Here is a 120131-nt window from a genome sequence, read left to right on the forward strand (position 1 = left end):
AAAGTAAAGTTATTAGGAATTATATTCCCGGGATTCATTTTCATAGAAATCATTTTTCTTGCCAATTTTACTTTCCCATCAACCAAATATGGCATTGGTGTTTAACTTATTATCTAACATTTGTGTCTATTTTTTGTTTGACAGTTTTTTTTTTAAAAAACGAAGTCGAATGATAGTAAGTTGTCAAATCAAAATTTTCTGATTCGATAATTAAAGGTAATTCATAACCGAAATTTGTCACCTTTTATGGCAAGAAACTTCTTTAAAAATCTATTTTCCAAAGTGCACAAACACTTTTGCTACTTTAATACTCTTTATTTCGGCTGATGTGATTTTTTGTTCATTTTCAGATATTTTTAGGTTAAATTATCAAATCCAGTCACTATTATTAGGATAAATGTGCTTCTATTTAATTTTTGCCCCATTTACCGTAGAATATATATTTTCCCAATCTATTATTTTCAATTCCCCCAAATTTATATGAAGTGTAGGGGCCAAGAGGACTAAAGTTTAAGGGATAACAATTGAATTAAATTAAATTATCAATTTAATAATATAAGAAGTACTATTAAATCACATGGGATACGTCAAAAATAGAAGAAACATGAGTCGAATGAATAAAAAAAATTCTTACATATATTTCACAGACAATTACCCTACTGTCAATTAATTTATTAATACATTTGCATGTGAATTTAATAAGGTCATGAATAAGTGGGTGATTAGTTTATGTCAAGAAAACGACCTTTTAACTATAAAATGCCCTTTATAGTAAAAAATTCAGACCAATATTAAATAATGTAACTTATAATATTTGGTAATTTTCTGCCTAATCATATTTTCTTTATATTTGATAATGACATATTTGTGAAATTTCAGTTTAAGTAAGAGTTTATTAAAAGCAAAGAGATTGCATAAAAACATTATTTACTTAATCATTAATTATATCTACAAATCTAGTCATTGTGCACTTCGTTTCAATATCGACAGAGCCAAGTATAAAGAGTAACGACGTAACATATATTCAAATAAAAGAATATACTATGAATAAAAATATTACTATAGAATATTTAGCATTATTTGGCGTGGAAATGATTAACATAATCAGAATAGGAAAAGCTATATTATATCTTTGATCTTCCACGGTTTGCCACGCAAGGTTATTATAATAAATTTTCATAAACAACAAAATTTGATTGATGTTCAAATATTTTCGTATTTACCTTCTCACGCCAATTCTATATAGTAGTAGTTAATTAGTAATTATTTAGAGTCAAGTTAAATGATTATACTCTACTATTTTAATCATTTAACATTAGTGTAAAATTTCAAATTTTATTTTATAAAATTGATATCTAAAAAAGATAAATCAAATATTTTAAGATGTTTTATTATAATATTTTAAGACCCAGATCATCAAATTACAATAGTAATTCATCAACTTGCAGCTATCCCATTTCATAAATTTGATGTATGTACAACTTAAATTTCCGTTTTTTGCTATCTTGTATTTTAATTAAAAGATGTTTGTAAACATCATGAAATCTTTTACTTTCATTACAAGTATATATGCCTCAACTAACATATCTATTAAACAATTTATGATTTGGGAACAATTTATGATTTGGGTAGGACTATTAGTATTACCGTGGTATGGATTTTATAGAACAAATTAAAGATTGTGTCATTTCTGTAAAAGGCAATGAGTAGTCATTTTAACACAATTTAGTTGGTAAACTACTACACCTTTTTACAAAGGGGGGCCACAAATAACTCTACAATTTGGCTAGGGACCAAGATTATATTTTATTTACATTTATATATATATATATATATATATATATATTAATTTCATCACATGTATATAATTGTGTGTGTGTGTGGTGTGTGACAATAACAGAGTGGGTTTATGCAAATTGTACCAAAAACAACGTGGTCGGACCACCACTCAAAAACAATTCATGTGTAATGACTAATGAGACATGAGATAAGAGAGAGTTGCATTATTTTTTATTGTTTTGTTTGTAATTATTACCACTTTTTATGTAGTCAAGCCAACTAACAAATGTGCACATGCTGCCAATCCTTTGAAGTAGAAGCTCTTCAGGTCATCCACAACGATGTTCCTATACCGTTCCTATACCGTTCCTTAAACCACTATTTGAGGGCCCCACTGTACTTTTTTACTCCATTCCTTAACTAAGGAACGGAACCTGCAACCCTTCGTTCCTTAACCGTTCCTTAACCGTTCCTTAAATTACTATTCATTCAATTTCATTTTTTTTATTTCCAACCCAATTCAATTTAAATAAACACACTTTAATAAAAAACAAACACACTTTATTAAAAAACACACAACATTAAAAAAAAATTCAACTTAAACTTAAAAAAAATAAAAAAAAAGCACACAATTAAAATCCTAAAAACATAAAAAACACAAAATAAAAAACACACAATTAAATGTGGGAAAATAAAAAAACTACTCCGCCGGCGAATCATCCTCCGGAGGCGGTCGAGGTTGAGGGGGAGTCGGAAGGCCAAGTTGTGATGCCATATACACAATTCCGTTCCACCAGGCCGTGAATTGGGCGTACGAGAAGTGGGAAGTGTCCGCCATTGTGGCGGTCATGTACGCCACCATAAGTGTGTCCGAGCCTCCCCCCGAGCCCGATCCCGAGGCCGACTGGCTTGATTCGCCTCGGCCCTTCCTCGCTCTAGCCGTCTTCGCCGCCTTCGTCCCTTGCGGCCGACGGCGCCCACGGCTGGATCCCCCGTATTCGTCGGGCATTGGATCCCCCGTACCCCCAAACACCTGCGGTGTACCCTCGCTGGCCTCACCGGTGTCACCAGACGAGTAGCGGTCGCTCGCCGTGTGCTTCGTGCGCTTTGAGGTTGAGCCCGAGCTCGAGCGGACACCGCCGGCCCACCTTTCCTCGTCCTTGACGAGCTGCCAAATATCAACATATTTGAACTGTAGGCCGGTGTCCTGGTAGAAGACGCGCAAAGCCGCCCTCAGAATGTCGGCGCCCGAAGCTCCGCTTTGGTAGTTCGCCGCTTCGGCCGCGTAGATGCCGCAAAATTTTTTGACCTGTGCGTCGACTCGGCCAAAGTGAGCACGGAGCATTGTATATTTGCGCTTCCGGGCCCCTTTCGGCTTAGTCTGGTGGTAGACATCACGGACCTTTTCCCAGAAGCACTTGGCGGCTTGTTGGTTCCCGACGATGGGATCGTACGAGACGGTGAGCCAGGCGGTGTACACCGCCTTAGTTTCTTCGTTGTTGTACGGATGCCGGCCCAGATCCTCCAGTTCCTCCTCCTCCTCCTCCTCGGGTGCCTCAGACGCAGCCCTAGAGCTTCCACCGCCTCGGCTTCCTCCCTGGGTGGGTTCTACGGGGATATCCTCCCGAATCTGGGACAAACCCTGAGAAAGCCGCGAGCCGGGTGGTCGAGCGTAGGCATCCACATCGAAAGTGGGTGGTTGGTACCCACCCGGCGTCGCCGACCCCTGGGTGCCCGGCGTCGACGACCCGGAACCACCTAGTGTGTTGTACATGGTCTCCCAATCGCCGAACGCGTTGAGATCCCACCCACCGGAGCCACCACCGCCGTAATTCCCGTCGCCGGACATTTTGTGAAGGAGATTGAAATAGAAAATTGGAGAGGAATTGATGTTGGTTTAGGAAGAGTAGATGTGTAGTTGTGTGTGAAATGTAATAAATTAGGTGTATTTATAGAATAAGAAAATAAAAATAAAAATAAAAAAAATTAAAAAAAGTTAAAAAAACGGTAATATGACCGTTTAAAAAAAATTTATAAAAATATATTTTTTTAAAAGAAATTAATTATTGCGTCATCGCTGACGTGTCCCACTCGCGGGCCGGCGAGTGGGAAGCACGCACGAAGCGGGGAGCGCCACGTCGCCCGAGCGCGTGGCGGCACAAGCCGTGCCGCGTTCCGTGCCGTCGGCACGCGGAACGGAATGGGAGCGGAACGGTGCGTCGCAACGCGTTCCGCGGCGAAACCGTTCCGGCGGAACGGCACGCGGAACGCCGGCGGCACGCGTTGCGGGTGCCCTCAATTCAGTGTCACAAATCTGTAATGGATCTTTTGTTTCGTGCTTATGCATTGAAAAAAAGTAGATGTTTTAATAAAAAAAACAAGATGAAATAAAAGTAGAAAATATTACTATTTGTGTAAATGATGAGTATTGAGTAAAAGTTAAAAGTTGGGGCGAATATACACATGAGGCATTAAATTATGTCGAGAGGTGCATGAAATATTTGATAACATATATAATCTCATCTATAGTATTATAAGATCTGTAATGTCTCAACGTCCCTACTATCTATATTTATATTGTAGGCAAGAGGAGATTAAATGAGAGTGATATTTGTGGGTGAGAAATGATAATTGTCTTCTGCTATTTTTTTATTACAAAGAGTCTTTGGCAGTCGATACATCTTATTTGATGAATGTAACATTTTTTTTCAAATCTTGGAGCTAGGTAGTACAAATTTTATATTGAAATAACATCAAGGCTTTTTATGATAATTGCACATCATAGATATATAGATCAATTATTGAGATTAATTTCAAGTACTTACGACGAGAGAAATGACAGATAAATGTTTTCCCAATAGCGCAACGTCCAAATTATTATGGCATACATCATCCAAATAAGTGGATAAAAGTGCCAAATCAGTTTGGAGACCAGCTTCAATCTTGAAATATAAAATCACTAAATTTCTACTTATATATATTAAAATGGGATTATATTTGACATATAAATCCTCAGCCTAATAGATAAAAGAAGCAATTATTATTGCAAATTGTTGGCAATTGAAACATAAAAATGAATATAATAATATCCCACATCGGTGTACACAAATAGCTAATCCACTATATAAGTCTCATAGGCCTCTCCTCTTATCACCAATTGGTTTTAAGATGGAACCCATGGATTTCTATCATGGTATCAGAGCGAGTCGCCGACTGTGGGTTATATTTAACTGACCCAACAGTATATCTGGGCTGAAACCGGAAAAAAAGACTGACCCAGCAGTATAATTGGGCTGAAAATTTGGGTCAGTGGTCCAACTGATCGAAAAAAAAATTTGGGCCGATTGTCCAATCGATCATAAAAAAGTCCAACCCCTCTAAGATTCACCTTGAAGGGCACCTTGAAGGGTTTGAGGGAGGGTGTTGGCAATTGAAACATAAAAATGAATATAATAATATCACACGTCGGTGTACACAAATAGCTAATCCACTATATAAGTCTCATGGGCATCTCCTCTTATCACCAATTGATTTTAAAATGGAACCCATGGATTTCTATCACAAATTTTGTATCACCAATCTTTGTTGAGTGAGACCATCCACCCTATTTTCCAGTGTCATTTCAATTTACTTTCCAGCCTCTATATATCTTCACATATATAAACTTGCAATTTAAGCTAACTCTTTTTTCCCTCTTCCATCTATATCCTTTTCATCCAATAATAACTAGTTAATGATGGGAATCTCTTGGTTAAAAGAGGTCAATTAGTACTGATAAAAAAGATAGGATATAAGAAGATATGTAAAACAAGATAAAAAATACGGGCTTTATGTCAAGATATGCAAAGATATGCTTTTTTTTCGTTGTTGTTTGATAGAAAAGAAATTATCTAAATTTGTATAGTATATTAAATAACATGGCTTAACTTGACAAATTGGTGGGTTACATAAACATGGATAAAGCTATAATTTTGGTAAGATTGGGTAGGGCTTGGGCTTTGAATTAAGCTTAACTATGATATCAAATAATTAGAAATGTCCATATATAATTATCTATCTAAACACGCCCTAAGTGGTTTCTATAAAATCCCATAGACCAAGATCAGATAGTATAAAAAATCTCAAAATCAGGTATAAAAAAAGAATAGGTGTGAAATTTCTGGACGATTCACGTTGTTGTAGCCAACTTGTCACATTTTGAAGTATAACTGGTCACATTAAACTATCAAACATCAATTCTTGACAACTTTTTTGCACGTGAATTTCTCTTTCGAGGCCATCCTATAATTGCAAATTAAGTAATAATTTAATTAATCATGCATCAATGATGTTTATTGCTAAACTAATAAATTACATGTATAGTGCTAAAATATTCTTGATACCCCACGTAGGTTATCTTAAAGTATATTGTTTCAATTAATTGGATTAAGAAATTTAATATATTTAGCTATACATAACAAATTTTTATATCTTATATTCCTTTTCAATTTGTTGAAAGAAACCAAGAACTTTTTTCGTATAATTGTATAGACATTATTTAGGAGGAGTGATAGTTTAATCCATTTTCGATAATATATAGACTACACATGATACATAACTTTCTTCACGAGGGGAGAGCATTGCTTTATCATAAGAAATGTGGTTTTTATTTTGTAGAGACATGATGATAAAGATTGCATCTCTAAAACATCTGTTTCAAGCAATGATTTTTTATAAAAGGAGCATAGTTTATTTTTATAAATAAAAGAGAAAAGATAAAGAATAAAGGTTACTAAAGGAACAGAATAAGAAGCAAAATCTGAAAAAGGCTGCCTAAAAATTCAAGGCCCAAGCAAGAGGGAGTTGTAATGATTAGATATGGCGGTGGTGACAGCATAAATAATAATAATAATAATAATAATAATAATAATAATAATAATAATAATAATAATAATAATAATAATAATAATAATAATAATAATAATAATAATCACGTATGTTTAAAAATTGATTATAAACAAATTAAATTTTTTACTATGACTTAGCTTCTCAAACAAATTTCATGCAAGCACGAGATGTGAAGGAATCATTTTGGGGGTTTGTTAAATTTAGTAGTACTATTTTTTTTATATAACTATATTGATTGATTGTAATGATATTAAATACTACTCCGTTAAATAATCAATCACACATCTCTTATTGCCTGTGTGGATGAGAAAACGGTGATGATTGAATTCTGACATTATCTTCATTTTATTATTTTGATCAAATACTAGTATGCCCAAAATAATAAAATGTACCTTGACGCCTTCAAAAAAGAAAAACTACTCAAACAAATTGTTTTAATCCGACAAAGTAATCATTATCAGTTATTAATCGTAAAGATTTATGGTGAATGTGTCTCAAAGATGAGTGCGACATTATAATTAGATTTTTCGAAGAGAAGCGATTATTGATTCAACATTTGATTGGCCCATGAATTTTGTAAGTACACAGAAGAAATGCAAAATGTTCAATCAATCATTTTCATTTTCCAACCTATTTATATAGAGAAGTCGTCCTTGGCATTTTATTGTGATTTTTTACATTGTATATAAAACAATATCATTGTGTTTATATAATTGATAAATAAGACTTCAACGCTACAAAGGGAAATAACTGTAGCATGTAATGTAATATTGTAAATTATTTAATATAGACCCAACCAATCTAAGTATGTGATCATTATAATTGTTACAAATATCATAAAAATAATGGTTTTGATTGATTATAAAAACAAGAATTTTCACATTAACAATCATTTTATGGGTTTACCAAATAGTACCAACTAGCCCAAAAATGATTTAGGCAAAAAATTATTCAACACTATTCTACACGCAAAAAATTCGCAACACTATTTACTATTTGAATTTTAAATTCATGTTCGTTTATACTCCATATTTTAAAGTTTTATTGACATTTAGTGCTACGAGATTATATCATGTGACAAGAGAAATCAAAGTTTTTAAAAAAATGAAAAAAAGAAAGAGTTGGTGTAAGTCACGTGATCGACAACCCAAAACTAGAATGACGCACGTGAGGAATAGGTGGTGTTGGTCGGGAACTGCCTTATTCGGTTATTCCAATCCCACATGAGAGACACTAATATCTCTTTTATTGTAAATTTCATATTTTCGATTATTATTTGATATTAATGACAAGATTTAAAAATAAAAATTAATCTTATGACATTCCAAGATTAAATAACGAACCCCATCAATTAATGGGAAATACTAAGTATCGAACTCTATCTACCTGTCAAACGATATTTATAAGGACGAAGAAAATATCAAATTTCCTTTATTAATTATTCTCAATTTAGTTCACTAACTTAATTTCACCGATAATAAGGAATACTTAAATAGCCCAGCATACAAGAGCCCACATCTAATCAATAAAAAAATATATAAAAAGGCCCAAAAACATAAGCCCACATTCATATCTTTGTAAAATTAAGATTTTTAATGATTCAAGATTTCAAGTTATGTGATGATGTCACATATATAAATTGGTTATACAGATAATAATATGAATATATGGGTCTAATAGTAGTTGAAGTATGAAAACCATAATAAAGTAAATCACTATTCATAATTATAATCTCCTCATTAAAATTATTGCGATCAAATTCTGGTATATTTTGTAATTTAATTACATAAAGTTTAGATTTGTTTTTAATGTTCTTTGGTCGATTGTGTTAATATAGTTCATATTTTTTTAACTAAACAATATCGTTTTTTTAAAATAGAAAATGTTAGTATTTAATTGATTGATGTCTCATCAATGTATATATGATTTTCGAACTTCCATATTTGCAATTTTATAACCAACTCATAATAAAAGAATAAATATAAATTTTAGGAATTTTTTGACAGATTTTCAAAATTGCATGATTTTATCCTTAAATATACTAACAAGTCTATTGACTTGCCCACCACACTTCCTTCCTTTTCTAGTTAGTTAGTTATACGTATAAAATAAAATTAAATATAGTACATCAGCCAAAACACTCTAACTATTTACATTATTTTTGGATTTTTGTCTCACAAAAATTTTGAAGTAACACCATATTTGGTATTGTTTCATAAAAAATACTCCCTCCGTCCACAAAAAATAGAGATGTCCCGGTCGCCCGTCGCGGGACGTCCGACCGGACGTCCGCCATTGGAGATGCTCTTAAGAATATTATTTACTTTAGAGGGTCCCACCAAGATTATCATTTATTAGGGGTATTTTTATCTATATTACCTACTCCCTCCGTCCCAAGATATTAGACTCGTATACCATTTTGGGGTGTCCCAACATACTTGAGTCATTTCTATTTATAGTAAAAATCTATTATATTACCAACCCCACTTATACCACTAAACAACACCTCATAAATTCTTGTGCCAAAAGAAATGAGTCTAATATCTTGGGACGAAGGGAGTACATCTTTCTCTCTCTAACATAACGAACATGTTTTTATAACCTATTTCCACCAATCCACATCACTTTGCCATAAATTACTTACATTTTGTTTACAAGTAATCTAATTAATGACTTTTAACTATTGTTACCTATTAAGTACTACTTTATTAGACTTTACTAAGTAATACATAATTAGAAAACTAATCAACGTGTGCCGCGTTTGTTTCTATCCTGATAAAAAATACATGATTTTATCCTTAAAAATATGAACAAGCCTTCTGACTTGGCCACCACACGTCATTCTTCTTATAGAGAGTTAGTTAAAATATTTCCATGTTTTAGTACAAAATTCAATTAAATATCCTACTCCTATGACATACTCCCTCCATCCTAAATAAATTAAGTCAAAATCTTTGGGGATGAAAATTAAGAAATTGCGTTGAAAAATAGTAAAGATGAATAAAGTAAGAAAGATAAAGAGAGAGTAAAGTAGATAATAGAATAAAATAAAAGTGACTGGATGTTTTATTTTTTGTCAAAAAAGAAAACAACTCAACTTAATTGGAACGGAGGAAGTATGAATTAAGTGACTTTTTTTGTAATAAAAGTGGCAAAGGCCGGTAAACAAAACAAACTGACGAGGGTGTGAAATGCCTAATCTATCATGAAGCAACCAACTATTGAGACCTAAAGGTTGTGTCTCAAGAACATGAACATCTCTCTGAAAATTATAAGCAAAATGTGACAAAAAATCGGCAGCAAAATTCTCTTCTCTATGTACATGGTGAATTGTTACTGCATCAAACTCTTGGAATAACCCACAAACCTTCCGCGCTATGGAGCGGCAGCTAATTGACACTTCATTCCATCCCATAATCATAGAGACTCCGACAAGACTATCACTCTCCACCTCTAACTTCCAATATCCTAGCTTCTTGGCTAGCTTGAGCCCATAAAATATGCACCATATTTCTGTAGCCATAATGGAACAACTTCCAATGTTAGCTACGAAACTAGCTCTCCAACTTCCCAAAGCATCGCGAAATAGACCTCCACCAAATGCATGATTGGAACTTTCCTCCAAAGAGGCATCCGTGTTTAGCTTGATAGTATCCATCAAAGGCGATCTCCAGCTCACCAAAGTAGGCACACGATTAACTCTCATTCCCACACCGTCCATAAATCGAGCCTTTTCTACCCTCTTTGCAGAGTTAAATATTTGAGCTATGATTCCTTAGGGTTCACCCTAACACCTTTAAAGATAAATCCACACCTCTTCTTCCATATATACCAACATCCAATCCCAAAAAGTGAACACCATTTGAGACCACTCCCCATTAATCAATTGGAGCTAATATTACGACCTAACCAATCAGTCAAAGTCAAAAGAACTATCAAAGAAATCATCATCTCCTCCATACCGCAACATTCCTTCTCAGGTTTTCCTAGCATCAAGACAATCTCGCAACATGTGCAAGCTACTCTCTGAACCGTCACCACACATATTGCAAAGCACTGTCGACGAAATTCGCCGCCTAGCTAGCTCTTCGTTTACCATGACTCCATTGTTTAGAAGGAGCCAGAAGAAAACTTTTATTCGTTGAGGTCCATACCAGCTCTAAACATTCCTCCAAAGAGATGCTCTTTGTGGAGTTTGGCTCATACCCATGTCGTTATAAGCTGATTTAACAGAAAAAGTGCCCGATGATGATAGTCCCCAGTAAATCTCGTCCTCCCCCTGCTCCTCATCTGGGTCATAATTGCAGCTATACTATTTATAACCTCCTCTGGTAGAAATTGTTGGAACTTTGTCCAAGAGTACCTATAAAAAAAAGTCAGGATCGCAGTGAAATATCTAAATCTCATATATACTCTCCACTTAAATGGTATCGTCATTTATTTTATTTGTTTTCGCTATATGATCATTTAAGACTTTAATTAAGTTGTATGACTTTTACAAGTTGGACTCTCAGAGAGAATTCAGACCTAGCGAATTATTTACTTAAATTTGAATCATACGGGTCATTATATATACTTTATCCCCACGAAAATAGTTTTATTTATTGATATCACATATTTAATGTGTAATTATTAAAGTATAAGGAAAAAAATTGAAAAATGATAACCGAAGAAAGTGAGCTTGAGATTAATTAAGATGAGTCCCTTTCTTGTTCAATTGCATGACCTAAAATTTAAAATGGATGGATTATGGAGTATTATCTTACCAAAAGTTGTCAAAAAATTAATGTTGTGTATTTTAGTACGAATTTTTATTTATGACATCAACAAACATGATGCAAAATGTGCCTTTGCAGTCGCATGTTTTCTATATAGTATAAGCAAAATAAGCAAAATAATATGCTTGATCGACATTAATTCTACATTAACAACCACAACACCATGCATTTAGTTATATAGTTCCAATGCTACAAAAACTAACACATAGGTATGTATCACTTCTAATTTTGCAGGAAAAATAGGTACTATTTGAGTGCGTGTGTGTGTCTATGTCTCTTCTTGATCGGGTGCAGGTTCTTCCGTGGAATCGGGTTCATTTTCGGGCAAATCGAGATCTGCAGGGGGTGCGTTTTTCTTGAGTGAAGTAGTCTTAGTGAGATGTGAGTAGCTGCCCTTCTCCTTGAAGAGTTGAGCAAAGTGAGGCTTGCAGTAAACGATGCCGTCGAGAGCCGCATAAGACGACATTGTTAGGTTGCACCCTCCATGGGCACACCTAAAGCATTGCTTGTGGAAGAACTCTCCCTCCACGGTCACCTGCACGCATGTACATGAACGTACGCAGAAAAAATATTGATAGATGTTATAATTATACTTATCACATTAATAATTTATAGCTATATTTAAAAAAAAAAGAAGTACTATGAGACTTAGTCTTAAATTCACGGGGTAAAACATATCAATGGATGTAATTTGCCATTTTTCTTTGACGAAAATAAAAATGTTCAAAGTCAAAAATTGGTAATAAAATTACATTAGATACTATAGTGTAGGTTATGTAACATACCTTCTCAAGTGGGTATACAGTTTTTTTACAAACTGAACATTTGTCTAACGTGCCAGAAAACATGGATGACAATTTACTAGGACTCCTGCCCTATACATATAATCAAATCAAATTTATTATAAGTCTCAAATTTCAACAAAAATTCCCATCCACTTTATCTTAAAAAAAATTATGGTAAATAAAACCATAGGGTTACCAGTTCTGCATATTTGCCACCTGATCAGAAACGAAATAAAATATAATGTAAGAATTATTATAATCTGATGAATTATGTATCCAAATTTGAATATGTAGGGTTTAAAAACTGACTTAAGCTTGAGTTAAATTTCCTAGTAGTTAAGCTGCCTGTTTCTCTGAAGAGTTGTTCAAAGTGAGGCTTGCAATAGAGCTTCCCATCCACAGTAGAGTAGTTGCTTATCTGTAATTTTTTCAAATTAATATGAATTTGATGATGTTAGTTTTTCTGGAAAATTAATTATTACAAAAGAAAAAAGATGGTTGGGAATTTCCCCCTTTCCCATGAAACAAGCACATATGAAGTGGAGTTAATATAACTCATTATCATAATGTTATTTGTCTCATTTTATTTTTATATTTGTTTCAATAAAATTAAATTAACTGCATGAATAATTTTTTTAATATAATACTAATAATTAATCTGATTGCACGAAAAATAAAATTAAAAAAACCTAGTACAATTTTTGTAACGAGATTTATGCAGTATTCTAGAAAAATCGTTGGTAGAATGGAAAGAGTTGGCGGTAGAAGGCTCCACGGGGAATGAATGGGAAGATCGAAAGGTTGGAAGAAGAAAGGATTTTTTGGTTAGACGCATGGAATTGGCTAAGCATTTTCTTCGAACAAATATAGAACCAGAATGGAATATTGTGGCATATTCTTATCATCTTATAAAATGTACCTCATTTTTTAAAAAGAAAATACGATCCATTCTCTTATGAAAACTCGAAGGGAAAAAGTTTTTTTTTAAGTAGCTTACTTTTATAAATTATGTAAAAACGGAATACACAGCAAAAATAACACAACACATACAGCGAGACGCCCGTTGCAAGTGTCGCATTTGAAGCAATTCTTGTGATAGGGAACTCCATCGGCAGAAACCATTTCAGCAACATGCACAACTTTTTCACAAGTGTGGCATTTCTGCGTCGTGCCATAGTTAGACGACATCATAAATTTAATTTGATTTTTCTTTGATGAAATAATTTCTACATATGAATAAATTGGTGTTTTAGAAAATGATCATTTTAAGCAGATTTTAAAGGTGAGTTATAGGCTGAAATTTAAAGTAGGGGAAATGATGGCTCTGGTGAATTTGGACCTACTATTAAGGGCTATATTTATGTAACAGAGTTTGAGAGAAATCAAATTATTTTGGCTTCTAAATTAATCAGTGGATACTAGAGGTTTTAGGCTCGTTTCGCGTCATATGTTTGAATCTAATTAAAAACTTGAACGTTTTTGTTCAAAGTTATTATTACTGCAAATAATAATAAAAAAATTACTTATTAAGTTAAAATTTTGAGTATAAAATTGTAAATTATAGGAGTACTATAATCTTTACTTGGTGTCGATGCTCGTGTTTGTTCATGAGGAATTATTTTCTTGATTTTATAGCTTAATTTACGAAATAATCAAGATTAGCAAATACACATGTATGTTGGTTTTTCAATACTATCAACCAAACATTCATTGTCGTATCAATCTCATTTTTATCACAACTAATTACTAGTACTAATTTATTTTTGGGATAACTGCCTTAAAAGTCATAAACTTTCGTCATTTTTCGGTTTTTCCCACAACCTTTCATTGTAGCATACAAAGTCATAAACTTAGTCGGAGTGCGCCGTTTTCCCATTTCGGGTTTTCCGGTTAAAAACTAGGTGACGTGTCGTTTTAATCCTACGTGGCTGCTGACTAAACATAAAATTCTATTTCACTTCCAAATTTCCCCCCCAAATTTTACCCTACATTTCACCTTATTCACCAAAATTAGCCTTCTTTTCTCTATCTCACTCCCAATCACTCCAATCGGAAATACTCAGCGATGGTGACGACGACTTCAACTTCAGCGGCGACGGCTTGACCGGTGACGGTGTGAACAAAGTCAGAAACGAGCACGATCGTAGGGCTTCTCCAACACCTGAATGGCGGCGAACCTAAGTGTCAGCTCCTTGTTGAACCCAGAAATTGAACCCAGAATCTCACGTTCCAAAATTGAACCCAGAATCTCACATTTCAAAACCATAAACGAGAATCATTTTTGCATCTTCAAACAATGGAGCTCGAATTCGCGACGGGGGATTGAGAATTGCTAATTGAATCACTAATTACCTCGATATGGATTCCAATCTGAAGGAGTTGATATTGCCTACCAAGCTGAAGCTAGATTTCGCGACGGGAGAGGCTGAAATTGAAATTGAAGGTTTTAATCCCCAATTCGGGTTTAATTTGGGGATTTGATGTAATTGAAGGTTTTTCATTTATAAAACGACGCCGTTTTGTATGTATACAACGATGTAGTTTTATAAATTTCCGGCGTATTCCACCTAAGAACTAAGACATGCCACGTCCGCGTTATTTCAGTCGGAAAATTCATGGGTCAGGTCGAAAGGGAAATTCACACACTCCGACTAAGTTTATGACTTTGTATGCTACAATGAAAGGTTGTGGGAAAAATCGGAAAATGGCAAAAGTTTATGATTTTTAAGACAGTTATCCCTTTATTTTTAGCATATCTATCTTATTTTTATCTTCTCCATAAAACGAGTCTATATTAATTTTTGCATACTTCAACTATTAGCATTTTTGTTATATTAGTTTCCCATTTAAAATTCATATCATTAGCAGAATCTCTATTTTTGTGGGGCAAATGGAGTATCTCTTTCATAGGTTTCAAAATTATAGGTTGCGATTGCAAAATAAATTTATCGTATTAGATTAAATATTAGATACAGCCAAATCAAATAAATAATTAACTTCAACAAACATTTTTCAATCCAACCTTGTTTTTAAAAATAAATGTTATATTCTTACCAAAAACCAAGTACGGGCGGATCCATGAGTAGAATAATTGGTTTGATGTCTATATTTTAACTACTGGTAATGTTAAAATTCTTAATATCTTGTCCCACATCGACTTGGTAACGATCCTAGCTCACCTATAAAAGTATGGATAACCATCCCTTTATAAGGCCTATTAAGGGATGAGTGACTCATTTCTAATAGGTAAAAACATAACTCCACGATGTAATTTTTTGTTAAAATATCTTAAACAATATCATTTGGCATCGACTTATTCAAATTAAAGGTCATTGGATCCGAGATAACCATTTCGATTTCAACTGACCCTAAGAAAAAATTAGACTCAACCAACCCCGAAATCCACCAATACACCGAAATCATATAAATCAATCAAATTAAACCAACCTTTATGATGGAGTACGAACTAAACAAGCCCAATAGCAGGGACAGCTCGGCTAGCCCAAAGCCCAAGAAAGAGTTCAGTTCGGCCAAGAGTTCAGTTCGGCACAACCAAAGAGTTCGGCCCTAGCCTATAGCTCGGTAAAAGCCAACTAATCAAGCTCTGCTCTCAGGTCGGCATCAAGCTCTACTCTCAGATCGGCAAAAGCTGCTCGGCAATAATTCAGTAGTTCGGTCTCAGCATTCGACCGAACTAGGAGTTAGTGGACTCATGAAAGGCCTCCACGACCTCCACTACACCCACAATCTATTTAGTGGTGTCAAGCAGTCATTAACTCAGGCAGGATAGTGGACCCATGCAAGGTCGCCACGATCTCCACGACATCCACTACCTAATAAATGCTGCATGCCACGATCTTGGTTCAAAATATAAATAGAACCTAGGTCAGATAGATAGGGGATCTTCTGTTAACTTCGGTAAAGCTCTCTAGAGAGAAAATAATCATATAGCAAGTCTGTGTTGTAAGCTGTAATTCTCAGATCAAGCAATACAAACCTGCCCCCATTTCTCCCCGTGGACGTAGATTTACCTCAGTAAATCGAACCACGTAAATTTCCGTGTCGTGATATTTATTCTCTACCAGCATTTACAAACATCGGAAATTCGCAGATTCATCACTGGCGCCGTCTGTGGGAAGCTCAGAACCAAATTTGTGATAAAGCGAGTTTTTGATCCTCCTCCACCAAAAAAATGCGTTCCAGATCACGTAATACCCATAATTCTGTCCGTGACAACCGTGAGGAAGTAAGTCTAGCTCGCAGGTCTGAAAAACGGCCTCGGGAGACATCTACTTCCAGTTCTCACGAAGGAGCAAGCCACTCCAGGAGTCATCGCACAGAATCTTCCCAGCAGCCCGATTTAAATGAGGTTGTCAAGCTGTTTTTGGCCGAGAAGCAGGAGGAGTTCTTAGCCTTCCTGCAAAAAAGCCAGCAGCCGGAGAAGAAAACGGGGGATTCTCCCTCCTCCTTCAGACATGAAAGTCACTACCGCAGTAGTGACGTGTCCTCCAGGAGAGAGAATCCTCACCCCCGACATGTTCTTCCTCGCCGAACTCCTTTTGAAAGAATTCAGAGGGCACCGGTACGAAGTAGATTGGGACCACGTCTCAATCCTGAGACGCCACCCGCTCAGTTCGTACCATTGAACAAGTCAAGAGCGGAAATTTTCGAACTACATTCCGAAATGTTCGAAAAACCAAAACGGATGACGAAATCGGCCACACGCCGAAGTCTTGATGCATATTGCTCTTTTCATCAAACCCACGGTCACGATACCGAGGAGTGCCGAAATTTGGCTGCAGGTATTGATGTTCTTGTGAAAACAGGAACGCTAAAAAAATACCAAAGCAAGCAGCCGAAAAACAAAAAACAAAAAGCAGAGGGGTACGAGCTGCTTTCCTCAGAATCCGAAAAGGCAACAGGATCCCGAAGACGATGACGAGCAACAATATGATGGAGTAATCCTGACCATTGATGTTTTCCCTGCCGGGAAGACTAAATCGTCCCTGAAGCCGTAATTCCGGTTGAGATCGGCATACCCAGTTTCCGAACTCTAAACTTCTTCTCAGCAGAACTGAAGGAGGACGGACTGAGAGCCGAGCTAGATCTTGCCGAAGAAAGAAGAGAACTGGCCTGCATAAAAGCAGCCAAGTACAAGGAGCAAGTAGCCCGGTATTACAACCAAAGGGTGAAGAAGCTGCAACTTCAAGTGGGAGATCTCATCTTGAGAAACAACGAAGTCGGCCGAGCAGAAAAGCTGGGCAAACTCTAACCCACCATCAAAAATTTCCATATCGGGTGTCAGAAGTCCTCGGCAAAGGGTCTTATAAATTGACTCTCAAGTCAGGAGAATAAACGCCCCGAGCATGGCATATTTCCAACCTCAAAAAGTTCCATTTGTAAGAGACAGTTCAGTCAGTCTTATGTGTTTTCTTTGTTTTTTACTTGTTCTTGTCTCTACGTGCGTTGTGTCTGTCTGTGAGTGTCGTCTCTTACAAATATAACTGAGGTATCTTGTTCTTCGAAGGCTGATCCCCTTCTTAGAACATATACAAGCCAACGATTGTGAGTCAAAGCTTCTAAAGAGGATACAAGACCACAATTCAGCTTAAACAAGCAGTTCGTCCGAAACGAGCTGCAACGAGCCAACGATTGTGCGTCAAAGCTTCTACAGAAGATACAAGACCACAATTCAGCTTAAACAAGCAGTTCGTCCGAAACGAGCTGCAACAAGCCAACGATTGTGCGTCAAAGCTTCTAAAGAGGATACAAGACCACAATTCAGCTTAAACAAGCAGTTCGTCCGAAACGAGCTGCAACGAGCCAACGATTGTGCGTCAAAGCTTCTAAAGAGGATACAAAACCACAATTCAGCTTAAACAAGCAGTTCGTCCGAAACGAGCTGCAACAAGCCAAAGATTGTGTGTCAAAGCTTCTAAAGAGGATACAAGACCACAATTCTGCTTAAGAATCAAGCACTTCGTCTGAAACGAACTGCAACAAAAGTCCGATTCTCGCGATAAAACTTGCCTGAATTAGGACAAGGGAAAGTCCAATCCATGCGATAAAACTCGCCGAATTAGGACGACCAAGTTCGGTCAAAGAAGTTTACCTCATAAGACCAAGGACGACCAAGTCTAGTCAAAGAGGTTTACTGCATAAGACCACTTCGGTTAACTAGGAAAGTCCGATCCACGCGATAAAATTCGCCGAATTAGGACAAGGGAAAGTTCGATCCCGGCAACAAAAATCGCCAAATTAGAACACAAACCAAGTCCGGTCAAAGATGTTTATTTCATCAGACCGACAAACCAAGTCCGGTCAAAGATGTTTATTTCATCAGACCGACAAGCCAAGTCCGGACAAAGATGTTTATTTCATCAGACCGACAAGCCAAGTCCGGACAAAGATGTTTATTTCATCAGACCGACAAGCCAAGTCCGGACAAAGATGTTTATTTCATCAGACCGACAAGCCAAGTCCGGACAAAGATGTTTATTTCATCAGACCGACAAGCCAAGTCCGGACAAAGATGTTTATTTCATCAGACCGACAAGCCAAGTCCGGACAAAGATGTTTATTTCATCAGACCGACAAGCCAAGTCCGGACAAAGATGTTTATTTCATCAGACCGACAAGCCAAGTCCGGACAAAGATGTTTATTTCATCAGACCGACAAGCCAAGTCCGGACAAAGATGTTTATTTCATCAGACCGACAAGCCAAGTCCGGACAAAGATGTTTATTTCATCAGACCAAAGACGAGTCCGGTCAAAGATGTTTATTTCATCAGACCAAAGACGAGTTCGGTCAAAGATGTTTATTTCATCAGACCAAGGACCTAGTCCGGTCAAAGAAGTTTACTTCAAGGCCATTTTACATAAAGGAAGAAACCAAACTAACAGAAAGGAGACGAAATCATACTTCGCCAGCTTCGTCTCCACCTTCTCGGTGAGGTTCAGCTTCCTTCTCCTTATCTACTTCGGCTTCAGCCTCCCCCGTATCCTTATCCAGAATGCCGAAGTGATTCACTTCGCTTTTTCGGGGGGGGTAGTGATGGAGTACGAACTAAACAAGCCCAATAGCAGGGACAGCTCGGCTAGCCCAAAGCCCAAGAAAGAGTTCAGTTCGGCCAAGAGTTCAGTTCGGCACAACCAAAGAGTTCGGCCCTAGCCTATAGCTCGGTAAAAGCCAACTAATCAAGCTCTGCTCTCAGGTCGGCATCAAGCTCTACTCTCAGATCGGCAAAAGCTGCTCGGCAATAATTCAGTAGTTCGGTCTCAGCATTCGACCGAACTAGGAGTTAGTGGACTCATGAAAGGCCTCCACGACCTCCACTACACCCACAATCTATTTAGTGGTGTCAAGCAGTCATTAACTCAGGCAGGATAGTGGACCCATGCAAGGTCGCCACGATCTCCACGACATCCACTACCTAATAAATGCTGCATGCCACGATCTTGGTTCAAAATATAAATAGAACCTAGGTCAGATAGATAGGGGATCTTCTGTTAACTTCGGTAAAGCTCTCTAGAGAGAAAATAATCATATAGCAAGTCTGTGTTGTAAGCTGTAATTCTCAGATCAAGCAATACAAACCTGCCCCCATTTCTCCCCGTGGACGTAGATTTACCTCAGTAAATCGAACCACGTAAATTTCCGTGTCGTGATATTTATTCTCTACCAGCATTTACAAACATCGGAAATTCGCAGATTCATCACTTTATTAACCCATTATTTGATAATCAAGACTTATGGATTATTGTACATTTGAATACATATCAATTAATACACGTACAAAATCGGTCTCGACCATAGCAATGAGAATCCTTGTATTTATCCTTCAAAATATTGATGCATGCTTCCTTGCAAGCTTCTTGAGTGCATGGATCAAGAGCAATGTTTATGAACCCTTCGACTTGTTGCAGCTGTGACGTCATCACCAACATCATCAACGTCGCGACGACAACGACGACCACCTCCGGCTTCATTCTCTCTCTCTTGCAATTCTCTTATAAAACTTGTAAAACAATTGTTTTGTGATTTAGAATTTATGGATTTTAGACCTGTATTTATATATGCTGCCACAACTATACAATGTTTGACTAAATTGGTCTAATAATGAGATAAAAGGAATAGGGATTTGATTGAGAAGAAATTTTGACATGGGATTGTGTCTCCTTGAGAAAAAGTTGAGTATAGATAGACACGGATGTGATCAGATTAATAAGAAATTCTGTAAAAAATTAAAGCAAATCTTAGTCATTGGATCTTGTGATGTAATCGTTAGATTAATGTCATGTGTCATCTTATAATGTAGATTGTGTAATCTAATAATGTAGATCGACTAATAATGTAACGTGTTTTAGTGTAATAATGTAGATTGTGCAGTCTAATAATGTAGCTCGACTAATAATGTAATGCTTTTAGTGTAATAATGTAACTCACATATTATTATCACAACTATCCAATCTAAGGATCCAACGGTTGAGATTTGCTTTGATTTTTTACTGGATTTCAGTTATTGACCATAGTGCACCCAATGATAGAGTAAGCTATCCGTGACCAAAATATTCGTAATTTGAATAACCGAATGGAAAACTAAATGAATTATAATTCGATTAAGAACTTTATGATTCGATCGATTTTCTATTTTCAGTTCGATTCAGTTCTTTCAGTCGTAATTATATTTAATCTAATAGTATCACAAATTGAAAAAAATAGAAAATCCGATTTTTTTTAAATAATACAAATAATTAATCTGATTGCACGAAAAATAAAATTTAAAACTAGTACAAATTTTGTAACGAGATTTATGCAGTAGAAAATTCGTCAGTAGAATGGAAAGAGTTGGCGGTCGAAGGCTTCACAGGGAATGAATGGGAAGATCGAAAGGTTGGAAAAAAATGATTTATATATTGGTTAGACTAATGGAAATGGAAACGTCTTCAAAATATACTCTTTTTTTTGTCATTTTCGTTAGTCCTACAAACTTAGTTCATAACTATTATGAAACATTATCACACTTAAAACTTATACGTCTCTAAAATTTCAAGTATTTTACAAGATAGAAAGAGTGTCAGCTAGCCCCAATATTCACAATACTTACTTAATCCATAATACTGGTATTTTTTTTTAAAAAAAACTCAGACTTATACGAAGATTGTTCAAAATTAAAACGACGGCTAACAAGACAAGAGACTAATACATTCTCTATTTCATCAATCAAATTAACGTACGAGACACTGTATTAACCTGTGGTGCTACCATATATAAAATTCATGTTTTTTAGAAGTAAACTCAACTAAACTCAACATATAAATAATAAGTAATAGAAAAGTGTATGCAAGCACTTTGGTATGTATAAAAGTTTAAATACGATATCATTCAATCAATGTATTAATCAAAGTATAAATATTAATCTTAATCTTAAACTTAAAAAATGATAATATCAAATTTACGGAGGATTAAAAATTAGAGAAAATTTTCTGCAACTCTTAGAGCATGCGCAGCGGTGGACGGACGGCGTTCGTCCGTCCGTGCCGCTGCGAAGAGCACGTCCATGCCAGCGAGCAGGCGACGTGGCGGCACGCGATTGGGCAACGGCTTTGAAATTTTTTATATTAAAAATCGGTTTTTAATTAAAAAAACCGATAAAAAAAATTCACTTCCCAAAAAAAATATATCCGTTTTTTACCACTTTTTATTTTTTTTTTATTTTTTCCCCCAAAAATACACATTTTCATCTATAAATACCCTCACTTTCACATCCAAAAATTCACACCAAACTACACAATTCTCATCTTCATTCTCCCATATTCATTCTCAATCTTTCTTCCACTCCTACACCATAACAATGTCCGGCCATGGCGATTGAGTAGCCCCGACGCCGTCCCGAGCGGTTCCCAACGCCGACCGCAAGGAAGGAAGAAGGCGGCGGCCAACCGCCGTCGAGCCGCGGCTGCAACCGCCGATGCTCCAGTTCCATATGAGCCACCTCCACCCCCCACCAACTCGTTGTGGCAGCTTTTGGCCCAACTCAATATGGCCGATAGGTCCATTATGACCCCTCGCAACTTCGATCGCACGAGGCCATGATATTGGGCCTCCAAAGACAATTGGGGGTAGTGTCGCCGAATGAGTAGTCGTCCACGGTGGTATTTTTAGCTTTTAATTATGTAATTTTTAATTTTTAGAAGTTTAATTATGTAATTTTTAATTTTTAGGATTTTAATTATGTCTTTTTTATTTTATTTGTAATTTGTAATATTTATTGTGGTTTTTTAATGAATTTTAATATAATGGAAATGTTTTTGTTTAATTGAATTTTAAATTGAATTGTGCTCGTCTTTGCGGGTGTTGTGCTCTTGTCAGAGAGCAGACAGAAATAGTGGCGTCGGGCCCACAACCGTCTCGCTGGCAAGAGCACGGTTGTGGATGCTCTTAGAGCATGCGCAGCGGTGGCGTCCGTCGCCACCGCCGTCCGCGCCGCTGGCACGGACGCCATCCGCCGCCGCTGCGCTCGCGCCACTGGCACGGCGCTGCTCGATGTATCGAGCACGTCCGTGCCAGCGGACGCACACGTGGCGCGCTCCCATTCGTCAACGGCTCGACCGTTGCATTTAAACATTTTTATATATATTTTTTAAAAAAATCGGTTTTTTATTAAAAAACCCGATAAAAAATAAAAAAAAAAATTCACTTCCCCAAAAAAATATATCCGTTTATAACCGTTTTTTACACCTTTTTTAAAAAAAATTTCATTTTTTTACCCAAAAAATACACACTTTCATCTATAAATACCCCCAATTTCACCCCAAAAATTCACATCAAACTACACAACTCTCATCATCATTCTCCAATATCCATTCTCATCTCCATTCTCTCATATCCATTTTCATCTTCATTCTCTCATACCCTACAACATCACTATGTCCGGCCAAGACGATAACCTTTCGGGCTCCCACGGTTGGAACCCCGAATGGTTCGGTTCACAACCGTTTCCTAGTCCGGAAACGGAATATTCGGCCCCTCCTGAAACCCAAGATTCGGCCGTTCCGGGTGGCTACATTCCATACCCAATCGACGACCAAGGTGCCTCCGAAGGGCGCTACGGGTGGACACCGGAGCCTAGGCATCGCGCCCCTTCCCAAATGCCAATTCCTCCATCTCGCGCCGGTGTCCGCACACCGTACTCACCGGCGGAGATGGAAAGATTGTTCAAGGCGTACTTGGAAATCTCCGAAGATGCGGTGGTTGGAACGAACCAATCCGGCGATCACTTTTGGTGGCGCGTCTCTAGCCGGTACAATGCAAACCGGCCGCCCGGAACGATCGAGCGCAACGAGAGTATGGTGTGCAACTGCATCGGCCGAGCCAACGAAGAAATTGGCAAGTTTAACGGCTATTTCAAACAGGAGTCCCGAAATGCCGGGAGCGGCCGAAGCGAGGTCGACATCATCACCGCCGCGCTGAGCACATACCAATCCATGAACGGTAAGTCGTTCAAATATCTTAACGTTTGGCAGGAGACGCGGACGCACCCGAAGTATAAGGGAGGCATAACATCCTCCTCTAGCGGCTCCTCCAAACGATCAAGGTCGGTAGCCCTATCCGACTCCGGCTCGGAAGAAGTGGCTAGCCAACTCGCCGGAGCTAACTTGGGTAGCCCCGACGCCGGACCGAGCGGTTCCCAACGCCGCCCCCAAGGAAGGAAGAAGGCGGCGGCCAACCGTCGTCGCGGCTCGACTCCCGAAGCCACTCCCGAAGCCGCTCCCGCTCCCTATGTGCCACCTCCACCCCCGAACAACTCGCTGTGGATGCTCTTAAGCCAACTCAATATGGCCGATAGGTCATCTATGACCCCCACGCAACTTGAAACACACGAGACCATGATAAAAGGTCTCCAAAAACAATTAGGGTTGATCCCGCCGGATGCGTAGTCTTATTAGGAATTTAATTATGTAATTTTTAATTTTTAGGATTTTAATTATGTAATTTTTAATTTTAAGGAGTTTAATTATGTAATTTTTAATTTTTAGGATTTTAATTATGTATTTTTAAATTTTATTTGTAATTTGTAATATTTATTATGGTTTTTAAATGGATTTTAATATTATGGAAATGTTATTGTTTAATTGAATTTTATATTAATTGTGCTCGTCCTTGCGGAAGAGCACAGTTGTGGGTGTTGTGCTCTTGCCAGAGAGCAGACATGAATAGTACCGCCCGGGCCCACAACCGTGCCGCTGGCAAGAGCACGGTTGTGGATGCTCTTAATTCTTAAACCCTAAACCCTGAGCAAACATTTTCCCCAAATTTAGAAAAATGCAATTCGCCTCAATTTTTCTCCAAACTCACTCGAAATCGCTGCACCATCGCCTCACATTCCTCCGCCGCATGGGCGGCGGCCCTCGGACGTTTCCCGGCGGGATCAACAAGTGGCAGTGGAAGCGCCTGCACGAGAAGAAAGCCCGAGAGAAAGAGATGCGTCTTCTCGATCAAGAAAAGCAGCTCTATCAAGCTAGAGTCCGCTCCCAAATCCGGGCCAGTGTCGCCGCGGCTGAAAATCCTAGTTCCCGGCCCGAAAAGCCCGATCAAAACCAGCTCAATTACGGCCCGATGACTCCCGATGAGCACATCAAGGCTCTAGCTGATCGGTTCATGAAGGAAGGAGCAGAGGATTTATGGAACGAGAACGATGGCCCGTTGAAAGCTCCGGTGAATAAGATGGGGAAAGGGAAAAGCAGATCTTTAGACGAGCCTATTGATTTGAAGAAATTGATTGCGGAGAGGTCGAGCTCAAATGGCGGTGAGAATGTTCAAAAGAGGGAATTTTTAGGGAATGTTGGTGTTGGTGTAGCTAAACCGAGGCGGTTTTCTACTTACGAGCATTTCGGGAAGATGAACAATGGATTGGATTTAGTTGGAAATTGTAGGGTTGGAGGTTTGATTGGAGTGAGCAATGTGTTTAATTCGAATCGTTTCTATTATGTAGATGCTGCGCGTACGAAGAGTAAGAGGTTGAATTTTGTGAAAATTGGTGAAAAATCTGCAGCTAAAGGTGGCTCGGATGCCAAAAGGTTGAAGTGGCCTAGGTTCAGAGGGAGGGGAGTGAATTCGGATGATGATGATAGTGATGACAATGATGAGGATGATATGGAAATGGGGGGTGACAGGAAGATTACGGGCAGTAGTGCTGCATTAGGGAACTATGATGTGAAGAGAACAAAGCGTGTGCCATTGGAATTGTTGGAGGATGAGATTGATTTGTCTCAGGAGGTTGAGACGATTAGGGAGGAGATGAGACAGTGGAAGAGCATGCAGGAAGAGGCGAAAGATGAGGAGGAATCACTACTGAGTGCTAAAAGGTTGGAGGGGCTGTATTTTTGAAATCGAATCTTGTTATTTCTGTTTTGTAGATGTGTATTGGTTTAATTGATTTGAAATGATAGATGTGGATTGGTCTTTGTTCAGGTTCGATGAGTGTGATATATCTCCGTTGACTGTCAAAGCGCTTACTGAGGCTGGTTACGTGCGAATGACCACGGTGCAAGAGACGACTCTCTCTGCGTGCCTTGAAGGTTGTGGTCATGTCTACACTATTGATTTCGGTCTATAAAAAGAATGCATAGCTTTAAAGTCAACTTGTTGCTTCAGATCTTATAGTCATGTATTTTTTGCTTGCTACTTCGAGCGTTGTCATTTTGTTCTTGCTTTTCAAGTAATTAGAGTATGGTGAAATCCTCTATATATTGAGCAATATCACAAACCCTATCTTCAGAGAAATATTATATATGTAATTTAGTTTTCTGATCAAGCATAAACGGTTATACTCATATGCATTGCTGCAGTGACTCTGCCGGTTGTTGATATGGATTTCAGAAACATGCCGAATTTGGACTTTATTCGGGCAATCACTTGCAAGATTAGGATATTGGTTTCCCAGATAATTTGATGTGGATAGTTCTTGCTTGCTACTTAGAGCTTTATCAGTCTGTTCTTGCTTTTCGAATATTAGAGTATGGTGAACTCCTCTATATATTGAACAATATCACAAACTTCATCTTGAATGAAATGTTAGATCTATAATTTACATTTCTGATTAAGCATGCAGTAACTCTGCTGGTTGTGGATGGATACTGTCTGGATTTAGGCAACATGCCGAACTTGGATGTATTCGGGCAATTAGTTGCAAGAATAGGATATTGTCTCAGATAATTAGATTTTGATAGAGAGAATGATGCAAAAGGAGCCCTTGAATCTTTTTCTTCTTTTCTGTAGAGAAAAGTATAATACACCTCTTTCTTCAGTTCTAAAATCGAATTCTTTGCTTGTTTCTGATAACCAGAGAAAATGACTGCTCTTGTTCACAGGTAATGATGCTTTAGTCAAAGCTAGGGCTGGAACGGGCAAGAGTATTGCATTTTTGGTATATCCCTACACTTATCCGTTTTTCATTTTGTTCTTGGCTTCACTTTTTATTGTGCTCATTTGTTTGCTAAACACACACAGCTTCCTGCTATTGAAACAGTGTTGAAGGCAACTAGTAAGAGCACTAATCAGCGGGTGCCACCCATATATGTTCTTATCCTCTGCCCCGCCCGAGAACTAGCGAGTCAAATAGCTGCTGAGGCAAATGTACTCCTCAAGCACCATGACGGCTTAGGTGTGCTAACGTTAGTTGGAGGGACGCGCTTCAAAGATGACCAGAGACGCCTTGAATCAGATCCATGCCACGTACGTAAGCACACAATTCATTCTTTTTCCTAAACTAGTTGTGTTTTCTGATATTTGTATGGTAAGTATTGATGATTGCAGATTCTAGTTGCAACTCCGGGTAGATTGCTGGATCACATAGAGAACAAATCTGCCATCTCCGTGCACCTGATGGGACTGGAGATGCTCGTACTTGATGAGGCTGACCGCTTGCTTGACCTAGGGTTTCGTAAGGATATGGAGAAAATAGTTGATTGTTTGCCTCGCAAGAGGCAGTCGTTGCTCTTTTCGGCTACAGTCCCAAAGGAGGTTTATATTTTAACTTATTTGTCGTTCGCTGGAGTCCACTGTCGTAGATTTAATCTTCTTGCTTACAGTGTCCCCATTTCACAACTTCAGGTCCGACGAATATCCCAGCTTGTTCTGAAAAGGGAGCATGTTTATATAAATACGCTGGGGCTTGAATCCGTGGAGACGAACGCAAATGTATAATTTTGTTCCTCTTTATCCCTGTCTTGCTCTTCTCATTGTATGCAGTTTGCTAGAAAACGAGCTTGCTGACCTGCCACTTCTTAAGCAGGTTAAACAATTTTATCTCATTGCACACCACGACCAGCATATTCCGATAGTGCACCATCTGATAAAAAGCCATATATCTCAAGTGCCCGAGTACAAGGTAGGTTGCTGCTGCTGCTGCTGCTGCTGTCGCTTTTGTCGTAAGAATACTTGGAAAAACTCTGTTCCGGTTCTTATGGATTGTTTTATGACTCGTTAGATTATTGTTTTCTGTGGAACTGCAATGATGACATCGCTCGTGTTCTCCCTTCTGCGGGAGATGAAACTGAACGTGAAAGAGCTGCACTCCAGAAAGCCTCCGCTCTATCGTGCTCGGGTCTCTGAAGAATTCAAAGATGCCAAACAAGCCATTCTGGTCACTTCTGATGTCTCTGCACGAGGGTTGAACTATCCTGATGTTACGCTAGTCATTCAGGTGATGATTACTCGTATTTTTTTGTACATGTTCCCGAACTCTACTTGATCGGGATTTGTAGCTCTTTAACTTAGAACGCTTCCCGTCTGGTTAGTTATGTTCTTAGCTTTGCTGCTGTTGAATGAACATCACCAATATAATCATTTATGCTGAAAAAATCGAATATGTTACATTCAGGTAGGCATTCCTCCAGATCGAGGCCAATACATTCACAGACTCGGACGAACAGGCCGACAAGGGAAGGATGGCGAGGGATGCCTGTTGCTTGCGCCATGGGAACAATTCTTCCTAGATGATATAAAGGATCTTCCTCTCAAGAAACTCCCTTCACCCGAACTAGACCCTGATGCGATGCTGAAGGTATGGCGACCTCTTCTCAATAATTCGTTAAATTTCCCGTTGTGCAACCTAAGCAAACAAATCCTCTCTCAGTCGTGACACATTTCTTATTCGATGTTGTCTTGTCATTTCCTATTGGTAAAGATTTGTTTGTTGAACACGAAAAATGCAGATACAGGAGAAAATGGACCAGATTGACACTAGCATCAAAGAAGCAGCTTATCACGCGTGGCTTGGTTATTACAACTCGATCAACGCCATTGGCAGGGACAAAACAACGCTGGTGGAGTTGGCGAACCAATTTGCAGCATCCATCGGCCTGGAGAATCCGCCTGCACTCTTTCGGAAAACTGCGGTGAAGATGGGGTTGAAAGGCATCCCTGGCATTCAAATGCGAAAGTAGCTCCGCACTTTTCGTCCTACCTAATGAAAATTTCCGATGTCTAAATTTATTGACATGGCGTGTACATGTGTAAAAATTAAAGACTAAACGATGTTATTTAAGGAGTCTAACATTTTATCCACATTATTTTTTTTGTCTGCCACATTGGGACAATTGAAAGAAAATGTAAAAGTTATAATATAATCAACCATTTTTTAGTTTTGGGATTGGCCAAATTTTGTTGTTGAAAGTGACCATTGAAGCCGACCTTTATCTGGAAATTATTGTAATCAAACAAGAAATGTGACGTGGCTGCATAGATATTTCCACTTCTCCTTCAACATTCAATTATAGTATTGAATGCCGTAAAGCATAAGAAATACCTCTAATTTTAATGTCTACTAATAAATAGTTCTGTGGAAACAATTAATTTATTGTGGGTAGACCACTTGCATATTATATATATGGACATTCAATGCCCCTAATAATTTATTATCAACACTTAATATATCATGTGCATCACTACTATGTCGGCACATGACACTTTACTATTAACAATCATTTCTTATACTATTATATAAGTAGTAGTAGTACTACAAATACTTTAATTAACAATCAATTCTTATACTATTATATAAGTAGTAGTAGTAGTACTACAAATACTTTAATTTCTAAAATGATTCTCCTTGTTACAAGTCAAACTACCCATGTCTTTATGGCTCGTTTGTTTTCTATGTTAGTCATAGGCCCTCCTTATCTACCATAATTTCCATGTTTGTTTGCCATGTTAGCATTCCACGCAACCTGGTTTTGTAAACCAAAACCCGACACTGTTGGCGATTCTTATTGCCAAAATATAGATAACTCTAACTCTACCCAAAGCTACGATTGTCCAACATCAACAATTTAATGAATTGGACTTCCAACAACTAATGACTTTAACACCCCTTTCATTTACTCCATCTCCATCCACTACCGACAAACGACCTTCAATTCTCCATCCATTGTAATCTTCAAATATTTTTCATAACTCACACAGAAGAGGCAATGTTTTTCATAACCCACACAGAAGATTATATTGCGATTCGTGTACGCCTGTGATTTTGTAAATAAGATATGGAATTTTTCCCCGTTGACCACCCATCGCCTTCACGATTTGTTCCTTATGGACGATTGCAGGTTTTGATATGTGTATGGGGTGTGATTATTTGTATTTTTTCACCTAATTGAATTGATTTGATGCTGTATTTTAAATTGATGGGATTGAAGTCAGTTTGGTATTTTCTAGTTTAAGTTTGTTGTCGGAAAATTTGTTCATAATGGGGAGCTTGAATTAACCTATGGATTAGGTGAGGTTCAACATGATGGACTATTTCAGATTACACAAATTTGTTCATAATGAGGAATGAGGACAATCTGGGAATTATGAAAAATTAATGAGGAAAAATTCGTGAATTCATGTGTGTATCTAAAGTTTGGCTACCTCATGCCAAACAGAGTGTTTACAAACGTGGGATATGTGTCTGTACAAACAAACAAATGTATGTGATTACTAACTCCAACCCTAAACATGATATTGGAGTTTACAATATTGTAACATATGTTAGACCATCATGGAAAACAAAAGAGCCCTTAAAGATTTGACACTTCAAAACATGCATTCAAATTAAACCTAGAGTAATTTTTTAATTTCATAAGATACATGTCAAAATAATAATACTTTGGTTCAATTCACACAAAAGTATTAAGCTAAGTTCTTGTTCAATTTGTCAACCACCCACAATTAAATTTTCTATTCTTGATCATCACAAGAAAGTGTTGGGAATTGATAATATTTTGTGTGACTATCTTTTTCTTGCCTTCACACTAAACCAGGTATACATACACTTCTCGTATCAATATAATTATGCAGTCATCACATCATTATTAATCACACATAGTATTTATTTTAGTAAACAAAAATTAATAATTACAATTAATTTCAAAATACTACTTTAATTGTTCTATTAAAATAATTGTTTAAAATCTCTTAAAAAATCTTGCATGAACAGTCAATGATATGGTGGTTTGGCATCACTCATTCACATATACTACTACTATACATCAAATATAGCAATTAGATTAAACTATTTAAGAAAAGTCAATAACCACAACTTGGTCAATACTCACTAGAAATAGCTACAAATAAACCCCTCTAAATCAACAACCCATCTTCTTCACAAACTATCATGGGGGCAATTCAGTCATTACACTTAAAATCATTTGACCTATTTAATCATAACAACACATTTTCTCACATATCTCTCCCATTTTGTCTCTCTTCTTCAAAATTTTGTTATATTATGAAAAACCATTCTCCCAAAACCCCATTTCTGTTGATCATTCTGATCTTCCTCGCCATCGGCCGCCTTTCTGATTGTCGAGAATTCCCTGCCGAATCAACGGTGGAAGATTCTTCATCATCAAGATCTCTTTCAACGTTATCATGGCATTTTCCGGCAGCAAGTCCGACAAGATCAAGAAGGAAAGAAGATGAATCAATTTACGGCTCCTCGGATCGAGAAACTCCGGGAGGGCCGAATCCTCTCCACAACTGATCTTTAATTGGTTTCTTGCAGAAGTTCAGATAAGAAAGTTTTTGTAGAGATTATAGTTGTGTTTTTGAGGATTTTCTTTAATTTCTTCATGTAGAGATGTTGATATACAAAATAGTAGTATAATATTATTTATTTTATTGTTTTGTAAACTAGCTAAGAACAAAAGTTGTCTTGAATTATTATACTAGCATGTATAGTTGATTTAATTTGTTTGAACCATTGCTACCATTCTTAGTTCAAGAAATGAAGATTCAATCATTATTTTTTCATGTTATTTATTGATTTGTATCGTTTTATGGGTAGCTTTGATGTTTTGGAGGTTTTCATATAATTGAGAGAAAATAAGGGTTAACTAAGTTTCTTGTTCATATTTTCAAAATTAAATAGTGATTTTTATTGTTTATTAATTATAATCAAAACAAACTGAAAATCAAACCTTTGAATCAAACTAGGTTTGTTACAACATGCATCGAATAAAGAAATGGCTCTCATATAGTTGCAGACAGTTAATTACCTTGATAATATGATAATAGCAAACTAATGTAATGGGAGTTATTAAAATTTTCAAATTGTTATTAAGGTTGTTGATGTGCGACCACTCTCTCAATTTACCTCTTTTTCGTGTTTCTTAATTGCTTTTCGTTTGCAGTGATTTTGGGATAGACCTTTATTTTTGTCTATATGTTGATTTTCATGATGTTTTTTGTTTTATAGTAGTTCAGTATGATGATAATAGGCAATAACAATTGGTGGGATTGAAAGGAATAATTTTGCAAAACTAACAATCAACACAAATTTCAGAACTGAATCAGATACATTTATCAATGGTATGAATAATTGGGTGTAACTAGTTGTTTGATTTGTTAATTCTGGTTAGATAGTTACTAGGGGTGATGGTTTGGAAATTAAAAAATAGTGAAATTACAACATTCAATGTTTCTTGTGAGAGTCAAACGGTGGCATATTACAGATGTGGAATCTAGTTGGAAACTAAAATTAGTGTATAATAAACTATATAAGTGGGTCCATAACTTGACTTGCATTAGGCATCATGCATCTCCTATTTATGAAATAATTAGTGAAAAACCTATTTATGTACACTACTATGGCTTGCATTAACAAAGTAAAAGACAAAAACATATAGAAAATGCAAAAATATTTTGGTGCCAAATCAAAACCCATCAAACCATTAGGCAAGCCAAGGCTAATTATTATAAAATCAGCACAAATATAATGCTTCAAAAATATTATAGTGACAATCCATAGTATTTCGAGTATCCGCGTTGTGGATGCTCTGAAGAGTGAAGGAGACTGACCTTGCTACATAAGCTCTTTGCCAACAGGATCTACTGAAAAATGCAAACATAGAGCCTTTCGAATGAACGGCACGAATTTGGATTCCCAGATCTGTTATCAGGCACCAAGAATCATAAAGTTGTTACATTGGAGATGACAAGAAATAGAAATATTGATCAGGAATATCATCTTTTTCACTTTATCAGAAAGTAGCTTAGGAAGGTTATCTGGTAGAGATAAAGCGGTGGAGACCGGATAAGTGGCTGGACAGTGCAGAAAACACACACAGAACAGAGAGAGGAACAAAGATAGAAAGCAAATTGATAGTATAATCTGAATAATAGACGAACAGTTAGTTGTTATGGCTAGCCTTAACTACCGTCCCAACCAAGACACATAGCTCTTCATTGCATAACATAACAAACTATACAGAAAATTGATCTGTATCATTATCTCTCATACTTCATCTTTCCATGTTGTCTTTTGCTCACGGGGCTCATAAGCATTTTATGAAAGCTCACAACAACATTCGAACAAAATCCAGGACTGAGTTTTAACTCTCATTATGGGTGTGTAATAGTTAGGTAGTGAAGAAAAGAACAGTTATTCTAAGTTCAACAAGACATGAAGAATATAGATAGTTCCTCACAGTATTGTATTCCGAACTGCTCATGAAGATCTTGAAGGCCTCCACTGTATAAGTAATAACAATGGTTAGAAATTTGCAAGTCATAAAATTGCTTTTGAGTTTGTGCTGAGAAGGAGATGTAATTGACCTGACCGAAACCTCACTACTACCCCGTGAGTATACTCTATATTATCCTTTTTCAAATTTGCACCTGCACAAAAGCACCGTTGCAGCATGATAATGAATTAGACCAGAAAAGTAATGCAAGTAACGTCAACGGCTCTGAGAAGTTGATTTAGTTAGTTATATGAGCTAGGACATACTGATTGATTCCATTTTTCAAGAAGCTAACAAAGATATAAGTCTTATAATACACCTTTAGTAGCTTGAACAATCAGAGAAGGAAAATCCACTGTCAAGTTTGCTAGAGAAGTAATTGCATCTTCAGCATGCCCACCCAGAGAACTCTGACTAAATTCCACAAGTATCATTAGCTCGACACCGTAGTTGAACTCCTATCAGTAAAATTACACATAGAATTACTTGAAGTAGGAACACTGAAAGCAGGTACTCTAATCTCAGAATTTGTTTCAAGAGATGAGTGTAAATACGGCTTCTGACCTCTCCCTTCCGGAAGATTGGCAGGATATCATCTTCTACTTCGGACTCAAAATCAAAATTTATAAACCCCTGGGAACAAAAATCTCTTAGATTAGAGAACGTGAGATAAGATATGTTGTCAGCAGGGACTTCAAATGAACAAATGGATTTGAGATATTGGTGTTTACATGTTAAGCATACATGGCAGTAAGGCATCACATGTTCCTTGAGAACTGTTGTATAGAAGGTGTTCTCGTAGAATTTGGCAAGGTCCTCTTTCGTCTGGAAACGCATAAATATGGCATGGGTGAATTGCTCAGGATTTTGATCACATATGCATCCTACAAAAGATAGAACTTCAGAGAAAGATGACAACGGTTCGTATAACAGAACCTGTACGGAGCAGATGCAATGTTTCGTGTTTAAACTTGGGAAAATTTTATAAATAGTACACAAGCCAGAGAAGGACACTGAGACCTACTGAAATTGAATTCACATAGACATAATAAAATAACTGCAATATGTTCATATTGTCTAACAAACATGAAATATGACAACCATTCTCCTCTAAATACCAGCAGACAGAGAATGGCATCAGAAATTGTGGCAACAAACTGCTGTTTAACTTTCATGAAACATACTTTTCAGCAAAGTAGTTAAAAGTCACCACATAAAACATTTTCTGGACCTCTAATATTCAGTTTTTAGCATCTCACATGAAAGTAACGAGAATAAGATATCATTCAAAATCAAAATTTGGTCAAATTCTTGGTATAATAATAATGCTGCATAAACTGATAAGAAAACTGAATGGCTTAAATATGTTTGTGTTACTATAAGATACTCTCAAACGGATTTGCAGTTAATGATTTATTGATCACTAAAAATATTACCTAATGACATGGCAACAATGCCTCGCATTTGATATTGAGTCGTGTAAAGAAAATCCAGCATGTCTTTCTCTTCCTCTTCCGACAAATCGTCCTTTGCTTTGACTAGGCATATATGTTCAACCACTTTTCTGCAAGGAGCAGTATATGAAGGATGTAGTTATTCATTCTTATAAGAAAGAAGGTTTAATTTCAAAAAATAGTAGTGCAGGAAGAAACTACTAATATGACTTGGTAGTCATGACAACTTTGATTATGATGAGTCAGTCATAGGTGCTGCAGCACTAAATGGAGCATTTTGCCCACTTATGGGTGAATGTCAATACTGGCGGAGTGCAGTTACTTGGTATATCGACAAATCATAATTTTGACAGTGAAGCTTCCAAATGAATTCCTCACACAAAATGATATGCAAGTTCCAATCATGATAACTGATGTGTAAAAGTGTTCCATTCTCAAAATATAACACACGAGATAAATGTTTAATGCACGTATTATATCTATGAAAATAAAACACATGTTTTATTTACCACCATGTTATCCGTTTTGATACATCTCACTTGGGGAAATTTTCATCTACTACCCTTGGTTATCTAAGTTCTTGCATATCTCCTAAAATTTTAAATTCCTCTTTATCATAACTTTTCAAACAGTTATATTTGAAGCAGGGGAACATAACTAAACTTACACATGTAATATTTGCGAATTTCAGCAGCTGTGGACTTCTTTTCACATGTATTCACTGCATTTTTTGATCACTTGAAAGTCCACATTAAAGATTTTGAGTTTTCATTTTCACAAAACATGCTTCGTTTGTCTTTTATTTCTTATTTTTCATCACTATTACTGGGAGCGAATGTACTTTCATCACAAAGTTCAATAAATTACCATGAGAAATAAGTCGATAACAGAACCAAATCCAGCATAAAAGTATAAATAAGCATTCTAACCTCTTTCTCTGCGCACCAGCACCCGAGATTCCTTCTTCTACAGCTGAAACTACTACATTCCTCCTTCTATTTACAGCACAATCGCTCAAACTCCCCCTCCTGTCGACGAACGAGGAAACTGAATGCACAATTTTCAAACCGGCAATATTCAATCATGAATGCAGCAAAACACAGAATCTTCAAATAGTATAGAGAGCATATTCAATTTCTCACCGCCGCTGCTCCGAGTATAATTCCGCTTCAATCTCGATTGCGAAGCTGCAATTCCTAGGGTTTCCGATCGATTTCCTCGGCGGGAAGGAAGGGTGCGAGGAGAGAAAATCTGGCTCAGAACCTGCATTTCAGCTCCTATTCAGTAGCTCTCTCTCTCTCTCTCTCAAAACCTCAAATCGTTGAGGATGAAGGATTGCGGTTGTAATTGGAAATGGGTGGACTGAATAAAACGGTTATTTTATTGGAAGGCGCCATTTCCATTTCAACTAATTCCATAATTTTGCACCAAAATCAAATGGCATAGATTGATGATATATGATAATTTTAGTTATTTTTATCAATTTTTTAATTTACAAGTTATCATATTTATGATACCACTATTATTTTTATATTTTATGTTACAAGTTATCAAATTAAATTAAGTTGATCGATTCCATAAAAATAATTATTTATCGTGACAAGCTATCTCCTTGTAGGTTGCTCTTATAGTTATAAATTTATAAGTATATAAGAAAGTAGATAATTGTTTATTACTTAAATTTTGTTATATTTACCAGAAGAGCATAGGCCGAATAACCAAATAAACTAAAAAAACACCTATAAAACCCCCTCTTTCGTTTTAGGGTTTAGGGTTCTGATTTTTGTTCACCAACAGCAACAATGTCGAAAAAACGGGAACGCTCGCGAATCACGAATCCGGAGCCGTTCTTGCCTTTGGGCTCCGACGCATTCTCCACCGGCAAGAAGCGGAGCAAGTCACCGAAGCACCACCAGCTGGAGGACAAGCTCGTCCCGTCGACCGTCAGCGCTAAGATTCTCAAGGAAGCCCGTCTACAGCAGAAGGAGGTCCAGCGGGAAGAGGACAACGACAACAATGTCACTGACCACGACACTGCCGATAAAATCGTATTTCCCCAAATTCACGGCCGCAAAGACGACGAAAACTACGATGATGAAGACGTCGATGATTTTGAAGGCTTTTCCGAGACACAGAGTCAGTTTGGCCAGTTGAATTTCGAGGTTTGATTTGTTGTCTTTCGTTTATGTCTGTTTCCTGCAGTTGTTTTACGGCTCTGTAGTTGCTAGCCGATTTTATTGATATGGAGATAGAACCTAACTAGGATGATAAATAAATTTTGAAAAAATAAATTTTTGGATTGTGGAAAGAGACAAATTGAGAAATTTGAGATCAGTTTATGAGTGATGGGAGAGAGAGTGGAAAGCTTTTAGAATAAAGTAACAAGAGGAGAGAGAGAGAGTCTGTCATTGAGGGATTAAGCAAAAAGTAACAATGTGTTGAAGAGGTAGTTGAAGCTATCTTGTGGTACTAATTGTTCTCTTATGATTTAAAGGATGATATTAATGAGGAAGACGAAAGGTTGCTGGAGGCCTTTCTATCAAAAGATGATCGCCCTGTACGAACATTGGCTGATATCATTGTGAACAAGATCAAGGAAAAAGATGCTCAAGTTTCGACTGGTATGAGTTTTAGATTTGGGGATGTGCTTTTTATCTTTTTCTTTTTTAATGAAACAATGCATCACATTAATCTTCAGCTAATGAGGTATCAGCAAATTTATTGTATTGTGTTTGTTTGTGTGTAGGAAAACAACCTATGCCGAAATTGGATGACTCCATCATTGAGCTGTACAAGGGGTATGCTTATAGCCTTGTCACTGGTCACGAAGGGCATTGTGATTCGTCTTTCCCTAGCTAATGATTTTACTGAGTTTGGGTGCATATGTTTTATGCAGGGTTGGCAAACTGCTTAACAAGTACACCTCGGGCAAGATACCCAAAGCTTTCAAGCACGTACCTTCACTGCAATTCTGGGAAGAAGTGTTATACTTGACCGAACCTGACAAATGGTCACCAAATGCAATGTATCAAGCAACAAGAATATTTGCTTCTAATATGGGTGTTAAGAAGGTCGAACGGTTCTATAAGTTTGTTTTGTTGCCACGTGTGAGAGAAGATATTCGGAAAAATAAGAGGCTGCACTTTGCTTTATACCAATCGTTGAAAAAGGCTCTCTACAAACCTGCTTCTTTTAATAAGGGAATTTTATTTGCGCTGTGTGAGGTATGTTTTTGCTCTATGGTGTGCATTCATGTTTTTAGTTTGGTTGGTGATTTAGGTTTAGCATGGTTTCATAACCTTTGAACTAATCTATGTTCATGTTCATGTTTATTTGCTAGTTTTTACTGCATTTTTTTCAGCATCTAGAAAACCTAGATGCATTTTTTGGGAATGTTTCTCAAGCAACATGAAATTCGTTCTGCATTTTTGGATTTGAATACAAACGGTGATGCCTTGTGTGTTCTTTTCCAGTCAAGGACATGCAATTTAAGGGAGGCTGTCATAGTTGGGAGCATCATCGAGAAGGTTTCTATTCCTCCTCTTCACTCTAGGTAATTTTCATCCACCGTTATCATTCCTTTTTAATGCCTTTTTCACTACTTGCTACAGTTTCACCAAAGAGATTCATGAACTAGCTAAAATTTCACAAAGAACAAATAAAATCGACAGAGAATATGTCAAACTCGAAAATTACTAAAAGATTTATCTTTCCTATATCTCAACAGTCAACCATGATATATACTTGGAACAACACTCTAAGCATAGTAAACATCAAGAAAACTTTAAAGTATCATGAGTAATATGCACATTTCTATACCTCCAGTGCCTCTACTTTGAATAATTCAAATCAGTAAAATGAGATTGTTGAAATGTTTACCCATATCATAGGTTGGTCATAGGACATAGATGAGTTTGTTTGCTGAAGTGACTAGAAAATGAACAATGTTTTGATCTATTTTAGCTGATAAGTGCAAGTTGGACTTTAGCTGCATTTGATACATCCTCATAACAAAACGAGACTTAGAAGTAACATGACATTTAGCTTAATTGGACTAGCTACGTATTAGAACTTGTCTGAGCTAGCATCAACATCAAAGTTAGAGTTTCCTGACATTTGGAAGATGGCTGTACATAAACCTACTGACTGCTTTATAGAAAAGTATAACTCCTTGTCAACTGATGTCCCTTGACTGGTTCTCTAATTTTTGCAAATCTCTCTACTGATAATATTTCAAAATTCATTTATTGACATGTTTCTCTATGCCTCATGGCAGTGTTGCATTATTGAAGCTTGCGGAGATGGAATACTATGGTACAACAAGGTATACATATATGCAAAAAAACTTCTGGAATTCCATAAATGCACATCACTTTCAGGCTAAAATAATAAATATTTTACTAGGTGTTCCTAGAACTATCTGCTCACTGAATAATCCAATGTATTGATTGCAATTTGCAAAAGATCTGTTTTTTAATATCTATTTCTTTACATTCATCCTCATTAAGATAATTTGATTTGTACTTTCTGAGCAGTTATTTCATCAAATTACTGATTGAGAAGAAGTATGCTTTGCCATATCGTGTCCTTGATGCTTTGGTTGCACATTTTATGAAATTCTATGATGAGTCCAGAGTAATGCCTGTTATCTGGCACCAATCACTTCTTGCATTTGCACAGAGGTTAGTTCCTCTTCTCAACATTTCCCCTGAAAATGATTTAGTTAATATTTCCTTTTGATTGCATATCGTATCTTGCCAGTGTGCTTGATTAAAGAATTGGTGCAGGTACAAAAATGAATTAAGAAAGGATGACAAAGATGATCTCAATGCATTAGTTGAAAGGCAAAGACATAAACTAGTACGATCATCAGCTTACCCGTGACAAACTGATTTCTTTTTTGCATTAATTCACGGAGTTTGTGATACGATCTGCATTTGTCTGTATCGTGCAGGTTACACCTGAAATACTGAGGGAATTAAATAATAGTCGTAACCGTGGGGAGAGAGAAAGTGATCCAATGTCAATATATATCCTTCCCTTCTCCTTAGTATGAGCTTTATATTTGTTTGAAACATGCATGCTAACTCTATATTCTTTGTGCTCATACCCTCCATCCTTTCTCATGGCTTAGGATCATAGTTTTTCTATAATGAAATTTGTTAATTATTTTTCAATGTAGATAGATAGTCCCTTCAAGTCTTTGAATATACATATGATTTGGAAACTAAATGTTAGCCTATTGTATAAATATGACCATTCAACAGAGAATAGAAAAAAATAAACCAAAGTCATTATGTGGTTGGCCATTGTTAGGAAGATGTTTTCAATCTTTATGCTGTAGAGGAAGTTCATTAGACTAGTGAAATCCTCCTATATGCTAAATGAGTTATGTTTTTTTGTGGGAATGTCAGTCATAAAAGCTTGTAAAACAGTACAGCTGGTTTTCCTAATGATATTTTGCTGCATAATACAAGATTTGATAATTCTACCTAGTCGCTTTTGCAATTACGTGTTCCTTAACTCCTTAGCACCAAACCCTCTGTCTGTAGTCAACAGAACAATTCAAGAAGACAGGTTTGATATTCCAGATGTACCAATGGAGGAGGATTAGATATGCTGCAACTATTCTTTCGTTTAGCTAAGGTCAGCTTCATATCTCAATTCTCAAGTAATATTTTTTGTATCTCAATGATGATTCCTTATTTACTTGAACTGTTGATGCAGGCAGTTCTGAAGTTTTGGAATAAACTGCAGAAGCTCCACCTTTTCAAGGCATTGGTATCGGCACATGTTCATCTAGTGCGGTTTTCATTTTGACGAGTGTATACGCCAAAATGACTTTAATTTTTGCAATTTTGCATTCGGTTGAAGATCGGAGATGCAATTGTTAGTCTAGGTGCAAAACTGATATTTTTGTTTGAAGTAATGTGTTACTTGTTTTAATTTCTTCTTTTGAAGATTTCTTTTGCTTTGGCTTTTCTTTTTTTCTTCAGGGGAAATGTATGATTTGGTTATTGATATTAATTTGGGAAGGAGCAATATATGTAAGTCCCTATTTGTTTTTAATAGTAATTAAATTCCAATATTACTATTAAAAAGTCCTGGAAAATAGCAGGAAAGCTACTCGTGATTAATAAACAATTGATTAAAGTTTTTTGAAAACTGCTGACTATGTGTTAGAAAAGTAAATTGAAAATTTAAGTATAATTTGGGACTTACATATCAAAAGTGAAGAAAAAAAGTAAATAATTTTTTAAATCTAGGACAACCCAAAATATGACAAAATGACTCTGGTGGATAGAAAGAGTAATATTGTTTCTATCTTGACTCACATATCATAAATATTGAAAATAAGAGGCATGGTTTAATGCTGATAACATTCGAAACAAAGAAAATTTTCCCAAAAAAAAAAATCTGAGCATTTCGGTGAAGGGAAAACAACTTGACAATAACAGAATATTTTATTTATACAGAAATTTGACGTAAAGTGCAAATGCAATGCTGCCGAAGAATAAAAAAACAGTATTTCTTCATTCACGAGTATATTATAGAAAGCAAAAGACTGCAATATGAGTAGGGATCTCAACAGCTCAATCACAAAGGTATATCACCAAGAGAAGTCATTATCTCCTCCAACCAACCAATATGAGACCAGTAGATGCACATCCTGTAAGCATTGATTCATTATCCCGGTCCGCGAAGAGTTTGGAAGAGTTCCGGAAGATGCGCATTGGTAAGCTTGGTCCTCTTGCTGATCTCGTGCTTCTTCTTCTTCGTCTTGGGCTTGGGAGGCATGCCATGAATCTCTGCAGCAGCCCTCCTCTTAGCGGTGTTCGTAGCAGGTTTCATCCCGTTCTTCTGAAGATCCCTCTCGATATCAAGCATGTCACGAGGGAGTTCGATCCCCCGGAACAATTGCTTCAAATCATCATCCACCGTGATGGAAGCTCTAGGATCATTCGGGTATGCTATGTCCTCTAGTGAATCGAAGTTGGACAGCAACCAAATTTCGCCAGAACCTTTCAGAACCTAGAAAATGCTAATGATCAGTAGGCCTTTGTTGAGTTTTCAACAAAGAGAGGAATATGCAGTTTAGAAGAGGAACACAGTGTGATGCATGAAAAATGCAACCCAAAGCAGCTTTAATCCCTAGCATGATTTGAAGTTCCTGTAATGAAGGTTACCTGTAGATCATCGATTACAGCTGTGTATGAATCCTTGAGATCTACAACAGCAATGCCCTCTGGACGCGTCCGAATCAATTGAAGAAGATCAGTCTTAGTTTGCAACTGATGTTTGGACTGCAAATGAATTTTTTGAGAAAAGGGTAAAGGTCAGTTGCGGAGAAAAAGGTGTGATTTGACCAAAGGCAAACAATTATATGTGACCTCACCTTATACACGAACCGCTCTCCATCATAATGCACTTTTGGATTGTTCCTTAAACTGTCAAACACGGCTTTATTCCCATTTACATCCACATAGCACTCTTTATTTATTTGATCAGGAGTCAAGGCATCCCTCCTCTGAACATGAATAGTTTAAGTTAGACGTGCTAAACTACTTTTGACCAGCACCACTTTTTAACAGTAAATAAAATGCAATTACACTCTAAAACAGGCATAATTTTAGCAGGATAAGGTGGAAAGGCCAAAATATACAAGTTTATGGCATGACAATGGAAGGTAGTAAAGGAACAGATAAACTGATTGGAAATAACTTCAAAGTAGTTTGTTAAGAAAAACAACAAAGGTGTTAGTGTTCAGATGGATTCAGCTGAAGGAAGTTCTACAACTAGTCAAACGAGCAAAAGTTACGAATCTATTCTCAGTATTATCATCAGAGTCATGCCAGAAAATAGGAAGAATGCGATTTTAAGAATTGTGGACAAAACAGTTCAACCAAGATTCATATATGATAGAGTCTGCAAAACTATAAGCACAAAGCCACAAACATATCGCCACAATTCCTAGTTCCTAGAAGAGTTACTTAATGCCAAACAAATCGAAGTTATTAACTGTTTACACCAACACAAGTGAACAAACATCTTATGAAAGCACTAACCAAACAAAAAGGTATTGCAAATCATTTACATGTATGTTTTGAATCATAGGCCACATTTTTTATGGGAGAACATTTGTAGTTACAGAATGGAGCTCTGGGTATTGCTAGATAGTACATGCTATTTATAGATTGCTAACTTCTATAACAAAACAGAAATAGGACAGAGCTAGGATGAAAGAGGTAGATACTCTCCTATCGCATAAAAAATAACTTATACTCGATCACTAGCAAGCAAATATGTTGTTGTGACTAATTGATGAGACATCAACAAAGGTGAATAAATGAAGCAGAATGATTTCTTGCACGTATTAACATATGATATGGACAGCTGAAAAGAATTATGAGATATCATTGTTATTTGGTTGCATCTAAACCCAAGTACAACGTACTCAGCAACGAGTGGGAACAGATACTATACCTTAAAGAGCAAGTTGATAACACGTTTTATCTGGGCCCCTACAGGAGCTTTCCTTATGCTATTTATTTCTTGAAGATGTTCTGTATTTTCCGAGAACTTGGTTGGAGCTGCAGCAGACTTTGTATTTGCCAAATTTGGCGTGCTCAAGGGCATAGACCGTCCTTTATTATTTCCTGCTCTAGCTGCTGTGTTACCAAGAGTTGCTTGAGATTTCTCTGGCTGTTTTGGATATTTCGAAGACGCCATCTAAAGAAACACAAGTATGCACATAACTGTCGAATGTCAAAATATGTATCACACAATCATAAAACATAGCCAACACTCTACTACTCGATCCACTAAAAAGTGTCATTGGATGAAGAAACCAAATCTATATCTATGTACTACACTGAAATCACAGCCGCTCCTTTTTTCCCCAAAAATATGTAAGTTTATTTTCATCAAATAAACACAGGCAATACGAACAGGCATACATGACAAAATAAAATTATCTAGGCTTTCATCGATTGATAGATCACGAGGTGTAAAATCAATTAAACCAACAATATTGCAGAGAATAGATGGTCAATTGCAATATGGATCGAAATTTATAAAAATATATGCAAAAAATTGCATATACACAAGACATGGATTGAAAAGCAAATTGGAAAGGGTGAACTTTTACTAGCGGCAGAGGGCCTCTGAAGTAGAATCAATTTGTCAGCGGCGTAGAGGATCGGCGCTGGAGAAATATTGGGAGGCACCGTAGGAGGAAGTGGGGCGCCGGTGTGAGAGCTACGGCGGCGATGTGAGTCGGAAGTTTGTATCGAGAGAAAGGCGTGGTTAGAAGAGGCGAGAGAATAATGAGATCAGATTTTCAGAAATATACGACTCTCCTTATATATTTATACTTATGGAAATATAAAACACTAATCATAAAATATGGAAATAAGTCAATAAAATATATAATCGCTGTTATATACTATTAAAAAAATTCCTTAGATTGTTAACTTTTCTTAAATTGCTAACTCTGCTAACTTATCAATGAAGTGTATTAAGAATATCAATACATTGAAATTTTAATGTCATCGTGTTATTATTTTTAATACATTGCGTTGATAAATTAATAGATTAGCAACTTAAAAAGATAGCAATATAACCCCCATATTCGATAAATATATCATGTGTCTATTTCGTTTTACTTCTGATGATTTCCAAACATTCGGATCATAAACACTTAATATAAAAATTATTGTGCGATTAATGGAATTGCTTTGGGGCCGAAAATAAAATTGCTAAGTATAATACTTGGGGACAGTTCACTATAGGAGATTTTCATTTCTAACATTTGGAAGAATTAAAATTTTCAAAAATTGAGCCATAATTAGTCACATATATAATTATTTTTCCCATTGTTTAGTATCGTAGGATTGACCCAAATATTACCCAAAATAAAGATTTTGACCTAATAGAATTATGGATTGACAAATTTATCCCTCTAAGTGGGAAAATGGAAAGGTGAAAAGGTGGGGTAAATGTGTAAAACCAAGTCCATTTCTTGGTGCACTTTTCAATGCACGAACAAATCTTACCTTTTATTAGACAAGATTTCAATTCTTCCTCAATGGGCATGAATAGTGCGGACCCCACCTCAATTGTAAGACATTTCCCATCAATTAATTAGTAGAAGGTGAACAAGAATTAGCCAATTTGTACATAGTGAACATGCCCTAATACTAATACCTTTCGATTACTCAAAAGATTAGAGGAGAATTTATGTTTAGAAGTAAGCACATAAAGAAAAGAAGAATTGTGAGAGAAAAAAGGGGAAGATAAGTTTAATAATCAATTGGGATCGGAAAAAAAATTCCAAAATTAATTTTCTCTAACTTTATTTTCCTTATAATCAGACCCGACCAGACATGGAAATTTATTAGTCGAATAACAATACAATACAATACAATACAATAGAAATGGGCTCTAAGTGTAACAATCAAAATCGCAGATGCATAAAGTTCCTGAACAAGTGGACTCGGGACTGAGATTGGCATATGCAACATTGCACAAGTGTTTGCAACATTTATCTTCGCATTGCTCTCCTTCCTTGCAACACGCGATACTAGGACATTGTCCAATTATCTTTTGACACTTGGGCCCTATTATCTTTTCACTCCTTTTTTCTCCCAATGTCTCTTCCGCACCTACAATTTACAAACAAAAATATACTTTACTCACTAAATGAAAATTTTAAATCTACAAATATTCAATTATGAAGCCATGCTATCTATCTTTTCTATATAACCAAGAATGTCGTTATGCTATGACTAAGAATGTCAATTCAGTTCAAAACCGACGAACTAACCCGAATAGATCGAGAAGAAAAGGGATATGAAGAAAAAAATTATGTCCAACTCAAGATCAAGTGAAAATATTTAGAAAACGCAACAATTTTAATATAAACAGAAAGATTTCGTAAATTTTCTAGACCGAGTGGACTAGCTTGAGTAACATTCGTAGCCATATTCAATTGCGAGTTTACCTGAGGCCAAAATGAGGAGAAAAACAATACAACAGGATTGAGTTAGTGAAACCATCTTGCCTGATTCTATGTTTAAACTATGTACGCAGATTGTCTTATTCATATAAAGAGTTTGATCTAGCAAATATATACCATATCAAAAATCTGATCAACTTATTGTTGGCAATTTTTATTATATGCAGTTTGAATACAAAAATTGGTTCGTGTGAAAATTAACTGCAATTTTCCATTTAATCAATAATGACTTGAAAATTGAAAGTAAATTTGGAAAGATGAGCGCAATTTTTATTAGATACAATTTGCAAAAAAATATTTTAGCATTTTTTATTAAATACAATTTGCAAAAAAACATTGTTTCGTGTGAAAATTAATTGCAATTTTACATTAATCAACAATGACCTGAAAATTGAAAGTAAATTTGGAAAGATGAACTTATTGTTGGCAATTTTTATTAGATACAATTTGCAAAAAAAAATTCATTAAAAACAATTTGCAAATAACATTGTTTCGTGTGAAGATTAATTGCAATTTACCAATATTAAATGAATTGTAGAAAGCGTGCTTAATTTATTTTGACCCATAAAAATGCCTCAAATCAGAGTATAAAATCAAATAGAATATTTATAAAATAAAAATCATCAAAAGAGTAGAAGCACTTTTCAAAAGTTTTATTATCTTCTCTTATTACCAACATATAAATTGCTAGATATTGTAAGAATTAATTATAGTCAATGAGACCATCTCCGATAAATATCCAAAATCTATTTTGCAGTGAAAAAGGATTGAAATGGAGAAAAGGGATTTCTTTTGCAGTGAAAAGAAAGCTTGAAAAAGAATTGAAATGATGAAAAGGGATTTCTATTGCCGAACGGAACGGAGGGGGTACATTTTATCAAGTTAATAAGTGTGACACTATTAAATTTTTATATGAACTTAATAAATTTGAAATTGATACTCAAATAGGATAGTTATTGTACGAAAACAAGCTACCTGAAATATATTCCTGTTGGTAAATAATAAACTCTTTGGAACGCTAGCACTCATGGATAAAAAAAAATGGAGTATTAATTAAAGCAAGATTAATGGACCTAAAATATAATGAACACGGGAAACAAAATAATTTAGAAAAATGAGCTTCGATTTATGTAGTCTGGGTTGACCAATAACTCAACAGTAATTATGTTAGTGACACTAGTCAATATTCCTAATGGATTTTTTTAAATGGAAACGGGTAAAGAATTTATGTATTTATTTAGTATGTCTTGGTGATTACTAGTGATGATTTTTTAATATACGAACCATAAAGGTGCTTCTACTATTTATTTAGCACTTGCGGTTTTCGTGATTACTATTTAGTAGTGTTGATGAATGATGACTAGTGTTTATTAGTATGGAACGCCAATTGCCACTGAAGATGATTTCATTCCTGAGAATGGATGAAAATAAAAGAGCATTTAAACAAAATAACAACATTAACCTCACTAAGCACAAATCAGTTCCATTAATTACGGAGCAAACCTATATGGGATTATGTTATTAATTATTTTTGGTAATTTTGAAAATTCAAATAGCTTCCTACCAGTGATGGTCTTTGATTATTTTTAGTAATATTGAAAAAGACAAATATAGTAATGCATTACACAATTCATCAATCCCTTTAATTAAGATTAAGATTTTTGATAATTAAATTTTCAAAAAGAATTACCGTTGGCAATTTTTATTAGATACAATTTGCAAAAAACATTGTTTCGTGTGAAGATTAATTGCAATTTTACAATATTAAATGAATGAGAATAGTTCATACATAACTTATACTATGTGTAGAAAGCGTACTTAATTTATTTGACCAATAAAAATGCCTCAAATCAGAGTATAAAATCAAATAGGATATTTATAAATACTAATAATAATCAAAAGAGTAGAAGCACCTTTCAAAAGTTTTATTATATTCTCTTATTACTAACAACTAAATTGCTTGATATTGTAAGAATTAATTATAGACAATGAGACCATCTCCGATGAATATTCAAAATCTTTTTTACAGTGAAAAAGAAGCTCCGATTGTGCGCAAAAGGAAATCCAAAATCATAGTAGCAAATTTTTTTATTTATTTTGTGAACAGTGAAAACGTATGCTCCCTAATAGTTAGATTAAAAACTCGATTAATCAAATAATTATGGTCCTCCAAGACGCTCATATCTTTATATTCCACTGCCCATGCAATATTTTTAAAATATATATTAAATAAAATGCTTCGTTTGCACTCTCCACAATCATGAGTGCACAAAATGCTTCGGCATTTTGAAATGGAAATTGTAACTGGCAATGGAGTTGGCAGCATCTAAAGGATGGAGTAAAACTACAAATTAAAAGAATTTAAAACATGAAAATATTCAAATTATAATACTTCCATTACTCGTTTACCTAAGGCAGCAATGAGGAGAAAAACAATACCAAAAGGATCGAGTAAGTGAAACCATTTTGGCTGATTTTTATGATTAAACTATGTATGCAAATTATCGTATTTATATAGGCATATTGATATACCACATACCTATTCCATCGATTATCTTATATTTAATGCATGATTGATTTCCATCAATTAAGGTTGGGATAGCCATATTATGAGGTGATAATTGTCTCCATTCCTTTTTCAATTAAATATATTTATTTTCTAACATATTTTCTTTAATCTCGCTGACATAATGCTTTTATGTTGTTTTTTCCATAAACATATTTGGCATTTGGACTATTACACCCAAAGCTATATCATCTCAACATTTATGCATTCATCTTTTTTATTATTATTTTAGATTGGGAAGAATATCATTTATATTTATATTTCCATATTCCATAACTTTATTTGTTTCATTTCCTTTTATTTCTTTGTTTTCACTTTTTACTTCGTATATACTATTCCATATTTAGTTATATTTCATATTGAATTTATACAATGATATTATTTTGTTTTTTTTATTATACTTAAAAATACTTTGAATTCAATCATTTTTAATCATTTCAATATTTTTGTTTATGTTTCATATTTCATAATTATTTTGTATTATTAACTTTATCGTAAGTTTCAGTGATATGTATTTTAATTTGAAGTAAATTTTTTGCTATTGATTTTAACTCATTTTAATAATTAAATTTAGTGTTTTATATTATACAAAAAATAAAAGATTTTCGATTAAAAGAAAAAAAATTAAAATAAATAAATGTCTGTCAAGCCACAGCACATACTTTTCTCCGTTATACTGTTTTTTTTTGGGATATTTTTTATTTTATAATGTTAAAAGCTATAAATTTAATTATCAAAATGACATAAAATTAATCTTACAATATGATATATATTGCTGGACCACAACTATAAAAAAACCAATCCTACAGAAACATTAACACTTAACGTGAAATTAAATAAGTACTTTATTATGAGTATAACAATTATAACTAATAAACAAAAAAGGATTCAAACATGACGTATAATAAAATTCGATTCCTGAAAAGAAATAAAAGTGTTTATATATTCCATAACATATAAAATCTATAGAGATTAATATGTTAATGACATTTAGTACTACTATATAATTTGTAGCATGGATAAATCAAATAAGATTTGTTTTCCAAAATTTAAAATATCAAAATGACATAAAAATCCCTGTTATGGTAAAGCCATACTATCTCTGACTCTCTAAATCACTAAATTATAGATCTTAATTGTTATATACTGCATTTAGAAATAGTTGTTACTATAATTCTGACCAAATTCGTTAATATTGCTAGTATTAATACAACGGAATTGTAGATTGTTTAATTCTTGAGAACCGACAAAAATAAAAAAAGCATTTAAACAAATTAACCCCATTAATCTCATTAAGTACAAATTAATTCCATTAATTACGGAGTAATTCTACACAAGATTATGTTAGTAAATAGCTTCCTACTGATTGTCTTTAATCTTTAGTAATATTGAAAATTAAAAACATAGTAGTAGTACTCTGGTACTTATGTTCTTATTGATTACACATTCCACCAATCCCTATAATTAAGAATCAATTAGTTAATTGCCATCAATTAGGAAATACAGTACTAATAGTTTAGAATGCAACAAGAAATGAAAATTTCAATAAAAAAATTAATTCATAAATCAAAATAAAAAAAGGTCGAGAGATATGTCCTCGCCTTTGCTCATGTTGGATATTGCAAATTATAAAAGTTAAATAACATAACACAAAATTCTCAAAAAAATCCTTAATTTTAGGACATTAGATAATTTCATTTAATTTTTTTAGAATCAAACAAACACGAGAATTTATAAACTATAATTGCAAATCAACTTATTATCAACAATCGAAATGACAAAAGCAATACTTAAATAAACATAATGGCACAGGTCTTTGATTTACAAATCCCTGCTTGCAAGCGTCATTGCAACATGCCATGTTGCAATCTCCACATTTATCAAATCGGTGTCTACATCTATCTCCAAATGTCTCCTCCACACCTAAAATAAACACGAGAAATAGACATTTAGTTATTTACCAGACAAAAAAAAAACATAAATATGCAAATAATACATTAGGAGTCATGTTTTATTCTCTACATAGCCAGTTGTGTGTGAGAATGTCAATTAAGTTTGAAAGTGACCAACGATTTGAATAGATCGAGAAGAAAAAAGAAAGGATGGAAAAATCTATATCTAACTCAAGCTCAAGTAAATATCTTGAAAAACACAACATATTTTTTTGTCTGCAAAGATAGTAGTACGATAAAAGTAATAGGAGTACTACAAATCAAAAGAATTTAAAACATCAAAATAGTCAAATTATAATATTCGATTGCTAGTTTTACCTAAGGCGGCAATGAGGATAAAAACAATACACAAAGATTGAGTTAGTGAAACCATTTTGCCTGATTTTATATACTATGTTACAACTATATTACATGCATGTCCTGTTTATATAGGCAATCAGCGTGTCTTTAATACATGTTGCACATGATTGTATTCGATAATACAATTTAATTTGCAAAAATCTGATAACTTATTGTTGGCCATTTTTATTAAACGTGGTTTGTAAAAAAATTTTTTATTGCGTCTTGTGAAAATTAATAATATGCTATAATGGAGTATTAATGGAGTATTTGCTTAATAATTATTAATCGAAAATTATTTTTATTATCATAATTCATCATTTTAGTAATTGGTTAATTCGATACATAGTAAAAAAAAATACTATAATAATAATAATACTATAGTGCAATTCATAATTTTAAAATTATATTAAAAATTTTAATTCGTTATTATAATTAGTGGTACTTAGTAGTTTGCAGTTAAAGTTGTATAAAATAATACTCCCTAATTATAATAACTAATTTAAATACCTAAATAATATTTAAAGCTGCTATACATCAAAATATGAAAATCAATGAATCAGATAGAATCCAGGCAAACAAATAGACAATAAAATCATATGCATATTCTTCAAGTGTTTTCTGACAAGGAGACTGATGCATAGAAATTGGTGCTTCTTTCATCGGAAAAGCCTGGGTACCGATCTTTTGGGGATTTTGCCATCAAGCTTTAGTCTTCGATATGCTTCTCTCATGTGGCACGGCCTGATCGGCCCTGTATCCCTTCTCTCCGACATCACTACTCTGGCTGCAACCATACCTCTGAAAATGTGAGAGGGGGAAGAGAGTTGGGGGGGGGGAGGTGTCACGGATAAAAGCAATTGTACCTGTTTCTACAAGCTCACCAACAAACATTTTTGCTATTCCAGATACCACAATAGTCATAGGTATGGAGATCTTAGCACTTCCAGTCATGTTTGTTAATAACTGGATTCAACAAGACATATAATAGAAGCATCACTATATCAGATATTAGACAGGAAAACTATGATCTCATGAGAAAAGAGATGGACCACAATTTTTTTATGGAAGATAGAGTGGCAATTTGTTGATGAATGGGCATTATAAAAAGCAATGAGGTGATGCATACCCTTTTCATGTTAGATTTCTGAAATCCTGATCTTCGAAACGATTCATACCTACTCATTTGCTCCTCTGTAAACTGAGACAAAATTTCCCTGGACAATATACTATTGTTAGATGATCTTATAAACTGAGTCTGACAAAGATAACAGATGAAATAAATAATAGGGAGAAATCAACACCTGCATCTTATTTGATAATAAGAACATCAAACAGTATTAGCAAAAATTGAGTAAAGCAAGAGAATACTCTTAATGATTATGCAGACAAGAGATGCAAATAATCTTATGGAGATTTCAGAAAAATCTCAGTTTGAGATCTGTAGCTATCAAATTCCATTTGCAGTGTCACCTGCAACCTCATCAGAAACGCTTAGGAGCTGTTTGGTATGATGAAATGGTGATTCCAATTCTTTGCTTAGTGTTACCTCCATTTGGCACTCAAGTGACTCAATCTCCATTCCCACTATACTAGCCATTGCATACCTATTTTCATTTCATTCCCCGCTCATGCCATTCCATTCCATCATACAACATGTCTTTAGTTTATATCTAAACTGATCATCGGGTAGTTTATGCAACAGATACATGTACATGCACGTTAAACAAATGTTAGATAAAAAAAGTTTTCCACAAACGGCGGACAATGGTATTAGCCTTGTAGGCTTCTGACCATAATTGCATATCTCAAATATAAGGATAAATCACTAAATAAAAACATATACATTACTTTCACCAATTAAGTTCACCTGAGAAACCCCCTCCCCCCCCCCCCCATGTAATCATTCCTTAAATGGCTTTGCTAACAAAACCTCAAGCGGTATACATTAAGCTTTGTAGACGTCTCAGCATAATTATATATCTCAAATATAAGGATCAACCACCAAATAAGAACATATACACTACTTTCCACAAACATGTTCCCTGAGAAACACCCATGTAATAATCACTCCTTAAATGGCAATGCTAACAAAACCACAAGCAGGAAACATCAAGCCTTGTAGGCTTCTCGGCATAGTTGCATATCTCAAATATAAGGGTCAACCACCAAATAAGAACATATACATTACTTTCAACGAATAGTTTCCCCTGAGAAACCCCCGTTTGATCACTCTTTAAACGGCCTTGCTAACAAAACCACACACGGTAAAAATCAAGACAATATAAACAGAATGACATCACCGATAAGTTAGCCAACTCACTGCATCTTAGCTGTTTTTGTAGGATCACCACTAGGTCGAAGCTTGCCAAGCTCAACATCCATGTTCTCATCTTCTTCGTCCTCGTCCTCTTCTTTATTCTTGCCAACTTGGGTAGCTGTCCCCATGGGAACTGACCCAGCAGCTGCAGTTGACGGACCGGCGGTAAGAACATTAGCATTCATTTCTTGATCCCCACCACCGGGCCCAGCTGCAGCTTGTGATTCATTCTCATCAAGACCCACAGGCGATTCTGGTGGCGATTCCTCTTGCTCCTCGAAAGCAATCTCAAACGGATCCTTGGACTTCTTCATACTAATAATTACCTATATATGGTTTTACACACATCCTCAATACTTATCAACCTTTCAACGGAGAGTATAGCAAAATAGCAGCCAATACACAAATTGAATCACAACCTTCGGAATCTCTAATTTCAGTAATTAAAGCATAAGAAAACTGCCGCGCATTATGACAGGTTATGTCAAATGATTTCTCCTGATTTCCATTACGGATATATTTTTTTCTCACCTATGAAGCCAGATACGAATACCAAAACGATAACATACGCCCTAATTAATTTCTAAGCGTAATTTAATTTATTAATTTGCGAACTGTGAAATACAAATTAGGAAGTAAAAAAACGTTTTAGCCCTAATTTTAGTATACAGAACACTCACCGTGACCGCTGTTCCTTCACTCCGGCCGATCCTTCACTCCGGAAGGTGGAAAATTCAGGTTTATGCCAATTTGAGGGATGGAGTTTTGGAAGAGAGAGTGAAAAGTGAAGACTTGAGAAGAGTGAAGAATGAGGAGTTGGGTTAGGCTTTTTTTTGCTATTTGGTTGGGCTTCCAGCTAAAATAATTTTGTTTGGGCCCATTGGAAAATTATGTATTTTGACTTTTGTGTATCTTGATTCTTTTGAATATTGAGGCGAATAATCTTTTTCTAAAAATAAAAATATGATATTTTTAATGGGTTAAATTAGAAAGTGAGATATCTTTTATGGGATGGTTGGATTATTTATTCTTAACTAAGTAATCATAGCAATTTATTTATTGATAACATTTATAAAAATATTTTACTGTATGAGCTAGTGTCTATTTCATGGGATGTTGTTTAATTTTGTATATTTAGAACGAACATTCTTGCATACTTTTTTTAAGGATGACAAAATTAGTAAATTGTGTATTGGAGTCATTTAATAATATGTTTGAAGGTAAGTTTAAAAATTATAGTAATAATTTATTTATACTATTAAACTTAAGTGATATCCGTGGTTACAGAGTGGTTGGATTAATTAGTAGTATAATCCTTAACCTAAAATAATTTAAGGTTTAAAATGTGTACAAACAAAATCTCGAAGTAGTATATTTTAAAATTGATAGAAAATGAAAAATAACTAGTTTGATTTATTTATCCTCTATATCGCATCTTAGCAACTTTCATTAAGCTCACGCAGCTGTGCAAATATTTACTAAATCACTTTATTCTTCCTTAAAAAGCTTTTTAGAGTGTCCACAATGGTGGCCCTTGAAGGCCACCAAATGTGGCCCGGCCACCATTCGTGGCTCTCATGTGGCCTACTGGATTCTCAGTGAACTTTATGCGCCAACTATTTCTAATCAAATTTATTAAATAATTTTGTCTTCTCTTAAAACTTTTTATAAGCTCATAATAATTTTAGATACGCCTACTGGATTCTATGAAAAAATTCAAATCACTTTGTCTTATTTCACAAACTTTTTCAATAAGCTCGCCCAATTTTATACACACCAACTAATTTTCCCGAAAATATTTATTAAATTATTTTATCCCGTGATACAAACCTTTTCATTGAGCTCTCACAACGTTGCATACTCAACAATATTCTTGCCAATATTCCTTAAATAATATTGCATCAACTATACGCCATAAATTATCTGCAAATATTTACTACTAAATCAATTTGTTAAACCTGTTTTAACCATGTTAGTAGTATTTGTTAAATCAGTTTAACCATGCTCAGGGGCGGACCCATGTATAAAATGGGTGGGGCTAAAGCCCACAATAAAATTGTATTTTAAGTATTTTTCTTTTTAAAATTTTATAATTTATCTAAATTTAAGGTAAATTATTATTTAAAAGCCCTTATAAATAATCTAAAACTCTAAAAAATATACTTTAAAATAAAATTTAGAAATCAAACCCTTATCGTTATTTATTTCTGCGTCCGCCCCTGCCCATGCTACCAACCTTTTACTATTAAGCTTGCACAACCTCAACAACTAATTAAATTCTCAGCGAATATTTAGTAGGCAAAGTTGTTAGTAAATTCCCTTCTCTAAAAGCGGAAAAAAGCATTAAATGAGAGATATAAATTCCTTTAAATAATGACACTGTAAATATAATGGCGGGTTCACTACTTATTTGAAACAGAGCTCTCTCTTCTCTCTCAATGTTGTGGAGTTTCCCGCTGCTTCTCCGTCATCAATCATCATCGTCTCACTTCCATAACTCTCTCTGTTTGTGTAAGTTTTCCTTTTTGATTTCCTATCTCTATTTGCGGATTCTGAAGAGATTGCTGTTTCATTTGCGGTTACAGGTATTTATCTAGCTCGCCGCATTGAATGCTAGGGGTGCATGCTCTCATTTCGATGCTTTCCGTCTTCCTTCGGTTCGGAAATTGGCTGTGGTTTGGAGCTTGATGAAACGCCAATTTTCAGGTTTGGTGTTCTGTTACTTACGTTTGCTTTTACTAGATTGCTTTTTGGCGGTTTGATTGGAATTGGAATTGGAAAATCTCCGAGATTCTGAAACGAGAGGTTTAGGTTTCGTTGTAATTACTAACCTTTTGACAGAGAGTGTGATCATGTGGTTTGCTAATTTGTGGGGATTTGTTTGCCATTCTTATGTTTGTGACTGTTTGAGCTTGATTTGGTCTCTGTGTGTTATAGGTAGCATTGATTGAAGGTAACTGTTAGATCAACAGCCGTTTATTAATTGGGTTTTTTACTGACAAAGTAGAGCTTGATGCTTTATTGATGGCCTATTTACATGTTTGATATTACTCTATTTTATGAAGATTTTATGGATGTTGTGAATGGACACCTGATTCTAAATGTTTTATTAGTGAAAAGTATGTTGAATTTTTTTATATTTTGTGTTTTGTTGAAGATTGATAGGCCGTTGACAAGGAAGTTATGATCCCAGTAAAAAAGGAAATACCCAAAGAAGAGTTGATAAATGATGTTGGGATTCCTTGGTATTCATCATTTTATGACACTAAATATGATGCTGTGACTCCAAAATCTTCGTATGATTCTCGGTATGCATCTATCCCTTTTGTGTTACTGAAATAAAAAATTACATCATTGGCTCAGAATTATATGTTTTCCCCACTATCTATTTTATTCTTTGTTATTTGTGGATGGAAGAGAGTATAGCTTAATATGATAAGTTGATAAGTGTCCCTTCTGTGATGATCTCTGCTCTGTAATTGTGTTATTCATGGTGGGGAGTGGGGACGATTATATTGGGAAAATGGTGATTGAATTTTAAAGAATGAAAAAGTTATCACAATATTCTTTCTTTAATACTACTACCTTATATATTGTTTTTGGGTGTAGTTCAAATGCCGGGGGATGTTCCCTTACTCCAAAGCGTTCCTCCAAAGCAGGCTGGACGGATGATGAGGTAACCATATAGTTTTTTATCTGTGACGAACCCCAATTAGATGTGATCATGAAATCAATTTGGTTATAAAGTCTGCCCTTTTTTTAACATCTTTAGTTTGGGATTTTAAATACAAGTAGTAATTTCGCCACACCACAATACTGTGCTGATGTTTTGATTCAAGTAGGATTGAGCCATAATTTGTTTGTTTCTCCTGGTGTGGTTATGCAATTGTCTATATCACATGTGATAATTTGAGCAATTTTTAGCACTTGTTGGAATGATAAGGATGTTCCATATATAGTTGTTTTGAATATGTTTAATTAGGGAAAGTTGTTAATCCAGAGTTAGGACCATTTTTGTTGATAAAAGATGAATTCTTATTTTGAGTTATTAAATGCTGGAATTTAGTGCTGACACCAATAGAGTTCTTTTCTTTTCTTTTTTTCCTGAGATGATAATTGATACTATATGCTTTGGCAGGATAAGCGGCTTGTTGAAGTAGTGAAGTGGTTCAAGGCCAGGAACTGGAAAAAAATATGTGAGTTTGCAGTGTCTTGTTTTTATGCTAGTTACTTTGCAATAACTTTCTTAAACACGTCTTGCCCATCTTTGATGCCTTTGTACCAAATCTCATTCTCTCATTGATTGGATTCTATTGCCTTCTCGTAAACTTGTACTGAGTGAATATTTATTTCCCATTTGGACTCCCAATGTTCTCTGCTTCTTCTTAAGTTGTGGAGATCAATTTGGCCTGTGAAAACCATTATCTATTCTAATAATATGAGGTCGTCATCTAGTGTCTTAATGGCTCTAATTTGAAATATGGAAGCCAGTATATGAGTTTTGAATCTGGTGGACAGTTTGCCTCTATATTTGAGTTTCATCGTCATCTCCTAATCTTTAAATAGCTTTTGTATCATGTCTTGTAGCCATTAATAACAATATCATTGTCACTCCATGATGTGAATGTCCTGTAGAGATTGTAGTTTTTGATCAGCTATCACTCTTATATTGTTCTAAATTTGGCATCATTGACCAACTGATATTTTCTCTTGCAGCTGAACACTTTCCTGGACGGACAGAAGTTCAATGCTTGCACCGTTGGCAGAAGGTTTTGCATCCAGACCTCATAAAAAGCCCTTGGACAAAGGCGGTAACGATTTCCTCATTACTGCTATGATTTCTGTGTAACATAAACCTCTAACTGAGCATCAGATTCTTATACATTATTGGTTTCTTTCCTCTCATTCTTCAGGAGGATGACCGTGTTATAGAGTTTGTTGGGAGGTTTGGTAATAAAAAATGGTCATTTATTGCAAACTTTGTAGATGGTCGAAATGGAAAGCAGTGCCGCGAGAGGTGATTTATATGCATATGCTTATTGATTTTTGATGGGGTATAACTGTAAACTTCAGACATCTTAGTCTTATGGTTCAAAGTACACATTTCTTTAATTAGCCACCTATTATCTCTTAGATATGTTTCCAGGTTACCAGTTTCATCTTGGACGTATTGATAGGTTTATAGTGTTGTACTCTTCTACAAATGAAATGAACTTGTTGCAAGTATCTGTGATTAGCTTGTTTTATTGTCTAATTAGATCACTTGCATCTCTGCATCCTTTCTAGTTGATGCAAAATGGCCATCCAAATTTTTTGGTGTCGGAATAATACTTTATCTTGAAAGAAATGCTGAACCAAAATTTTATGTATCAAGACAACTCATCCTATTGAAAGCTGAGGTTCATGTTTTGATTTCTTAAAAGGTGACATGCAAAACTTCAGGATATAGTGCCACCTCTTCTATGTTTTCATGATTTTAATGTTTGGTTTGGCGATGCATCTGGTATATATGTGCAGCTTGACGACTAGCTCTAACACGCTTGTCAGAACAGTTAAAAGTGCTTTTTACTGTCTTGTATTGTTATTCTATAAGCATTACTGTGATCTCTGATTTGTATGCTTATCGTTATAAAGGTTACTTCCTTCTTCTTCTGATTTGCTCTACATAACTGTCTAGGTGGTATAATCACTTGGATCCAGCAATCAATAAAGACCCATGGACGAAGGCGGAGGAAGAAACTTTAAGACACTACCATCAACTAATTGGTAACAAATGGTCAGAAATTGCAAAGTTTCTCCCTGGAAGGTAGGTTTCTATTTTAAGGTTTCATTTCTGGACAGTAATTGCATCTAGAAACTTAACATGTGTATATGAAGGATATTGTTACTTGAATCGTTCTTGTTGAATCTTTTTACTTACGAAGGTGGTTCTTAGTTACGTAAAGAATAACTATATATCTTTGCTCTTTTAGACTTATTGAAGGGACCAAAAGGTTGTCCCTTTCGCCCTTAGTCTAGCCATGAGTATTTTGAGGATTATGTTCTTGAATCTCTTGATTCCCATCTGTTTAATGTTAATGTAGTTGATTAGCATTTGACAATGTATACTGGCATTGGCAGGAGTTATAATGCTATAAAAAATCACTGGAATTGCACGGTTAGGAAGAGGCCTGATCTGAATTTTCCTCCTGTGGCAATGGAAAGTGGCATGATATCGCCTGATGCAGACCAGAAAACGGTTGTTCAGAAGCCCGTTGGTTCCTGTTCAACAATCATGGCCTTCGACAATGCAGAGGCAAAACCTGCTCTGCTGGATTCTTGCAGATCTTCTGAGAAAGTGAGTAACTTCAATGGCAAGGCGTTTACATCTCCTCCAAAATCCAGAGACAACAGCCCATGTGTAACAGATGACAGGTGCTATCACTCACCAGTTGATACCAGTTTAAGTCTGTCTGTATGTGGATACACTGCTAACAGTAAAAACACCAGAAAGAGAAGCTGGATATGTCAATCACCTTCTGATCCACCTCAGCTGAACGGTCATCAGCTCGTTGATTCCTACCCGACTAACCTGGCACTGTCTATCTCAAGCAACGCTGGCAGTCCTGAATCCATGCTTAAGAGTTCTGCTATAAGTTACAGAATTACACCTTCATTCATACGGAGGAAGACATATAGAGAAGTAGCTAGCGGGATTGGCTCTCGCTCTTTTAGCCCTCTAGTGTGGTACTCAAGTTTGATGAGTAAGAGAGGTCTCATGCCTTACCGTGACACCGGATCTGGTTCATCGGTTACTGTGGAAAGATGCCTCGAACGTGCATTCGATTTGGAGTGGGATTCAAGCTCTGTTGAATGTCATATTCCAGGTTCATCACAACTTGAAGATCGTAAAAAGTTAATCTTGACTCCCTCAAAATGAGAGAGTTTTGAAACCAGTTTTGTTCTTGTTCTTGAGTAATATCCTTCATGAATTGTTGATATTCTTCCATTTAATAATGGTTTCTTTTACCATGTACTCTATTACCAAAAAACTGAAGTCAGATCAGTAACTTGTGCTGTTTCTGCTAGGTGTGCTGCAAGCTGCCATTATACAATAAGTCTTTATGGAATTTTTCATATACATGAAACATCTTTTCTATGATTTATTACAAATTTATCAAGTGTTTGTCATTGAAATTTTATTGGTTATTAGGGCCTAATATAACGTAACTTTCCAAATATTACTAGGATATTTAACTGGGAAGGGGTTTCGACATTAGTATAATAGTTTCCGTATTGATTATAATTAAGATAGTACTACTATGATATTTGTAAAAAACTATCAAGATGTAATAGTACTATTTTCCATTTATTGTATGATAGTGGTGATCTATTCATTAGAGACGAAGCCTCTTACCAATTCATTCATCCTTAGCATAAATGGCATGTTATTGGGTGCAATCATCACAATTAAAAACCATTTCCGAGAAGAAACACAAAAAATTCTTTAGATTTCAACATATTGCAATAAAAAACAAACCTCAAACTTCCCTATACTTGTATCAAGATTTCACTAAAGCTCCCTTCATCATAAATGTCAAAACAATTGAGCAGATTCAATTTCTAATCTCCATTGACACTGAGTTTTCCCTCAGCAAACTCACAAGATTCCATCACAATACCAAGCTGCTTCTGCATCTTCTTCATAACAAAAACTTCCGACTCCTCGCATATAGAAACCACGGTGCCCCTTCTGCCAAGCCGCCCTGTCCGGCCAGCCCGGTGAGCATAATGGGTCGAGTCCGTAGGCAGTTCCAGATTAACCACAAGATCACATTCCGGAATATCCAATCCTCTAGCAGAGAGCTCATTGGTTAGCAACACCCTCACATCCCCTTTCCTTAACTTCTTCAGAATCGTTGATCTAGCGAGTTTGCTGAGGTCCCCGTGCAGCTCTGCTGCCTTCATCCCACGTGCCTCCAGCTTGAAGACCGTGTCTTTGAGCTGTTTCGTGTGATTCATGAAAACTATCACGCATTTTGCATCAAGTGCGTGCACACACCTTCTCAACGCATCCACCTTGTGTTGCAGCCTTGTGACCGAGTAGTAGTGTGTAAGGGAGGGCGGTAGGCTCTGCACCTGCCCCTGCCCCTGCGTGGTTGCACCGCCGGAGGTGGAGTCAGTAGGCACTTCAGACGGCTTGATTGGCGTAGGAGCAGGGATGTTTTCAATAGGGACAACGCTCTTGGCCTGGACGAGAAGAGGCTCATAACCCCAACTTCTAGCTGCTCGGATCACTGAGAAGGGTATTGTTGCAGACACCATTATAGTCTGGCGCTCAGCTCGCCTGGCTTTAGGGCTGTTCGCGACACTCTGGCCTGCACCGGATCTCCTCCCAACATGCTCCAATATACGGTGCATATCCTCTCTGAAATTAAACGCAAGCAGCTCATCCACCTCGTCCAAAACCAGATACTGGCAGTTATGCGTGTGAAGCTTCCCGGATGCACTTATCTCAGCAACGCGACCAGGCGTCCCAACAACAATCACAGGCTTGTTCTTCTTAAGCCCCTCTTCCTGCCTTGACTTGTTTGCACCACCAACAAGCTGTTGCACTAATCTCTTATCCTCAGGTCCAAGAATCTTCTCAACTTCCCTCACAATCTGCATCCCGAGCTCCCTTGATGGCGCGAGAACAACTGCCTGCACGCCCATCTTGCTCCTATGCTCGTCATCCTCCCTGAACGGGCCAATCTCCGAGAGAATAGGGAGCACATAAGCCAGCGTCTTTCCTGAACCCGTGTACGACTGTATAACAACATCATGATCCTTGAGAATGGTGGGAATCGCTGCAGCCTGCACGTCTGTTGGAACGTTGTATCCAGCCTTCCCTAACCTCTCAACTAACAGAGGCGGAAGGCCAAGCTCTGAGAAAGACTGTGCAGCAAATGGAGCTAATGCAGATACATCAACCCTCTCTTTCTTCTTAACTGCATTGGCTTCTCTAGGAATAACCTTTTTCTCTCTATTCCTAGGGACCTCAATCGTGGAAATCCCCTTACTGAGTTTGTTTTTCTCATTTCCATCACTCCTCGGAACTTCACTCTTGAATCCGAGACTCTTTAGAGTGAGAGACTTGCTGTTCTCGCTACTAACACGACCATATCTTCTGTATCGAAGAGTTACACGCGAAAACACACAGGATTTTCCTGATGATATAGCGTCACCAACAAGAAGAAGCACTCTACTTGCAGCTAAAGCAGGCATTTCTCATTCAATTTGCAACTGACTGCCACAGCTACTTCCAATTGTAAATCAATTGAAAAAAAAAACGATTACTTGATTTACAGGGGCGCAATCGGTTTCTGACTTTGCTCTGTAATCAGGAGAGAGTTACAATTAATAAGAAAAACCAAATCATTATCCATCAATCAAAAAGATGAGCACAATTGGTGAAATGCAGACTCTCAGGTAACTCATCTCTTAGGCGTTCTATCAAACACCTCGACTACAAATGAAAAACTTTCTTATATATATCATCGGTTTTTTGAAAACAAAAAGTTGGCAGCATAGGATTCAGACTGCGTGGGCGATGTGTGTGTGTGTGTGTGTGTGAGAGAGAGAGATAGAGAGAGAGCTTACGTTGAAGATGATAGAAATGGCGGCAGCAGTGAATGGTGAATGGTGAATGGATGGGTGAATACACAGTATTTATGAATTTGCAGATAAGCCCCTAAAAGTTCGTGGTATTCAAAGATAAGGATCAATATTTGTGGTGAATTGAGGACAAGGGCCTTAAGCTTTGCTAATTGCGTTTACCTCTATGAATATTTGATAAGATGTTGTGACTTGAGCACAAGAATCCATTGATCGCGTCCTGAGATGCTGTCCGACTGCCTCTTCCGTTTGGAGTAAGATAGTCTCAAGGGATATTTGGTTCAGGTTTATCTCTATCCCATTTGAGGCTTCGTTGATTGAAAATTTGAACTTAAGCAAAGTAGTAGATGGTTACTCTTGGAGTACTATATTTGGTTTAATTTATTGGAGACTATGGAAAAACATGAATGCTTAAGTGTTTGGGGGTGAGACGTGGTCGGTGGATAGCATGATAAGCCAGAGCAGGTCTTGGGCGCGAGCTGTGCAAAACTATGTTACACGCAAAGTCAATACCAAAGTTCCAATGAGCAAGCTAGTTAGTTGGTCCCCCCCCCCCAACGCCAGGTAGCTGGAAGCTCAATACGAACGGGGCAGTGAAGGGAGTATCTCAAGTGGCATCAACCGGTGGTGTTATTAGGAATGATGTCGGGGTCTGGTTTAAAGGATACTCCAGGAGCTTAGGCCATGGCTCGGTAATTGTGGCTGAATTATGGGCCATATATGATTGTCTACAGCTAGCCTGGGACAACGAAATACGAAGTCTTGAAGTCGAGAGTGATAACCAAGCAGTGGTCTTTATGATTAACTCGAATAGAGAGGATGGAAGTTGTTTCAGTCTCATTCAAAATATTTGGAGTATGTGTGACAGAAACTGGTATGTGGTAATCAAACACGTATATCGTGAGACTAATTCAGTTGCAGATTTTTTGGCAAGCTGGTCATCAGGTCGGGATATAGGTATGTATTTACATGATGAGCCACCAATTGGGGTAAGAAACTTGTTATTGAGCGATCGTTTGGGAACCTCATATGTTCGAGCTGGATAGGCTATAGTATTTTCTTAAGGGCTATGCCCTCTCTTGTAACCCAAAAAAAATTGTGTTCTAATTGAGTTATATTATACCCCCTCCGTCATATTAGAAATGAAACATTTGTTTTTCAGCATGAAATTTTATATAGTGTTGTTTGTAAGTTAATAAGAAGAGAATAAGTAGAAATGATTTTTTGGAAAACATTTAATTTTTAATGGAATAGTTAATTGGAAACTTTGACTTGTCATTGAATGTTACTATATTCATTCTTTGTGGCAAGATGTGTCATTTCAAAATGTAAATATAAATATCTTAAAATAGGATAACTCTTTAATGTTAAAGCCTCTATTGATGTGCATTAATGATAGTAATAATCGATAGAATTGTAGGACGGTTTTATCGAAAGAATTTAGTAAATTTTGGAGAAAATGTTAAAAATATGAGTACTCAATTATGTGATCGCTGCAATAAATATTTTATATTCGTAAAAAAGACATTGGTTGATTGACAAAAATATTAACTATATATTGCATGGAGAAAATTAGTACGAAGTATAAATTTTCGTCATATGATAATTAAGAAAAAAAAATCCAAACATCATGATTTTAGACTAATTTATAAAGTTGCGAGATGTATTAAAATTTAACTAAACTCCATATATTTTTAAAAAAATTGCATGTCTCAAAAAAGGATTATTTTCGTATAAAAAATGCAACAATGATAGTGATAATCGATAGAAGTGTATAAGGCAGGCAAGGTAGTAGGATTCCCTCTTGTAGGTTTCTCAAAATTTGTAACGATAAAGAACCTACCTTATTATAAATACAATAGTTAAACTTGTCCAGAGCCTTTGTCCTAGCGGCAATGAACTTAGACATTATTGCATAAGGTGCCGAGTTCGAGTGTTCGAGTCTTCTTGAGATCAATTGTAAATGTAATTAGTATTGGAGTTTATTTGTAATCATCGAAAGTCACGCCATTATCTAAATTCATCCGCTCCATGTATACCAGCGTGTATATATTCCTTATATAGACATTAATTATATTTTTCACATCACTATATTTGGAGCAAAAAAATCTTACTATGACTTCTCCAGCCGTCCTTATCCATAACACCTCATATTAAATCTCCCCAATCAAGAGCATATAAAATATCACCACCATACCCTGCGCCACCACCCTCCCTATGCTCCCTGCTCCAACCCTACTAAGCATTGTACCCCGCTGTCATGACACGAGAATCGATCCTTTCGTCAAAGCGTACAACACTCATAATGCAGAAGTCACATTATTTTTCAAAGATCCTTCCGCACAGGATGAAATCTCCACCAATGAAGCAAGAAACTTCTGGAAGAGAAGATATTTTCTATGTTCACGTTGAATCTTAGAGCATCCGCAGCGGCGGACGTCGGACCGGCGTGCCGGACGTTCACCATTAGGCGAGCGCGAGGCGGACGCGGACATCGCTTGCGGACACCGGAGTTCTGCAGATTTCCGACGACGTCCGTTATTGCGGGTTCCCCGACGGACGTCCTGATTTTTTATTTAAAAAAAAACTTTATATGTATAGCTCGTTGAACTTCATTTCATTCGCACCACTTGTTTTAACGAGTTTCTCTCTCTATACTTTCATTTCTTTTAATGATAAATGGAGCACTACGATAGTGATTCCCCCGCCACGAGCGAGTCACAAACGCGGACGTTTTCCGTTAGAGTTGAGGGAAACGCCAGCAGAAGTGCATCAATGTCCGGGATGATGCCCGGAATGACGCCGATGATGCCCCAACCCCAAATGACGGGGATGATGCGGGGGTACTACAATATGTACCCCTCGTGGTATGCAGAGAAAGGTGGGATGATGCCCCAAATGCCCAGGGTGAGTGCCGAAATGAAGGGGATGATGCCCCAAATGATGCCGCAAATGCCCGCGATGATGCAGGGCATGCCTGCCGCTGTGGGGGGAGCAGGCAGGGGGTCCCTCAATCACTTGGGGACAATGTCTATCGCCCCTACATGGATTTATTGTCGAGTGATTCCCCCCAGAGTACTCCTCTGGAGACTCAGTTCACCGGCATCGAGACTTTCTCTTTTGAGGAGTTGGGACTATCTCCGGTCAGGGAGTCTCCCACTGAGATGCAATCGGCGGCAGGGAGGACGCGGAAGCAGGAGAGAGGGAAGGGCAAGGGCACTACCCCGTCCTCGCTTGCGGGGAACGAGGGTGGGGCGGGGGTCGTGGGGTTGGGGAAGGAAGCCGGCGGGAGAAAGAGGACCATCTGGAGCACAGGGAAGTGCGTCGCGCTGGCGAAGGCCTGGGTCGGTGTAGTCTAGGATCCCTACGTCGGGGCTAACCAGCACATCGACAGAATGTGGTGGCGCATTAGCCAAAGCTTCCTCCAATTCAAACCGCCAGGTGGGAAGCCTTAGAGCACCCGCAACGCGGTGCCGTCGCCGTTCCTATGCCTTTCCGGAGGAACGGTTTCGCGGCGGCACGCGTTGCAGCGTGCGTTCCGTCGCCATTCCGTGCCGCCACCGTTCCCATGCCGTGCCGCGTTTCGTTCCTCCGGAACGCGGAACGAAACGTTCCGCCACGCGCCGAGGCGACGTGGCGGACTCCCATTCGACGCGTGAAGCCCACTCGCTGCCCCGCGAGTGGGCTTCGTCCCGATGACGCAATAATTCATTTTTTTAAAAAAAAATTTCGAATTTAATAAAAAAAATAAATTTTTTTTTTATTAACGGTAATGAGACCGTTAATTTTATAGCCGTTTGTTTTTTTTTATTATTTATTTATTTACTCTATAAATACTCCTATTTCATACTCATTTCAATCACAAACACACATCTGTTTCTCTCTATTTCCACCCCAATTTTCATCTCAAATCAACTCTATTTTCCTTCTCCCAAATTTAATCAAACTAATGGATCCTTATGAACAAATGCGTCAAATATTGGAACAATCACTTGAAGAAGATCGACGACGGGAGGCGGAAGAAGCCGCTCCGCCCCAACGTCGCTCCCGTACGTACATCCATCGTAACCGGGAGGAAGCCGCCGCAAGGTTAGTACGCGACTACTTCTGCGATAACCCGGTTTGGGGAGATACGTACTTCCGTCGCCGTTTCCGCATGGGGAAACCGTTATTTCTCCACATCGCGAATACTTTGGCAGCCCGGGAAGAGTTCTTCCAGGAAGGGTTCGACGCGGTCGGACGTCCCAGCCACACGACGCTGCAGAAATGTACTGCAACAATCCGCCAGCTTGCGACTGGACAAACGGCCGACATGTTCGACGAATACCTCCACATCGGAGATAGCACTGGGCGAATGTGCTTGCTCAAATTCTGCAAAGGCGTCCGGGCAGCCTTCACCGACGAATTTCTCCGGAGGCCAAGCACGGCCGATTGTCAGTTCCTTCTCGACCTTCACGAAACAGTGCACGGATTCCCAGGGATGCTCGGCAGCGTCGATTGCATGCACTGGCAATGGAAGAATTGCCCGGTGGCGTGGAAGGGGTCCTACACGAGCGGCCACAAAGGTACCCACCCAACCGTTATACTCGAGGCCGTTGCCGACTACCGCCTTTGGATCTGGCACGCGTACTTCGGGGTCCCCGGGTCGAACAACGACGTAAACGTGCTCAACCAGTCCGACCTCTTGACCGAAGTTTTGGATGGTAAAGCGTCGGCCATCAACTTCGTCGCCAACAATCGGCTTTATAAAATGGGGTACTATCTCGCCGATGGCATCTACCCGAAGTGGCCTACCTTCGTGAAGACGTGCAGTGGGTCTGCGAACCCAAAGCAGGCTCTTTTTGCGCAGAAGCAGGAGGCTGCTCGCAAGGATGTGGAGAGGGCGTTCGGGGTTCTCCAAGCGCGCTTCAACATCATCAAAGCCCCGGCTCGTACGTGGTTCATGGAGAACATGGTCGACATCATGTATACGTGCATAATCTTGCACAACATGATTGTCCAAGACGAAGGACCCGAGGCGGGAAATTGGTTCGACCCCGAATCCCCCGGAAGCTCAACCGCAAGTAGTCCGCCTCGAAGTGGAGCGCATCCGTCTATACAAGAACGGTTATCTATTCGTGCAAGGACACGCGACTCTAGCGCCCACACCCAACTCCAACATGATCTAATTGAGCACATTTGGGCAAACTTTGGCGGATGAAATTATTAAAATTGTGTACTTTTATTTTTTTATGATTTTAATTGTGTGCTTTTTATTTTTTTAAGTTTAAGTTGTAACTTTGTTTTAATGTTGTGTGTTTTTTAATAAAATGTGTTTGTTTTTTTAATTGAATTGAGTTGAAATTAAAAAAAAATGAAATTGAATGAATAGTAATTTAAGGAACGGTTAAGGAACGGTTAAGGAACGAGGGTTGCAGGTTCCGTTCCTTAGTTAAGGAATGGAGTAAAAAAGTACAGTGGGGCCCTCAAATAGTGGTTTAAGGAACGGTTTAGGAACGGTATAGGAACAGCGTTGTGGATGGCCTTACGATGGAGAGCAATGCCAGAAACAGTGGGATCGGCTGAGGAGGCAGCTCAGCCGATTTGCCGGCATCTACCAAAACAACCTCCGCACGGTATCAAGCGGCATGTCCGCCGATGATGTGAAGCTTCTGTCTCACCAGCAGTACCCCGACAATGAATTGGGTTTCGGAGAGTTCAAATATTGGAAGGTCTATCTTGTGGTGCAGACTTCCGCCAAGTTTGGTGCGGGTGTTGAAGCTGGCTGGCCGAAGCGGAAGAAGATCAACGCCTCCGGGGAGTACAGCAGCAGTGTCGGTTCCCACGAACTCCTTGACGCCGAGGCAGAGTTCCCGACCCCTCAATCGTCTTCCCGCCGCCGTCGCTCGGTTGGGCAAAAGACCGCAATGCGGATGGCTAGGGGAAGCGCCAGCGAGTCCCACGAGGTCCAATCGGAATCTCCGTCCCTGGTCACTCCCGAGCTCAACAATCTCGCCTGTGTGCAATTGACGCAGAGTATGCTCGACACCATGGACAAGTGGTATGCAGCGACTGATCCCTTATACAAGATCATGTTGAAGGATGTAATCGACACTATGAGACGCGATTTGGGGATGACACCCCTGCCCGATAGTGGCACCGGGACTGGCGACGGGGATGTCGGGACTGGCGGCGGGGACGACGAGGAATGAGAGGGGGGGCCGCATTTGTCGAAGCTTGAGGTTGTTTTTTTTTAACTATGTATTTTTTTTGTTTTAAATAAAGTGGTTGCATTTTTTCCGCATTCGTGTCGAAATTTTAATTCCGTAAATTGTTTAATTTGGTGAATTTGTGAATTTTCGGGATACCCGCCATTGTGTAGTGGAATGTCCTTATGACATGGCAGGAGGTGTTTTTAGGAAGTTTGTCGGGACATCCATCCCACTGTGGCGGCTCTTATTCCATCACCCGAAGTAAGAAACTTCTGGAAAAAGAAAGATATCTTTATATTCACATTAAATAAACATCACATTTCAACTTGTTTTATTTTATAAAAAATCATTCATTTGTAATTTGTCATTTAGCATGTAATTAATCAAAGAAAAATTATCTTACCAACCAACGCTATATAGAGTACGTCATAATTCAATTTCTCATAATTAGTTTGCTATTATAATTTATAGTGATAATTGATAACATTAACTCAAAATTTCAATTAATTAGAGTATATTATCAAACAACATAAAAATGTATTTCGATTATCTATCTATTACTAATATAAAGAAAATAAATGAATAGAAGTTTATTTTTTACGTGATTTAAAACTAATAGCATCAGTAATAATTATGAAGATAAATTAAATTAATGATATTAAAAAAGCATACGAATTTTTTTTGCATTTATGGAAAAAATTATTTAAATATTAACAGAATGTTGCACTAAAAATAGAGTGAGAAGATATCATCTATTTTAATTCTTCTGGTACCTTCTCAAGCGGGCCCCACCGGGCCCTTTTTCTTCTCAAACGCCCGGCAAATCCTCTCTCCCACATTAATAATTAAATTGGTGTCTTATTTACTCTTTTCCTATATTTTGAAACCGTTCTTTCCACAGCCTTCTCCCATTGCGAACTTTCTAGAAAAAAGACTCCATTGCCTCCGCACTCGCACCTCCAGTGTGTGTGGTTCTTCGTGTTCTTCAGATTTCATCTGTAGATTGTTCTCTCACGAATTCGAGATACAGATTTTGAAGCGAAGCTGTGATCAATAAGCCATTGGAGTTGTAGATTTTTTTGCTGTACAGGTAATATGAAGATTTAATTTCGATTGATGTATTAGTGCATTGAATCTTCTATATTTTAGTTGAAACTACTGGATTTATTCATGCGTTAATAGATTCTAGGAAATTTTCCCGTTGTTTCTCATTTACAACTTGCTTCTTTGTGAATAGATATAAATCTATGTTAGATATTAGCTGAGTAATGACGAGTTTTTTTTTTTTAATTGAAACGTCTATTTGCAGCAATTTTATGTTATGCCTGTAGTTAATTTGTGTTTGTTTTTGGTCTCTGAGAATGGTAAATGATGAAGAATCTGAATTCTATATACTACTGTACCTTTCTGGCATTAACATATTGAGTTTTTTTTACTGCTTTAGGGTTTGAACATTCATAAATCGATCGCGTGTTCATCTAATATGAGCGGCGACGGAAGCGCTGGGAGCGGCGGAGGAGAGTCGCAGAGGTCGGTTCCGACGCCGTTTCTGACGAAAACGTATCAGCTGGTTGATGATCCGAGTTTCAACGATTTGATCTCGTGGAATGAAGATGGAACAACCTTCATCGTGTGGCGGCCAGCTGAATTTGCGAGGGATTTGTTGCCTAAATATTTCAAACACAATAATTTCTCCAGTTTTGTTCGTCAGCTCAACACCTACGTAAGTTAAATTCAGCGTCATTTCCCGATGAAATGTTTCACCGGAATTTCGCGATAACCGTTTCTGCGGATTTGATTTTGCAGGGATTCCGAAAAATCGTTCCCGATCGGTGGGAGTTCGCGAACGATTGCTTCAGAAGAGGCGAAAAGGCGCTGCTGAGAGACATCCAACGCCGTAAAATTTCGGTTGCAAACACCACCTCCACCGCGGCGGCGACTACGGCGCTGCCTGCGGCGGTAGCGATTCAGATCTCCCCTGCGACCTCCGGCGACGAGCAGGTCCTCTCATCCAACTCTTCCCCGGCGGCCGCGACTCCGCCTCCGCGGCAATGCACATCGGCGCCGGAAATGATGGAGGAGAACGACAGATTGAGGAGAGAGAATTCGCAGCTGAGGCAGGAGCTGAGCCGATTGAGGGGAATGTGCAGCAGCATTTACAATCTGATGTCGAGCTACGGATCTAATCCGGGCGAGGCGCTGGCGCTTATTCCGGAGGCGCGGGCGGTGGTGGCGGCGTACTGCGGCCGAGAGGAGGAAGAGGAGGAGGACGACGAGGTGTTGGAGGAGATGTGCCCGAGGGTGTTCGGGGTGTCGATCGGGGTGAAGCGGTACAAGAGAAGCGGAGATCGGACGGCGGCGCGTGGGGAGGACGTGAAATCGGAGCCGTCAGATGGTGGGAGCAGCGAGGAGCGCGATCCCAGGGGTAGAATTGTAAATTACTGTTGATAGTGGCAATACGTGTTAGCTCGAAAACATTGTACTGATATATGGGCCATGGTTTTGATGTTGACCGTTTTCGGTGATGAGTTGGCCCGGCCCGGATCGACGCGGCCCGATTAGATGGCTACGTGTTTGGTCATAGAGTTTGATGATGTAATATAGGGATTTAATCATGTGCAATAAATATATCCCAGATATCTAATTGATATATTAATCATGATTAGGGGACTGAACAAATGTTTGTGAGATGTTGCAGTTTTTATTATTATGAACTCAAGTTTTAGATGGAGATTAACCAAATAAAAAAATATAGATATTTTTATCTAAAAGATGTATATTTATCAAACAGTCACATATTTTTGTAAATAATATAATCCGTACAAAATATCTAGTTCATGATGCAATAATTTTTAGATAATTAAGTATTATGCTAAAAACTTTAAATATTCGCTATTTGTTATCTTAATTTTATTCTTACATACACATGCTCCCTAAAGAATATACACTCTTTCCTTTTTAGTCCGTCCCACAAAAATATGTACTTTCTAATTTTATAAAGCCAGATGACATTTGCAGATATTGTAAAGAACCTGAGCATTGGAAGGTTGATTGTCCAAAGATAAAGAAGAAATTGGCCAAGAAAGAGGATGCTAACGATTCTGCGACTGTGGCAGAAGCTGATGACGCAAACTCGGAAGAAGAACTGGCCTTGGTTGCGGATGAACAACCACACTGTAATGATGTGTGGATTTTGGATTCTGTAGCATCGTATCATCTCTGTCCTCACATGGGAGTATTTCACCACTTATGAGCAGATAGATGGAGGCAATGTTACCATGGTCAATAGTGCTGTCTGCAAGGTGTTTGGCATCGGTTCAATCAAGATTAGGACGCATGATGGGGTCTTCTGCACCTTGAACGTTGTTAGGCACGTTCCACAGATGACGAAGAATCTGATATCACTAAGTACTTTAGACAGTAAGGGTCTTAGTTTCAAATATGAAGGTGGAGTAATGCGTATTCTGAAAGGTTCGAAGGTGGTTCTGACAGCTCTGAAACGAGGTACCTTGTATGTTCTGAGAGGTTCCATCGTGGCAAATTCTGCTGATATTGCATCATCCGAGGTTGCAACCAAGGATATGACCAAGTTGTGGCATATGAGGCTCGCCATATGGGAGAACGTGGCATGAGAATCATGTCAAATCGTGATTTTCTTTCTGGGCATAAAGTGCAGAAACTTGATTTCTGCGAACACTCGTGTATTTGGGAAGCTTCATCGCAGCAAGTTTCCAAAGAAGGGTGTTCATCGAACGAAGGGGAAATTTGACTACATTCATATGATTGTTGGGGTCCCTCACGTGTTGAATCTGTTGGATGACACACGTATTTTGTGTCGATGATTGATGACTACTCGAGGATGACTTGGTTGATTATGATGAAACATAAAGGTGAAGCATTCAAGAAGTTCAAAGAGTGGATGACTCTGATTGAAAACCAGACAGGGAAGAAGATCAAGCGATTGAGAACAGATAACGGTCTGAAATTTTGTTCGTCTGAGTTCAATGAGTTCCGCAGGAGTGAAGGGATCGTTCGACATCACACCGTTAGACATACACCACAACAGAATGGTGTGGCAGAACGCATGAATCAGACATTGTTGGAGAGAGCAAGATGCATGCTCTTTCATGCTGGTTTGACTAGGAAGTTTAGGGCAGAGGTAGTAAATACGACGTGTTATCTGATCAATCGTGGTCCTCACACAGGCATTGACTTTAAGATACCTTACGAGGTATGGTCTAATGATATGCCTGCAGATTATTCTTCGCTTAGAGTTTTTGATTGTACTGTTTATTATCATGTCAGTGAGGGTAAACTAGAACCGAGAGTTAAGAGGAGTATATTTGTTGGTTATGGGAATGTAGTTAAGGGATACAGAATCTGGTCGCCTTCAGAGGATAGAATTATTCTCAGTCGGAATGTGGTGTTTGATGAAAATTCTATGCTTAACTCTACTGTGAAGTCTATTGCTGCAGAGGATTTGGAAGATGTTGATAAACAGGTGGAGCTGCAAGTCACTCACGATAAGAGTGAATCACAACTCCAAGGTGGAGAACATCAACACACTACTGCTGAAGCTACTACTGATACTACTAGTTCTGATGTTCATCCAGAAGCTCGTCAGAGAAGCATTGCTATTGACAGAGCTAGGAGGACAGGTGTGAAGCCTCCGTTGAAGTACAGCTTTGAGGACATGATGACTTATGCACTACAAGTTTCCAGTGAGGTGGAAGATGAACCATCCACCTATAAGGATGATGTTTCGGGCAGTGAGCGTGATAAATGGCTCGCTGCAATGGGAGAAGAGATGGAATCACTATGGAAGAATCTGGCATGGAAGCTAGTCAAACGGCCTAAGGGGAGAAAGATTGTTACTGGCAAATGGATCTTCAAGAAGAAGGAAAGGACCACAACAGATGAGGGTGTTAGATACAAAGCTCGGCTAGTTGCAAGAGGGTTCACGTAGAAGGAGGGGGTTGACTACAATGAGATTTTCTCGCTAGTGGTCAGACACACTTCCATCAGAGTGTTACTAGCAATAGTTGCCCATTATGATCTGGAGCTTGAGCAACTAGACGTGAAGACAACTTTCCTACACGGATTGCTTGAAGAAGATATCTACATGACTTAGCCAGAGGGATTCGTGGTTCCTGGCAAGGAGGATTATGTTTGCAAGCTGAAGAAGTCCTTGTATGGACTAAAGCAGTCTCCGAGGCAATGGTATAAGAGATTTGACAGCTACATGGTCCAGCTGGGATACAACAGGAGCCCGTATGATTGTTGTGTGTATCACAACAAAGCTGATGATGGTTCCGTGATATATCTTGTTCTCTATGTAGATGATATGCTTATAGCTGCAAAGTTGATGTCCGAAATTCAGAAGTTGAAAGCTTATCTCAGTGCTGAAATTGATATGAAGGATTTGGGTGCTGCAAGAAAAATCCTGGGTATGGAGATTTCTAGGGATAGAGAAAAGAAGAGGCTTTCTTTGTCACAAAAGAGCTACATTGGGAAGATTTTGTCAAGATTTGGCATGTCTACGTCAAAGGCTATTGATACTCCAAATGCCATAAACATTCATCTGTTATTTGATCATGCACCGAAATCTAAAGTTGCGGAGGAGTACATGTCTCGAGTTCCATACTCTAATGCAGTAGGGAGTCTGATGTATGCTATGGCCTGCACTAGACCAGACATAACACATGTTGTTAGTGTTGTCAGCAGGTTCATGGGGCAGCCTGGAAAAGAACACTGGCAGGCTGTAAATAGGATTTTTCGTTACTTGAGAGGTACGTCTGATGTTGGTCTCATTTATGGAGGTGATACTCATTATTCAGTGACTGATTATTCTGATTATGATTATGCTGGAGATGTCGATAGTAGAAGATCTATGACCGGTTATGATTTCACTCTTGGTGGTTCTGTTGTTAGTTGGAAAGCAACTTTGCAGGCTGTTGTTACTTTGTCTACGACTGAAGCAGAGTATATGGCGTTGACAGAAGCTGCTAAAGAGGGAATATGGTTGAAAGTGCTAGTTGGTGATCTTGGTTTAAATCAAGATCAAGTTGTTGTGTTCTGGGATAGTCAGAGTGCTATTTGTTTAGCCAAAGATCAAGTCCACTATGAGAGGACTAAACATATTAATGTGAGGTATTATTTTCTGAAGAATGAGAAAAGAATTGAGGTGAAGAAAGTTGGCATTGCTGATAATCCTGCTGATATGTTCACCAAGCCGGTCCCGCAGAGCAAGTTTCAACATTGTTTGGACTTGCTTAATGTCATGAGCTGTTAGTTGCCCGTGAAGGGCAAATTTGGGGCAATGATGGAGAAGTTTGTTCGTTTGGTATTATGATGATGCATTTGGATAGGATTATGTTTCTTAATTAGGATATGATCTCATGTGTGCCTATTTATATGGGAGTAGAACACATAATTCTTCGATCTGAAATCTGTAGCTGCAGTCATAATACAATTTGTTCTCCGTTCTTGCCCATGGACGTAGCCAACACAACGTTGGTGAACCACGTAAATTCTGTGTCTCTTTATGTTCTTTCGTTTGTCGATTACACAATTACTCTATTCTGTCACAACAAACTGGTATCTAGAGCCTGGTTTTCGGACTAGGGTTTTGAATTCCGCATCTGTTAGGGTTTTGTGTTAATCGATCAAGATGTCTGCTCTGAATGTGAAGGTCGACAAATTCACTGGGAGTGCTTGGTTTTCGGACTAGGGCAAATCTGAGGCAAGAAAGAAGAAGTCTGGTTTTCGGACTAGGGCAAATTTGAGGCAAGAATGGAGAAGTTTGTTCGTCTGGCATTGTAATGATGCATCTGCAAGGGAGAATTCAAGTCAAGGTGGAGATTTGTTAGTATGCATTGAATCTGTTCAGATCATGTTTCATAATTGGGATAGGATTATGTTTTCGAATTAGGATAGGATCTCATATGTGCCTATTTATATGGGAGTAGAGTACATAATTATGTGATCTTAGATCCAATCTGAAATCTGTAGCCATAATCTGAAAACATTCTGAATAAAATTTGTTCTCCGTTCTTGCCCGTGGATGTAGTCAATTGGCGAACCACGTAAATCTGTGTCATCTTTACGTTCTTTTCGTTTGTCGATTACACAATTGCCCTATTTGTTATAACACTTATATTTAAAAATTACAAAATTGATCAGAAATTGACCAAATGTTATACTTTTTTGGCAAATTGCCTTAGCTAAAGGAAGAAATATATTTCACCCAAGTTAACAAAGACATACTTATAAATAATTAAAATAATTTTTAAGCACAATAAGTTGTAACGTACCTAAATTTTTTTAAATAATTATAGGATGATTCTTTATGGAGTATAGGAAGGGTGTGCTCTAAAAATTATCCAGGAAACATTTGTTGCCAAGGTGAATCTTTTGCCATTGACTAATTGAATGTACTAATATGACCCTCCCGCTTCTATACCTCTCCAACCTAAAATACCCCATCTCATATGAAAGGAATGAGGCTAACACTAATGGATGCTCTTTATCTCCTGTTTTGATTGCTAATACCAAATTTGATGTTCAACAAACACAGGTATTACGTCAAATTAAAGGATGACTGCTCTGTAAATTGAACTGCACAATTGGAAAGTTGGTTATACATGGAAATAATTTTATATTAAAAGATGCCCTTGCATCTAAAATGACATGATTTTATTGTTATAGTAGTATTAGATTTAATTTTAATATATTAGTTTCGATTTTTACTATCGATGGATAGTTGCCAAAAAAATTGGAAAATTATGATTTTATATTTTAATTTTAAATGTTATGAAATAAATAAGAAACTAATGAATAAAACATGGTTTTATATTACAATCAATTTATCAATAGTGTTGTGATTTAATATTACAAGTGAATGATCAACAACAAGGGTCCATAGCTCAGTGGTAGAGCAATTGACTGCAGATCAATAGGTCACCGGTTCGAACCCGGTTGGGCCCTCAATTAATTTTTTTAATTTTTCATTTTTAATTTTTTGACTAAGTAATTTCCTAAATCCTCTGACAGTTACTATTATAAGTTTGGTTTATTGGCTTGAATTTTCTAAGAAAAACTGAACTCCCTTAGCATCTTTGATAGTCTCATTTTATATTTTATAAGTGAGACTCACGATCCATTATATTCTTAAAGATGCGCTTTATATTTCACTAAAAGTTTTATTTTATTTTTAATAACCGAATTTCACAATCCATTAGTTCGAATAACTTAAAATACATAATTAATATAACGTGAGATTCTTATTCCACTTTTAACACACTTGTCTAACTTAGTTAAAGGTAAAAGTCATCGCCGGAAGCAAATGAGACTTCTAACAACGGCTTGATGAAAGTAAAAGAGAAAGATATTAAAAATCTTTTGCCATAGACATGAATAGCAAATAATTTACAAGCATTCAACACCTTGATTTTTCAACCAATTCATATTTCATTTATTCAAAGCAAATTGCAATTAGAAGGATTCAACAATCCACATTTGACATTACATTGCCACCCTACTTATTTTGAAAAACAGAATACTAAAAATGTACTTAAGAACCAGTACATCACTGCAGAAACAAAATCATCAAAAAAACAGTACTGAATTGAAGAACATAGGTCTGAAATCGAAGAGGGTGATACTGGATGCGCGTTCGAGATTAGGCAAATGCTTTCAGGCGGAAGATCTAAACCACGAGCACGCAACCTGGATGCTTCTGGCAAAAAACGACAAAAGGTTAGGAGATGTGAAAAGCGTAAAAGAAGTTGGAGATGATGAATAGAAACCTATATGTACACGAGTTGTAACGTACATGCAGAATAGCACAATCAAACGAACACCAACACGCGTTCTCATAACTACCATATTGACAAAACAGTACAACCACTAATCTGCAAAGCAAGAAATTACTGTGGTGCCAAAATGGAAATTCATACCTTTTTCTACTAGAAATTCTGCTCATCGCCATCACCATCTCCATCGTCATCCTCAATGTTCAGGGCATCCGTCAGAGGAACAAGGCTAGGCTTGAGCAGAGAAAATTTGCAGACGGATCCAACCCCATAAAGCTTGAAAAACTTGAATGTCTTCTCGTTCGAATCATAGCACACCATGGCAAGGGCAGACCATATCAGCAGTATTACGTAGCGATTGTCGAGAACTTGCAGGGGCTTGAACGTGCCTTCAACGAGAAGATTCCCCACAGGAACCGATGTATCAATAACAAACTGTCTGGTCCAGGACACCTGACTGCCGTACCTCTGCAGAACCCATATGTCAAGTGACTGAACATTAACAGCCAGAGCCAGACAACCTTCAAGGACTCCCACGCTTGCATACTGATGATTTATTCGCCAACCATTTCTGAGTTCAGGTGGAGATGGAATTTCCCCAAATTTTTCTTGATGGAAATCAAAATAGACTATGAATTTTGATAGCTCTGGAAACTGGCATTTCCAGTAAGGAAAATGCTTTCCATTCGCTCATGCATATTTGGATGACCAGAGTGTAGCCAATTACTTATTTAACCACATACTTAAACTTCAAATAGGTCTAGTAGCCAAGTATGAAAATATAAGGTGTTCATGCAAATTATATCTTAATTTTAAAGAGATCAATAGGTAAAAATTTATGAAAAATTTAATGATATTCTCAATCTTTCCCCTATATTTTTCACTCCATTTCTACGTTCCCAATACTATCATGATCTTAGCTTATATTTTCTATATATTTGCTTAATAGTACAAGCTCACAGTAATATTCATACGACATAGATATTTACCAAAAAATTGGTGGAGATTTCCTTACCTGCACCCGAACCCATATCATGTTTAAATGACCTTAAAATAGGCAAAAGAAACAACTAGGCACTTCATCTCTTAATTAAATTCTTTGATTCCATTCCTTAGTTCCATCAACAAAAATAGCTATACTTCCATCACCTCGATGAAAACATGAGGTTTCCAATATGACGCCCTTATTTAGAAAGTGTAGATCTTTACACACCATACTGAAAACAAAGTTATCTCCTGTTGTAGTACTATATCTTGTAAGTGAAGATTATTAAGTACACGTCTAAACCAAAGAGTTAATGCTAAGTCTTAACACTGCAATCGCATAGATGGCACTTCAAATCTTCAATCAGATATTAAGAATCATAAACGATGCCATTAAAGTTCAACAGCTACAGTACATAAATGTACTAAACAAAAGAGTTGGTTGATTATAGTGAAGCTCCATTCTAACCATTTGCTCTTACTTCCTTCTAGTCTTAAGAAAATTATTGTCCATATTAGTCTGATATGTATGATTCTCAAACAATCACATTCCAATTAGCAATAAACAAAACATGAACACCTTCATCACGACTAGATCCTAAGCCAGCAGCCAAAATGTAGAAAAATGAAAACATATATATAACCAAATGTAGTTAACTAGTTTAAAGGCTTAAAATCAAATAACCAAATTCCAAAATGTTCATACCTCAGCCTCACATTGTTAATCCGGCAAAGCATCCTTTAAGAAAGGAGTGCAAAAATGTATCAACTTTCACCTATAATTCCTCATTGCTGAATTAAAACATCTGCATTCCCTAAATTCTTCGCTACACGGCTTTAATTTCGTTTTTCTTTTTTTCTTCATAGCTCAAAACACAGGCAAAACAAGGCGATACTGTTTGATGTTTCATTCATCACTAATTCATGAACCGAGTTCTTTCTTTTTTTGGTAAAACATGTTAATTGAATTCCATTTTAATGAAGGGGATTAGATTTATTCCGAATGGGGGAGTGACGCACAAGGATTATGCGTCGTTATTATTGAACGACGCACAACCCTTATGCGTCGTTGGTTAACGACGCATAAGGATTATGCGTCGTTCAAAGACGCATAAGCATTATGCGTCGTTAATCAACGACGCATAAGGGTTGTGCGTCACACTGGTAAGCATTCCCGCCTATCACCCGGGTGACCCGGGTTCGATCCCCGGCAACGGCGCGTTTTTACTATTATTATTACTATTATTTATTAGAGTATAGTCACCGCTATTATAATAAGCATTATTTTATTAAAGTGGGTAGAACATTCATTAATCAATATTGCAGCAAGGACTTTTGGAAATTATTTTATAATAAGCGTTATTTTATTTTCTTATAACATAAAGACTTGGATTATTTAATTAATAGTATATAATATTATGCCATGTATTTTATATAAACATAATCTATAAGTGAATAAAGTTTTGATTTTTATGTTATTATACAATTAAAGGAATAAACAATAGTAATTTTTAAGATATTCAAAAATAAACTTAATATATAAAATAAAATAAACAGTGGTCATAGATAATAGAAGTATAAATTAATTTGTCAATGTACATGTATTCGTTTTGGGGGACCAATTAGATTGGACATTTATTCTTAACTTCTTTAATTAATTCTTTTATAAGAGTAATATCTATTTGCCAAAAACAAATGTTTAGAATAACTCATTTTTAACAAATACTAATCACTTAAAAAAATGCGCCGTTGCCGGGGATCGAACCCGGGTCACCCGGGTTATAGGCGGGAATGCTTACCAGTGTGACGCACAACCCTTATGCGTCGTTAGTTAACGACGCATAATGCTTATGCGTCTTTGAACGACGCATAATCCTTATGCGTCGTTAACCAACGACGCATAAGGGTTGTGCGTCGTTCAATAATAACGACGCATAACCCTTGTGCGTCACTCCCTCATTTGGAATAAATCTAATCTCCTTTATTAAAATGGAATTCCATTAATTCTCTAGAACAAAAGTAGAATTGTCTCTTCATGAACCCTGACATAGAACTGAAGGCTCATTCCTAATTTCTGCCACAGATTAGGAGAATACGGCTGTTTTTGCTTCGATTAATTACAGAAATTACTCCGCAACATTTGGGTGGAGATGATACGGGTTTGATTTCGATTGAGAAGTCATCATTTTTTTAGAGGTTTACTGTTTGTGATTTCATTATGATTTTGGATTTAGAATTAATCCCACGAATTAGTTGGTTAATCAACCATTAAGCTTATGCAGCCTAAACCTTCAAATTCCTTTTGACAAATTCATCATTTTGTGGGTAAACACACAATTAATACGAAAAAAATTTCTTTATTTTATATTGATACAACATGTTAGAAGTTAGGCTAAATGATTGCTAAAAAATTCATTTGATGATATGACGAATTTTTTTATTGATAAATAATTTTGTAATATTTGGGTTAAAGTATTGGAAGTATTCTATTTTACTTTTGCCATGAAGAATATGATCTTATTTATTGCTATTTTCCTTCTTCATTTGCACAATAATTACAATAAATATCACTACTTTTTTACTTTTAGTGGGTCCCAAACACACTATGCAATATTTATTGTTATTTTCCTCCTGATTTACACTTAATATTAATCACCAATTTTTCAAATTTTTATGATAATCAAGAATCGAGATCAAAATAGGAAAATTCTAGCGTTACATTCATCAATTACTCCAAAATATGATAATCAAGAATCGAGATCAATTCAATGATCTTCCACGAGAAATCACCGTGGACATCCTGTCAAGACTCCCCGCTCGAAGCATCATGAAGTCCAAGTGCGTTTGCATAGCTCCGGCGAACGGGAGTAAAGCGGGGACAGAGCTTCGACAAAGAAGATTATGCAGAGAGTGAGAGAGCGCGTATGCAAGAATGTTTGTGTATGTTCTGTGTAAAATGCAATGGATGCATGCCTATTTATAGGCCAAGTCCACCTGCAGGGCATTGATGGAGTCAACAACCATTATATGTGTTATGATGGTTTGACTGTAACGTCGGGGGTTATTGACTGGTGCACTAGCCAGTGGGAGCTGAAGAGACACGACGCACCTGGACATGCTACACGACGGGATACACCATGGACCGTCGGGGTCCATCGGGGACCTTTTGTCTCCCGTTATGCGTCGGGGTCCAGCGGGGACCTTTTGACTCCCGTTGTGAGTCGGGGTCCAGCGGGGACCTTTTGTCTCCCGTTGTGGGTCGGGGTCCAGCAGGAACCTTTTGTCTCCCGTAATGCGTCGGGGATAGCGTGGAGTTTGGGGTGGTCTAAAAAGAACAAGTGGGCTGGTCATGGTGCGCGGGTCGCGGACGGCGGTCGCGGCGTGCGCGTGTGCGCGCGTGTGAGCTCTGTCACCCGTCTTATTCCACGATAATTATTACACCTGATATTCATCTGATTAAATACTTCATCAAAGAAGTTTATCATCCCCGATGTGGGATGATTAACACCTTGTTAATTAATCCCTTAGTCTTTTCACATAGCTCATTTCTAGCTTTATTGTGACCAACTTTAATATATTATTTCTCACTCACCGGGAATCGGATTTGAGAAAATGAATATACTACGGTCATCTACTCGGAACGTAGATCGACGTTATTGCATTTAATTTCACAAAATTAAATGTCTTGTAACATTTATTATTAGTCAAAAATCATTTGACCAAGCACGATTCCAATAGAAATATGGTGCATGAAAGAGTATGGAGATGACAAATCTTGGACTCTTGATTATGTTATCAAGAGACAAATCCATAAGGTCGAAATTGGTCACATTCTTCATTATATATTCAGATACGATGATAATATGACAAGAGGAAAAATTTGTTATATTCTTCATGAAATTGAGGCATACAAAGAGAGGCTTCGTGGTGAATTTCTCGATACAAATCATATTCTTCGTCATATATTAAAAATTAATATGAGTGAGCACGTTAACGAGGATGAAATTGATGGTATTATTGATGAATTTAAAGTACTCGAATATGACCATGATAAGCTTTATCTCATTAAAGCATTCCAAGATGGCGGGATCTTACTCGCGTTGGATAAATCTGCTCGACTATTATACTACCCGAATGGCAAGACTAAATTTATTCGAGTGATCACAGCACGGGGGAGCTCTGCTCCTTCCAACTTACTTATTTATAGTCCTAGTTTTGTTTCCCTCAAATCCTTGGTGATGGATAATATGAACGTTCACTCGTTTTAGAGTTTTATTATACTATTTCTTTTGAGTTATATTGCTATATGAATGTATTTACTCTTTTTGATTGCTTTGTTTTGTCCTTTCTAATAATATATTTTGGCCTTGTTGTTAGTGTTTTATTATACTTAAGATGAAGGAGGAAGAGATATTTGGGGAAGAAGAAGTAGCCGCTCCATATATCTCATTTCTTCTAACCCTAGATTAAAATTGCAGGAGTATTTATATTGGTGGGTTGTTTTCATTGTCATAGAATTATTATAGAGGATAGAATAAATAGAGATTTTACACTACATTTTATTGTATAATTTTTTAATTTTTGTACGTAAAATCGTTTATTGCCTTTAATTAAGGTTAAAGTGAAATAAGACATTTAATTGCGGACGAAGGGAGCATTGATTTTCACTGTGTGTGTGTGTGTCCAAATATGCATAAACAACCGATTCTCAAATAGTAAGGAAGTATATGCAAGTGCAACTATATGAGCAACAATGATTAATATAGGCTGTTCCTTTACCCAAACAACAATTTGATCTCTGCTAGAGCCAAAATCGCTCCACCAGTTCCGACTTTCAAGCTTTTGCTCAAAGCATGGGCTGATCAGAGGCATGTTTGAATATGCCTTTCCGGCTAATTTTATTCTACAAGCATCACTACCCTCTCCTCTTCTTGGTCGAAAGGACTCTGCTACAGCCCTAAGTAGTCTGAGGCATCAGTTTCAGTTTCCGCGCGATTTAGATGCTTGTTACTGGCCAAATGTAATCATATTTCATCGTGCCACAGATCTTATTTCCACGACACTTGTTGAAATTTCTTCGTTATGGACCTGAAGCTGCTATGACTTTTCTCAGACCAACTGAAGGAGGCACCGCGTTTCAAGATGTCTGCAACAAAAGGGGAACCAAAACTGGAACTCTCCACTGCAGTCTCATCATATTCTGCAATCAATTAATGGAAAAGCTAAGCAATATATAGGCTAATTACATAAAGTTGGGCAGGTTTCTTGAATCGCAAAGTGAGTGATAATCAAAATGAAATAGTAATATAAAGAGATGCATACTAAACGAATATTTAGCCCCTGTTCGGTTACCTGCATTGTAAATTTATACACACAATGTCATTTAAGGAATACGGAGGAGTATCAGATTAGAATATTGTACGTGTGCTTATTATACACACTAATGCAATTTGACTATTTTAATTAGACTATCCATCTAGCCTTACCCCCTCCAACTAAATCAATCCTAGATAAAGCCCATTCTAGCCTTACCCCCTCCGACTAAATCAATCCTAGATAAAACTCATTCTATCAAAAAGGCCTATCTTTGTTGTATCCTATATTGTTATCTAAGATTATTTTATATGGTTAACCGAACGGGCACTTAGAATATAAACATAATCATTTATGTGTTTCCAAAAGTCTGCAGAGACATTTCATTTGATAGAAGCATTTTCTATGAAAAATCCTACAGTTTCATGTTAAATACTCTGCTTAGATTAGATGACGCAGTCTCAAGAAAGACTCATCCACACGTCCCATAATGTAAATGTAACTTGTATATCACCACACCACCGAATATTTTTCGATTTTAGGGGTATTATTATGTGTGCATATCTCCTTTCTCCTACACTTTTTTCACACTTCAACCGTCTTTGGGATTTAGACACTAGTGTCATTATAAATGTTATCAAGCTTTTATTCATACTATTATTAGTCATCTGAACTCAGGTCATATTTGTTTCTTCCTTTTTAATAGTGATTTATTTCTTTTTCTTCCTAGAGTTGCTCCTCAGATCATATCGCTAAACGTGAGATTGAAAATTATCCTAGATCAATAAGCAATAGAATGGATGATTACCAGAAGAGGCAGGAAACCGGTAATGCTTTTTCAAGAATTTTGAAGCTTCCTTATCTTTCTTGTGGCACAATACTCGAAGCAAAGTATGAGTATCCCCAACATATCTTTGACCCTTTTTATACCTATTCACACCGGCTGACATGTTTTGGCTGGATGATATTAGCATCTTGATCAAGGATTCAGTCTGCCACAAGAGAATGATCAGGGAAAATGAGAACTACGAATCTGTAGTGATTGAAAGCTAGGAACATATCTACCTGAAGGGAAAACAGGCTAAGAACTTGACGATAAAATTTTGCTTCCTCTTCAACCAATGAACGAGGGAGGCCTTCTCCATCAGCAATAAACAACTCCTGCAAAATTATGAATTAAGTATATTATTCAAGAAAAAAATTATTCAATGTATTACAACCTTGTAACAACATCAAACTTGTTAAGGTAAATATCACCAATAGGACCAGAGTCTAGTTGGACACAAACTATACATTCTTTTTCCATCTGACAAGTTTGGTGGAAAAAACAAATTTGGCATGGTATGATTTCCAGGAATATTTGTATGAATTGATCCATGACTGAGCTATTTCTAAGCTACCAGTTACTGAAGACAGCAAATTTAATAGTAGTATTAAGTTTTAGATATTAGAATAAATCATGACTATGAAATAATCCTCAGATGGCAGTGGTATTGGGATCACCTTTAGCATATTAAAGTCTTCTTCAATCAAAACAGTATCAGAATCAGAAAATGCACGTGAAGGGCCTCCATCAAGTAGAACCCACATAAAACCTTCCTGTTGCATATTGAAACATAAAATCAGATAAAAAAGTGTAAAAAAGCAAAATTTACAGATATCACAGGCAAGATCATACCAATGATGCCTTCCAAATGTTTGACACTACAAGGTCCCTGATTGTATCGTCAACTACACTGCATACATCATTCAGGACCTATAAAGATGCAAGGGAATGCTTCAGAAAATTTATAAGTAAAGAAATAGTTTATGTAGTTCTATTCAATGTCCTGAATTCGTCTTAATTAAAAGTTCCATTTATAATTTACTGAGCAAGTCACATGTTCTATAAGGTAGATGGAAGCATGCTAATGAAACACGCACTATATCATTATCAACTATGAACACTTTTAAGTACTTTCAAGATTAAGATGTTCAGCAAAATATTACAGTAAGTATTACTAAAAATGATTATATTTAAGAGATGGGAAGCCTTTGGAAGAGAAAAAAAATATTAGACACACTGAAGAAAGTTGTTTGATGCACCAAAGCAGGCTCAGATATCAGACCATATGTTTTGATGTTCGTTTATTGATTAGGAAAATAGTAGCATTCGATTGGGAAAGGGGAAGAGATTACATAGAAGACTACAAAGTAGGTGCTCGTAGCTAAAACATTAGGGAGGGAAAAATCTTACTTTATCAAATTGTGGCAGTACAGCTTCTATGCGGTTTCCTTCGACGCCCCCATAATATAGATAAGACAAGAATGAATCTCTCATATCCCAGAATACAACTTTGGCACCTGGAAGTCCAAAAAACATTGTCACAGCTCAATTCTAAAGCACATAGAGAGAAAAAAAATTTTATGTCTTTCGTTCCATACCATACGGCCATACCCCACATTTTACAAGGTAAAGTATTTAACCAAAGGTTGGCACAGTCACAAGTAGTTTACACTGCACCATCAGTTTGGTCAAAGAAAACAATACTTTTATATGCACCGTAAACATAAATGCTTCGGGTAACCAGATTAAAGAATCATTTGCTTATTTAGAACAGAGACGACATTGAATTCAAAGAACAGATTAAAGAATCATTTGCTTATCTCATGTAAACTTCTCCACAACTACAGATGCCTCAGGAGTATTTTATTGTAATTAATGCATCAATTACTTTTATCAATTAGCAGAGGTTACAGACCACGAATTAGGACCTTTCATGATTACCTAAAAATTCGCTAGTCTTCTGAATACCCTGAGCTGCAGAATCCCTGATGCAATCCATAGTGGCAACAAAAATCTCAGAAACTGATTCACCATTTACATCTGTTGGCTCCAAAGTTGCAGGAGTTCTCTCTGTTGCTGAATGAGATGAACAGTGTGTTAATGTAAGCTTCCTTTGATTTATTACTGGGATACTCTATCACATAATGGAAGTTTGTGTTGATCTAGGGTGGTTTCTTCCATATTACAAAGTCATTTAAGAAAAGTAAACCATGTCATTATGGAAAACTATAAATGAATATATATGCCATGAAACTGATATTTATAAATCATATGCAATACTATTCCCATTTGTTCAAGTGGCAGAATGGCTTCTCTCTACAATAAGCTTTACTTGAGCATAAATTTAGTCTCAAGTGACATTTCCAAAGAATGCCCCCAGCATAGGTCTATTTACTCGGTGAGTTAACATAATCTTCTGAAAAGCAAGCTTGATCCTGAACCTAAAGACTTCACAAGTGGAACTCATTTACACTCACTAGTTTTGGTTGATGCAGATATTAACAATAAGTAGGTAATTTCCCAACTCAAATGGCCTGTTTAGATGACCTTTGGATGAAATGAGGAGTAGAAACTGCACACTTGTTTTCTGAAGCATTAAGAACATGATAATATCTAAAAGAATAAGATTGCATAAATTAGAATGGATAATTTGGAGTTATAAAGAACCTACAATATCTGTCTTTTCTGTTTGATGCGACAGATTCCCACGACTTCCTAATGCCTTCTTCAAGTATCGCAACTTGTTTTTGAATATACTGCAAAAATAAGCATCAGCTTCTGTGTAAGTATTGCAACAAGATTCAGATTAAGGAATGGTTCAGAGATGGTGAGCTTAGATGTCAATCAGCTCCTAGAACTACGGTTACTGGCCCTCTTATGCATCCTTATCTAAATCAAGTACTTACGTAACTTGCATACTGACATACAGACAGTTGCCCTAAAAAAGATCATATACTGGATCATAAACAAATGTTCTTTTATTGTTAACAATTATTCATAATAACCCCCAGCATCATTATTGTTCTGGTCCAACTTATGATGCACTTGACATGTTTCTTTGGATATACATGAACGTCAAGATCTTTATTGTTTCTTCTCAATTGATGTCTTCTAAACAGCACTTAAATTAACATACTAAAGACTTATAGGTGAGCTCCTTTTTATTAGATAGAATGTAAATGAAAGATGCCAGTTTCATTTCAGCACTCTAAAGCACAACCCTTGAAACAATGGTTGAACTTATAGAAATCATCAATTTTGTGTTACTTAGTATTTCCTAAACCAGCCAAACAACACCTGAATCAATTAATAAAAAAGTGAAAATGGTGGGTTGAATTTATAGCAAATGAATCAGAACCAACTTCAACTCACTCGATATGTATTTAATCTGATACATAGCTTGGAAGAAGTCAGCTCATCCAACTCTTTATATATTTCATGATCAATAATTGAACTCTCAGCCACCTTTCTCTTGATAATAGGAAATGTTGCTTCCTTGTAGCGAGTCAGTGGAGGAGTAGAAGGGTACAACTTTTGCTTCTCAACTGTACGGCAAAAGTTACACTGTTATATTTTCATGTTAATTGGCTGCAGAAGAAAAAATGAACCATACGTTCAGAAGATCATGAAGAGACTAACTCATCAGTGGAATTAATGGACAAAGAAATCCCTAGAGAATAGAAAAGTGATCAAGCCCTGATAAGCTCAACATAATACTTTCACTAGCCCTTCCATAGGCCAATTTCTCGAATCCCACCAGACTAGTCTCAGTCTGTATGTTCTTTTTATATTATTGTAACAAAAAACAAAAGTTTTATTGAGATTTGATGGGTGAAGCATTACATAGGCAATATTATTAAAAAACAAGACCATGTAGGTTTTTTACATCAAAGACGGGCAAGATCCAACTTAAAATAGTACTCCCTCCGTCCCATAATAGATGACACACTTGGGAAATGGCACAGGATTTTATGAGATGTTATTTTGTGTTAGATGGAGAGAGAAAATAGTATATTTATATTAATTTGAGGGAGAGCTTTTTCCATAAAAAGAAAGTGTGACATCTTTTGTGGGACAAACTAAAAAGGAAAGTGTGACATCTATTATGGGACGGAGGGAGTAATAAACAGAGCACGGCAGTTTTCATACTTGCAGCAATACCTATATACAGTAAAAATCAGCACTATCAGAAGTTCCATACCTAATTGGCTTATTACTTTCGACAAATAAGTATCCAGGCTGTGGAAAATTATCGATAATAGAGCTTGTAAATGAGTTATGTCCATTGGGAGGCTCCACTGAAAAAATTGATCTACTGTCTGCAAAATAAATGATATGTTATCTTTGAATAATTCAAAGTAGAACAAAATTTCCTTTAGCACAAATAATGTGTATCAGACTATCAGTCATTATATAGAAACTGTGCATACCTCCTCTATGATTCTAAACACTTCAACTGCTGAAGCTGCATGCTTTTGCTGAGCTGATAGAGGTTCCCAGTCCTGCCAACATGGGAAAAGAAATTGGTTGACATGCTATATAGAGACCCAGAATAACACATTGTATTTTCCCTTTAAATTTGTGTTAGCAATAAGAGCTTCACAAACATGGGCCGGCATACTTCATTTCTCATCATAATATTGTGTCAACCGAATATGAGAAAGACCTCAAGATCAAAAGCACGCCCAGTCCATTCCAGAATTCTTTCGTATTGTGCAACTACCCAATCCAGAATGAAAGGCTTTGAAATTTCAGCAATCTGCAGCGAGAAGTAAAAAAGGAATGAGCATAAACGAAGTGTGAGACAATCATGAATCATATAAATGCATCAACTTAGTACATATTACAACCCCTCATTTTTGGGTTGGGCTTGCAGCATGATGCCAATAAATATAAATATGTAAATAATACAACAGCCATTTTTGCCATAGCCAAGTTCCATCAGGAAAGGGCAAATACTTTTTTTAGCAGGATAATTTGTTTCATAAAATTGGGAAATCGACATACTACAAGACACAAGAATAATCAGGTGATGACTTATGGAGGTGTATTTCAGGGAAAAAGAATAGTGATCCTTTATTACAATGTCAAAATCTGAAATTACATCGTTTTAGTTAGCACGAATTGCGTGTGTGTTGGGAAAGGAGGGAGGGCGGCTGCAGTCCATCACCATCTGGTTGCAGAACTCAATATGACTTCTACAAACTACATATATTAGTGGTTGCTATTCATATACCACTAAATGGAGTTAAAGAAGACTTTTCAGATGCCATCAATAACCCCAACCATACAGTCCTCCGAAAACAGCAACCAATTAGCATACGTGAAAAGCATTATTCTGCATGAAGTCATAAGCAGATATTCCAGTGATGTGGAGCACAGCAGTAGGAAGCATAGATTGCCACCTTAAAAAACAGAAAAGAAATACAGTAGCTTTTAAGTAAAAGGTCGAAATTTCCCTAAATTTCCCAGATATGTGGACTATGCTAACACGAAGATAGATTGCATCTTGAGAAGCATACCAACATACAAGATGCAAAAAAAACTAATATGTTCTGTATAAGAATGCATTGTAATTTGGCTTCTCCGTAAACACAAGCCAAACAAAGACAGAGGTGGACCGGAGGTGAAAGGAAGTGGCTGTTCCCCGCTATTAGACTTCTTTGTAGAAAAATATCATCACTTCATCAGAAGATCAGAAGAAGTTCAACAATCAATAAATCAATTTTTTTCTCAAAATCAAACTATATTAGTGTGAATTGCTTGAAGGGTTGCAAAAGAAACCAACCTGATAACGCTCAAATCCCCTGCTATAGTGTGAATTGTTTTCTTCACAAGCTGAAGAATAGAGTTCAATAAGGCAACACTCAAGACCATAAGCTGCGGGAAGCACTTTCCTGACATCCTCAGTGATGCTTGTAATATCCTTCATAAACGGTTTCTAGAGGAAAAGGAAAGAAGTGAAATACATCAATAATTACCGACATGGAATTTCAAGTTGAGAAAAAACATTCAGTTTCACCACAAGCAGACCAGTGTTTCACCATAAAGTTGGTGTAACATCTTGGCTGAGATCATGGCACATTCAGGATACCAACGACGCAGGATGGGGCTGAATATGGATAGATCCTTCTCTGCAATTTGTTTGAGTTCACTTGCAAGAATAGCCAGAGGATGCCTCTTACCATTCATAGAGCCAGTAGCAAAATCAATAGCCTGAAATTTAGGCATAAACTTTGTCATGATGATAAGCAAAGAAGTTAATGGTTTCCAACATTACTGTTGAGACAAGCCTTACCCTCCTGCAGGCAGCATATTGAGTTTTCTCAATGTATACTCTTATCTTTTGAGTAACAACATCATTGGGAAGGAAATATCCTGTAAACTACAGGGACAACAAGATTAGTTTGGACGATACTAGCTCTCACCAGCAACAAGAGAAACTAAATTACTGAAAAACTGAACTCCTGGCTAAGACATGATGTACAATCTGAAACGTCTTGCTAAGCTAGATCCAGATGAGAATTAAGAAGTATCAGCTGTAGCCTAATACAAAATTTTGACTTTCTGTAGTTTACATAGAACAGAAATTAAAGAAGATGCCGAAATGTGGAAATTCACAATTGTCCAATATGGAAATCACTTCTCTCACACCATATAGGATCAAATTTATAGTGATTTTTCGGCAGTGTTGGTACCTGGGTATTTCTATGTGGAATAAAATCTTGAGTCCCAGTGGATAACCCCATTGTCAACACCCTCTCAAAGAACGAAGAGTTCTGAAAATTTAAGATCCCTTCAGAATATTATTACAACGAGCACCACTTCAAAATTGCTCGAAGTCTCGAGCATCACTAAACTACAAGCGATATAGGAGGCTCTGACAAGTTATGAAAGCAAATAACCTGACTGAAATATAGATGATAATCCTGCAATTTACTGTCGCACCACAAACTAATTGAGAAAAATATGGACTGCAGCAAATCAAATCTAGTTTCACACTCAATGCCAACAGTTGGGCACGTCAAGCTCCTCATGTAGGACACTTCTTTGTCATCCTTGATGTCAGCAGATAAAACATGCTTCACTTCACGAATAGCATGGTCCAATAGTATTGCCTCTTCAGTTGTAACAAACTTCAAGTGAAACAAATTTTCATTAGGAAATTGAACAGAGGTAAAAGTTTTGATGAGATGCGTCAAAGTCACCCAAAACAATCTATGCACCTGTTCCAGAATAATCTAATATCAAATTTCTGTGGCGGATTTTGACGTTTTGAGAAAACATCTAGCAACAACTAGTTAAGATAAACGATGCATCTGAAAGTTTATACCTGTTGAAAAAGCACCCAAGCAAATAATGTGTGATGCAGTCTCTCTGTAATGCCCAACATTGACCAAGTTAATTTCACCAACTTCAAGATCTCTTCTGCTTCCTGGTACGGATTCAAACATAATCATATATTTTGTAACAGAACAAGTAACATATAAAATGCAGAGTCCAAACCTCTATAATCTGACTCTCTTCCAAAACATCAAATAGACCGAAAAGCAGTTTCTCATAGAGTCTAATGTTCAAATGATAACCACTGGTCCAGTAGTATGTTTCACCCTCTATTCCAAAGCGCCCAGGTATGGATGAAAATGCCAAAGCAACTTGTCGAAGAGTTAAAAGAGCATCCCTCCGTTGTGAAGAGGACATCTTTATATCCCATTCCTGGCCATAAGAAAGAAGAAAGAAAAACTATCAAAGAGGGTAACTGCCAGTGCTGTTGTCAAACAAAGCTAAATTCAAGATATACCTTAGAATTTTTTATTTTTTCAAGTGACTCCTCGATCATCTCTTTTTCAGTCTTCATATGATCAGAACGAACTAGTTCTTCAAAAATATTTACCTGTAGAAGCTAGAATCACAAACTGAAAGCAACAAGCCTAGGCAACAGAAACAATATTACAAACTGTTGAATGCAAGGTAAATGAAGTTTAGGAATAAAAGAAGGAAGATCAAATGTTCTTGTGTGCTACAGATGCTAATCCAACGATGTTTAACTTATAACTTAGAAACGGCTTATAATAACTTAGAAAGGCCTTAAATCACTGTAATTGTCAGGTCAGAAAAAGTAAAAAATGCAATGTTAACTTTTTCTATTTAGTGCCGGACTACCATTTGCATGTCTCTGGGTATCACATGCTCTATGACAAGAAAATAAGTTATTTGTGCAAACAAAAATAGCATACTGAAACAACAGAAAATTCTGCAAACAAAAAAAGCAAAACCCAGTGGGAACAAATTACTTGTCTGCTCTTCCAATGGAGGTATGATTTCTCGCTTGGAAAATCAGATCTTAATAAACCAGTCAAGAGAACCAAGGACAACTGTGGAACGTCGATTTGTGCGCAAACTTTCCCCATCACGAACTGTGTCAATCTCCGCCTAATAAAAGCATCTGCAGCTTCAGATATCTGTGTAAAACACGGACAGGGTCACTTTAAGAGTGGAAACATGCCCCCTTGTTAAGAAAATTTCAAATATTTAGGAACTAAATGAGTAGAGACAAGGATAGTATTCAGCTCAATGACAATTAGAAGAATTAAGTGCTGAGCTTCGGTAAACTGGGCTTTGACACCCCACAGGAGCAATTTCCATGTCACTATGTCAGACAACTATTAGATCTTTTTTCGTTATATCGGTAGACCGGGGTTTGAAACCCCGCAAGAACAAATGTAATATCGCGGGAACAGAGTAAAATACCTGCATTTGTAAGCGAATTGTGTCAAGGACCTTCAAATGACTTTCAATAGGTGCCGATTCTATATGCCGTTTCTCTTTCCTATTTTTTAACCCAGAAAGGAACTTAGAACTTTTTTCTCTCTTTCTACCCTCAGTTGTCTGAATTTCTAACCTAAACAAACAGAAAGCAGAAAAGCGAATGAGACAAAAAAGCCTATAGTGTAATGAATAGAAGGGGGGAGGGGTGGAACAAAAAAATACCAAAAAAGTTATTTAAGTAGCACAGAGAAGAAAAGATTACCCGGAAAAAAGCATACATGCAAGAAACACTTCATAAGCAGTTTCCCGCAAGTCATCATCCCATAAACCTTCACAAATCCTAAAACTGTGCATCAGTTTACTCAAAACTGGAATTTCTTGTTTGCAAAACAGCCAATAAACCAAGAACACTATGAATAATCTATGAGAACCTTCAAACTTTCTAAATCTGGTTGAGTTCAATGATCATAGAGAAGCCACTCCATGACCAACCTAAGTCTTTCTCATGTCTCCTAGCCCTCTATAAAATAAAGCAGGGAGGGAAAATGAATTGGTTACATATTACAAAATCGTTTAAGTGTCTCTTAGTGAAGGAGCAAAACCACTAACAAACCTTAAAAGGGGATGCTTATATCCACCACTTAAATTTTAGAGCCAAGCAAAATAAAGTATCAAAAGGATCATCAGTAATCAAATAAAAGAAAATATTCTATAAATAAAATCAACAAAACAAATAAGTTGAGAAGGAGAAAATGGATCTGACTGAAGCTTCTTAACTTCATTTTAATGATTTCTTTTGAGCTGAGTCAGCTGACTATGTTTAGTTGGTAGGGAATAATTATACAATGAGAAATATCTGTACCTGTTCTTAGATTTGGTAATCCTACTGAATGGGTAAGTTTATTATCCAATGATTTTGCGCATGGGATAGTATTTTCTTGATAATTAATCCCAGCCTCCTGACTGGAGATATGTGATCTTTCTGCAGCTGGATAGTTTGGCCCAGGAAAATTATTCCTTTCAACAAAGTCACTTTCGTTTGCTTTCCGGTTCAGGGGGATTGACGGTGCAACACGACGAGGTGGAGATCCAGCTGATTCTGTTCCCGAGAGGAGGTAAAAAACATCTCCTGATTGCAAGTGCATCTACAAAATTAATATAATCAGTTTACAAGGCAATAAGAATAGTCTCACAAGTATAACTGAATCAAACTGGAGAAAATGAAAGGCACGTTTAAACAGTAGCAGGCAGTGTACCTCATATCCTCCATGACCTCAATCTCATTTATATATAGTATTATCTTAAAACTTACATGCACATGCACCTCAATCTTATACTACTATATTTTCCTACAATTAATATAGTATCGTAATAGTGAAGGAGTGAAATGTGTTTTCAAACTTTTGAGAATTGCATTTTTAGCTTACCAGAAAATTGAGTGTTATATTTGTTTTTCCCAAATAAAATTTTATTAAGTACAGTAATGAGTAACCCTGCATCCTCCAAAGGGCAAGTTAAAGCAAGATACAAAAAATTTAGAAGCATCCCTGAGGACTGGGGAAAATGTAGAACATGACGCTAGCAAGATTACATAGCCAACAATTGGCGTTGACTTTGATGGACGAACAAATTCCAGGTATAAGACCATACCAAATAATTCTTCTGCAACTGTAAAATAGGTAAGACAAAATTTGGCATGTAAAATGCTCTTACAGAAAAAATCTTGTTAATTCTAACTGACCAAGAAGAAACTTAACTAACGGTACTAGACTTTAATCAGAGAAAAGTTAAAAGATAAACTGGACTTATAATCAGATTTTAATGGGTAGTTTGCCAAAAAAATATATCTAATGCCACGCATACAAAGAAGCAGGACTCATACATAAAATCTGAATTATAAAACAAATACTACAAGAGAAGGATCGAGGATGACAATAATAAATGAAGTCCAGAGCTTAGGACTTCAAGTTCCATAGATCAACCAAAAGAACAATAATTAGACAACAAAAGGAGAAAGTGGGAAGAACCTCCCACTGGATTTCTTACCGCTATTGGATGTGAAGACTCGTCACGATACCTCCTTGTTGCTTGAGAAACATCAAGCACACCACCTAACCACCAACAACAACCATTCATTCTACCAAATTTTAAAAAACACAGAAACAATTAAATAGATAATAGAAATTTAAACAATCGAGAAAAATATACTTCTCCACAGCCAAGTACCATAAATATACTTCTCCACAGCCAAAATGAGACTCCGATCATTTAAAATCTCAAAAATCAAAACCATAATTCCCCGACGCACCTCTTCGCGCCAAAATAAGTATTAAAAATAATAAAGCAATTGTAATTTTAGGTCTCGACACAGCTCCTCGCTACAGCTCAACAATTATTCATCTAACGGAACAACAAGTAGCAGTTCTGCGCATGCTTCACAGCTGAAAATTACACGCCTGCATACATCCACAGCACGAACATACACACACAAACACACAATATACTGTATATAGATGTATATACCGGACTGGATGCATTCGAGGACGTAATCAGCGCTGAGATGATCGAATTCGATGTCCGCCGGCGTGGTGATTTCTTTGATGAGGTCAGACGAAAGGAGGAACTCCAGCAGCTTTCGGCGATCGTCGCGATAGCGCCGCAGCAAATCATTCGAGAACTCCATCGCCAATTCCGATTTTCACATAGCACAGAAACTTGCTGCGGTTTGAACAATGAAAAAGGCACAAAGTCACACTGTGTCAATTATTAGTTTATTGAAAAAATGACATTTTCGTTTTTGTTTTCATTTTTATTTTTTTCTATTTATCGAGTAGCGCGAAAAGGCTACGGCATAAAGCATAAAGTCATTTTCTCTTTGTTGCTTTTGTTTTGGGCCTTTTGAGCAAACTATATCGGGCCTATGCCCAAATAAGTAAAGGTCTAGCGTAATATTTAGGGCCCTAGAATTATAATTACAACGAAAGAGTATTTTATGGACTAGAATTATACCGCCGACAATTAAACCCGTGACGAGTTTTTAGAAATGTAAAGAAAATTAGTGATAAAAATTATTGGAATATAAATATTATTTTTATACATTAGTTATATAATAAAATATGAGTTAAAATGAGGTTAATTGAATGTGGAGCTTATTAAACCTTAATATGGACGGAGGGAGTATGAATCATATCATCAATATAAGATATTTCGAAGATGATTTCGATTTGGTCTCCTACATTGAGACCGAAGTGAATCCTATGCAGAACCTTGTTTACAAATCAACTAGTAGTACTACATTTCACTATAAACCAACTATGTAAATGTAATTAATGTATACATCTTTTGAAGATATCACACTACAGCAACAGTCTTCAACAGCTTCACCTTCTTTTCCACCTCCACAACACCAACATTCTGATCACAGCCTCTTTATGTAGACCACGAGATCCAAGAACACCGACGACCAAAACCTGCAATCAAACACGAGAACAAGCAAGAGTCGATGCAGGTATGACTCAACATCCAAGGTCACCTAGTTACCTTTAACCACCTATGGTTCAAAGGCCGGGACCTGATCCATGGGAGCACGAAAGGCTCGATACACGGTCCTATCAACAATACTCCTATACGCATCCTGCTCCCTCTTCTTGAGCAGGTACGACATGCTCGTCTCAACGTCAGACCTGATCTCCAAGTAGAGCTCTCGCGCCTTTTCTCTGTCCTTGAGCATCTCCTTCTTTCCCTTGGTCGGAATCGGCTTCCCAAATAGGTAGTACAGCCGCCCGGGAATCTTTGGCAAGAGCCCGGGGATATACAGCTCTTGATTCGCGACCTCACCACTCATCCCGGCCCTACAGCAACCGAGATATCAGCTATCAGCTTCGACATGTTACAACAGAAAGGTAAGGCCTGCATACCTGACGTTAAATTGTTGAGCCTTCTCGTTGTTCCTTCGCATTTGGTCACTCAGATACGGGATCTTCATCAAGTCATCATAGTCAAGGACTAACTGCCGATAAGAAAATTTGGTCGTACACATTAAGTTTGTTAGCTTTTGGTCCCGAACATTATATCTTGGTCCATATTTAAAGGTTCCATCAAAATTTAACGGCCAAGCGCGTTTAAAAGTCCAAATTGGGCAAATGTACGAGACCAATTTTAAACTTTAGTATGTGGAAAAATGCAAGGCTAGTGATACTCATCATTGATAGGCAAAACTTGTTAGCTGATAATATCACAAAAAGTACCTCAGCTAGGTCGTCCTCTCCGATGACTCCAAATGGCACGATTGTGGCTTCGAATCGTGCAGCCATCCTCACAAACTCCGGCTGGTCCGGCCAGAACAGTTTATACTCTTCACCCTGATCATCAAAGTTCCACATTGAAAGCATAATTAAAACGGTGATATCTTGACATTGTTACAAACATGTTTATGAAGAAAAACGAAATAACACAGCACATACGATACGAACCTTCCTGTGGAGAGCCTCTCGAGCACCACCGGGATACAGCAGTACGTGAGATTTTGTCTTGAACAGCTTGAAAAGATTGCTTGCGCTAACAGGTAGTGCGCCATATAACCGGATGGTGTCATTAAACGAAAACTCCTTGCTCTCGCTTTCAACAAGATCTGAGAACAAAGTCGGATGTGCTATGCCACGAACCAAGATCTTCTTCTCTCGCAGAAACTGTTCGACTAATGGTGAGAGTTCTAAACCCATAAGCATGTGATAACCAACCAACAAGACTGGACCTTCCTCGGGAACTCCGGCTAGGCCTCTCACTATCTTCCCGTCTTCCGTAGTAGACAAGAACACAGGACCAGTGAAATTCCGAAGGAATCTGTCCAAATATAGAAGAATGTTTCACTATTTACTCTGAAAAACACAAGGATAAAGAATTGTGTTGGTATATTACCCGTTTCCCTCGACTGCTTGCTTGAACTCGGATTTACTAGGAGGTACGAAATCCATCACATAATCAAGGTTTCTGGACCTACGGTACGTGCCAGTACCTTTTATAATAGTCAATAGATTAACACCATCCTCCTGCAAAAAACAAGAAATAGTGTTTCAAAACACTTGAATCGTTAATCTTATGCCAACGGTTTCTCAGCCATTTGGTCAAGAAACGTAATTTCCATTGTCTAGCATCTAAATCGGTCCTCTAAACATAGCAAAGTGTGACGCAACACGGTCTTATACATCTATGAAGAAACCAGGATAATATCCTCACCTACCAATAATATCGTGTGCCCGTTGTCTTTGAAGTATCGTACGTTGCAATTTTTCAGTGACTTTAAGAGCCTCCAAGCTTCGTCTTTACTGGGAAGCATGGCATCCTTGCCACTGATATGCATGACCCGTCAATAATTCAATGACTCGGAAAATATAATGTGCACAAAATCGAAAAAGAAGAAGAATGGTTGTCTGTTGTATCCTTTAGTTATAATATCGAGTAATAGAGAAAGATAGAGAACAAACCTAGCAAGAACAAGTACTTCAGCTTTAACGGCATGAAGACGAGAATTAGCATAAGCAGCACCGGTTTTCAACTGCTTCAGTTTCCAAAGCAGGGCTTCTTTTGGTATGATATCAGCCAAGCCCTATTAATGTTTCATTGAATAGGAGTTGGTATTAAGTTTTGAAAAACAAAATGCAGATTAGATCGAGCAAGAGCAACGATGTCCTTACAGAAAGACGAGGCAGCATAGCAGTGAGGTTGTTGGCTAACTGTTCGAAATATTGGGCTGGAGGGCCTGCTGTATCAATATTCACCGTAGCCATCTTCAGTGGATCACCTGGTTTTTGGAAGGTAGACAGTTTACAACTCAGAAAGCTTTGTTTCCAGAAAATTTTCGACTACTCGTTCCAGTGTAGTAAAGATATCCAAAACCAAAAGCACTGAGTAATTACCCATCACGAAGCTTAGGAGATAAGGAACTGCGTTATGAAGTTCGTTAGGCAATGCTTCCAGCAACGGTAGAAATGGCTGCAGCTGTGACCTCGCAAATGATGTTGCTGAAAAATTAAATAATCAGTTAAGCTTCCTATCGAACGAAGCATCTGAAAAAAGTTCGAATATGTTGGTTCTGAAACAGACCTGGATTAGCTAGTATCACGACAAGGTCGATATCAGGATTTCTTGCTGCAACTGCAAGAGCCAAGCATCCACCAAAGGAATCTCCCACCAGATAGATGGGCTTATTAGGAGACGAAGAGTGTTCGTCTCTCAAAGATCGTTCAACCCATACTACCAGCTCTAAGAGTTTATGAACAAAAGAGTGTTACTCATGTGAAACCATCATTGAAGACATTTTGATAAACGTGGATACCTTCAAATGGGGTTCGATCTTTCACGGGGATATGCATGCACCGAACATCAAAGACCCTACACCAACAAAAAGAACCATTGTAATGAACTACTGAGGCAAATTAAAGGGAGCAAGACACACAATGCTACCACTAATGCTTTCATTCTTAATGCAATCATAATAAGTTAAAAAAGCTCTCTTGCTTGGAACTGAGGTGGTATAATTTATAAATACTAAAAGAAAAATTACAATTCTTCAATGTATAGGATCATGAAAATTTGAACATCAAATGAGCTCATATACACTCTTTACACTTGCACAAAAACAACTAAATATATAGTATTGAAAAAATAACGTAGAGAAACATAATGAATAGAAATAAAAGAATTTGGAATTAGAATACAATTCTATATCAACTACTTAACCTTACCAAATAAAGGATTTGAAATTGAATTAAAATACTACCATAACTTCAAATCCAGTTCCAACACCATTTCAGTTCCATGACAACTAAAAAAACATTAACAAAAATACTTACTTTCCAAGAGATTTATGGTGGAGAATAAGCCCAAGTCCAAGACCATCCATTCCTATAACAAAAGAGGAGCTTCAAAACATATTTTTTAAGCACAAACAACAATCAATCTATCCCCACATACCCAAATCCTCATAGTAAAAAAGCATGAAATTCAGAAATCAAACAAACACCATTTACCAGGCAAGAAAAACAAGACAGGAGAGCCTCCCAAGTGGGGCCCACATGAGATTGGTGTGAACCACCGCACCGGCCCACCGTCCGGTGATGGGGTACGTACTAAACAAACCCAAAAGCAGTGACAGCTCAGCTAGCCCAAGAAAGAGTTCAGTTCGGCACAACCGAAGAGTTCGGCATTACCAAAGAGTTCGGAGGAGTTCGGCATTACCAAAGAGTTCGGCCTCAGCCTACAGCTCGGTAAAAGCCAACCAATCAAGCTCTTCTCTCAGGTCGGCATCAAGCTCTACTCTCAGATCGGCAACCAAAGCAGTTCGGTCTCAGTATTCGACCGAACAAGGAGTTAGTGGACCCATGCAGGATTTCCACAACTTCCAACACACCCACTACCACGTGGCGTCAACTCAGGCCACGATCTTAGGCCATGACCTACACGACCTCCACGACCTAGAGTGATGATGTAAGCCACGATCTTAGTTCAATGTATAAATAGAACTTAGATCAGATAGAAAAGGGTTAGAATCTCTCTAGAGAAATAATCATATAGCAAGTCTGTGTTGTAAGCTGTAATTCGCAGATCAAGCAATACAAACCTGCCCCCATTTCTCCCCGTGGACGTAGATTTACCTCAGTAAATCGAACCACGTAAAATTCTCTGTGTCGTAATTTATTTTTACGAGCATTCATCATCATCAAAAATTCGCCGATTCATCACTGGCGCCGTCTGTGGGAAACAGAGAACCAAATTTGTGATAAAGCAAATTTTTGACCATTTTTTCAACCCAAAAAATGCATACCAGATCGCAGAGTACCCGTATTCCCGCCCGTGAGAACCAGGAGGAAGCCAATCCATCCCACAGGTCTGGAAAACAGCCTAGGGATAAATCCACCACCAGTTAGGGCTGGCAATTTTCGACACGACACGATAATCCGACACGAATCCGCACGAAATTATTGGGTTGGGGTCAAGTCTTATTGGATCTGTGTCCTTATCGGGTTGACCCATTAAGAACCCGATAATTTCGGGCTGGGTTTGGGTCGGATGCGGGTCGGATACGGGTAACCCATTAAGAAATAATATTATTATTTTTATTATTATTTTAAAAATTATATATTTACTTTAGTTTTTTAATTTCTTATAAATTAGGTTTAAATAGTATAAAATGAATTTTAATTGTGTAAATTAGGTTAAAAATTAAGGTTTAATCGTGTAATATTAGGTTTTAATCGTGTAATATCAGGTTCGGGTTGTTATCGTGTCGTGTCAACCCATATTATATCGTGTCGATAACGGGTTCGTGTCGGGTGCGGGTCGTGTTCGGATTTGAAGGTAGCAGGTCGGGTTCGTGTTCGGATTTACAGTTTCCTTAACAGGTCGGGTTCAGGTTAGGCCTTATTGGGTTGGGTCATTATCAGGTTGACCCGATAACGACCCAATCCGCACGATTTGCCAGCCCTACCACCAGTTCTCATGGCGAAGCAGGATGAGTTCTTAGCCTTCCTGCAAAAGAGCCAACAGACGAAGACGAAAACGGTAGATTCTTCTTCCTCGTCCAGACATGAAAGCCACTACCGCAGTAGTACCGTGTCTTCCAGGAAGAAGAATCCTCAACCCCGACACATTCCTGTTCCTCCTCGGTACCGGAATCACAGGAGATCTCCATCTCCTCCATACCGAAGAGATGTCGGGTTCGCCATGTACGGAGCATTGAAGACTCCGTTCTCGGACGATATCACCCGAACTCCCCTTCCACAGAACTACCGAACTCCGTCGATAACCTATGACGGACTCGTGGATCCTCATGACTTCCTGGGACGCTATCAGTATAATATGGCGAACCAAGGTCTCAATGAGGTCCATATGTGCAAGCTGTTCCCCGAGCTGCTTATCGGGAACGCCAGAAGGTGGTTCGACAGCCTTCCTCAAGGCAGCATTAGATCCTACCGAGATCTGATGGATGCTTTCCACAGGAGGTTCTTTCAGAAAGCGGAAGCCCGGAATACTTCGGCTCAGCTGCTTTCTATACGTCAAGGTCGCGACGAAAAGATCAGCGACTTCCTGACGAGATTCCATAAGGAATGCCTACAAGTAGATAATCTCAATGATCTACTTGTCAATTCGGCATTCCAAAATGGAATCCTGCCCGGAGCTCTCTACAGAAAGCTCGTGGAATGCAGTCCGCAAACAGCTCAAGAGATGTGGGACATTGCGGACCAGTTCTCCCTAGCCGATGAGGCAGACCGTCGAAAACGGTCTTTAGACAGCTCATCTAGAGGAGACGAAAAGAAGCCCGATCATAGCGATCAGAGGCTTCCTCGCCGAACACCTTCCCCATCAAAGGAGGGATAGCGGTCATCCGAGGTGATCGAAAAAGAGCAAGTGTGTTCGCAGATTGCGCTTAAAAGCGCCGAGCAATCAGTTCGGCACCATCAAGCATAGCAATCACAGCAGCCGGAGTCAGAGGCAGGCGGAATGACCGAAGTCACACCGGAGCCGAACTCAATGGTGTACGGCACTGAAGCTGTGATTCCGGTTTAGATCGGCACACCCAGTCCCCGAACTCAATTTCTCCTCAGAAATGAATGGTGACGGACTGAGAGCCGAACTAGATCTTGCCGAAGAAAGAAGAGAATTGGCCTGCATAAAAGCAGCCAAGTACAAGGAGCAAGTAGCCCGGTATTACAACCAAAGGGTGAAGAAGCTGCAATTTCAAGTGGGAGATCTCGTCTTGAGAAACAACGAAGTAAGCCGAGCAGAAAAGCTGGGCGAGCTCGAACCCACAGGGGAAGGTCCATATCGGGTGTCAGAAGTCCTCGGCAAAGGGTCTTACAAATTGACTCACGTGTCAGGAGCATAAGTACCCCGAACGTGGTACGTTTCCAACCTCAAAAAGTTTCATTTGTAAGAGACAGTCCGGTCAGTCAGTCTTATGTGTTTTCTTTGTTTTTTACTTGTTCTCGTCTCTACGTGCGTTGTGTCTGTCTATGTGAGTGTCGTCTCTTACAAATAAAACTGAGGTATCTCGTTCTTCAAAGGCTGATCCCCTTTTTAGAACATACAAGCCAACGATTGTGCGTCAAAGCTTCTAAAGAGGATACAAGACCACAATTCAGCTTAAACAAGCAGTTCGTCTGAAACGAGCTGCAACAAGCCCACGATTGTGTGTCAAAGCTTCTAAAGAGGATACAAGACCACAATTCTGCTTAAGAATCAAGCACTTCGTCTAAAACGAACTGCAACAAAAGTCCGATTCTCGCGATAAAACTTGCCTGAATTAGGACAAGGGAAAGTCCAATCCACGCGATAAAACTCGCCGAATTAGGACGACCAAGTTCGGTCAAAGCAGTTTACCTCATAAGACCGAGGACGACCATGTCTAGTCAAAGAGGTTTACTGCATAAGACCACTTCGGTTAACTGGGAAAGTCCGATCCACGCGATAAAACTCGCCGAATTAGGACAAGGGAAAGTTCGATCCCGGCGACGAAAATCGCCAAATTAGAACACAAAGACGAGTCCGGTCAAAGATGTTTATTTCATCAGACCAAAGACGAGTCCGGTCAAAGATGTTTATTTCATCAGACCAAAGACGAGTCCGGTCAAAGATGTTTATTTCATCAGACCAAAGACGAGTCCGGTCAAAGATGTTTATTTCATCAGACCAAAGACGAGTCCGGTCAAAGATGTTTATTTCATCAGACCAAAGACGAGTCCGGTCAAAGATGTTTATTTCATCAGACCAAAGACGAGTCCGGTCAAAGATGTTTATTTCATCAGACCAAAGACGAGTCCGGTCAAAGATGTTTATTTCATCAGACCAAAGACGAGTCCGGTCAAAGATGTTTATTTCATCAGACCAAAGACGAGTCCGGTCAAAGATGTTTATTTCATCAGACCAAAGACGAGTCCGGTCAAAGATGTTTATTTCATCAGACCAAAGACGAGTCCGGTCAAAGATGTTTATTTCATCAGACCAAAGACGAGTCCGGTCAAAGATGTTTATTTCATCAGACCAAAGACGAGTCCGGTCAAAGATGTTTATTTCATCAGACCAAAGACGAGTCCGGTCAAAGATGTTTTATTTCATCAGACCAAAGACGAGTCCGGTCAAAGATGTTTATTTCATCAGACCAAAGACGAGTCCGGTCAAAGATGTTTATTTCATCAGACCAAAGACGAGTCCGGTCAAAGATGTTTTATTTCATCAGACCAAAGATGAGTCCGGTCAAAGATGTTTATTTCATCAGACCAAAGACGAGTCCGGTCAAAGATGTTTATTTCATCAGACTAAAGACGAGTCCGGTCAAAGATGTTTATTTCATCAGACCAAAGACGAGTCCGGTCAAAGATGTTTATTTCATCAGACCAAGGACCAAGTCCGGTCGAAGAAGTTTACTTCATAAGACCGAGGACAAGTACGATGAAATTTTTTTCGCTAAGCTGTAAATACAGTGTTAGAAGCGAAAACAAAATTTCATTTTTCAAATCTTGTTCGGCATACAACTCCGCTACCCTACAAAATGGCGTTACGCTATTACAAAGGACTATTCTACTGTCCAGGGTTGCTGAAGTTAAGCCACCTATCTGCAAAATCCTCTGGAAGCCGAGTTCGGTTGTTCCGAGCAGATGAAGAATAAGCAGGTCGACGAGATGCTATCCTCGACCCAACGCCTCTTCCCCGAGCCCGAGAAGTCCTAACACCTCGGCGATGAAGAGTCTCTGCAATAAGCATCTGCTGATCTTGCTCGCTCATAGTCACAACTCCTCGGCGAATTTCAGTCCGTCCCCGTCTTGACGATTCCGGTTGCTCCTGAGCCCGTTCTCGTCTTGACGTTTCCGGCTGTTCCGGAGTTCGTTGTTGGCTGGGAGTAGGATTTTGAACAAGGGAACCAGAGGTTTGATCTGGAGTGCGAGCATCTGTTGGCGCGATATGCCGGAGGAATCTCTCAATTGAGGGACGCCGGGCAAGAACAATGTCGTACCGAGAAGCCCAGCGCCGCAATGATGTCACGACTTGTTGGCAAGCCGAGCTCTCCAGCGCATTGTTCCTCCGGAGTACATTATATTCCTCCCACAGTTCGTCAACTCTTTCCTGAACTTCTGATATGGTCATTCCCCCGCGCACACGGATGTAATCCTCATACGCAGTCCTCTCAGCAATGGCCGTATTCAGCTCGGCCTCCAGATCTTTCTTATCGGACTCTAAGTCCTTGATATCGGCCTCCAGCTTCACTAAACGAGCCAGAAGCTCGTCATTCTTCGTCTGATCGGCTATAGCTCTTCTCTCAGCTTCGTCCAAAGCCGAAGAGTACAGCCGTTTCCAGTGAAGTACCTCCAGCTCCTTGAGAGTTAAGAATACAAAGCAGCTACGTCAGTTCGGCATTTCAGCTTACCGAGCAGGTAGTAAACCACAACAGGAGTAAGAGAGTACGAAAGGCTATACGAAGACACAAGAGCAGAAAGAAGAATTTTTTCATTCATAAGAAAAAAAAATTTTCTATACAAGGAGGGCTTCAAGGCCATTTTACATAAAGGAAGAAACTAAACTAAGAGAAGGGAGACGAAATCATACTTCGCTAGCTTCGTCTCCACCTTCTCGGTGAGGTTCAGCTTCCTTCTCTGCTTCAGCTTCAGCCTCTGCCTCCTTGCTCTCCCCAGCCTGCTCGGCGCCACCGTAGCCGATCTGCTGCGTCTCCTGATCGGCTTCCTTCTCCGGATGCCCGGCTCGCTCGACTTCGGCCTCCCGCTCCAGCGGCTCGGCCTCACCCTCTCCGTTGTAAGTCGAAGCGGGTGAAACGGGTCCCACGGAGGCAAAGATAGCCTCCAGGTTCTCGTCCCGATCAGCTCGACAACTCCGGACTCGGTCTGCAGAAAGCAGGACCGAGGATGAAGCGAGCTCCTCAAGGAGCGGCAGATTCTGAAGCCGAGCTGCTATCTCTCGGCTGTACAGAGGCAGCACGACGTCGGCCCCCTGCTCGCCCTTATCGGCAATTAGCCTTACCAGGCTACCGACAAAAGCCGAGAACTGGCTGCTCAAAAAGAGTTTCTCCGTGTAAACACGGAGAGCCTCCCCCTGGGCAACCACGGCGGCAGCATCACTCCGTTTCGTCTGCTCTCGCTGGATGACGAGCTGGTTTTTGGCAAACTGAGCTTCATCCTGGGCCGAAATCCTAGCAGCTCTGGCTTTCTCAAAGTTTGCCTCGGCCTGCTCGGCCCGGTGACAAGCAGCCGCCAATTTCCTCTGCATCTCAGCATAGTCGTTGGACGCTTTGGAGAGTTCGACGGCGACGAGCTTGGAGAGCATATCGTTCCTCTGAAAATGGATAAGGAAAAAAGTCAACAGAGGGCACCAAAAATACAGGACAGAAGCCAAGCCAAAGAATCAAGAAGACAATTCACCTCGGCGAAGTCCGTGGGCCATAAAAATGGCTCACAGATATGCTCCGAAGGAGGCGCCAAGACCACGTCTTTCTCTGGCGCTCTCGGGGGCTTCTGGGTCCTCCCCTTCCTACTTGCCGAAGTCGACTCCGGCTTCTTTGGACCCGAAGAGGTCTTTTGCCTCTTCGGATTCTTCTCGGCATCAGGCGCCGAGCTGGTAGCCTTCTCTTTCTCCGGCTCCTCAAGCTCGGAGGACTTTCGGATAGCCTTATTCAGCATGAACACTGCCAAAAAGCAAGAAAACAAGGTTAGTTTTCTTCGTTAAAGCAGTAGAGCATAAAGATAAAGAGAAATCCTCACCCTCGGCCTCTTCGTCCGAAGACGAGATATTGAACACGAGGTCGCCCTTGACGAGCTCAGTTTCCGAATACTGTTTCCTAATCATAGGAATCTTATTGAGCTCGCCCTCGAGCTCGGCCAACGGTTCTAACCGAGGATGGGGAATCACGGACTTCGGCCTTCTCCAAGGAAAGCCCGGAGCCGAAGTCCTATTATAAAAAAAGAAACGGTTTTGCCATTTCGGCCACTTGGTTTTGCAGAAGGCCCTAAAAGGCTGTAAGGGGATCAAGTAAAACCAAGATCCCTTCCTTTTAAACTGGAAAAAATTAAGGATTGCCCTCAGAGACAGATCCTTATCTAGCCTACGCAGTTCGGCAGCAAAAGCCGATAAGTGCCTCCAAGAGTTCGGAGTCACCTGACCTAAAGGGAGTTGAAAAAAATCAAGAAGCTCTACAAAAGGTGGGGGAAGAGGAAAACGAAGCCCGCATTCTAAGCAGGCTTCGTAAACGGTGGCATAACCCTCCGGCGGGTCGTTAGCCCTATGATCATCGTCGGGAACCACCGCCTTCCCCCCAGGTAAAAAATATTTCTCGTGAAGAGATATCACAGTATCCTTACTCAAGATACTGTGAAAATACTCTACGGTCTTCTCCCCGGATTCTTTCCGGCTAGAAGACCCCTTATCCCCTTTCCTACCGCTACCCGACACCGAAGAAGAAGAAGAAGACATTTTTCTTACTTTTTGAAAGTGAAGAAAGTCTGAAGAAGCTCTTGAAAGCGGAAGAAAATTTCTCGAGAAAGAGAGAGTATAGAAGATGCAACAGCAAAGGTGTTCAAATGAGGAAGAAAGAGCATATTTATCAGATTCGGCGAAGATTTCAAAATCGTCGCACCGTTTCGAATCCCACCTTTTCAGGATTCAACGGCCGGATTTTACTGTCGCATTTAATGCCGCATTTAATGCAGTCACGCGCAGGGCACGTCCCCTGACTTCAGCCTCCCCCGTACCCTTTTCCAGAATGCCGAAGTGACTCGCTTCGCCGAAGTGATTCACTTCGCTTTTCGGGGGGGGTAGTGATGGGGTACGTACTAAACAAACCCAAAAGCAGTGACAGCTCAGCTAGCCCAAGAAAGAGTTCAGTTCGGCACAACCGAAGAGTTCGGCATTACCAAAGAGTTCGGAGGAGTTCGGCATTACCAAAGAGTTCGGCCTCAGCCTACAGCTCGGTAAAAGCCAACCAATCAAGCTCTTCTCTCAGGTCGGCATCAAGCTCTACTCTCAGATCGGCAACCAAAGCAGTTCGGTCTCAGTATTCGACCGAACAAGGAGTTAGTGGACCCATGCAGGATTTCCACAACTTCCAACACACCCACTACCACGTGGCGTCAACTCAGGCCACGATCTTAGGCCATGACCTACACGACCTCCACGACCTAGAGTGATGATGTAAGCCACGATCTTAGTTCAATGTATAAATAGAACTTAGATCAGATAGAAAAGGGTTAGAATCTCTCTAGAGAAATAATCATATAGCAAGTCTGTGTTGTAAGCTGTAATTCGCAGATCAAGCAATACAAACCTGCCCCCATTTCTCCCCGTGGACGTAGATTTACCTCAGTAAATCGAACCACGTAAAATTCTCTGTGTCGTAATTTATTTTTACGAGCATTCATCATCATCAAAAATTCGCCGATTCATCATCCGGCTTGATGACATCCCCTGCATATTCAAGATAATCCTGCACAGTCTCACTCCCATATCCATCATCCCACAAAGGTTCCAACTTTACCTCCTCCCTCTCCTTCTTCTCTCTCCTCTTTCCCTCACCAACAGCAGGGCCGTCACTGCCCACACCAACCCTCTCCCTCACAGCTCCATTCACTGCACCATTGCCAATCTTCAAAGACTCATCCAAAGATAATGCAGCTGTGGAAGAATCCTTACTAGATAAACACCTAACCGAGTGTCTAAAATGAGCCCTTCTCTCTAAATTCGAAGCAAAACTTGGTGGTGAAAGAGAAAAGCTTTTCACTGTTGTTGAAGCCATGGAATTGGAGAGTATAAAAAAGGGATCTTTATATAGATATACTGTATATACTAAATTCTAGGAAAAATACAAAAAAAGGGAAGAGGAAAAGAAAATGAGGAGATGCATAGAGACCACTCAAAATGTTTAGTTTCGTGTCACTATAAACAACAGAGAAACCAAGACTGGAGTGAGACATGGCCAATCACTACTACTTCTTCCATTGAAAACAAAAAAGAAACGTCTTGGAAATTTGAAAGAGTTTGTGCAAGAAATGGAAAAAGGCATCGTTTATTTAATCTTGAGGGGCCTTTTTGTGATGATGCTGCGAACTCCACGTTGTTGTTCCATTTTCGATGATTCAGATAAAGTGATTTCACGATAATTAATGCAGATACTGTAGGAAAATGGACAACCATTTTAATTTATTTCTACATGACATATATGTCGGAATTTTGGATCTACCTGACATTTAATTTGTGACATTTTTTCTTATCTTGATATTAATTTTATGTAATTTATAAAAAAAATATCATAATAATTGGAATTTTATAAATTCCTATCCTTTATAGTCTTCTTGATTATGGTTCATTAATATATAACCGAAATTATCATTTAAATTTATTACTACTACCTAAGTTGTGATTTAATCTGGACTAATTTATTCAAAAGAAAATAGGAGCATGTGGCTACCTAAGAATTAAGATATAAAAATATTGAGCCAAATTATGGCTTGCCACATAGAAATATTTTAATAAAAAATTATAAAAATAATGATATTAAATCAAATATTCTTTCATACTTAGCTTAATCTCCCAACAGAAATTATAAATATTAAATTATTTCCCCTTAATCTGACGCTCATTTTGTCCACCAAAATTATTTAGGGGCAATAATTAAACTATTATTTTATTATTCTATTTTAATCGTTCGCCAATAATCTACGATCTAAAATCCTAACTATTTTAAATATTTTAAATTATACATTACTGTAGGCCCACATACGCCAGCCCAGTTAAAAGAATCTACCACTTTCGTTTGAGCCACTCTTTATAATTCAGCCCAATTGAACAACAGTAAGCCGTTGTGGTAGTTTATTTTATTTTATTTTTAGTTGTCTGAAAATATTATGCAAATCAGAATAATGTTCCGTTAGATAATCCTTAATTAACTCATATTTTTTTAAAGATAAAATCAGAAAGTGAAAATACCCCGAATAAGGCATAAAGTTTTGAGTGCGATTTTCAACGAGAGTGACAGCACGTATTATTTCATTTACGCGTAAAGATTATAATCATTAAAATATCACACAATGTGGTCAGGGATCGATCCTTGCCCTTGGGTATGGAGCAGCTTTAAATCCTTGGGCCACTGTCCCATTTGGGTATGGAGCAGCTTTAAATCCTTGGATCACTGTCTCACGCATTCAGGTGCCTACAAATGGGAATAGTCACTAGGTCCGCAGGTGGATACCCTTCGTAATTACCAAAAAAAAAATCACGCAATGTATTTTATGTCTGTATATCACAAATTCACAACTTTCCAAATGTTTTACTATTAATTGTGGAAATTGAATTATTGATGTAGAAATTCTTGTTATTATCATTATCTTAGGGAACAGATTTAGCCTAATAAATTTGGTTAAATCTCCTGTAATCTTATTCGGCTTTTGGATTTAATTATTGACGAAAAAGTCAAATATTATAAATGCATAGTATATCAATATAGCATAAACACACCATCTAAATAATCATAAAATATTACAAGTAGATTGCGCCACCGTAAAGTCAGCGCTTTTGTTTGTTTACGACGTTAGGCACAAACACACATCTATTCCTCTCTATTTCATACTCCTATTTTATTTATTTACTCTATAAATACTCCTATTTCATACTCATTTCAATCACAAACACACATCTATTCCTCTCTATTTTCACCCCAATTTTCATCTCAAATCAACTATATTTTCCTTCTCCCAAATTTAATCAAACTAATGGATCCTTATGAACAAATGCGTCAAATATTGGAACAATCACTTGAAGAAAATCGACGACGGGAGGCGGAAGAAGCCGCGCCACCCCAACGACGCTCCCGTACGTACATCCATCGTAACCGGGAGGAAGCCGCCGCAAGGTTAGTACGCGACTACTTCTGCGATAACCCGGTTTGGGGAGATACGTACTTCCGTCGCCGTTTCCGCATGGGGAAACCGTTATTTCTCCACATCGCGAATACTTTGGCAGCCCGGGAAGAGTTCTTCCAGGAAGGGTTCGACGCGGTCGGCCGTCCCAGCCACACGACGCTGCAGAAATGTACTGCAGCAATCCGCCAGCTTGAGACTGGACAAACGGCCGACATGTTCGACGAATACCTCCACATCGGAGACAGCACTGGGCGAATGTGCTTGCTCAAATTCTGCCAAGGCGTCCGGGCAGCCTTCACCGACGAATTTCTCCGAAGGCCAAGCACGACCGATTGTCAGTTCCTGCTCAACCTTCACGAAACAGTGCACGGATTCCCCGGGATGCTCGGCAGCGTCGATTGCATGCACTGGCAATGGAAGAATTGCCCGGTGGCGTGGAAGGGGTCCTACACGAGTGGCCACAAAGGCACCCACCCAACCGTTATACTTGAGGCTGTTGCCGACTACCGCCTTTGGATCTGGCACGCGTACTTCGGGGTCCCCGGGTCGAACAACGACGTAAACGTGCTCCACCAGTCCGACCTCTTGACCGAAGTTTTGGATGGTAAAGCGCCGGCCATCAACTTCGTCGCCAACAACCGGCTTTATAAAATGGGGTACTATCTCGCCGATGGCATCTACCCGAAGTGGCCTACCTTCGTGAAGACGTGCAGTGGGTCTGCGAACCCAAAGCAGACTCTTTTTGCGCAGAAGCAGGAGGCTGCTCGCAAGGATGTGGAGAGGGCGTTCGGGGTTCTCCAAGCGCTCTTCAACATCATCAAAGCCCCGGCTCGTACGTGGTTCATGGAAAACATGGTCGACATCATGTATACGTGCATAATCTTGCACAACATGATTGTCCAAGACGAAGGACCCGAGGCGGGAAATTGGTTCGACGACGAATCCCCCGGAAGCTCAACCGCAAGTAGTCCGCCTCGAAGTGGAACGCATCCGTCTATACAATAACGGTTATCTATTCGTGCAAGGACACGCGACTCTAGTGCCCACACCCAACTCCAACATGATCTAATTGAGCACATTTGAGCAAATTTTGGCGGATGAAATTATTAAAATTGTGTACTTTTATTTTTTTAGGATTTTAATTGTGTGCTTTTTATTTTTTTACGTTTAAGTTGTAATTTTTTTTAATGTTGTGTGTTTTTTTAATAAAGTGTGTTTGTTTTTTAAAGTGTGTTTATTTAAATTGAATTGGGTTGGAAATAAAAAAAAATGAAATTGAATGAATAGTAATTTAAGGAACGGTTAAGGAACGGAGGGTTGCAGGTTCCGTTCCTTAGTTAAGGAATGGAGTAAAAAAGTACAGTGGGGTCCTCAAATAGTGGTTTAAGGAACGGTATAGGAACAGCGTTGTGGATGGCCTTACCACACTCTTCACCAGTTCAAAAAATTAGTATAATAAAATAATATCCAACTGACTTAAAAAAATTTTATCTATACACAAAAAACACAAATCTTTAATATTTTCTGAATTTTATATCGAGCTTTTTAAAAATTTAAACATATAAACTTTCAAATTCTACCGAAAATAATTTTATTTCAAATGAGGCTGGAATGTTAGTTAAATTTTACCGATTATTAAAATACTGTGAGTTTTAATAGAAAAAAAATATTTTAACAGTAAATACATAAATTTTAATTATTTTTTTTTCGATTTAAATACATGAATTGTTAACCTTTTTTTGATTTCCAGTCGCAATATATATTTTTTTCCAAATTAAAGTCGGCGTGACAGATTAAATCGGTCATTAATAGTTAAACCGACAACGTCTCTAATAAAGAATGTAATAAATATTGATATATTAGGAATTGTGATTGAAAGATTCTTTAGTGTGAATGGAAACATGTGTTTAATTTGCACACACAATTTTTTGTGAGATACATATTTTATCTCAAACTTTGTAAATGATTTTAGAGAATCAACCTCAACATCCATAAATAAACTCAATCTCTCTTACTTTACAATTTTTCTATTTATTTACCATCAAAATTATTTTATACCTAGACTGAAAAACCACAAAGTTGGGGAAAAAATTATAAAAATTGTACAACAAATTAACATTGTCGAATATTTCGCGTATAAAAGAAAGCTTTTCAATAAAGCATTGACGAAACTTCATCTTCCACTGATACAACTCACCAACAACAAAAACACACATAAAACACGCATTCTACCAAAGCCTTAATCCCCATTGAAACAGTACAAGCAATCAGCAAACTCCAAATCTTCCTTGGTTTCATTTGAAACTAATCTCCCGAAGCACCGAAAGCAACCCCTCTCTCTCTACCAATTCTTGAATTCTCCCGAAGCTACTCAACAGAGACAGATAAATCAAGAACCCGCATATTTAAATTTCAATCCAAGAAGTTAGATAAACGCAGGAACGATGGCGGGGAATGGAGATTTGGAGAGGGGCGCAGCAGCAAAGGGCAGAAACCAGAGATTCTCAGCTGATGTGGATTATTCGGAGAGACAATGGACTTCTTGGCTGGTGCCCATGATTGTGGTGGCCAATGTTGCCATGTTTGTTGTGATCATGTTTGTCAACAACTGTCCCAAGAATCATGATGGTGTTGGTAGCTGCGTTGCTAAGTTTCTTGGCCGCCTCTCTTTTCAGCCTCTTAGGGAGAACCCCCTCTTCGGCCCCTCTTCCTCTACGTAAGCTTCTTCCTCTTCTCTCTCTAATCACACATTGGTTGGTGTAAAGTTTCAATCTTGAATATTTGGGTATGGTGATTGGTGTAAAGTTTCAATCTTGAATGTGTGGAGATGGTGATTGGTGTGAAGTTTCAATCTTGAATAAGTATTTGGGGATGATGATTGGTGTAAAGTTTCAATCTTGAGTGTTTGGGAATGGCGATTGCTGTAAAGTTTCAATATTGAATGTTTGTGTATGGTGATTGTGTTAGGAAATAGCCACAAGTAATCACGAACATAAGCGAAATAAACACATGAATTGATAGTCGAAGGTGACATTAAGCCAGTGATTTCTATGGATATATTCGAATGCAAATTACAATGCGAGAACAATTATATATAGTCAAAAGGACCGAACCCAAAACTGTCGTTGTAGCTATGGACTGATTCACTTCCTTTTAGGCTCCATATTCCAACAGATTGGTGTAAAATTTCAATCTTGAATGTTTGGGAGTGACTCACCCATGATTTGTAGCAATGACTCTTTAAATCCTTATGTTTTTTGATTAGGTAGTTTATTTTGTTGTGGGATTCATAAGTTGGTATGAAGCTTTTCTTTTTGAGGGTTTCTGACAATTAGTTTGTGTGTGAAGTTTCTTGTTCTCTACAAGTATTTCATTGATATCTTCCAATACGAGACTTCATTTATTTTCCATTCTTGATTGAATTATTGTCAGTTTTAGCACTGAGACAGCTTGAAGTATATGCCTTTCTTCTAAAGTCCAGTTTGGCATTGAAAAGTTGTTTATTTTGTTGTTTCACTGGCATCAATTCTAGTTGTAGACACATGGAGGTGTCTAGAAATTTATTTGGTATGGGCTATATATGAGTTTTGGAATTCTGAGACAATAATCTCCCAATATTTCGTTGTGATGATATGAGCTTTTGCAAAATGTGGTTAGTTTGTTTGGATGTCGTACGCAGTCTCAGTTTCCAGCTTATTGGAGCTGCACTCCTTTGTGCCTTCGTGATATAAGAATTTCAATCGTTCTACTTTAAACGAGACTCATCCGTTCTACTGTTTCAGACTGGATAAACTGGGAGCTCTTGAATGGAACAAGATCGTGCATCAGAACCAAGCATGGAGGCTCGTATCTTGCATCTGGCTGCATGCTGGTCTTATTCATTTACTCGCGAACATGTTGAGCTTGGTCTTCATTGGAATCCGCCTCGAGCAGCAGTTTGGATTTGGTAAGCATCTTGACTAACAACCTTTGGACTCGGACGTTGGTTGCGTCTCTTAGCTCCTCGTGTCCATATTGTTCGTTCTGCTTAACAACAAGCTCTTCATTTGCCATGCAGTCCGAGTAGGCTTGATTTACCTATTATCAGGAATCGGGGGCAGCATTCTGTCTTCGCTGTTTATACAGAACAGCATATCAGTTGGAGCTTCGGGTGCTCTCTTTGGACTTCTCGGAGCAATGCTGTCGGAGTTGCTCACCAACTGGACTATTTACGCGAACAAGGTAAGCCTCTGAGTCTATGATATTCGCATAGGAAAACTTATCCTCGGGTTTAACCAGACTTATCAATCTTCTTCTTACAGGCGGCAGCTCTGTTTACTCTCGTGATCATCATTGCAATCAATCTTGCTGTCGGGATTCTCCCACACGTAGACAACTTTGCTCACATCGGAGGGTTCTTGACCGGGTTACTCATGGGATTTATATTTCTGGTCCGACCCCAGTTTGGCTGGAAGGAAGGCCGTCATCTCCCAGGTCGCTTGCGCCTCAAGTCCAAGTACACGGCGTGTCAATATGTCATGTGGATCGTTTCCACCATTCTCTTTATTGTCGGGTAAGGCTTTCCTCTGCTTCCAAACTTTATATGTATTACAGATGTATATACATGGTTTGTGAACTCATGTATCCCGTATTCTCCCGAATGGCTGCAGATTCAGCGTAGGACTGGTGATGCTGTTTAGAGGAGAGAAGGGGAATGATAAATGCAGCTGGTGCCATTACCTGAGCTGCGTGCCTACCTCGAGATGGAGCTGCAACTACTGATGTTTTCCGGGTGGTTCCGCCTCTGCGTTTTTCGGGGTGCAGATACTGTGTTTGCATACTATACTTGTTCACTTGCTGTCATGTGTATATACTGTCTCTGCCAATTCCTAGTTTGTACTATTTGGCATTTGGAACTGCTACTATTCTTCTGTTTTAGTACTGTTAGATTGTATTCTTGTTCTTGGCTTTAAATTTATATTGATTTATTTGTCCTCTTAGAATTAGTTGAAGTGTATTGCAGAGTGATAATGTCAGTGTGTGATCAGATCATTTTTGTTGGTGAGAATGAACATTCCAATTTCAGAGAACTATGTACTCATGGATATGATGCTCATTACCAATGATAGCATAAAGAAGCATGTTATAAAATCATACCATCATAAAAGTTGCAATAAATTACAAAAACTCATACGGAGTAAGTTATTTTACATTTTCCTCTTACATCGAATTCTCATTTGTTAATACGAAAATGACATGCCACTAAAACCATTGTTGGAAGTTAGAACATTCTACATTGCTACATTAGCAATTACTAGTTAAATTCTAAGGAAAATATGTGCCTAAGTATTACCTCAAAATCTCTGCCAGTTACCACCACCACCACCACCACCACTGAAACCTTCGAAGTCGCCTCGAACGGGCATCCCGGACCTATCTAGGCGGCCGGATCCCGGGTAGGCCTTGCTGGTGAAGTTAGCGTGCAAGGTGGACACTCTCTGAGTAGGCACCGAATCACCATAGCCGTGATCCGAGTACCTCTGGGCAGAGCTTGATCTTTCATAGTAGCGTCTCTGTCTCGGAGCGCTGAGGGATCTCAGCTTAGCTTTCGATGATTCTGTGTAAGACATGTAGTTTGGATGATCAGTGTAACCACTCAGACAGCTTCTAGTGCCATCGCTCTTGGACCTCGCTGATGCTGAATAGAATGTCGCGCTCTCGTCCGCGTCCTCCTCTGCAAATTTCAAGGGGGTCGGAGATTGAACTTCGCCCGATGACAGGCTACGTATTGATTGGCGGGCCGTGGAGTCCTTGGATGTGGTGTAGCTCGGGAAGTTCTGTTCGGAGCCTAGGCTAAGATGAGACGAGCAGAAGAGGCTCCTGCGCTTCATGTGGATGTTACCGGTGTCCACTTCAAGAATCTTGTCGCTTCTATCATCACCGTGCTCCCACGACCTTCTGCTAGCACGTGGCTTCTCGGGATCGTGGTGGTGGGGCGAGATAAAGCCGCTTGATCTCGAACCATTCCTCTGCATTTTCATGATCAGTGGTATAGTTAGGTTAGAGACAGTTAACAAACCAAACCACATCAATCAAGAATCCTCCACAACAAACCTTCAGCAACATCGTCTGCTCGTGCTTCGTGCTCCTAGACCGAAGAGCATGCTCGAATTTCTCAGGCGTCTCTGGCCCCTACACAGTAACCAACCATTCATTATACGAAGAAATACGAGATCACTCATTGGTTGGAGGAGACGCGTCTTAACGTCTTTTCACCAACCCCCAACTTATGCACCACAACAATGAAAACAAACTTACATCATTCCAACTGGCTATTGTTTTTTCTTTTTCTTTTTGATTGAAAATTTAACCATATATGTAAATAATGTCAAATATATAGATTCTAGCAATTGCTTGTGACAGTGTTAGAGCATTAAAGTGAAGAGATGGTCCCCCTTCTAATCAGGTACTCTTTATGGAACAACTTCCTCACCGGATAATTGAATGATTTCGTGGTGGAATGAGGGGAATCCGACATCAGCGCCCGTCCTACCCGAGCTCTCACTTGTGCTCGGACGAGCGCCTGCAACCGGCGCATAGTGTACGCGGTCTGCCTCCTCACAAGGTGGCCCCTCACGAGCGCTTGCAGCTTCACCAACGCCTTGAGCGCCCTCAAAGCTCTCCTTGACTACGCAAGCAAACAAAAAATTTTAACTTAGTTGGCGCCCCAAAGACTTGCAATTTTTTTCACTTTAAGCTAAAAGTGTGACAGTGCATGTGGGATGGTGACATGTTAGTAAATGTCAGCACTGCAGAGTGAAAAGGAGAGCCACACATGAATACTGTGCCTGTACAATAAAGCAATCCATCCAAACCTAGATCTAAATTGTCATTTAGTACAAGTACACATTCCTAATTTCTCAAGCAAAAACTGTAGAAGACTCCATTATATGTCTCATTTTTACATTTTGTAAAGAATCTTGCAACTCACTAATACTAAACAAAAGTAAAATTCACTTTCTACTAATTTTTTCACTCACTTTCATTTTACTCGTGTCAAGTCAAAATGAGTAGCTAACAAGAAACGGAGGGAGTAAAAAAATAAGCTTGTTGCATAAGTGATATGGAGGTCAAAGAAGTAGTACTACCATTCCACCACTACTATTACATAGTGTGAAATGTTTGACTTGTGGGAGTGGTTGAGTGACGCAAAGTTGAATATATATTTGTAAATGAGATGTTGCACCGACTAAGAACGACCGCGTCAATCTCCATGGACAAAAAACATTAATACATCAGATTGTGTAATTGAATAAACAAGTACAATTTGGACTTGGTTCCGAAATCCAACAGCAGATATGAAAGCTCCACTCCAACAACATCACTATTTCGCAAGAAAAAAAATTAGCCCCATAATTTGGCAACATACAAATATGCATCACAAATATGGAGTATGTATATACAGCCAAACGATCGAATAAATAAAAATTTTAGGTCAAATTATGTTTCATTACAATAAAATTTAGCTGTTAGATAATTTTAAGTATCAAATTTTATGTTATTCTTAGAGTTGTAATTAGACCAAACTTATAGCAAATAAAACTATATCTAATCTCACATAATTAATTTATCTCTAATACTTTATTCTACTTTATTTAATCTACATTTAATTTAAATTAATAACTAGGAGTGTAAATTTTTAAAACTGGGGAGTAGTATCTTTTTATGCAATTTGACTATATATAAACTTTTTTTAAGTTTCAGGTGAAAGGTGAAACGGCGCCGTTTGGTGCAGCCACGCGTAGTCAACATTGCATCTATGCTACAGCTCGTGAATTTGCACACAATCACAACTCCGCCATGAAAGCGCGACTAAAATCCCATTTATGCCCTTACCCGGGGCGAATTCACGCGGCAAAATCCGAAAATTCGGCGAACAAGGAAGGGCATAAAGGTACATTTCAACAGTAACGGCATGAAACGTGTGAAGGCTTAAAAACAGTGAAAACTGAAAAAAAAAACACTTACTAAATAGGCACGAAAATGAGACTGGATCGCAACAGCCGCCTTCATCTCCCGACCACCGGATGAGGCGACGCTCCTGCCGCCTCCGCTGGTCAGCTGGACCACAGCGGCGGCGGCGTGAGCGGCCGCGACGGCTGCATCGGCCACGGCGGCGGTCGCGGCGGCAACGGCGATGGCGTGCTTGCTGGCCTCCGCGTCGTCGGTGTCTCGCGGCCCTGGAACGACGTCGTGGTGGTGCCTCTGCCGATCGCTGGTGCAGGAGATGGCGAAGCTCCATTTCCTCCTCGGAGAGGGGCGGTGGGCGGCGTCGGAGGGCTTGAGGCCGAGGAGGCCTCTGAACCATTTGGCGGCTTTTCCCATGGGAAAAGCTCCTGTGGTGGAGTCGGGAAGAAGATGACGAGAAGAGAGAGAAAGTGGAGGGAGAGAGAGAGAGTGAAGGAGTATGGAGTTAACCGGGAAGTACCTTCATTTTCTATCTGATTATTTTAATTTATAGAAATTAATGTGAAATCAATAAATTTCTTATTTTCATTTTTATACGCCCATTGACACAATTGGGCTCTAGCGATTTTCAAAATCATTGCATACAAATTTTAAATACAAAATTAATGTCGGTTTGGAATGTTGCCACTTAATTAATTATAATCCTAATCTTAAATTATTCTGAGATTGGAACAAATTAATTAAATTTGAGGAAGTTATGGAATGTAGTTCAAAGTAGTGTACGTTTCTTTTTCAACTAATAAATATATCCTCGTAATTTTTCTAAGTCTTTGGTTATATTAGTAATGTGATTGTA

At 38.0% G+C, this 120131-nt stretch overlaps 14 protein-coding genes and 1 non-coding gene across 25 annotated transcripts; 6 read left to right on the forward strand and 9 right to left on the reverse strand.

The window, feature by feature from the left end:
- Window positions 1-11700: 11700 nt before the first annotated feature.
- On the reverse strand, window positions 11701-13449 carry LOC121799677 (LIM domain-containing protein WLIM2a-like). Its single transcript, XM_042199115.1, has 5 exons — window positions 13280-13449; window positions 12539-12647; window positions 12426-12445; window positions 12230-12319; window positions 11701-11979 (listed from the first exon to the last, which is right to left on the reverse strand). The coding sequence occupies exons 1-5, from the start codon at window positions 13418-13420 to the stop codon at window positions 11713-11715; spliced, it is 627 nt and encodes a 208-aa protein (XP_042055049.1). The 5' UTR covers window positions 13421-13449; the 3' UTR covers window positions 11701-11712.
- An 11102-nt stretch (window positions 13450-24551) lies between these two features.
- Window positions 24552-28880, forward strand: LOC121800112 (probable DEAD-box ATP-dependent RNA helicase 48). Its single transcript, XM_042199678.1, has 10 exons — window positions 24552-25598; window positions 25705-25811; window positions 26604-26659; window positions 26743-26967; window positions 27049-27255; window positions 27346-27432; window positions 27527-27622; window positions 27722-27937; window positions 28115-28297; window positions 28449-28880. The coding sequence occupies exons 1-10, from the start codon at window positions 24556-24558 to the stop codon at window positions 28677-28679; spliced, it is 2451 nt and encodes an 816-aa protein (XP_042055612.1). The 5' UTR covers window positions 24552-24555; the 3' UTR covers window positions 28680-28880.
- A 2375-nt stretch (window positions 28881-31255) lies between these two features.
- LOC121800264 lies at window positions 31256-36109 on the reverse strand. Its single transcript, XM_042199836.1, has 9 exons — window positions 35833-36109; window positions 35620-35737; window positions 34673-34800; window positions 33981-34120; window positions 33801-33869; window positions 33556-33694; window positions 33328-33390; window positions 33201-33244; window positions 31256-32662 (listed from the first exon to the last, which is right to left on the reverse strand). The coding sequence occupies exons 1-9, from the start codon at window positions 35957-35959 to the stop codon at window positions 32576-32578; spliced, it is 915 nt and encodes a 304-aa protein (XP_042055770.1). The 5' UTR covers window positions 35960-36109; the 3' UTR covers window positions 31256-32575.
- Window positions 36110-36421: 312 nt separating this feature from the next.
- LOC121801323 (bystin-like) lies at window positions 36422-40765 on the forward strand. 2 transcript variants are annotated; one of them, XM_042200792.1, is made up of 11 exons: window positions 36422-36852; window positions 37185-37311; window positions 37437-37488; window positions 37587-37914; window positions 38164-38243; window positions 38967-39014; window positions 39226-39372; window positions 39478-39550; window positions 39645-39720; window positions 40225-40336; window positions 40418-40765. In XM_042200792.1, the coding sequence occupies exons 1-10, from the start codon at window positions 36493-36495 to the stop codon at window positions 40302-40304; spliced, it is 1371 nt and encodes a 456-aa protein (XP_042056726.1). In that variant the 5' UTR covers window positions 36422-36492; the 3' UTR covers window positions 40305-40336; window positions 40418-40765. The 2 variants fall into 2 exon arrangements, with proteins under 2 accessions (XP_042056726.1, XP_042056727.1); XM_042200793.1 differs by having other exon boundaries at window positions 40422-40765.
- A 370-nt stretch (window positions 40766-41135) lies between these two features.
- LOC121800113 lies at window positions 41136-44027 on the reverse strand. 2 transcript variants are annotated; one of them, XM_042199679.1, is made up of 5 exons: window positions 43839-44027; window positions 43175-43420; window positions 42087-42218; window positions 41878-41994; window positions 41136-41722 (listed from the first exon to the last, which is right to left on the reverse strand). In XM_042199679.1, the coding sequence occupies exons 2-5, from the start codon at window positions 43418-43420 to the stop codon at window positions 41378-41380; spliced, it is 840 nt and encodes a 279-aa protein (XP_042055613.1). In that variant the 5' UTR covers window positions 43839-44027; the 3' UTR covers window positions 41136-41377. The 2 variants fall into 2 exon arrangements, with proteins under 2 accessions (XP_042055613.1, XP_042055614.1); XM_042199680.1 differs by having other exon boundaries at window positions 43833-44027.
- Window positions 44028-51107: 7080 nt separating this feature from the next.
- Window positions 51108-53705, reverse strand: LOC121797920 (transcription initiation factor TFIID subunit 11-like). Its single transcript, XM_042196700.1, has 5 exons — window positions 53565-53705; window positions 52888-53210; window positions 51694-51781; window positions 51431-51530; window positions 51108-51351 (listed from the first exon to the last, which is right to left on the reverse strand). The coding sequence occupies exons 2-5, from the start codon at window positions 53196-53198 to the stop codon at window positions 51224-51226; spliced, it is 627 nt and encodes a 208-aa protein (XP_042052634.1). The 5' UTR covers window positions 53199-53210; window positions 53565-53705; the 3' UTR covers window positions 51108-51223.
- Window positions 53706-55309: 1604 nt separating this feature from the next.
- Window positions 55310-59893, forward strand: LOC121800191 (transcription factor MYB3R-3-like). Its single transcript, XM_042199780.1, has 9 exons — window positions 55310-55395; window positions 55470-55590; window positions 56042-56192; window positions 56494-56560; window positions 57023-57080; window positions 57601-57695; window positions 57798-57901; window positions 58562-58690; window positions 59005-59893. Exons 3-9 carry the CDS (start codon window positions 56068-56070, stop codon window positions 59801-59803), a joined length of 1377 nt encoding a protein of 458 aa, XP_042055714.1. The 5' UTR covers window positions 55310-55395; window positions 55470-55590; window positions 56042-56067; the 3' UTR covers window positions 59804-59893.
- A 450-nt stretch (window positions 59894-60343) lies between these two features.
- Window positions 60344-62593, reverse strand: LOC121801324 (DEAD-box ATP-dependent RNA helicase 47A-like). The gene is made up of 2 exons (XM_042200794.1): window positions 62506-62593; window positions 60344-62239 (listed from the first exon to the last, which is right to left on the reverse strand). The coding sequence occupies exon 2, from the start codon at window positions 62128-62130 to the stop codon at window positions 60487-60489; it is 1644 nt and encodes a 547-aa protein (XP_042056728.1). The 5' UTR covers window positions 62131-62239; window positions 62506-62593; the 3' UTR covers window positions 60344-60486.
- A 6990-nt stretch (window positions 62594-69583) lies between these two features.
- On the forward strand, window positions 69584-71373 carry LOC121801599 (heat stress transcription factor B-2b-like). The gene is made up of 3 exons (XM_042201123.1): window positions 69584-69801; window positions 70156-70434; window positions 70518-71373. The coding sequence occupies exons 2-3, from the start codon at window positions 70195-70197 to the stop codon at window positions 71157-71159; spliced, it is 882 nt and encodes a 293-aa protein (XP_042057057.1). The 5' UTR covers window positions 69584-69801; window positions 70156-70194; the 3' UTR covers window positions 71160-71373.
- A 5252-nt stretch (window positions 71374-76625) lies between these two features.
- Window positions 76626-76697, forward strand: TRNAC-GCA. Its single transcript has one exon. It is a non-coding gene; the product is annotated as a tRNA-Cys (tRNA).
- A 980-nt stretch (window positions 76698-77677) lies between these two features.
- Window positions 77678-78560, reverse strand: LOC121801143 (F-box protein At3g07870-like). The gene is made up of 2 exons (XM_042200594.1): window positions 78540-78560; window positions 77678-78178 (listed from the first exon to the last, which is right to left on the reverse strand). Exons 1-2 carry the CDS (start codon window positions 78558-78560, stop codon window positions 77678-77680), a joined length of 522 nt encoding a protein of 173 aa, XP_042056528.1.
- Window positions 78561-83236: 4676 nt separating this feature from the next.
- Window positions 83237-96164, reverse strand: LOC121800115 (protein unc-13 homolog). Of its 7 annotated transcripts, none has more exons than XM_042199683.1 (26): window positions 95940-96164; window positions 95463-95527; window positions 94279-94561; window positions 93679-93745; window positions 93399-93549; window positions 92942-93109; window positions 92449-92541; window positions 92154-92363; window positions 91981-92082; window positions 91553-91873; window positions 91346-91426; window positions 90946-91032; window positions 90681-90863; window positions 90436-90588; window positions 89314-89406; window positions 89078-89149; window positions 88849-88966; window positions 88020-88192; window positions 87319-87403; window positions 86589-86723; window positions 86058-86164; window positions 85500-85577; window positions 85325-85420; window positions 84887-84982; window positions 84630-84813; window positions 83237-83708 (listed from the first exon to the last, which is right to left on the reverse strand). In XM_042199683.1, the coding sequence occupies exons 1-26, from the start codon at window positions 96097-96099 to the stop codon at window positions 83557-83559; spliced, it is 3513 nt and encodes a 1170-aa protein (XP_042055617.1). In that variant the 5' UTR covers window positions 96100-96164; the 3' UTR covers window positions 83237-83556. The 7 variants fall into 7 exon arrangements, with proteins under 7 accessions (XP_042055617.1, XP_042055616.1, XP_042055618.1 ...); XM_042199682.1 differs by having other exon boundaries at window positions 93399-93544; window positions 93679-93756; XM_042199684.1 differs by having other exon boundaries at window positions 91553-91783; window positions 93399-93544; window positions 93679-93762.
- A 429-nt stretch (window positions 96165-96593) lies between these two features.
- Window positions 96594-109477, reverse strand: LOC121800116 (acyltransferase-like protein At1g54570, chloroplastic). Of its 3 annotated transcripts, XM_042199689.1 has the most exons (15): window positions 108859-109477; window positions 100445-100523; window positions 100268-100319; window positions 99751-99806; window positions 99519-99677; window positions 99332-99436; window positions 99110-99216; window positions 98900-99021; window positions 98656-98764; window positions 98334-98464; window positions 97889-98258; window positions 97664-97777; window positions 97334-97425; window positions 96957-97267; window positions 96594-96886 (listed from the first exon to the last, which is right to left on the reverse strand). In XM_042199689.1, the coding sequence occupies exons 1-14, from the start codon at window positions 109204-109206 to the stop codon at window positions 96967-96969; spliced, it is 2145 nt and encodes a 714-aa protein (XP_042055623.1). In that variant the 5' UTR covers window positions 109207-109477; the 3' UTR covers window positions 96594-96886; window positions 96957-96966. The 3 variants fall into 3 exon arrangements, with proteins under 3 accessions (XP_042055623.1, XP_042055622.1, XP_042055624.1); XM_042199688.1 differs by having other exon boundaries at window positions 96594-97267; window positions 108859-109476; XM_042199690.1 differs by lacking the exons at window positions 100445-100523; window positions 108859-109477 and adding an exon at window positions 101035-101086 and having other exon boundaries at window positions 96594-97267.
- Window positions 109478-113498: 4021 nt separating this feature from the next.
- LOC121800121 (RHOMBOID-like protein 2) lies at window positions 113499-116313 on the forward strand. The gene is made up of 5 exons (XM_042199694.1): window positions 113499-114044; window positions 115111-115274; window positions 115386-115549; window positions 115630-115880; window positions 115978-116313. The coding sequence occupies exons 1-5, from the start codon at window positions 113773-113775 to the stop codon at window positions 116087-116089; spliced, it is 963 nt and encodes a 320-aa protein (XP_042055628.1). The 5' UTR covers window positions 113499-113772; the 3' UTR covers window positions 116090-116313.
- A 137-nt stretch (window positions 116314-116450) lies between these two features.
- On the reverse strand, window positions 116451-119868 carry LOC121800119 (protein IQ-DOMAIN 25-like). The gene is made up of 4 exons (XM_042199693.1): window positions 119336-119868; window positions 117801-117995; window positions 117422-117499; window positions 116451-117336 (listed from the first exon to the last, which is right to left on the reverse strand). The coding sequence occupies exons 1-4, from the start codon at window positions 119690-119692 to the stop codon at window positions 116662-116664; spliced, it is 1305 nt and encodes a 434-aa protein (XP_042055627.1). The 5' UTR covers window positions 119693-119868; the 3' UTR covers window positions 116451-116661.
- Window positions 119869-120131: the final 263 nt, after the last annotated feature.

This window comes from Salvia splendens, chromosome 4 (genome assembly GCF_004379255.2).
Source record: "Salvia splendens isolate huo1 chromosome 4, SspV2, whole genome shotgun sequence".
NCBI lineage: Eukaryota > Viridiplantae > Streptophyta > Magnoliopsida > Lamiales > Lamiaceae > Salvia > Salvia splendens.

Bases quoted from the DNA above. Each gene is read 5' to 3' on its own strand.
- LOC121800116 (XM_042199689.1), bottom strand. From the start codon at position 109,206: ATGGCTTCAACAACAGTGAAAAGCTTTTCTCTTTCACCACCAAGTTTT. The intron at 99,678-99,750 runs GTATCCACGTTT...ATAAACTCTTAG, and splicing joins AGATCGAACCCCATTTGAAG to AGCTGGTAGTATGGGTTGAA. The intron at 99,437-99,518 runs GTCTGTTTCAGA...TTAATTTTTCAG, and splicing joins CGTGATACTAGCTAATCCAG to CAACATCATTTGCGAGGTCA.
- LOC121801143 (XM_042200594.1), bottom strand. From the start codon at position 78,560: ATGATATGGGTTCGGGTGCAG. The intron at 78,179-78,539 runs GTAAGGAAATCT...TGGAAATGCCAG, and splicing joins TGATATGGGTTCGGGTGCAG to TTTCCAGAGCTATCAAAATT.
- LOC121800264 (XM_042199836.1), bottom strand. From the start codon at position 35,959: ATGCAGGTTCTGAGCCAGATTTTCTCTCCTCGCACCCTTCCTTCCCGC. The intron at 33,870-33,980 runs GTATGCTTAACA...TTTTGTTCCCAG, and splicing joins ATGTGATGCCTTACTGCCAT to GGGTTTATAAATTTTGATTT. The intron at 33,391-33,555 runs GTGTATTATAAG...GCTTTTGTGCAG, and splicing joins GATTGTTCAAGCTACTAAAG to GTGCAAATTTGAAAAAGGAT.
- LOC121800119 (XM_042199693.1), bottom strand. From the start codon at position 119,692: ATGGGAAAAGCCGCCAAATGGTTCAGAGGCCTCCTCGGCCTCAAGCCC. The intron at 117,996-119,335 runs GTAAGTGTTTTT...TTGCTTGCGTAG, and splicing joins CTCATTTTCGTGCCTATTTA to TCAAGGAGAGCTTTGAGGGC. The intron at 117,337-117,421 runs GTTTGTTGTGGA...ATGAAAATGCAG, and splicing joins AGCAGACGATGTTGCTGAAG to AGGAATGGTTCGAGATCAAG.
- LOC121799677 (XM_042199115.1), bottom strand. From the start codon at position 13,420: ATGATGTCGTCTAACTATGGCACGACGCAGAAATGCCACACTTGTGAA. The intron at 12,446-12,538 runs GTCAGTTTTTAA...GTTTCTGATCAG, and splicing joins GAAATTTAACTCAAGCTTAA to GTGGCAAATATGCAGAACTG. The intron at 11,980-12,229 runs GTATGTTACATA...ACATGCGTGCAG, and splicing joins CTGTATACCCACTTGAGAAG to GTGACCGTGGAGGGAGAGTT.
- LOC121800113 (XM_042199679.1), bottom strand. From the start codon at position 43,420: ATGGCGTCTTCGAAATATCCAAAACAGCCAGAGAAATCTCAAGCAACT. The intron at 42,219-43,174 runs GTATAGTATCTG...ATTCATGTTCAG, and splicing joins TTATCAACTTGCTCTTTAAG to AGGAGGGATGCCTTGACTCC. The intron at 41,723-41,877 runs GTAACCTTCATT...AGCATTTTCTAG, and splicing joins CTGTAATCGATGATCTACAG to GTTCTGAAAGGTTCTGGCGA.
- LOC121800115 (XM_042199681.1), bottom strand. From the start codon at position 96,099: ATGGAGTTCTCGAATGATTTGCTGCGGCGCTATCGCGACGATCGCCGA. The intron at 91,033-91,345 runs GTACCAACACTG...TTGTCCCTGTAG, and splicing joins TTCCACATAGAAATACCCAG to TTTACAGGATATTTCCTTCC. The intron at 86,724-87,318 runs GTAGGTTCTTTA...CATCTCATTCAG, and splicing joins AAACAGAAAAGACAGATATT to CAACAGAGAGAACTCCTGCA.
- LOC121797920 (XM_042196700.1), bottom strand. From the start codon at position 53,198: ATGAAGAAGTCCAAGGATCCGTTTGAGATTGCTTTCGAGGAGCAAGAG. The intron at 51,782-52,887 runs GTGAGTTGGCTA...TATATTGTCCAG, and splicing joins ACAAAAACAGCTAAGATGCA to GGAAATTTTGTCTCAGTTTA. The intron at 51,531-51,693 runs GTATGCATCACC...TGTTGAATCCAG, and splicing joins AGAAATCTAACATGAAAAGG to TTATTAACAAACATGACTGG.
- LOC121801323 (XM_042200792.1), top strand. From the start codon at position 36,493: ATGTCGAAAAAACGGGAACGCTCGCGAATCACGAATCCGGAGCCGTTC. The intron at 39,551-39,644 runs GTACGATCATCA...TGTATCGTGCAG, and splicing joins AAAGGCAAAGACATAAACTA to GTTACACCTGAAATACTGAG. The intron at 39,721-40,224 runs ATATCCTTCCCT...ACTCCTTAGCAC, and splicing joins AAGTGATCCAATGTCAATAT to CAAACCCTCTGTCTGTAGTC.
- LOC121800121 (XM_042199694.1), top strand. From the start codon at position 113,773: ATGGCGGGGAATGGAGATTTGGAGAGGGGCGCAGCAGCAAAGGGCAGA. The intron at 114,045-115,110 runs GTAAGCTTCTTC...CTACTGTTTCAG, and splicing joins TTCGGCCCCTCTTCCTCTAC to ACTGGATAAACTGGGAGCTC. The intron at 115,275-115,385 runs GTAAGCATCTTG...TTTGCCATGCAG, and splicing joins CGAGCAGCAGTTTGGATTTG to TCCGAGTAGGCTTGATTTAC.
- LOC121801324 (XM_042200794.1), bottom strand. From the start codon at position 62,130: ATGCCTGCTTTAGCTGCAAGTAGAGTGCTTCTTCTTGTTGGTGACGCT.
- LOC121801599 (XM_042201123.1), top strand. From the start codon at position 70,195: ATGAGCGGCGACGGAAGCGCTGGGAGCGGCGGAGGAGAGTCGCAGAGG. The intron at 70,435-70,517 runs GTAAGTTAAATT...TTGATTTTGCAG, and splicing joins TTCGTCAGCTCAACACCTAC to GGATTCCGAAAAATCGTTCC.
- LOC121800112 (XM_042199678.1), top strand. From the start codon at position 24,556: ATGCAATTCGCCTCAATTTTTCTCCAAACTCACTCGAAATCGCTGCAC. The intron at 26,968-27,048 runs GTACGTAAGCAC...TGATGATTGCAG, and splicing joins TTGAATCAGATCCATGCCAC to ATTCTAGTTGCAACTCCGGG. The intron at 28,298-28,448 runs GTATGGCGACCT...CGAAAAATGCAG, and splicing joins ACCCTGATGCGATGCTGAAG to ATACAGGAGAAAATGGACCA.
- LOC121800191 (XM_042199780.1), top strand. From the start codon at position 56,068: ATGATCCCAGTAAAAAAGGAAATACCCAAAGAAGAGTTGATAAATGAT. The intron at 56,561-57,022 runs GTAACCATATAG...ATGCTTTGGCAG, and splicing joins CAGGCTGGACGGATGATGAG to GATAAGCGGCTTGTTGAAGT. The intron at 57,696-57,797 runs GTAACGATTTCC...CTCATTCTTCAG, and splicing joins AAAGCCCTTGGACAAAGGCG to GAGGATGACCGTGTTATAGA.